Below are 142492 nucleotides of genomic sequence, written 5' to 3'. Positions count from 1 at the left end.
AAGAAGACATTTACCTGTAATGGAAGAAACATTCATTTTGGTTGTTCAAAACCAGCCCCACAGCTTAATACCAAATGCTGTCGCACATCCTCAGCTCAATGTATGGAAACAACATCTCTTCAGATGTCTGAAAACCACTCAAAATCTTTTGGTAATTCCTAAACACCCCATTTAATTAAAAAAACAAACCAAAAAACAGAGGAAAGTGAAGGGTCAAAACCATTGGTAAGATAAGAACAAAGTACCCAAATAGGTATTATTCCTACAAAACAGCTAACAAACTCAAAATCTGCAAGTCAGTGAATATTTTAACAAATAGAATATGCCTACTTAGATATTTGTTGTTCATGTAACTTTAGATAAAATGGCTAGTTTTATGGTGCAAAAAGATCAATCTGCTTCAACACATACAATAAGATATCAAAAACATGCAAGATTTTGGTTTTGCATAAAACTTTAAATTTAATAGCTTTGGTTTAGTTCCATAGAAATCCTTTCCCATGTTACAGTGAAACCATGGGCATGAAGGACAGAAAATCATTCAGCAACAGAACAATTCTCAGGTCCTTCATTTTGCTCTGAGCGCCCGTCACCCCTCAGAATCCTACTGCAATGAGATTTAGAGCATTCAGGCCACTTAAAAATCAAACCCCTCGCATTTAAACCAAAGGGGTACAAGTTTAGAACAATACTCTTATCAAAGTGCATTTGTGTATCTGGTAGGGGAAGCTAGAATTTAAAATAAAGAAAGCAGTTACACAACACTAGCTTTGCTGAAGCGTTTCCTACGTGTGGTCTCAGTTCTAAGTGCACATGCATGCTGACGCAGCTTGGCTCTTGGCCTCCTTGCATGCAAAAGGACCTAGTGATGAGCCACTCTAGTCACCAAGCTCTCCTTCCCAGACTACAGGATTCAGTGGGCCAGATAAACATAAGCAAATCAGACCCGGATGTATACAAAGTCGAAAGATTTGTTGCCTTAACGATGTTTCCTTCAAGTTGCTATTTCCCATTGTATCCCTTTGCAGAAGAGAAGCTGACATAAATAAAGAACTACAGCGCTGGCCCCAACTAAGTAACTGCCTGGAAGACAGTCAAGAATGTCTACTGATAAAATAAAACTTGATTTCCATGCAGGCATTTTACCTACTCAGCCACAAGGACTCCATCACAGCATGCCTCCAACGCAACACTTGCTCTAACAGAGCAAGCTTCAATGCAGGTAAAAAAAAAAAGTCAGCTTATTGTTTACGTCAGCAGCGCTTTTAGCCTTTCTAAAATATATTTTCAAAGTCCTCATATTAGGCCTTCTCTCTGGATTCACTATTAAAGGCAAAGGTGCAAACTATCCATCTTGTAAATTTTATCTTACATGCAGCCACAGAAACCACCTTTTTAACTTCCAGGCCAGGTGGGTTTATTTATTCTAGAGATTGAACAGATAATTGCAACATTTTATCAAAAAAACCCTGCAGCTTTCACACAAACTGAACTGTCACTGCTGCTCTAGTCACAAGATGTACAATAACTAGCCTTCTGTATTCAAGGTATTCTCTCTTATTTATTACTAACCAAAACTGCTACTGGAGGAGAGCTGTTATCGATAACTGAAAACAGAGCAAGTTGGGTAAATTGCGTAAAACTAATTCCTAGGATAATTCTATAGGATCAGTAAACAAAGTAAGAATCAAATTATATGAAAAGGACATTGTAGAGAGGAGGGTGCTGGCCTCTTCTCCCAAGTGACAGGGGACAGGACAAGAGGGAATGGCCTCAAGCTCCGCCAGGGGAGGTTTAGGCTAGACGTTAGGAAAAAATTCTTTACAGAAAGGGTCATTGGTCACTGGAACAGGCTGCCCAGGGAGGTGGTTGAGTCACCTTCCCTGGAGGTGTTTAAGGCACGGGTGGACGAGGTGCTGAGGGATATGGTTTAGTGTTTGGTAGGAACGGTTGGACTCGGTGATCCGGTGAGTCTCTTCCAACCTGTTTATTCTGTTTATTCTGTGAAAAAATCCGAAAACAATCTGATTTTAGAAGGGCACAACTACAATAGTAGATGGCAGAGTCTTGCTGGCAAACATTTTGTAGGTCAATCCCCACCCTCAACTGTTATCTAAAGAAACACCTTTTTCCTGGACGTGCCGCAGCAGCCATACACAGCACCAAGTTTCCCAAGTTCTTGTGCAAGCACTCTCAAAGAGACCACCTTTACCACAATTCCTATCTCTAAGCATGGTTGTTAAACCCTCTGATGTGCTCTAAATTGTTCAAATTGCCTTCAAAATTTGAGGTGGAGAAGTGGAGAGAGAGAAACAAAAAGTCAAACTAGTTCAATATACTCAGTCTCCTTAAATTAATTAAGTATCTTCAAATGAGGCAAGAGGTTGCCTGCAAGTGACTTTGAAAGCAAAAGCAAGCTTCCCTTTTCTCACGTCTAGACCTGTTGCTAAAAACTCTGATAAGCAAAAGTAAGAAGCTAGCCTCTTTGATTTGAGAAAGCAAAAGACTAGCTTTTGGGCAAAAGGAAGCCAGGCACATAACACACTTGCAATCTGAACCTTAACCACTTACAGCGCATATACCAACTGTAGAGCTGCACAGCTAGAGATTTTAGCAATAACATGCATAGAACAACAGAATCACAAGGTTGGAAAGGATCCACTGGATCATCGAGTCCAACCATCCCTATCAATCACTAAACCATGCCCCTCAGCACCTCGTCCGCCCGTCTTTTAAACACCTCCAGGGAAGGTGAATCAACCACCTCCCTGGGCAGCCTCTGCCAAGTGTCCAATGACCCTTTCTGTGAAACATTTTTTCCTGATGTCGAGCCTGAACCTCCCCTGGTGGAGCTTGAGGCCATTCCCTCTTGTCCTGTCCCCTGTCACTTGGGAGAAGCAGCCAGCTCCCTCCTCTCCACAACCTCCTTTCAGGTAGTTGTAGAGAGCAATAAGGTCTCCCTTCAGCCTTCTCTAGCCTCAACAGCGCCAGCTCCCTCAGCCACTCCTTGTAAGACTTGCTCTCCAGCCCCTTCACCATCTTCACCCCTCTTCTCCAGACAGAAGAAACAATCAAGAGAATACTGTGAGATAAATATTTATGAACTGCTTGCCTAAGGAGGAAAACAAAAGAAATCTCAGCTATTCTCTCAACAGCATACTTGTTTCCCTGCAAAAAAAGTAAAACAAAACAATCAAGATGCATAACGCATTCCATGTTTGGCGTCCTGAAGTTCCTCTAAATTTCTACAGCAAGCAGCAGGCAATGCCTGATAGCAGGGGACTGGATAGTTGCTATTTCCACTCAGGGAACAGGGATCACACCACATGAGGGACACAGATGAACACATCACAGCCACTGCAGAAAGTACACACTCATTGTACAGGAGCCATCACGCAGCACAGACCTTTGTAAATTTGTTCTCCTTTGGAACATGGTGCCAATGAAAGATGATAAGCACTGGCACCCTTTGAAAACCTAGACCAAACTTGGGCTGAAGAAAGCTAACAAAGAACTATTCAGCCACAAACCCTTCTTGCAATGGTAAAGCTACTTAATATCAAAATCCCAACAAAACATGATTTGCTTTTGGCTACCTGACTGGCTTTACTACACTCCTGTCAGTGCAGCGCCATACACTTAATGACAACATGAGCCGCAGCAGTCGATTGTTCTTGGTCATTTCTCAACTCAGCCAACAACCTAACCAGCAGGAGAGATTAACTCTATAGGAGAGGGAAGTTCAGTACCATGAATGACAAAGCTCTTTCACGAGTTCCTCAGCAGTACACCTGACTACCTGGAAACTTGGCTATATTCCTCATATAATCCATACAATTCATACTTCTGTCCTGTTGACTTCCTGAGCAGGGTCATAACTCAGATGTATTTCCGTTTCTTGTGATGGCGGTTGAATAAAACCCACAGAAAATAGTTCTGCATTTTAAGAACACATCACCTCTGATGAAGGTCACCACTTACCGGTTCTTCCACTTCTCCTGAGGCATGCTGGGCTTCAGCTTGCAAATCAATAGGTGGAGCATCTTCAACAATTCTCTGCACAGACATCTGAATAAACTCGTCAAAAGAATCCAACTGTTGCCTGACTAAACCCTTTTCATCAAAATAGGAGCTAAAAAAAAAAAAGAGCACATTAATGAACAAGAGATCTTAAATTGTGTACTTCACACATTAACAAGCTCTAGATGAATTAATTACAAAACCTTCAAAAACCATGAAATACAGTACAGAATCAAACACATTCACTTTTTCCAAGATGTAAGTTTCAAACACAGGTGCCCCAAAACATTTAACAATTCTCTTACTGACTTGAAAACACAGACACTACAAAGCGTCGGACTTCTTGCTACTTCTTGGCTCAGCCATGTCTCTACGCACAGTCTGCTTTAAACTAGAAGGGAAACATGATGACTTAAACCTCAGTAAAATCAGCTTCAGCTAAAGTTTTCAACAATGTATGTAAATTACTTTGCTCTAACTAATTTTCCAAGCTGCAGTAAATTGAGCGCATGCCTTTACTCAAGGTAATAGTTCTCGGAACTCTTAGCTTGGATCGCCTCTGTTCCAGCAACGCAGACATCCCCAGCTTCACTCCTTCTCTGGAATCCCCTTAGCCTTAGCATTACTTAGCTTCAACCCAGCACAACCTAACGGTAAAAATTAAAGCTTAAATTTAAAGCCTCACAACCTAAGTTTTAATGGGATGACCTAAACGTGTTTGCTGCATTAGCTCCTCCTAGCAAGCTCCTGTGCCTCACAGTCCTGAAGCCAGGGAAGCCACACTACCTCAGCTTCTGCTCCATTGCTTCCAGGACCTCCAGAAAAAACTGGTAAGAACTACCTCCCTACCCATAACCTCAAGCTTCCCCAAGAGCGGCAGCACACCCTTGGCTATCGTGCTGTTGCCATGCTGAATCTTGCCAGCACAGTCCCTAATTGCACAAGGGAAAGGAGGAAAGGAAAGGGCAACCTATATCATAAAATGGTTGAAGCTAGAAGAGACCACTGGAGGTCCTCTTGTCCTATCACCCCACACAAGCAGGGTCACCTAGAGATGACTACCCAAGACCATGTTCAGACAGCTTTTGAATACCACCAAGGACAGAGACTTCATAATCTCTCTGGGCAGCCCATGCCAGTGCTCACTCAGTCACTCTCACAGTAAAAGAGTTCCCTCAGAGTGAGGTGTAGCCTCAGCTGAAGGACTTGCCTCGGTTACCTCCCGCCTGACTGAAAACAAAGGTGGCACTTCTTACTGGGCTGCAAGAGAAAGGACCTCCTTTTTCCTCCAAAGCTTCTCATTTCTCCTTTCCATCCCGACTGCCTACGGGACCACCCCTGCAGACCTACTGATGTGTCTGCAACTACTGCTGTAAGGCACCAGTCACGTACATGTTATGAATGATGGAATTAGCAAAAGAAAAACTTTTTACTTGATTCCACACAGAAACCCACTCTTTAAGATCACAAGAAGCTGCAGATCCTGAATGTTCCCATCTTCCTAAAAAAACACTAACATGGTAAAATAGCTGAGCACTCATTTCCTGATGCCAGCATCAGCTATAAGAGCAGCAGGCAAAATCATATGCAAGGCAGGGGATAGAAACTACTTACTCATTCAAAACAGTACTCCCCCCTGACACGGGGGTCAGCAGGGCTTCTGAAACCCTGGTGACAACCCTGCTGTTTCTGCCTACAGCCCCTACGCTCAGAGTGTGCCAGAACACACACCATGGCACAGCCGAGCCCACAGCTTTCATTGGGTGCTGCTGACGAACTGGGAGTCATCTGTAATGGCTATAAATTGGAGAGGGGCAAATTTAGACTACACGTAAAGGAAAAATTTCTTCACGATGAGGATGGTGAGGCACTGGCACAGGTTGCCCAGGGAAGTCGTAGCTGCCCCAGCCCTAGAAGTGTTCAAGGCTGGGTTGGATGGGGCCTTGGGCAGCCTGATGTAGTAGGAAGTGTCCCTGCCTATGGCACGGGGGTTGGAATCAGATGGGTTTTAGGGTCCCTTCCAACCCAAACCATTCTACGCAAGGCCCCATTAGGCCCAGTGAGCTCTGTCAATTCACCTGATGACGATCCAGCAGGCCTCCTGCCACAGGTCGGGGGTGATCTCATCGTCGTCCTCATCGTACTGCATGTCTGCCGGGAGAGCACAGCGTCAGGGCAGGCCCTAAGCTCCCACCCACCCCCCCTCGCCTCCTCGGGAGACGGGCACCGATCCTGCCCGCCCGAGGAGGCCCCGGGAGATCCCCCCCCACCCGCTCCCGCCGAACCGGGGAACACGTCCCGCAGCGCCCTCACCTTCGTCCGCGTCGTACATGGTGGCGGCGTGGGGAGCCGCGGGCGGCGGCCGAGGCGAGGGAAGCGAAGAGAAAGAGGAGCGAGAGAAGGAGCGAGGGCGCCGCGACGGGCACGGGCAGAGGGAGGGCAGCTGCGCGCACTGATGGCGTCACCCGCCGGGCGGCCGCGCGCGGCGCCTACCCACGAGGCACCGCGGGGGGCAAACGCGCATGCGCGGGGTCTCCTCCCACCCCCGCGGTCCGCGAGGCCGCGCGCGCTGCCTACCCAGGATGCACCGCGGGGGCGGGTAGGGGCGGAGGAGGGAGGTGCTCCTGGTACAGGGGGTGGGATGCTTTGATTTAAGCTGCAGCAGAGCTCAGCTTCCTCCAAGTTGACTGTATCTCTGGAACGTCAGACGCGATGTTCCTCTGATCGCGTGTTTTTTTTCGAGCAGCGTTTCATAGAATCGCTAAGTTGGAAAGGACCCACCGCATCATCGAGTCCAACCATTCCTATCAAACACTAAACCATGCCCCTCAGCACCTCATCCACCCATCCTTTAAATACCTCCAGGGAAGGTGAATCAACCACCTCCCTGGGCAGCCTCTGCCAAGTGTCCAATGACCCTTTCTGTGAAATTTTTTTTCCTGATGTCCAGCCTGAACCTCCCCTGGCGGAGCTTGAGGCCATTCCCTCTTTTCCTGTCCCCCTGTCACTTGGGAGAAGAGGCCAGCTCCCTCCTCTTCACAACCTCCTGTCAGGTAGTTGTAGAGAGCAATGAGGTCTCCCCTCAGCCTCCTCCAGGCTAAACAACCCCAGCTCACTCAGCAGCTCCTCGTAAGGCCTGTTCTCCAGCCCCTTCACCAGCTTCGTTGCTGTTCTCTGGACTCGCTCCAGAGCCTCAACATCCTTCTTGTGCTGAGGTGTGGTGAGTTTATCCTCTGTTCATTCTTTGGAGATGATATCACCTTGGGTTCAGTGTAATCTGTGCAGAGCAGATGCGTCCTCTGTGACCATCCCTGTTTGCAGCGTTTCCCAATCTCAAAGGCAAGGTCAGGCAGATCTGGCTCCAAAGCTCCAAACTGGCGAGAGAATTGACTGTTGTGAAGCTCGTAATAACATCACAGTGTGGAGCGGGTCCAGAGGAGGGCTGCAAGGATGATCTGAGTGCTGGAGTACCTCTGCTATAAGGACAGGCTGAAAGCGTTGGGTGTTGCTCAGCCTGGAGAAGAGAAGGCTCTGACACTGTGAAAAGCCAAACTCAATGCCAATTTGGTAAAAGCATGTATTCCTTTAATAAATAGAGCCGGGGTACATACGTGGTAATCCACCTAATGTGTCCAACTATTGAGACTATTTACATGCCTTTTATAGTGGTTAAACATACACGTATTCATATAGATTCTGGGAAATACTGATTAAACATACATATCCATATAGATTCCTGGAAAAAAACCCAATGTTTTTCCAGGAATTACTATCATAGTTTATCACCCACTCTTGCATGCACATCACAGTTTCTCTGTGTGTTCAGAAGCCTCATATTATCTCCTTCCTCACTGCGTCCTCTTGGTGAGCTCAGGTCTCTCCTTTATTCCTGCTGCAGGACTGTCCTTTCAATACTTGATTTGTTCCCTGTTTCAACCAGTAAACAAGCTAAACTCTGGTTACAGTCACATTCTTTCTCACTGCAAGCTGGCCAATATTTGATTCTTATTATTCTTTTTATTGCTTAAGCTAATTCATTCTGTGAGAATTAATTTATAAGTTTTGCTGCAGCTGGTTTGTATGTTTAATTATCTTGTCATATAAATCTGTCTTGTATCGAGAGATAACATGCAGACAATCTCCAGACGTGATGTTTAGTTGTCTAGCAAGATGTAGTTGCCTTAGGTCAAACGATAACCTGAAGGGAGTCTCCGGACATGGTCGAATACTCCAAAAATATAATGAGCAATCTTGGAGAGATTTATATGGTTCTTTGTCTAAAACTAGTATATATACCCACGACTTCTGTAGGATGGCATGCCTTTTTTAGAAGGGCATCCAATTCAGCGCTGAATTGTAAAATAAAATTATTATCTTTGCTTTAAAGACTTTGTCCTTTCTGATATTTTACCAGTGAATGAGTGTTTCTCACAATTCCTTTAACATAATGATGTATTCCTTCCTGCAGCTCCGAGGAGGACATGGTTTAGTGGCAGATAGGTACGGTTGGACTCGGTGATCTCAGAGGTCTTTTCCACCCTGGTGATTCTATGAGGAGATCTTAGAGCAACCTTCTGGTACCTGAAGGGGCTACAAGAAAGCTGGGGAGGGACTGTTTACAAGGGCAGGTAGTGAGAAGACTGGGGGCAATGGGTATAAATTGGAAGGGGGAAGATTTAGATTAGAAATTAGGAAGAATTTCTTCACCATGAGAGCGGTGAGGCACAGGTTGCCCAAGGAGGTTGTGGCTGCCCCATCCCTGGAGGTGTTCAAGGCCAGGTTGAGTAGAGCCTTGGGCAGCCTGATCTAGCGGGAGGTGGGACGGAACTGGATGATAATTAAGGCCCATTCCAACCCTAACTATTCTACAATTCTGTGATTAAAATCAGTCCTCGGAAAGTGACAGAATATATGATTTCTGGGGAAACGTATCGATGTGCCTGTAAGAGGGAAACACACTCCCTCTCGTCTCGCCCCCTCGCCTTGCCCAGCCCTGACAGAGGACGCTCTCTTCTCAGAGCCCCAAAACCAGCCTTAGGGGCTTCCTTTGCCGCCACTTCCGGTATCGGGGGGGGGTGGGGGAGGCGGCTGCGCGCGCCGGTTACCCAGGAGGCACCGCGGGACGGCGGACGACACGTCCTGTCCCGTGTTGACCACGCCCCCATGTAATGATCGTGCCCCTTTGGCTAGCAGCATCTCTAGTTGGCCACGCCCCCTTCCGGTAGCTACGCCAATTGAATTCCTCGTCAGTGTTTGACCACGCCCCCACGCCACGCCCCCCGCGTTGACCGTGTTTCCGGTTGACCCGCCCCCCCCCCATAGGTCGTGTCTGGGCTTGACCACGCCCCCTCGGTTAGTCCCGCCATCTTGTGACCACGCCCCCCGGTGGCCACGCCCCCACCCCCCACGTGGTCCCGCCCCGTTGCGGCGCGCAGGCCGGTGCGGCGGGGCCCCCGTCATGCTCCGCTTGGTCCCGGCGCTGCTGCGCCGCCTGCCCCGCGCCGGGCCCTCCGCCTCGGCGTTGCGGCGCGGGGCGGCGGCGGCAGCCGGCGGCGAGGAGGAGCGGTTCGTGTTCCTGGAGTACGAGCCGGAGCCGGGCGAGGCGGCGGCGGCAGCGGCAGCAGCGCGGCCCCAGCGGCGGCAGCAGCATCCGCAGCGGGAACCGGCGAGAGAGCGAGCCCCGTCGTGTCTACCCGACCCGTCGCTGCCTCCGAGCGGCGCGGTCTGCTCGGGCTGCGGGGCCGAGCTGCAGTGCCGCGACGCCGAGGCGCCGGGCTTCGTGCCGGCGGAGAAGTACCGGGAGCTGCTGGGGGCCGGGCGGCGGGGCGGCCGGTGCCAGCGGTGCTGGCAGCTCGCCCACCACGGGCGGGCGCTGCGGCTGCGGCTGCCCCCGGAGCGGCACCGGAGCGTGGTGAGCGCCGCCCTGCGCCGCCCGGCTCCCCACGGCCGCCGGCCCCTCGTGCTCTACCTGCTCGACGTGCTGGAGCTGCCGGACCCGGTGCTGCCGCAGCTGCCCGCGCTGCTGGGGCCCGACGCGCCCGCCGCGGGGCTGCTGGTGGTGGGCAACAAGGTGGACCTGCTGCCCGCCGACAGCCCCGGTTACCTGGGGCGGCTGCGGCAGAGGGTGGCCGAGGCCTGCGAGCGGGCCGGGCTGCGCCGGGCCCCGCTGGTGGACGTGCGCCTGGTGAGCGCCAAGACGGGCTACGGGCTGGAGGGGCTGGTCAGCCGGCTGCAGCGCTCCTGGAGGGGCACCGGGGACGTCTACCTGCTCGGGGCCACCAACTCGGGCAAATCCACCCTCTTCAACATCCTGCTGCGCTCCGACTACTGCAAGTCCCGCGCCCCCGATGTCGTCGACAGGGCCACCGTCTCCTCCTGGCCAGGTCAGGGCGGCTGCTCTTCCCGTCGCTGTCGGCGTCCATAGAGTTGTAGAGTAGTTTGGGCTGGAAGGGACCTTAAAGATCGTGTAGTTCATAGAATCGTAGAACAGTTAGGGTTAGAAGAGACCTTGGAGATCACGTAGTTCATAGAATTATAGAATCATAGAATAATTAGGGTTAGGAGGAACCTTAAAAGATCACGTCATGCATAGAATCATAGAATAGTTAGGGTTGGAAGGGACCTTAAAGATCATGTAGTTCATAGAATCATGGAATCAGAATAGTTAGGGTTAGAAGGGTCTTTAAAGATGATGTAGTTCATAGGATCGTAGAATAGTTAGGGTTAGAAGGGACCTTAAAGATCATGTAGGCCATCCAGCCTGGCCTTTAAAACCCCAAGGAATGGGGCATCCACAACCTCCCTTGGTAACCTGTTCCAGTGTCTCACTACTCTCATAGTGAAGAAATTCTTCCTAATGTGTAATCTCAATCTGCCCCCTCCTGTTTATACTTGTTCCCCCATGTCCTATCACCACAAGCCTTTATGAATAGTCCCTCTTCAGCTTGCTTGTAGGCTCCTTTCAGGTACTAGAAGGTCGCTATAAGATCATCTCCTAGCCTTCTCTTCTCCAGGCTGAACAATCCCAATACTGTCAGCCTGTCCTCATATGGGAGGCGCTCCAGCCCTTGGATCACCCTTGTAGCCTCCTCTGGACCCATTCCAACAGCTCCGTACCCTTCTTCCAACCCCTCTGATGGGCAGGGACATCCCACTAGATCAGGCTGCCCAAGGCCCCATCCAGCCTGGCCTTGAACGCCTCCAGGGATGGGACACTTCATAGAATGGTTTGAGTTGGAAGGGACCTCAATGATCATCTAATTTCAACCCCCGTGCCGTGGGCAGGGGATTTGGCTGCCCAAGACTCATTCCAGCCTGGCCTTGAACGCTTCTAGGGCTGGGGCATCATTCAGAGGCCAGCAAGGCTGCCCTCAGCCACACCTGGAGCTCAGGGACCTGTTGTGGAACAGGTGCTCACCGCCTGAAAGCATTGCTGTTGGGGATGGTTCCAATTTTGTGTTAACTGGGTTTCACTCAAAAGTTAGAGAGGCAATTTTTTTTCTTCTTGATCCTCAGAGCTTAAATGTGCCTTCTGTTTTTTTCCAGGAACAACACTGAACCTGTTGAAATTTCCAATTATTAATCCTACATGTGACAGGATGTTCCGAAGGCGGGAGAGGCTGAAAGAGGAGGCAGCAAAAACAGAAGATCAGTTAAGTGATGAAGAAAGAAAGGACCTTAATCACCTTAAGAAGCAAGGATACTTAGTGGGTGAGTGTTGACTGGGTAAAGGTGCTCTTTGTCTCTATGAACGTGCTGCATTACCCAAAGGGCTGCTAACTCCTTAATTTGCTGTAGAATCCAGCTAGTTTTGGCAAGTAATTTCTTCCCACTCTGAAGGAACTAATTTCTATTTAATTATGGGGAGAACTTTAGTAGCAATAAAAAAACTCAAGCTTGCATACAAGTTGTTTTGACCAGTTTTTGTTCCCCGAGTGGTGGATGCAAGACCTGTAGCTCCTCTAAGTAGCATCATTGGTATTTCTTTCACATGCTTATTTTTCAGCTGCTATGGCAGCATTGCAGAGGTTTCCTCTGTGCAGCGCACCTCCCATCAGCATCTGCTAACCTAGTTCGATACCTTAGTACTTTAGAACAGTACTGTATTATAGGCCTTTTCTCGTTCCTAAAGGAAAAAAACAAGTTTCATTTTAAAATAAATGCATTTTGGCTGCAGGACACAGTGATTGTACAACATTTTAGTGTGTATGCAAAGGAGCAAGTTGCTAGAAGATAGCTCGGATTTCCAAATAATTCTGTGTTTGACAGTCTAAGGCACTGAAAAAAAGAAGGCAGCCTGCTTTGCTGTAAAATGGAAGTAATGGGATATCTGTGATCTTGTTCTTGCTAAGGTTTTTGGGTCTTGAGGAGTGGTAAGCAAATATTGTAGAATTAATTTCATAGCATCTCGGCTTTTGAGCATGCAAATTTTTAGCCACGTAGCATCTTTATCACCTTTTTATGATCAGTGTGCATCTCTCTTAAGCAAGAGAAGGGGCAGATGTCCAAGTGAAAGAAAAACAATAAATTAATTGCCAGGATACTTTTTGTTTAATCCAGGAAGAGTTGGAAGAACGTTTCAACGGAAGAAGGCTACCCCTGTAATTGACTTTGACCCCGACATGCTCTCGTACAGCGTAGATGAAGATCCCATACATTCCCCTGGGGAGCCTGAGGAAAGGGAAGAGTTCACATACAACGAAGTGAAGGATGCACGCTGGTGTTTTGACACTCCAGGGATTGTAAAGGAAAATTGTGTAGGTACTCGGTGGTGCTGCGTTTCAGGAAGCCAGGGTTTGGGAGGACTGTTCTGCCTTAGCTATGCATGTGGGAGCATATTTCTGCTGTAGTCCTGGGGTTAGGATTCTTTTGGTTTGGGCAATTGTGTTAAAATGTGGTTTATATTTACTTGGGAAGGGTTCATTGTGTTAACGCCGTTGCGTTTCTGAATAGTGCATGCTGCGATCTTTGCAAAGGAGCTGGGTGACTGCGTCAGCAAACTTTCTTAACAGCTGAGTAAAGGGAAGTCAGCAATAGTGCTGTGAGCAAGTTTATACCAGCATCACCCAAAGAACCTCATGCTTTTTTAGCTCTGCCGGCCTACTGAAAAAGGTGGCGCTTAGGAGGGTAACCGGTGTTGTGTGACTGAAGCTAATCTTTGAGAAAGCGTTCTCCTGAAGCTGATGGGATCTGCAGTGTTCTAATAGCTCTAATAACTCAGGCCTACCTCAGTGTTTCAGTAGAGTGATGGCTCTGAAGCCGGTGCTGGTGTACCGCACTTGTCCAAAAAAGGTTGTGTTTTGAATCACAGAATCACCAGGTTGGAAGACACCCACCAGACCATCGAGTCCAACCGTTCCTATCAAACACTAAACCATGTACCTCAGCCTCCTCCACCCGTGCCTTAAACACCTCCAGGGAAGGTGACTCAACCACCTCCCTGGGCAGCCTCTGCCAGTGCCCAATGACCCTTTCTGTGAATTTTTTTTTTTTAATTTTTGATTGCTTTGATATTTGTGCAGAGCTGCAGATCATCTGTTTGAGAAGGTTAGAGGGTACAAGGAAATAGGAAAGTTCTGAAGAGAAGGAAGTTCTAGAACTGTACTGGGACTGCTCTGCTGAAATGCCAGTGCTGCTTTCGTGAACACTAGAAAACCACTAGCTTTCTAGTAGATGTCTGTCACATTGTAACCCACTTTACTGCAGCACTCTGCTCTCTAATAGCTGGTTAGTGTTCGGTGTAAAGGCAGTCATCGGCTTAGAGACCTGATTTGGTACCTGGAGACTGGATATGTTCTTCCTTTCTTCTGGAGATGAATAAGCGTGGAAAAAAAATGGGCTTCCCTGCACCCAGAAATAGTTTCTCCTGTTTCTGATTTTGATTATCCCTACCTTGCCTTTGGAGTGCTACATGCCAAGTTTCAGATCAAATTTTGTTTCTGTGGTCACTGTTCAGTCTGGCTGGAGGACAAGCAGATGGTCTATGTGGCAGATGTTGACAGATGAGATTTCTAGCTACCACCAGGTTTAGGGATTTTTTATTTTGGAAGAAGAGGAAGAGAAAGTGGCTGTTGGCGTATGATGGAATTACATTTTTGTCCTTACTCCTTGGAGATTTGGTTTAGCTGCTTCCTTGGGACTCCTGCCAAAGCCAAACTTCTGGAAAGCATAGAAAAGAATTACTGATAACTCCCAAATTTTGGTTTAAGGACTGTCAAACACATCAGAAAACCTTTGGTTATCAGGGCAAAACCTCCAGTTCTTTTAGAATCAGAGTTGAAGGCTGCCCTGACTTTCAAGCTGAAGATCGTCTGCTTGTCTAGCAATATAATACCAGCATTAATTTTGTTGTCGCTATTGAAACATCTGGAATGAGTTAAAACAATGCAATTTTATATTGCAGGTTTTAAATCTCCTGACAGAGAAAGAAGTAAAGCTGGTTTTGCCAACGAATGCCATTGTTCCACGGACTTTCATTCTTAAGCCAGGAATGGTCTTGTTTTTAGCAGCCTTGGGGCGTATAGACTACTTAGAGGTAAGGGAAGAAAGGATTTTTTTAAGTAGCTGCTTTGTCTTTTATTATAGTACCAGTTGATAAAAGGTCTGCCTATCTCTCCCAGAACCTTTCTTTGCTGCTTTTGAGATGATGAATCTGTTAATAAAGCACCACATGAAGTCACAATGCCTTGAAATGGGGAGTTGCAGTTGAAAAGTTGGATACTTGTTTCCAGTGTGCAGTATTTCATATTGTTTGCTCATAATGGTAACTGCTTTTGAATCCTGACCAAGGCCTTCATCTTGATGTGCTTCCCATAATGCACAAAGCCACAGGGGAGGGAAGAAAGGAGGAGAGTGCCAGAATTAGCTGGGAAAATAGGTGATTTTCGTTGTTTCTCTGTTCTGTGAAAGCCCTCTGCCAAGAGAGAAAAGTATGGGCTTTTTTGTTTCCTCACACAGACCTCTTTGAATAATTTGTCCAAGGAAAACGTTAAATGTTTACTTCCTATAAAAATATTATTTCAAAGTCCTCCATGTCATCCCCCCTGCCACCTGTTTCTTGATTTATTACAAATCTCATGCCGTACACCTTTATGGAGTCGTGTGGAGCTGACCTCCCATAATGTTTTTTCTGGAAGGGGTTCTTTCTTCCAGATATGGGTCTAGCAGTTGTGTTAACACCCTTCTCAGTAGCTTCCCCCATTTTAGGAAGGGGGTGTGTGTATGGCTATTCCTTCGTTTCAGTCAGCTTTCCAAGATCACCACAGAAATGTTGAATTGGTGCTTTGCTGAAGGCACTCTTGGTGAGAGAAATCCAGAAAGGTGAAGGGAACGCTGTTTTTTTAAGTAATAAGCGTGCCAGTGTGACAGGAGAGCTCCATCATAGTTGAAGTGAGAATCCAGAGCTCCAGCCCAAAATAATCAGCTTGGTGGTACAGAGATATAATGCCTCACTCAGAACAAATGCTGTTGGTGAGGCGATCAACCCAGGCAAGGCAGTTGTGCTCAGACCGTGATAGAGAAGACCCTGCCTCAGATTACATCTGTGAGGAACTTGGAGGAATTGCTGTGCTTAGGTTTGCTTATTTCGGGTTGCTAGCAGTGTTTCGTAAAGGTCTTTCTCCTCTGTGACCTCATTTGCTTTAAGTGCAAGAGTTATGAAAGCTGCTGCAATTGCTTCACATTCAGTTGTGGTGTAGCTCGAGAGTAGCTTGGAACCAAGTACGATTCGATACAAGATGCACGTTAGAAATGTGAAGTGACAGGAGAAGAAGCACCGGCCAGGAGATGTCCATCACTTCTCATGCTAAATAACCACACCGAGTTTGTTCTTGGTAGTTGAACTTAAGCAAAGATATCTCATGGATTGTGTGCCTGAGCCAAACATATGTAATGGCAGGGGATATGGTATCGGGGTGCTTTGAGGCCAGGATAGTGAAGCCATGGGTGCTTCTCTCCTGGAAGCTCAACTCCCCTGTTTATCTAAACCCTTGCTGCTCTGCAGTGACAGAGGCAAGGACCACTCCTTGGACAAGTAGGAGACATCAGTTAAATGGGTTTTCAACATGCAGGAAAGAAACAGAGCAGGAGAGGGCAGTTCAGGTTTGCTTTTCTGTTACTGTAAGTGACATCCTTGTGTTATTTATTTCAGGGAGAAAAGCCTGCCTGGTTTTCTGTCATGGCTTCTAACCAGTTGCCAGTACACATTTCTACGCTGAGTAACGCAGATGCCATCTACGAGCAGCATGCTGGCCAAGGGTTACTAAAGGTAAGAGGAGGCGCTGTCATGGGCTCTTGGTTGCAGCTGGGCAGGCCATCCTGCCTGGTGATCTGCCAGGGGGAGATCTGATAGGGGAAAGGAGCAGACAGGAGGAGTGTGGGACTTCTGCAGCAGGAGAGTGGAGATTTGCAGTCTGGAACAATCTTGCACAGACTGCATGGCTGCAGCTGCATTAGGAGAGAGCATCCGAGAGGATGCGTTTTGGCAGAGCTTCTGTTTCTAGTGTTCAGGTGCAATCATAGAATCACCAGGTTGGAATAGACCCACCGGATCATGGAGTCCAACCATTCCCATCAATCACTAAACCATGCCCCTCAGCACCTTGTCCACCCGTGCTTTAAACACCTCCAGGGAAGGTGACTCAACCACCTCCCTGGGCAGCCTCTGCCAGTGCCCAATGACCCTTTCTGTGAAAATTTTTTTTCCTAATGTTCAGCCTAAACCTCCCCTGGTGGAGCTTGAGGCCATTCCCTCTTGTCCTGTCCCCTGTCTCTTGGGAGAAGAGGCCAGTTCTCTCCTCTCCACAAGCTCCTTTCAGGTAGTTGTAGAGAGCAGTGAGGTCTCCCCTCAGCCTCCTCCTTGGCTTTTCTAGTACAATCTTAAAGCGCAGGCAGTAGTGTGGATATTTTCCATGGCAAACTTCACACCCGGAGTTACAGAACAGATATGAGTCGAAAAACATACCTTTCTTAGTCTTTCCCAGCTGCATCCTCTGCACATGCTTGCACATTTTGGTGGTCCTTTTCTTTGGTATTGCCATGTACTGCATAGCACTTGCAGACTGAGGGGGGGACAGGGCAAGCTGTCCTTGTCCTGGCAGCTCATTCCTGTGCATATGGAGAACGAGAGCGGTCAATCACATGAAGGCAGCTGGCTTGAGCCACCAGCTGGGTCCTGTAGCGGGCACTCCATCTTTGCTCACCTCTGAGCTCCAACTGAGTTGCTTTGGATGTGATTCTGATTCTGCTCTTGGCAAACCTGAATTAAGTCCTGTAGGATGTTCAAGCCAGCTCTTACTTGGCTAAGAGCAGTCTAATATCTTTATTCGCACTTGTGCCTTGCTCACCGTTTTAAGGTAGAGTGCTGAAACATTGCTTGACTGTCACATCTTTTCTCCATATTTTGATGTTAGGTTCCCATGGGTGGGGAAGAGCGAATGAAGGAGTTCCCCCCGCTTGTCCCTCAGGATATTACGCTGAAAGGGATTGGCACCACCGAAGCAGTCGCAGATATCAAGCTTTCCTCTGCAGGTACTTTAATATTTCTTCATTAGTTTGCTTTGCGGGGTCTGCATCCTAAAAACGTCGATGGGAAGAAGTCTCTGAAGGGATAAAGCTGTATTTCCTGTTCAGAGCGGGACTGTCACTAACACAAAATCAGAGCAGCCGTGGCTTTGTTGGGCTGAGTCTTGGCAGCCTCCAGGAATGGAGATTGGCAGCCAGGTTTGTACAGGGTGACCACATTGGAATATTTGATGCTCTGGCTGCCATACAAGCTGCGCAGCATCAGGAGTGGCAGTGACACTGTCTGCTGTCCAGGCGAGAGGAGGAGCAGGAGGGCCATAGATTGGAAAGCTTTATTATTGTGGTTTTGGTAGCTCACACCGTGCCTCGGAAGTTCACCAGGAAAGAGCTATGTCTGGGGAAGAGTAAAATGTAGATTTAGGTGCTGCTTCCTATTAGGAAAGGGCAGGATATCACCTTTGAGCTTGGTTTCTCAAAGAAATCACACCTGGGTAACTCGGGTTCTTAGCCACGCGGGGGCCTCTAAGTTTGCGTCAGAACCCTCGTTCTCACACTAGTGACTTGTCTCACTGACAATTTTTTTTTTTTTTTTTTTTGGCTGTGCAGGCTGGGTGGCAGTGACTGCTCATGAAGAAGAGAAACTGCTTCTCCGAGCCTATACTCCCAAGGGCACTGCGCTGGTGGTGCGGGAGCCTCCGCTTTTGCCGTACATCAGTGCCATCAGAGGGGCCCGGATTGCAGGCACTGCTGCCTACAGGACTAAAAAACCTCCGTCCCTGGTGGAAAACCTGAAAACCACAGGGAGGAGATAGCACTTCTTATCGCCTGAGCAAGATAGAAGACAGAAAATCTTCTGGAGAACCTTGTTGCTTGTTCATATTTGGGAGACGTTGGACTTCTTTTTAAATGCACATAGGCGTGTCTTCAAACCCAGGCCTGATTCTGTTCTCCACAAGCCCTGATGCAGCTACTGATGTGCAGGCATTTTGGATGAGCTGAGTGGCTGGTACCTGGCTGTGAGAGGTGGAACAGCTTCTCCCTGGGACCTGCCAGTAGCTGTGAGCAAATCCCTTTACCTTTTCCCTCTTGAGATACAGGATGGAAAGTCACCTGCCTGCCCCTGGGCTGGCTTTTACTGCTCATAAAGTAGGTCTCCTCTTGCAGACATCCTCCTTCTTGGAGGCTTTATGGTGTTTCCAGAGTTGAAGGAGGTGGAGGGAGTGGGGAGGAGCAGGGAATGCTCCAATGTGGGTATGAGCCACCTACTACCTAATAGGAATTCAGCAACATCAGCCAAAAATCGTGTCCTTTCAGTCCTTCAGCATCTGGCGCAGATGAGGGAGTGCAGTGCTCTGCTTTTGGACACAGGAAAGGTGAATTAATGAAAAATAGGTCTGTTCATGGGCCTGAAGAGGAAACCTTTTCTCAACTGCTGCTTTCATTGGGTTTCTGTAGCTCGTTTAAAGGTTTCTGAAACTGAGGATTTAGAATAAACCTTTTCAAAGGCATTTACTCTTCTGTATCCTTTTCAAGTCACTGACAGTGCTTTCTGGTGTGGGCATAAGCATCCTGCTAACTGCACAAAAGCTCCAGTGGGGAGGGTCGTGTCGGAGAGAATGTATCATGCCAGGTTTGGCAGCCGAAGAGAGGTGAGGCTGCTGCAGCTCCACCCTGTGAAGTCCAACCACGACTGAGGCTGCAGCTGCATTCCCAGCAGGCATGGAGTGTGCGTACATGCCCTGTATATACACATCTGACCCCACAGACAGGCAGAGCACTTATTACTGTCTGGTACAGATAAATCATGTGCAATCTCACAATGTTCTTCCCTGCATCCCATGTTGTGTCCCATGCATCTAGACAGCTATAACCCTTAGCCCAGAAGGTTATTGCAGAGCTCCGTGACGCATGTTTGAAGGACCTCTGGAGGTCATCTGGTCCAAACCCTCTGCTCATGCAAAGCCACCTAAAGCAGGCTGCTCAGGGCCGTGTGCAGGTGGCTTTTAAGAATCTCCAAGGATGGAGACTCCACAACCTCCCTGGGCAGCTTGTGCCAGTGCTGTCACCCTCACAGGGAAAAAGTGTTTCCTGATAGCCTGTTCAGATCCCTTTGCAGAGCCTCCCTACCCTCCAGCAGATCAACACTTCCACCCAGCTTAGTGTCATCCACAAACTTGCTAAGGGTGCACTCGATGCCTTCATCCAGGTCATTGATAAAGACATTGAACAGGGCTGGACCCAGCACTGAGCCCTGGGGAACCCCACTTGTCACTGGCCTCCAGCTGGATTTCACACCATTTCCCACCACTCTCTGGGCCCGGCCATCCAACCAGTTTTCCACCCAGGAGAGTGTGCGCCTGTCCAGGCCAGAGCCTGACAGTTTCCAAAGCAGAATGCTGTGAGAAACTGTGTCAAAGGCTTTACTGATCCCAACTGAAGGACTCCTGAGGGGCAAACACAGTTTGGGCCCCTTTCAGGGCTGTTCTTGCAGAGCCATCAGCCCCTCTGTCCGGGAGCGAATACCGTCACCGTAAGTCTTTGCCTCGCAGAGATCTCATTAGCGTGTATAAACCAGCCAGGCTCTTTTCAGTGAAACCCAGTGACGAGATTGCAGGCGGTGGGCACAGCCTTAAAACCAGAGGTAGGCCAATGGCATCTTGGCTTGTATCAGAAATGGCGTGACCAGCAGGTCCAGGGAGGTTATTCTCCCTCTGTACTCGGCACTGGTGAGATCATACCTGGAATCCTGTGTTCAGTTCTGGGCCTCTAACCACAAGAAGGATGTTGAGGCTCTGGAGCGAGTCCAGAGAAGAGCAACAAAGCTGGTGAGGGGGCTGGAGAGCAGGTCTTACGAGGAGTGGCTGAGAGAGCTGGGGTTGTTTAGCCTGGAGAAGAGGAGGCTGAGGGGAGACCTCATTGCTCTCTACAACTACCTGAAAGGAGGTTGTGGAGAGGAGGGTGTTGGTCTCTTCTCCCAAGTGACAGGGGACAGGACAAGAGGGAATGGCCTCAAGTTGTGCCAGGGGAGGCTCAGATTGGACATTAGGAAAATCTTCACTGAAAGGGTTCTCCCTGGGCACAGCTGCCCAGGGAGGTGGTTGGCTCACCGTGGCTGGGGGTATTGAAAAGACAAGGAGATTAGGTGCTTAAGGATATGGTTTATTAGTGGACATGTATGGTTGGGCTCAGTGATCTCCAAGGTCTTTTCCAGCCTATCGATTCTGTGAGTCTGTGAACGCAGGCATGGAAAAAGGCACAGTGCTTTCAGCTAAACTGGGAGGCAGGAAAAGGGTCTGGCTGCAATCTGTTCAAACTAGCTTGACAAATCCAAACCAGGCTTCCCCTGTAACATTCCTCCGCTGCTGTACAGCTGGGAAAGACACAACATGAAAGGCAAGGAGCTCTGCATGCGGAAAGAGTAACTGGAAGACCTGCCTGCAGTGGTCCTCAGCGTGAAAAATCGCAGGCAAGGCAAGTGTCTGGTGTAGCAGGTCCCCTGATTTGGGAAAAAAAACCCCAACAGAGCCTACCTACAAGGACAGCTGGGCTGCACGTGGGCTCAGGGATGCCAGAGGGCTTGCTGCCAAAGTGGAGTTTCGTGGGGAAGGGGCACACACGCCTCCTATGCCCGGCATCCTTTTGTGCCCCCCCAGGCACGCAAACAGTGAGCTGGGCCAGCGAGGGGGCTCAGCATCGTGTAGGTGTTGAAGGGCTTTGACAAAAGTCATGCCACACCACAAGAGCAGTAAAGCAGGCAGCGAGAGCCCCAGCGGCCAGCAGGAATGGGTGCTCCTGACTCGTGCTGAACCTCGGCATGCAGGAGGTTGTAATGTGGAAGCGATTACTGTCTCGGCGAAAGCACAGACAGGCCTTTATGAGCTCCTGGGGCTGAATTACACTGGGGCTGAATTACATCGGAGCTGAAGACCTGCTTGGAAACGCTTCTTAAAGGGAGGAGTCATGTCTGGATTATGCCAGACAGTCTGAAAGGTAGGAAGGACAGTTTTTACCATGCCTGTGGACAACGGCCACAGGAGCCAAAAGCAAAGGTGATTTGAGTCTGTGCAAAACTGAAGTGTAAGGATAGGGCTGGGAAGGTCTAATCCCCTGGGAAAGTCTGCTTTTTGCGCATGTCCCAGGGTGCACTAGCGGGCTGCAATCTTTTGTAGCTGCTCCAGAAGAGTGTATTCAGCAGAACCGCTCAGTTTGCTGGAGAACTGCACGAAGAACCATCTCACAGCTTAGGGTGGGGTACTTAAAATACAGGTGAAGTCCTAAAGAAGGACAGACTTGAATGTGTAACAGCTAAAGCTGGCTGGGAATACCTTTGAGCTGGCAGGGGGCTGCAGCACCCCAGGTGTTTGTGTACCTGTGCAGGGGTGCTTCCCACCTTCCCAGCAAGAGCTGGGCTGGAGTGGGGCAGTGCAGAGTGCAGAACAGCCGGGCAAGGGAGGGCTGCACCTCCCCACCACCCTGCAAGCAGGGACGTGCCGGCGCAGCTGGCAGCCTGTGGGTTGGTTTGTTTTGGCATCTGATGTGGCGCCAGCTCACCCAGGGGAAAAAAAAAACACCTTCCTTTCCCTGCCCAGTAGCTATTCCCTTTTTGGAGCTGCTTGTGACAGCAGACTCCCAGCCCAGGATAACGGCCACTGTTTCTCACAGCAAGAGCAGAACAAGCCCCTGTAAAGTCTGCGATTTTGACCACTGTTAATGCTCTTAAAATAGCCTGTATTTCGGGGAGACGTGCACTGGGATGCAAGCCTAATGGGCCAGAAGTTTTGAGCATCTGCTTCCTGATGACTTTCCTGTGATTCACAACTTGTAATTGCTCATCAGCTCCCCTCAAGAGCAACAGCCTTCACTGATCTTGTAGCTAAACTGCTGGCGATGCCCTAACATGACTGCTGCTGGAGCAGAAACTTGATGGTGGGTCCATGTCCTAGTGGTGCGTTGACCCAGCCCTGCGATTCCTCTAGTAGTAAAGGAGAACTGTGTCCGTGCAGGTCAGTGAGCAGCATCCTGAAACACCAGATGGAGTTCTTGACTGGCTGCTATTGAGGATCAATTGGTGATAGTGTCCCAGGCCACATTTTGGGTGCCACAGTGTGGCTGTAGCCACATCTTTGAAATATCCTGTGCCTCAGGTCCCCAGCCCAGCCTCACAAGGCAGCAGAAAGTCAAGAAAGAGGAGAAGAAAACTGTAAACCATCAGGGTTATTCTGGCCAGCTTTGAGCAGGCCCAGAGCTCAATGCCCTTTTGAAGGACTAGGGCAGTATATGAGCCCTTTATTAAAACCAGGACCCCCAGCACACTGATGGGAAAGGGGCTCAGCCTTCTTTTTTTTTTTTTTTCCTCCATGATTGCAGGAGAACTCAATTTGTGAAGCTTGAGAATGCAACCTGGCAAGGGGAAGGTTTTTGTCCTTCTAGAATTACCTTTTCCTATGTATAGATTATACACAAACAAGGTAAAGCCTCTTGTGTTAGCATGGCTAAGCTTTAAGAGCAAACTTACAAAACCCAACCACCAATCCAAAATCAGGAACGTCGCATTTCGGCTCCTTCAGAGCATCAGCGAAGCCTGAATAAGGCAGCGGAATGCAGACACGCTCTAGCTCTGCCCCAGTACAAGCCAGCAGGAGGTTAAGTCACCCCCCACTTGTGCTAACTCACCTTTGGGGCATCTCGGTTGCTCAGCTACCAAGTCTGTAAAAAACAACTTAGCATAAAGCAGCTTCCAAGCATGTTTTCAGCCTACCAGGTTTTGTGCTGGTTTTCTTGGAGGAAAAGCTAGTCAAAGGTAAGGATGACCTGACCGTAGGCTTGAGAGAAAACGGCCTCTCACGTTGCCAACCCACTTGTGTTCCCCGTTTTGGCGAGCTTGTCCCCAGAACACCCTCCTGGGAGTTGGGGGCAGCACTACCTGGTGGTACAAAGGGCAGGGCCTCCTCTATTGATCTTGTTTGAAATTATTAAGTCACAAGGCGTGGGCAAAGAGGCACACAAGGACCCAGACACGCCCCCCCATGCCCTGCTCTCACAGTATCTCCTTTGCAGTCCATGGGCAGGCCCAGGTACCACTTCTATTCCCTGTAGTAAAGCCAGTGTAAGGACGAACTGCATCAGCGCAGCCTATGAGACTTTGATGGGAGCAACCCAAAATCTACCCCTTACCCAGATGATGGCAGCCCCTGCCACTCTGCAGCCCTCCAAGGCCACGTCCCATGGTCATCCTGCACCCCATCTTTGCTGCCTGACTGCCCAACGCATGGCTCAGAAATCCACATTCTTACTGACAAACTCCAAGGAGGGGGGCATTGCTTATGAGAAAACAATTTAAAGACAAAAAGGTCACTTCTTATCCTTCTAGTGTGTTCCAAATTGTTCGAAGCTGCAGCAGCTGCACATGCAGCTTTCCCCACAAGTTCAACAAATGTTGTTTCCTTGATCCCTTGGCAAATCAGAGTCGTTCTGTGTCTGTAGGAGGCAAGAATGACCAAGCCCTAGAAGGCAGGTTAGCACCATGGGCTTATCCAGCTCAGGTTTTCAAAAAGGGCCAGGTTAGCAGAGACATTGAAAGGCTCCCTTGCAGGCTATGTGGAGCTCCAAAGCCTTCAAGACATTTTCAGCATATATACAGACCATATCATATCTACAGGGATGATGGGTGACCTCGTTTTTATAAATCTCTGTTAATTCCCCAAATGAGACAGCACCAGAGACTCTTTTGGAACTAGGAAGGAACTGCCGCCTGCATTACCTCTGAAACTCAAATTGAAAAGTTGCAGCTTTCCTAAAGCAGCATCTCTTCTCACACAGTGGGGAGTATGCAATTCACGCCCACTGGGGGCCTGTCCTGCCAAGTCACAAACGGGTCCAGTCTGAGCCTCATCTGCACGCGTGCATCTCCCACCTTGTGCCCTGCCCTCATTGAAGAAGATGGGGAAATGTTGAAATGGAAGAAAAAAGGTGTTTCTGGAGCTGCGGTCCCTGTCTCCAGTCAAGTCTGTGTGTGCACACACCTATGTACTGGCACCCCTAGACCAGGCTGGCTTGAGGTCTTGAAGAGCTTTGTCAACGCTGCTTGCACTGCTCCTGCCTTTAGTTACAAACGCCTTTCATTGCTCTTAAAAAGTGGGAGAGAGAAGCTGCAAGTTCCTTAATAAAGTTTATTTAATCATAACTATGCTTAGGAAAATACACTTGTAAGGGTTAATATAATGCAATTTAGTTTAACTTTATACTACATTTTGGACAAAAGACTTCTTATACATGTTTCAGGTAAAAACAGGATGTACGATCTGGCTTGTTTTACATCTAGTACAAATGTAGAAAAGTCTGTCATGCACTACAGTAGAGAGAGCATGAAAAAAAAATTACCTTTGGTTTAATTCAGAGAATACAAGTATTGCACTGTAAAAGCATCAAACATGGTGCAACTAAACATCATAAACATGTTCCATGCCAGCTTACAAAAGTTTGTTATCTAGTGTAATTTTAGAGGGGGGAAAATATATGTACACATAAAACAATTCCATCAGCTATTTGGATTCTGTTAATATCATATGCATGCCACATATCTAACACAACTGACATTCAAGAAAACTCTTGAATTTGATTTAATACCTTTCAGCTACATTAAACCTGTTGAAGTCAATTAAATTGTTGAAATCAATGACATTATCATATCTTAACTGGCCTGTCAGTTGTTAAACATTCTTCTTTAAACAACTAAAGTTTCAGCCTAGATCACCAAAATCCATAAACAGCAATTATAATACCAAGGATTATTATTAACGCCTAGCTACCCACTCCTAGATCATTTCTCAGGGCAGTTAATTTGAGTGTACAGATTCACCCAGCAAAAGCCCAAAACTCCACGTTGCTCAACGAAGCGCTGGCAGCGCAGGGGTATTGCTGTGCTGATCCCTCCAACCACACAGAGGTTGAATACTTGTACAGGTATTATTGTCAAGAAACACAGAAACACTAGCATTGGCAAAACCAACACAAAATAATTTAAGAATATTGAAAAAGACCGAAAAAAAGGCATTTTTTTAAAGGGAGATACAGCAATGTAAGACCACCGTATACAGTGGATTACCTGAACTGCAACACCCCTCAAATACTCAAGATTAGCAATGTCTAACATTTTAGGTACATGTAATGCATTACATCCTTGCTGCTTTACCATAACATCCTCCCAAACCTTGGTCTTAAGCAAGCGGAGAATTCCAACACAGTTCTGCACCAGCATTAGGTATTTCAGGTTGATGGGTCTCAGAAAGAATCAATTTTTCTTCTTAATATGTTAATAACTTATTTTCAGTTTCTAATCTCGTGGTAAGAAACACTGCTGAACAGGAGCCAACTCTCATCTTCAAAGAGTTCTTGCCAGATCAAGCACAGAAACCTTGAGTACTTCCCAAAAACATGCAGCAGAGTATCTCAGAGAACCACATCTTTGTTTTTTTATCTCATAGAGAGAGATTTTAAGTCAGTCAATACCATTACTTTAATTTATAGACAAACCAGAAAAATTATCAGGCCAGCCCACGAGTTTATTTGAATATAGCTGAAGTCCTTGAAGTCTCTCACAAGATGGCAAAGGCTCTTTGCAAGGATATAAACGGAGCTATAAAACCTCTACACAGTACCGGAATTCCCAGCATCTACTCACATCGCTCATGAATGGTGGCAACAATTATATATAGAAGAAACACTATTATGAAGGAAAAATTATACATCTAAGACTATTACAACCAGTTGTTTAGGAAAACAATTCAACTAGGTTTATTTTTGTAATGTTTACCATAAATATAGTTGCAACTTGATCTTCAGTTGCCAATGATTGTCGCAGCCAAGGTAAGGATTGAACACTATCTAAGCAAACAAAAACTCACTGTACATTATACAATTTATTTCTGCCACGAGGGATGCCTTCCCTCTCAAATCTTTGGCCTCCTATTACCAATCTCTCCCAAAAGCAGAAGCAATGTAGCATTGCTGCTCTCTATTCATTCAAGGCAGTGGGTTTGTTTGGAGGGGAAGATGCTGCAAGGACGTGCACAGAAGAACACGGTTCGTTTCAGCGCTTACACTGAGGGTATTTGCCATAAAGTGCTCTGACAAATCCTGTCTGAACTCCTCAACTCCACTCTCCAAATAACACTGCCTCCAAATTCACTTCTTCGGAGCTGACAACCAGAGAAGCTTCAACGCTATGCACTTTCCCACTAGAAAGGCTGCTGGAGACCATCAGAAGAGTGCACAGATGGGACTGGGGGGTTTTGCTTTTTCCCTGCTGGTCTGGATTTTGTTTACATTTACAAGCAGTAAGTATGCAATCCCCTCTGAGTTTGTGTGTGCCAGAAATGAAACCTGTTTAGAATCAAAACCTCCTAGTATGAAGTTTCTTGCACATAGACCTGAGATGACAACCTGAGCACTTGCGTGTGTCTCGAAGCAGGATGGTGTTATTCAATGCAGCCTGAATGAATAGAGAGCAGGAATTCCTACAGTGTGTTGGGAATGCCAGGTTTGTTGCTTACCAGTTGATTTACCTTAATTTCTATTTTTGGTGCGCGAGATGTTAGTTTTTGATGAACCATACTTCTAATCAGTGCTACTATTTTACTTTTTTAAGCTCGTGAAGTTTGACTGCTGTCCACCATAGAAAGGAAAAGAGGAAAAAAAAAAAAATCACCTGGACATGCAGGACCTGCAGACTATTTATATTGAGAGTGAGTATTTTCCTGTCTGTTGACTCCTTACATGTATCCAAAATATCAGAGGTGGCATTTCCATGACAAAACGAATCCTATAAAATAGTATTTTGAAATTGCATTGGTATCCTTTTGCTCAAGAATTATGCAATTTTAAAGCTAGTCAGAGATACATAGCCAAGCACTTCATCATTTCATAAACTTCATGCACAACTAACAATACCCCAGGAAAACAAGAAAAATCTGCAGTCAAGAGCATCACAGAAAACCATCCCAGAAAACTGTCTCCATGGTAAGCAACAAATCTGAATGTTTCCAAATAAAAAGAAAAACAACTTACAAACAAACCCAAACATGCATATATAAAGTGTACATGTACTGCACAAGCGCTATTCCTAGAGGATTAAACTGCATAGGTAAAAATCAAAAACAATGTGCAATATTTTAAGCCCTTAAAGCACAATCAAAAAAAAAAAAAAGCAGAAATTAAAAATAACAAACTTGTTCCCCCACAACAAAGCCAATTATATATCATAGTCATCAAGATATTAATCAAAACAGAGATTCTCCAATCAAAAGTTGGAAGGACTACTCTCAAATTTTGGCTCACTGTTGACGCTTAGGGGATCTGAAATGTATGTTCACAATCAGAACTACCTTAAGCAGTTCTGCTCAACGCTAGCCAACTTTGATTTCTTTTACAAAGTGCTCTTTTATGTAATAGAACCTATCTTCCTGGTAGAAAAAAACATCAAGTAGTTTAACACTATGAACATCAAGACACATCAAGAACTAGAATAAATGGGGAAGGGAAGAGGGGTAAGAGAGAGGAGGAGTTGGCTGCTAGAACAAAAAAGCAACTAATGCCAATGGCTCCATCCAACCTGTGTATTGTTAGCTACAGTCTTGATCTTAAAACTCAATTTCAAAATGAACTGCAGGAGCTAATAGACTAGAAGCTTAGACTGACTTTACAGGACACAGCTTCATACACCCTGCCTGCCTTCTCTAACGAAGAGGTCCAATAGTTAATAAGTTCACTGATACACAAGAAGTTGTCAAAAATATTTTCAACCTTAAAAAAAGAAAAAACAAAGCCAAAAACCAAACCAAGGCAGACACTAAAGCAAACCATGCTTAAAATAAAAAATCTACAATATCTGTACATAAGCTGTATAAGATTTTACAAAAGAAGGTTCTCCCAAAGCACAGCTATTTCTACTCCTGACCTTTTGTTGCCTTCTCAAAATAATACACATTGACTAAGTGGCGATGGAGGTGCTTACTGTATTCACCTTCCTTTTTAAATGAGCGGTCACAAAAAATGCACACATAGTGCTCCCTGGCTGCTATGGTGTCTGCAGCTCCTTGTGATGCCTTTGGACTTGTTTCCTCTTGCACAGAGTGAGCGCCATTTAACCCCGAGTCATCGCTTCCTTCCGATATGTTGTCGCTTATGTCACTGCCCTCATGGCTGTGGATGCCCTCATCCTCATCCATTTCCTGAGATTCATTCACTGCGGTGTTATCCGGAGATGATAAGGCCAGAGCTACTTTAGGACTTTGCATACACCCTTCTGCGGGGATGGTTGCCGGCATGGCACCTCCTGTTGGCTCTGTTGCTGGCAGGCATGGCTTAGTCAGGTCCATTGGATCCGAACTACTCACAGTTTCTGCCACATGGGTTTCCTCTGGCTCCTTCTCAGGTGCCAGATCTGGTACCACATCCATGGGCTCATCCAAGCTTTTTTCAGAAGACACTGCATGGGAAGATTCCTCAGGGAAAGCATCTTGCCCTCTCTCCGCCTTTCTTTCCTCCTCTTTTTCACCAACAGTGTCTTCATTCTCTCCCGCTGCAGCAGGCATTTCTTGGTCCTCTACCACAGCTCCTGTGTTTGCTTTCTGAGCTGGCAGACAAAGCTGCCCTGGCTCTTGTATGCAGCTTCCTTGGGGATCAGTGCTCTCCCCCTTGATGGCATAGCCACCACTGTCATTTAATCCCACTGTGTCAGTGGGATCTTCCTCCTTCTGGTCACTGCCCTCAGCTTCGGGCTTCACACACCCATCTTCTTCCGCCACAGGACACTCATCTGGCATCTCCTCATCCTCAGTCTTCTCCTGATCGAGTTTACTGCTTTTCTTACTGTGCTTATTTTTCAGAGCTTTCTTTTTTCTGTTTTTCTTGAGGCAAGAATTTTGCTTTTTAGACTCCTCCTCTGGTACAGCATCACTTTTTTGAGGTTCTTGGCAGTCTCTGGGTTTAGTTTCTACTTTCTTTTTCTTTTTTGTTACTGCTGAGGTATCATTTGCAGGCTCTTGCTTTAAGGAAGTTACTTCAGCCTCTGCCTTTCTTTTGATCTTCTTCGTTTTACATGTTTTCTCGGTATTTTTCTCAGTATTTTTCTCAGTTTTAACATCCACCTCCTTGTTTTCTAAAGCCGATTTCCGACTTCTGGTTGTCACCTGGCCTGCAGAAACATTGCTGATCGGCTTCTTTTCCTTTGCCAAATTATCTTTTTTCTCCACTTTCACAACTTTCTCACTTTTCTTTGCAGCTGAATCCCCTTTTATTTGCTCCTTCTCCGCTTTGTCATTAATGCTTTCAGAAAAGTCAGCTTCGCTCTTTTTAGTCCGTAGCTTCACCTTTGAAACATCCATGGTGATGTCAGAACAATCAGGATGCCTGGACTTGATGTGATACTGCAGGTTACATTTTTTAGATGCTGCGTAATCACAAACAGGACAAAGGAACTGGCGTGGATTGACGTGAAGCTCAACGTGCTTTTTAAAATTGCTGCGATCAGCTGTTTTGTAGTCACAGTGTGGGCAAGTCAGAGGCTTCGGCCCGTTGTGAACCTGTCTTGCATGACGAGTTACTTCATGCTGGTTTGAGGCCACATAGCTGCACTGATCACATTTGAATGGCTTCTCACCTAAGGGAGGAAGGGCGGAAGGGAACGATGGTGATTATCAAGCACAGGGGGTAGGGGAGGAATCACTTCTCACTAATACAGATACAGAAATATGAAACTAAAAAAAAAGAAAAGGAAATTACCCATGCGCCTTTAAAATTAAGTAAAGTCAACATAAGAAATCCACAAGGCACGAACACATTCACAAGACACCAAGAACAAAATACAAAAAAAAAAAAAAGGGAGAAGGGGCAAGAGTTGGGAGGAAAGGGATCCAAAACCAAACAAGCAGTAACAACATCACAGGTTCTGGCTATGCATACATACCGTCAGAGATCTCTCTACAGTAATATTACCAAATGGATTCCATACCCAACTGGTCCATTGAATGCATTGTAGAAAAATGGAAATGTAACATTTGATGAATAGCAGTTTCACAAAACGATTTTAAAAAGTCCAACTTTACACAGATTTAGCATACTTCATGTTTGCATTGAAAAGGAAATGAGGGGGAAAAAAGCTAGCAAAACCCAAAGCGCATGAAAGGGACACACCGCTCAGAAGATCTCTACCTCTGATAATCCATTTTGCTGTCTCAAACACAGGACGTACTGGCTCTAAGCTGCTCTTGGCAAGCCAACCAGATGCAGTCCAACACCATCATGTTATGACTGAAATCTGCACTTATAGTTTTGCAATGACTTTTACAGAAGTGTTCCTGAAACGTCCTGCTTAGTGCGTGCTGCTGCAGCAAAGTGCTTTTCTGTTTATATATTAAAGCAAATAGGAAACACACTTCTAGTGCACCAACTCAAGTTCAGAAATACTTAAGAGAACATCCGTGCATGTGCAAATTCAGCTGAGGAATTCGGGATGCTCCTGAGCTCTGAAGCAACATCTCAAAACTGACCAACAGAACTAACGTGTGCCACTTCAGTCCCTTCTGCTCACAGTACAATGGTATTTCTCCCATCCCTGTAGCCTGCTATCCTAACACTGCCCATTACTCATGCTGCTCCTCTGCCACATAACTCAGGAGACCAGAGCAGCCAGCAGGGAAGATGAAGTCACTGTGGTGTCCGTCTCCTGGCCACATGGATGATCGGCAATACCCTCACAAACTTCATAAAAGGCTGTGCTGCCTCCCTGGCAGGAAGGACGGGGAAACTTGTCTAGACCACTTCATGTTTGCCTGCAGCATTTCTATTATTCAAACAAGGGTTACTTTGACTCCCTATCACCTTCAGCCTATATTCTTTCTTTCTTTCTTTCTTTCATTCCTTCCTTTCCCCCCCCCACTTTCTGGTGACGTTTTCCACAAGCTGAAGCTTGACGTGCTTCATAGCCATCCTTCTCACAAGTATGGGCCTTTATCACCTACACTTCAAGAAACAGTTCCATGTTACACTGAGTGAGGACGAGAACAGCCTCTCTCTTACAAGCACCTGAACAAGCTGTTCTACCTACACAAAGCGGTTGCGAGAAGGTAACTCAAAGGTTGTACGTGAAGTTTGTGTCCACCACCTCTACTAAACCTAGGGATTTTGATGCCCAAGTGGAAAGGACCCGTACCAAGACGGCTAAGAATACAGCTGTGAACTGCAAGAGTCCAGAAAATGCCACAGAAAAAGTTCATCTGCCTGGGCGATGCAGCAAGACATGCAACAGAAGTTATGCAAGCTATTAATAAAAGACTCTTGATAGATAGCAAGAGTCCCATGTGCACTCCCACTTCTGCCAGCACAGCTCACGCCCTCCTTCCCAGACCTTTAAAAGCTAAGGGCAGGTCCCACTCCTCATCTCCCTCAGATTTGAGACTTCCTTGCGCACAAAAAGGGTAAGAAAGATGTTCACTAAATGCTTTCCAAGATCAGTATTGACCAAACCATTTGCAAATTCACATTTAGCCCAGGCATTCAGCCAAAAATGATTTTTGTTTCTGGAGGCAAAATACTTCATTCACAAAATTCTCAAACCAAAATACTGGCACATCTGTCATTTTAAAGCTGGCTATTTGGGTCCTACCCCCAGCCCCCTCACTACAGTTAAAACTGCCTGCCTTCTGGTTTCAATTAAAAGCCTCATCTATTGAAACTGAAACAAAACTTTCACAACTGTTTGCTATGGGTAGGAATTCATCTAGGTGTGGTCAATTCAGATATTAGCAAACCAAAAGCACAGCCAGAGATCAACCTGAACTCCCCTAGGAGGCTCACAAAGGACAACTGTGCTTGTGACTAGCATGTCTGCTGGTAAAACTCACAAAGATGCTACTAATTCAATTAAAAAAAAAAAAAAAGAGAGAAATCTGCAAGAAAAATAGAGCAGGAGATGCTTGTAACACCACAGATTATGACCAGTGAAGAGAAATGTAGGTTTGAGAAAATTGCTGATTTCGCTTTTAGTGCCACGCATCCAAGTGACTGGTGAACACCCTCTGAGTTTGCTCTTTTCTCCTCTATATCTCCTTGCCATAAGCAGAAGCTATTTTGCATCCTTCTGCAACGCTAAGGGAAAGCTAAGGGTTCCCCCAGAAGCCCTGGCTGAGACGAGAGCAGACATCACAGGGGAGACGCCCAACTGCTCAAAATTTTCGCAGCTTCATTGATTTGAAGTGAGTTACAGCAGCACAGAGAAGACAAGAATCTGCTCCTGTATCATCACAATGTTGTACTCGCTACCAGATTACTAGGATTACTACAGCAGCCCCATGAACTCAGAATTCATCCTGGAGAATAAAAGGGAAAGAAAAAGATAATCCCCTGTTATCATTTTTATTCACGACTCAGCATTTCCTCAGCAGGTAAAGACAACCTTCCCTGTTAAAATAAGAGCCACAGCTCAGGCTGTGCTGGTTGAGACGACATCTCACACAAAAATGGGCAGCCTGCAGTAAATGGCCCTGCTTGAGCAGGGGGGCTGAACCAGAGGACCTCCAAAGGTCCCCTCAACCTCCTCAACCACGCTGTGAGCCTGTGAGCCACCCCCTTTTCCCGAGTACTGCTGCTGCTCCCCGCTTACCAACCTGAGTGGGTGCGCATGTGCCTGGTTAAATGGGTCTTCTGAGAGCTGGAATAAGGACACATAGCACATTGATAGGGTCGCTCCCCTGCAAAAAAAAAAAAACCAAACAGCAAATTAGTTACTGAAATACAGCTGATTTCCAAATTTGGTTACCGAGCCAGACACGTGAGGCTGTCACAGATCCCCAGGCTGTGTTTGAGGACATGTCTCTCAGCAAAGGGCCACAAGTGAAAAGCATACGCCCAATCTGGACCAGTGTCACGCCCTGTGAATGCGGGTAGTGAAGGGGCAGAATACGAGAGAGAAACATCCTCATGCCCATATGGAGTCAAACGTAACCTCAGGCAAAAGGTGATGAGGAGAGCCACCTTTAAGAAGCTCTAAGCCACCAGCACTGACCTTCCTACAGTATTTTCTCCCAGCACTCAAAACGTGCACAAGAGATACAGACCCTGTATGAATCCAGAAATGTTCTTGCTTCACATAACACCTTACCTGAAACCCCTGCATATACTTTGGATTACGACGGGAACCAACCAGCCATTCAGTGCAGACACAAGCACAGATAGAGACCGAGTCTCTACTTCCAAAGTTTTATTGGTAGAGTGAAATTAGCTCGGAGTGTAGTAAAGCACAATGCTCTGCTCAGCAAAACTACGCTGCTAGCAAAAGCTCAAGTGCAGCAGCAACATTTATTTGGAATACTCACACCCCTCTGCTTGCAGACTTATTGTTTCTGGAGAACTAATGGAAACTAACCTGCCATAAATTAGGCCTCCACAAGGGACAGTTAGCTTGTCTAACTAGCAGTACAATGATCCTTGAAAACCCTTTTCAAGTGAAGACAAGCCCCAAATAAAGGCAGACAGTTTTAGAATTAACATCTGTTAGGCATATCCAGATAAGGAGCAGGGCTATCTGCCCCAAACTGCTACATAGCTGAGAGATCTAGGCTGCCTTGTCTCCACTACAAGCTGTAAAAACACTTTTTAGCCCAGCGTGGATTACACCAACAGAAGAGGTCAGCCAAATTAAGAAAGGAAAAGTTATTGGTTGCAATATTTATTCCAGTCATTGTCAGAATTACACTACACCATTTGCTACATCAGTTGAAGCATGCAGCCAAGGCCCTCTCCCAATCGCTGAGCCCTGGACATCAGCAAAGACCCTGCATACAGGCTATTTGCTGGCTTTCAGAGGCACAGCTCTGTCTGCAGCAGCAAAGATCATCACCTGCCAGTATGTGACCTGCCACTCCACCGCAGGCCTTTGCCAAAACAGCCTATGAGTAGTCTTTGTAATGCAGAGTAATCCCGCACTTCTTCCTTCCCTGGAACAGACTACGGTTCCTGATTAGATCAGCAGTTTAAAGGTAAATTCACCCTAACAACCATACCCCTCCTCCCTCTCCAGTTAAAACGTGGGAGGAGATTGGTGCAATATACACAATAAGATTAAGTCATCTACAACAGAAAGCTAGGCCTTTGTTATAAAGAAATGGGCTTTTTTTCAAATGACTCCTCACTGTCTGAAAATATGTGGCCAAAGGTCCTAGAATATTCAGTAACATTCAGAATATTCAGTCTTCTTCCCATTACCTGAAGTTTCACATCCTTAAAGTTACCTTCAACGTACGAATATGGAAAATGCTTTCTTTCAGGTGTTTTACATAGGCACGGCAAAAAAAAAAGTACTAGATTTAGAGTATGATGAACACAACCAATTTAAATGTGTTATTGCCACTTGAGAATTGAATGCCTGACTGTTTTTGCATTGTATGGGCTGTTTCATAAAACGCTGTTGCCCAAAGGATTTTTATTGTAATTTTCCAGGCTCATTATATGCAAACAAGCCAACAAAAAACCCTCTCCACAAGACACCTAAAGAATAAGTCCTGACCCAGCAAAAGCTTAAACAGGCACTTAACGTTATGCAAATGAACACGCAGACCTACAAGTTTAAGATGATCTCTTTATACCGCTTTTCTTCTAGTACCATTAAAAGTTTTGTCTGTTTGAAACAAAACTGCTTCCACCAAACTTCAACCACAGTGGCAAGCAAGCAAGATCTCCTACGACAACCAAAATGTTAAGAAAACGCCAGCCCAGAGCGAGGCACTGAACACTGGGACTGCCAGAAGTACGCGTCTTATTTACATAGCCCTGCAGATGATTTTCAATTAAGCTTTCTAGAAATCGCTTCTAGCAAGTAAAATGTAAAAAAATGGAGAACGAGGCTGCATTGTAGTGTAGTTCCAGCATCAGCAGCGTGGATAGCTGATGGGATGAATCAAGTCAAAAACAAGCACTGTCACAAGCTGCAAGGTACCTTCCAGGGCAGAGCGGGTTCACGGACACCTGCTTTCCAAAGCAGATGCAAGCAGCAGGCAAGCAGATAACCTCTGCGGCCTTCCAGTGGTCCCCAAACATGCAGACAACTGGTATTTCCCCCACCATGCAAGCTGCTAGTATGAAGCTCCTGCCCCTGCTCCTGGCCATGGGCTCTGGCATTTGTATGTATCCTTAGCAAGTTGATAGGAATGGTTGGACTCGATGATCCTGTGGGTCTTTTCCAACCTAGTGATTCTGTGATTCATTTCACTAGTCAGCAGAAAACCAACACGGGAAAGAGGAAAAGAATATTTTACTGCCATTTTAGTGAGATGAATCAACCAGTCCCAGGATGTGGGGAAGAAAAAACCCAGATCGCCTTTCTCCAGCAGCAGCAGAGCATTTGATCCTGTGAAACTGCACTCTGTAGAGTCGGTGCTTCAGAAAACTGGATGGCTCACACACAGCAGAATCCAATTATCTGCAAGGAGGCATTTTCCCACACAAAAAACAAGAAAGAGAAAAAAGTATCTACGCAAATATTTTTAACCTATCAGCAATCAGAAAACTAAAGAAACAAACAATTCCAACTTCCTTCTTAATTTTCTGAACCCATAAAATAGGAAGAAAATGCAGTATATATATATTTATCTACATATATCTCCCTCTCATCTTTTTTCCCAAGAAATATTTTTCTTAAGTTTCAAATGAAAACTATATTCCAATGGTATTCTACTACTATTTAGACAGTTTTCATTTAATTCAATACTGTTATGTCAACAGTCTGGAAATCTTATAAGACTATAATGTGGATTTTTTTCTGGTTTTTTTTTGGGTGCGGGAGTGGTTGGTTGGGTTTTTTTTTGTTTAGCGGTTTTGTTTGTGGTTTTTTTTAAGGCAATTGATAACACAATAATAGCAGAAGAAACTTTTAGCCTGGTGTATAAAGACACCTGCCAGTAGCTTGTTTACCTTCTAATACCCTTCCCTTAGTTTTAACACTCTCCCCCACAAAATCAATGCTACTGGAAACAAGGCACATTCCTAAATGAGTTTACAAACATATTTGAAAGATTTTTATCAAGTGAGAACTGGCTGAAAGATCTTCACATTTAGGTAAGAACTAGCAAAGAAACAAATACCAGAGTGAACTAAAAAATGCTGAAATTAATTACAATCACTTATTTCAGCTTAATAATGAAATATTAATAATGAATAATAATGAAAATACATGGCAAACCATGAACCGGAAACCTTGATTGAAAAGGGGAACTGGACAATATCCTACATCCTTAACATGCTGGTTTTTTAAAGTATTTTAATGAAGTTCACTGGTAAATCAGTCAAACGCAGCCATAATAGAGCGCTTCCTCAGCAAACATGTTTTCACAGTTAGTTCCTGCAAAACTCAACAACAGCTTTCAGAGATCAGAGGGGGGACCTAACGTCATGTACAAACATGAGCACAGACGAATTTAAAGTCGAGACAAATGTAAAACAGACAGGCACCACAGCATGGGCTCACATTTGGCCATGAGTTCCCCGGATGATTCATTTAGTTTTTCTCCCATTATTCTGTGATTTTTACCTGGTCTCTTTCCTGTTATTTCCCACAACACACACAAAGGAAACCAACTGGAGGATAAACCACACCATTTTCCTCACACCTCTCACAATAACCTTTGTTTACTTGTTTAGGAAAAAATATTTAGACAGGGTTGACTTTAAACTTACGGTATCCAGTGAACAACAGGGCTATTGTTTAAAGAAGAATATGTCTTCACCTACCAAAATTTCCAGCAGACCCTCCAAACCCGTTCTAAAGCACGCGGACTGACACAAACTTCGGCACACTTGAGCGCAAGCCCAGTCCCATGGCCGCTGGAGTCCAGCCCTCCCCTCCCAGACAGCTGCAGACAACTGAACTGAAGCCTCCAGACCATTGATGTCACTGCTGTGACAAAACAGAGCTTCAAAGGAGAAATTCCCCAGTGTTTTGCTCAGCTGGCACAGCCTACAATAAAGAGGAACCGAGTCAGGTCAGCGTACTAGAAGATGGTCAGCAACTCTGCCCTCTCCTCAGCAAGCCTTGAGAAGGTAGAAATAAAAGCTTGGGAGAAGCTGCAGAAAAGGTCTGAATTGTCCCCCTGCCCCACCCCCCCCCCAACCCCTTTCAAAATTATGAGGATGCAAAGCAACAATAACTTGGTATGTGAGGCAGAGAGGTGGCTAGAACATACCCTTGGAGGTTTTGGCCCCGGACTTTAAAGTCTCAAGTCTGGCTACACTTCAGGACTCAACATGCAAGAGGCTCGTGAGGCTCTCTGATACAAGGCGAGGCGTTGCCCAAATCACCTGTGTTCCTAGCTCACAGGAGAGCAGCACCAAAGGTGTCCACAATAGTCCCGATTCCACTTGGTATGAACAGAAAGGGGCCAAGGGCTTTTACTTGAGATTACAAACCCTCATTATGAAAAGAAAGGAAATTAGGCCAGTGGGCCAAGAGAAGTATGTGCCTACTTTGGGCTACTGCAGCGATGCAGACCTTAGAAAAAAGGAAGCCCCTGTACACCCAGAGGAATTAGTTCACTAGGAACACTACTCGATTCTTACTCTGACTTCATAGAGGCTGGAGGATTCCTTTGCATGTGCCTCTCAGCTCTTACTTCTCTCTACAGCTTAGTTAAGTTTCAGCACAGTCTGAACATACCACTTTCAAAACTACTTATGTGATTTAGGCACCTTTTGTCAACCTGCTTGTTTTGTTTTTACAGCACCTCAGGGTTTTGTGCTGCAGACGCTGATAATCAGCACAGACACACTTTGACATGTTCTCTTCAAAAATTAGCTTAGAATTACTAAACATCACATTCTTCATCTCCTCTTGGGCCCCTGTCACAAAGAAATTTTCTGTCTTCTAGGTCTGCAGACTGGATCTCTGCAGACAGATCCACACTTCCACGAGGCTACAGCCTTGGCAGCACCACGACGAGTGAGCGCAGAGCTTTACTGGGGTGGATCGAACTCTGCAAACAGAAGACTTCTGGCTTGCTTAATTCATCACAGTTTCCCAGTAGCCTCACCACACTTAAATCAAAAAGGATGAAAGACTTACCTGTGTGAGTTCTAATATGTTGAATATAATTGTTCTTCCTGTCTGAAAAATAGGAGCATTGTGAGCAGGTATACACTTTCCTGGGAAAATGATTTCTTAGGTGTTTCTTCCAGTGATATTCACTGACAGTAGTATAAGTGCATATGGTACACTTGTAGACTCTCTCGTTTTCCCCTGCTTTGTTGTGGTGCTTCAAGTGAGCCAGATAGTGATCATATCTGTTAGTGTTATAGCCACAACGATCACAACGAATTGGGCCCTTAGAAAAATCCACCTCTTCTGCAGTGCAAGCATCAGACTCCTTCACCTGGGCTTGCTTTTCTGCATTTTCTTCCACGAAGAATTTCTTAGCGCTGTGAACCCTGATATGATGCACAAACTCCTCTTCAGACTCTGCCTCGTACTGGCAAGGCTTGCAACGAAATGGCTTGCTCTTCAAGCTCTTACTTTTGTCCTCTGCGCTTTCTGGAGTACCTGGTGCTTCCAATGAGACGTCTTTATCCATATTGGGAGTCTTAGCAGGGGAGCGAGCAGCTGCCCCTCGAGTTTCCTCACCAGGACCCTCCAGAGAGTTCAATTCCGTATTTTCAGGTGCCTCGTGGTCACTCTCCACAGCCTGAGTATCTTCCATACCTTCTCCATCGCTGTCTGAGAAGTTGCTGTCCCCCACCGTCGTCAGCTCTGCCATTTGCCTCTCTTCTCCAACCAGGTAATCGCAGCAGTTGCCGTTGACTTCTCCCGTCAAGGCCACATTTGCCAACATAATAAGCTGAGGAGCCGCCAGCTCGGCTTTAGAGAGGTCGTGCAAGTCATACATGTCATTGGACAATGCCATACCGATATTAGCACCGCCGGGAAAGAGGCCGCTCCCACCGGACTGTCCCAGAACTTGAGTTGCCATGGTAGCAATTCTGTTGGAAGAGAAAAGAAAACACCTGTAACCACTCGAGCTTGACGCCTCCTTCCACTCCCAGGTAACACTGGAGGCCCAAACCGTGGCCCGGTGGGGGTGGGAGTCCCGAGGAAGGGAAGGGGAAGGGGATGGGGAAGGGGATGGGAAGCTGGACTCCCCGGGGCCCAACAAAAAGGGGATGGGAAGCTGGACTCCTCGGGGCCCAACAAAAGAGGAGGGGGAGGGGGGCGCGGCCCGGTTGCCGCTTTCCCCCTGCCCCGCACCCGCCGGGCCGGGCCGGGCCCCCGCCGCCCTCCCAGCCGGGCACGCGGCCATTTTCTGCCGGCCCACACAAAGGTAGAGGGGGGGGAAGCCCGGCGGGCAACGGGAGGGCGACGCCTCGTTCTCCTCCTCCTCCTCCCCGGCGGGCCGGGCCGCAAGGATCGAGGTTGGGGGCGGGTAGGACGCACCGGGCCCGGTACCGGCTGAAGGGCCGCGGTTCCGGGCGGGGCCGCGCGCGGCGTTGGCTTCCGGCGGGGCGCGCGCCGCCGCGGCCCCTTGGCCGTGGTGCTGATCCTTCCGCGCCCCCGTCCCCGCACCCGCACCCCGCTTCGCACACACCCCGCTTCCCCCGCGCCGCCCGATCAGCCCTGGACAGCGCCTGGCGGGCGGGCGGGCGGGCGCGCGCGCGTGCCGCACCTCGCCGTATCGTATCCCTCCGCCCGCCGTCCTTTCCCCACCCCCCCTCCCCTACCCCTCACCCGCGGCGCGAGGCCGCCCGGCCGCGCGGCTGCTGCTGGTGCTGCTGCTGGTGCTGCGGGGCGGGGGAGGGGGGGGGCGGCGGCGGCGGAGGAGGAGGAGGAGGGGGAAGTGGGGGGGGCCGAGCGCATTCCAGCACACAGCGCGCAGCGGCGGGACCGCCCCGGGGAGGGGCCGCGGGGAGCGGGAGGGATGGGCGGAGGAAGGGCTCGGGTGGAGACCTGTTGGAGCATCCTCCACCCGAGCAGGAGGGGCATAGAATGATAGAATCACCAGGCTGGAAAAGACCCACCGGATCATCGAGTCCAACCGTTCCCATCAATCACTAACCCATGACCCTCAGCACCTCGTCTACCCGTGCCTTAAACCCCTCCAGGGAAGGTGAATCAACCACCTCCCTGGGCAGCCTCTGCCAGTGCCCAATGATCCTTTCTGTGAAGAAAATTTTCCTAATGTCCAGCCTAAACCTCCCCTGGTGGAGCTTGAGGCCATTCCCTCTTGTCCTGTCCCTTGTCACTTGGGAGAAGAGGCCAGCTCCCTGCTCTCTACAACCTCCTTTCAGGTAGTTGTAGAGAGCGATGAGGTCTCCCTCAGCCTCCTCTTCTCCAGGCTAAACAACCCCCATCGAAGCAGAAGGTGCATCTCCCACCCAAGCAGGAGTAGCATCCACCACCCAAGCAGAAGGTGCATCCCCCACTCAAGCAGCAGGTGTATCCATCACCCAAGCAGGAGGTGCATTCTCAGGAGCAGAACCAGCAGCCATGGAGCATCCCCCACTGAAGCAGGAGGTGCATTCCCCACCCAAGCAGAAGGTGGATCCTCCACCCAAGCATTGTCCAACTGAATGGCTGGGCTCAATCATCCAGCTCAGTGCCAGCTGAACCATGTCCAGGAGAGCCACATCTATGTGGGGTCTGAACAGCTCCAGGGATGGAAGCTCCAAGACCACCCTGTGCAGCCTGGTCCGATTCTTCACTCTTTCAGGAAAGAAATTTTACCTGTTGTCCAATCTGAACCTCTCCTGGTGCAGCTTGAGGTCATCCCCTCTTGTTTTGTCGCCTGTCATTTGGGAGAAGAGGCCAACTCCCACCTCGCTGCACCCTCCTGTCAGGCAGGGTGACGAGGTCTCCTCTCAGCTTCCCCTTTCTCTAGGCTGAACAACCCCTGTTCCCTCAGCCGCTCCTCGTAAGATGCTCCAGCAGTGACATCCGTGACCTCTACCCAAGCAGAAGGTGCAGCCTCAGGAGCAAAGCCAGCAACCAGGGAGCATTCCCCACCCAAGCAGGAGGTGCATCCTCAGGAGCAGAACCAGTCCATGCCTGGCGCCTCTGCTGCGCTCAGGTTTGTCCCCATTCTGGGGAGATAAACCTCAACTTGACCAGCACCATGGTGCTGCCCAAGCCATCACCTCCACTGCACTCCTCCATGGCACGGGGCAGGCAACCCAGCATTACCTCAAAACGTGAAGCATCTCAAGCGATTTTGGGACCCAGACCTCTGCGGTGGTTCCTATGTGTTCCAAAACTAGACATAAACCCAATCAGCTGCTGTTGCAGAGCCTGGCTCCCCACAGACTTGCTGTCACAGGTCCCTACAGCAGGAAGCACAGTCACGGTCCTACCAACAATAAATTACACTCCTAAATGAGGCAGTCAAACTCTTCTGGGCAGTTCTTTCTTCTCTTGGGCACTCGCATGGCTCCTCGCCATTAATATCTGATATATAATATACTCACCTCGGGCCTGGAACTCTTCACGTTGAGCCAGCTTGTACATCTCAAATGTTTCAATGGGAGGTACTTAATGAGCTGACATCACTGTGAGGATGCAAAGAACGCCTCTCCTTTTTTTCATCTGGCCAACCTCGAACTGAGCTTTGCTGCACCACCAGGTGAGCAGACAGAGCATCCTCCCTGGCTGGCAAAGCGGAAACTTCTCCAAATACAGGGAAAGCCAATGGAGTTTTTCCTAGATGCAGAAATAACCAGAGATTTCAAACTACATTGGGAACTGTTGAAGTAAGGTAAAGATATTTTTGTTAGATATTTAAGTAAGTGGAGTCTCTAATGAGCATCCCTGATTTGTTCCTGTTTAGTCTGTATGGCAACAGGAATTTCAGCTCAGCTGAGCTGAACTGGTGCCGATACTCCCGGGCTGCATTTCAAGTTGTGGAACATTGTGAAGCTTCTCCTCCAGATGGCTGAGGGATCTCATGCGTTTTCTTCCCTCGATTTTGAAAGCTGGGGTTTTCCCAGTAGAGGATCTGATCAAACCAATCCTTCAATGATTTAAAGCGTGAGGAACTCTGCTTCAAAGTGACTGTACAGTATTTAGTTTAATGGAATCATACAGTTGCTGGGGTCAGTCTGCAAATACCAGGAGGCAGGACACAGACCACAGCCCGGTACCCCCTCCAGAGGTGTTTGCATCCGTATTTGACAGAATCCAAGCCTACTTGATTACTCAAACCAATATTTAGACAAACAATAAGATTTTTGGGCTCGCCTCAAAGTGTGATGAATATGTTTGTGGATGGTGAGTAATAACCTTTCCAGCCCACACAGCAGATGTTTGCTCCTTGACCCGCTCCTTGCCAATGCGTCTGCAACAGGCAGGCATCTCTACCCTTGGGTTTAAAACGCTGTCCTGGTTTGGTCATGAGTCAGATCTTTCCATCTTTTTTCAGTGTCTAAGGGAGACCCATGGTGATTTGGGGTTTATGCTGGAGGGTTTTTTTTCAGGAAAGCATGAAAGTGGACTCTTGAACCACCTCAATGCTTTCTTAACTGTAACATAGCACTTCTAGCTTCTTAACAAAGTAAAACTTAACAAAGCACATAAATAACCTAAGAACCTAACTTTTTTTAAAATAAGGCTTCATTTTCAAAGATGTTTTAAAGGAACTTTTAATGCTTCCCACCTCTTCTGAAAACATTTCAAACACCTTTTACAGCTGACATTTCTAGAAGAGTTTCTTCATTGAATACTTTTCCTTTTTTTTTTCTTTTCTTTCCCCCTCCCAAGACTCATTCATTAGCAGTTACAAAAATGACAACCATGCCTGCAAATCTTCCCAACTGGCTGTACCTCTGCTTACCTATTTCTGGTTCCCAAGGGCAATCTCCTTTCTCCAACATCCATATATGCCTGCCTGTCACTTTCTTCATCCAGAAGAGGAGCTCTGTAATACAAGTCTGTTATGTTATGGATTTAGATATATTATGTTATGGGTTTATTTGAAAGAGATTGCCCTAAAATCTTAACCTGAGGTCCCTTGCCAAAGAATCGCGCTCTTGCAGTCTCCATGTGTCTTTCCTTGTGCTTCCTGCTCTCAGGATAATTTCCCCCAGTTTGGAGTGGGGCATTTGGCCTGTGCTCTGGAATTAACACAGGGTACAGCCCTGAGCTGCTTTTTAGGCAGAGACACTCGAGCGCATGTGAGGACAGACTCACATCAAAGCTTTGCCTTTCCAAAAACTACAGATGTGACTCACACGCTATGTGGCTCTGAAAAATCTAACCCAACTTTTAGTCCAGCTTTCCTAAGTAGTTTCGACATCACCATTGCCTACCCCTCTTCCTAAAGAACTTGCCTTATTCACAGATAGCTCTTTGCTCAGTGATCTTTATCCCAGCCTGACACAAAAGATGCCTTCCCTGGTGAAAAGCTTCTTTGACCTCTAAGCGGAACATTGCCCCTAAGTCAAGTCTGAGCCATTCACAAACCCCCTTAACTCTAGTGCCTGCCCTGTCAGATTTATAGGTTAAAACTCAAGTTACACCACTCTTTAGCTGCACCAGCAGTCAAGTGCTGTTAGTTCTCGAGTGCTTTCCAAAAATTCCCACATGTGCACCCCAAGAAATCTTAGCAGCACATGGAAGTGGCTACAGCAATTATTTTGTGGTTGGGATGCTTTCAAGCAGCTTGAATGTAAGTAATTCTGCAGTGAATATGTATCCTGAAATAAATGATCCACATCAAAGCCTGTAACATCTGTGAAAGGATATAATAGTAAATAAAAACTTCTGCCAAAACAAGGAACTTGATGTTAAGGGCTAAGATGGCTTGTTTCCATTCTGGATCAGCTGGGGAGCAGGGAGTTGAAACTGGGATTGTAATAGAAAGCATACTTCAATATTAACTTCCATCTGTTACAAAAATAAAGGCACTGCATTTAGAACTGTTAAAGCATTTAGGACTGTTAAAGCATTTAGGTGACTCAAGGTTCCTAAGGGAACTTAGGTTCTTTCCTTTGTGTATCATTTCACAATTGGGTTTGACATAAGTGCCCTTTCAGGTTAATTCCCTGGAAGACTGTTCGTTTGGGTTTTTTTTTGTTCACTTTGTCTGGTTTTCCTCATTTTCTGTTTGTTTGTTTGTTTGTTTTTAAGTGCCAGATTGCTTAGGCATCTGTGAAAGCACCACTATTAATGTTATTTTAATAGTATTTTAATGTTTATCACTTCAACAGAGATCTCTTTCTCCTTTCAGAAACCAGTCTGACCAGATTTCTCAACTTTTGCACTCTGCAAGTGAGCCAGTTTGCTGTAACTGTCCATGTTAATGTTGTAAAAATGTGTTTATGGCTCCAGTGTTCTAAAAAACTTGAATATTAATTGCCAGGAAAACAGACCCTAGAAGCACTTGCTTTAAAAATACAAAGTAGGCTCTCCTAAACTTCCAAAAAGCTAATCAGAGCCTCACACCACATACAAGCTTTGCAGTATTGTGCTCTGAAAGGACTCTGTTTTGGTGTTAGTGTGGAGAAAAAAGCCTTGCCAATGGGGTTAAAAAAAGATCTCAATTTGTTTTATTTTGTGTCATCTGCTACTTATAACACATCTCACCTTTGAAGGTCAGAATAGGACAAAATTTCAATCCATATGCAGCATCACTTGAATTTCAGAAATTCTGGCTTTATTGGAAAAGCTCTTTCTACAGCTTTCAGAATATGAAAGCTTCATGATGACAGGAATCTAATTTTTTTTTCCCCCAAATAGTCCGTAAAATTAGTAAAAATAGTCAGCCTGTAACCATTCCACCATGGCATCCTCTCCCTCCTTCCAACATTAAGTTTTCTGTATGTGTGGTGGACAGGATTAGTAAAACAACACCTATTAAAAAGTCCTCTCCAAAAAGCTCCTCTTCGGTTAGCAGCACCAGCTTATCCCACCTTGCAGGGTCAGTGGAAATGCCACATGAGCTCCTCTGCCTAAAAATGAATGTAATGCAGGGCCAGTTTGTGAGCTTACCAGTTTATAGGTGGTTATCCGCACTTAGTCACTCATCCTTAGCTCCTGCAGAGCACAGAATAGATTGCATTTGCCGTATTTTTCATACCTACTCAGACAGCAGTGGATGCGGTGAAAGAGCAAGCTTTATTGAAGCCATAATTTCATACAGTACAAAATATCACGCTCAAATAAGGCAAAGACTCTACAGATAATTAGTTACTGAGAGTAATTTTTTCTGTTCACAGGGCATTTCCCTACCAGGAATCAGGTTTAGTATTTCCACCTATTTCTACATAGCCTTTTCGAAATGTCCTCTGGCTCCTAATGCTTGCCTGCTACCAACTGCTGTGTCTGTGACTGTACCAAGAAGTAAATCCAACATTCAGGCTGCAGCTGCCAGACCTAACCCACCACAGCCATCTGACTCATCGCGCAAACCTGACACAGACACATCCTGTCGACTCCCACTCGTTTCAAGATGTTCTGAGTGGTTAATTTTTATGTGCCATCCGACTTTACGCAGGTCCCATTTATGTGGCTGGGTTTCTAAATTATTTAAACCTGCAGAAGGGAGGGCTGGTAGGTACCAAGTGCTGTGTAAAACCTGTTCTCAACTTCGGAGCTGGAAGTGGTGCAGTCTGGTGTCAGGGTTAGGCACATAGCACCTAATCCTCTGCAGCGATTCCTGGCTTCTAAACCAGACAAATAAAGCTGCCCGAGGAACTGTTTGGAGGGGAGGGTAATGTTGTACTTGGAGTTACAGTGCTTAAACAGAGGTGCAGCTGCCACACGTAAAACTGTTTTAAAAAGCCTTTCTTGTATGAGAGCAGAGGAGGTTGAAGTGGTATAACTGGATTTGGGGCAGTACATCTTTTGTCTTTGGGTGATGGCAGGGCTGGGGATGGTGGGTCTGGTGTTTGACGGGGTTCTTTGGATGAGCAATTGTATCTTAAGCAATGGCCCTCTGCTCTTTGCACTAGATAATTGACAGGGATTATGTGGGCAGAAGAGAGGATGTAGTAAACAGTTACTGGGTAAGAAAAAGTGAGAGAGAAGGCCTTCTTCAGAAAGAACATGCGGTCATGCTGGTGGTGCACAGACCACGGTCCTGTACCTTGGTTTCCCCTTCATTCCCAGCGAGTCAAACTCCACACTGCACATCTGCTCTCAATCGATCACTCTCCTGCTGGGAAGAGTCTGGTTTACGCACTTCAGGTTGAGAAATTCTGCCTAACTTTCCTAAATACCTCTGGGTTTAACCCACGATCCTCTCACTCCTGCTTCTCACCAGGCTTCCCGCTGGCTTGGAAGCTCACTCAGCCAAACACACTTGGGATATCTGCCCCATCTTTACTTGACCTCTTTCTTCCTCCATGCTTTCCTTCGTTGAGTTTTTGCCCTGTCCTTCCCAGCCTGTTCTCCCACCTGTTGCAGCACAAGCTCATTTTCCTCTTGCAACTAGGCAATATTTAACCCTGAGTTTGACTTTCTGCGAGAGCCAGACCTTTCTAGCACCAGGGACAAAAGGACACGGAGGCTGAACATTAGTGAGGGAAGGGTACCCTAAATCATGTGGTAAAACTGAAATAGATCTAGTGTTAGATGTAGAGATGCAGTGAAAGCATCTTTGCCACTTGCTTCAGTGCACATTTTTTCCCAAGAAGACCTAAAGATATCAGTTCCAGCCACTCTTCACTCCAGCCCAGCTCTCCAATCTTTGCTGTTTGCACCAGTGCAACTACACTGAGGGGGGAAAAAATGAAAACATAGCCTAAATAAACATATAAACTATGCGTCCTTTCCGCTTGGCCTCCAGTAATTGTTCAGTCAACAGAAACATAGTTTCACCAGCCTGAAATAATCCCCACGAATCAGTGAAGTGTATGAGCATTTTCCCAGGCACGCCCCCCTGGAGTTTCACAGGCTTTTCCAAATGCTGAAGTCCTAGTGATGCTGGGGCTTTCTGTGCTGGGAAAACAGCATGGGGCAGGACACCCATTTACCGTGTGGACAAAGCTCCTGAGGGTGCTTTTTGCCTTTCTGGTCCCAGCTGTAAGAACCACTCATTCACTGGTAAAATATTGAAAAGGACAAAGTCTTCGAAGCAAAGGCAATAATATTTTTATTTTACAATTCAGCACTGAATTGGATGCCCGTCTTAAAAAAAGCATAACATCTTACAAAAGCAGTGGGTATATATACTAGTTTTAGACAAAGAACTGTATAAATCTTCAAAGAATGCTCATTATTTTTTGGATTATCCAACCATGTCTGGAGACTTCCTTCAGGTTACCTCTTGACCTAAGACAACTACACCTCACAAGACAACTAAGCATATAAATACATTCTTGCAACTCTAAGAGAATGTTTATTCTTTCAGGTTGTTTATCCATGTCTGGAGATTGTCTGCATATTACCTCTTGATACAAGACGGATTTATATGACAAGATAATTAAACATAGATGATCCAGTGGGTCTCTTCCAACCTGGTTATTCTATGATTCTATATAAGCCCCCTGCAGCAAAACTTATCAGTTAATTCTCATACAGGGTAAGGTGTGGGGTTGCAGCACAGTTTCAAGAGAGGTTTTACTGGTGCAGTGGCACCAGAACAATAGTGGTTAATGCTCAGATTTAAGCAAGGCCTAACATTTCTTTTAAATATGGAAAATGCAGTGCTCCCAGCAGAGAAAATGTCTTTTCTATTGTCTTTTTTTTTGTCCCAAACTGATAGTTCTCTGCGGCTCCACCACTGACCTAGATGGGCAGTTCAGTCCCAAACCCCAGACTGTGTCCCTTTTCACTCTTTTCTTTCGAGTATTTCTGCAGCTCATCTCCACAAGGTAAGAAAGAAACAGGAAAAACCACATCCCACTGATCCCTGCAGGGAGAGGTCCCTGCCACCCCCAACTTTTTGTCTGGGGGCCCAGCAGGACAGGTTTGTGTCTCACTGGGGGGACCAATGCCCGCAATCTTTCCTGTCCCAGTTTAGGCAAGACCCTGAGGCACTCCTGCAGGATAGGAAAATCCTGGCACTCCTATTAACTCTCCCCTTGCCAGCTGGCTTGGAGACCTCCTTTGGGACAGATACAATTGTCACCTGAGCTCAGTGGGCTTCAGAGGCATGGTAGGTTTTAGAGAAAAAAATAAGCTGAAAAAGCTTATTGAAGAAAAATAGTGAAGAAAACAAAAAATGCAATCTCTGTTTCATATGAATAAGAGATACTTCTGCCTACAGTTCTCACATGGCTTATAAATGCAGAACAAGCTCCTACAGCATACCTGTCTTGAGTAGAAATGCAGACCAGTGCAGTGAGATTTCATTGGTAAAGATCTATGAGATTGGTTAAGATCTACAAGTTCTTAAGATCAGTCTTCTGCAGATCTAGGTGTTGTGTGACCACATATAACACAGCACATGCTGCAATATAGCATAGAGTACAGTTCCATCTCTTGAAATACAAATGAAACATTTATTAATCGGCTCTTCATTTATTTAGGGTGTTCAGTAAAATGGCATAGTTGTCAAAAATGTTGACCATGCCTTTTCTCCTGATTGCAGCGGAAAACTTAACTGTGGCCACTCACTGAGATCAAAGACTGTGGATTTTATTTTATCATCAAAATCTTAATATAACATTCCACATGCAAACTTTCCTGGGAGACAGGCAATGTTACCTGCCCTTGTCTGGCACTTCTTAAAAATAACACTTGTTCAGCAGCCTTGTCTGCAAAGTATGAAGGCGTCTAAATGCAGTAAGGGTAACTGCTTATTGAAATTATCGGTCTAATGGAAATGCTGAATAAGGGGGTGCCAACTGTCAAAACTTTATTACAAAGTTTGGTCCACATATAAATTTTCTGCCAAGAACGTGTATTATACAGGAATGCAAAATACCTGCACCAGCAGAAGTTCTCGTGCAATTACAGGTAGGCTGTTTGCAGCACTTCGGTAAACTGTATTGGGAAAAGCAGTTTTCAGCTAGCATTACCTTTCTGTATTGGGAGGCTGTGCCAGGACACTCATCCTCAAAGATAAGGATGTAAGAGCTGTCACACTAGGAGGAAAGCTCTGTCTACCCCAGTGCCCTCACTATGACAGAGGCCATTAACACTTTCTGCTTCTGAAGTTTAAGATCTAGGGACTTTTGAACCAGAAGTCTAAATAACTTTTCAGTCACCAATATGTTGACTTTCTGAGAAATCACTTAATCCTTTACCTTTAAGGCATGCTGCAGTAAAGTTTCATAAACCAGAGGGGTTGTACTTTGAGGTGCACGCATCCCTGAGCTGGCGAGATCGGGAAAACGTATGGTTAGGCCATAGCTTTGGGAGGAGAGGATGAGAACGGCAGGGATGGCCTGACCTGCCTGCTGAATGCATACAGTGTCCTCATGAGGCAGGTGCAGGCTGGGGATGCAGCTCCTTTAGCATGCACAGATCATAGCACCCTCCAGGGTGTGGACTGGCTTCTCCAGAGCATCCTAGATCATTTTGCCCAGGGAGGTGGTTGAGTCACCTTCCCTGGAGGTGTTTAAAAGACGGGTGGATGAGGCACTAAGGGGCATGGTTTAGTGATTGATAGGAATGGTTGAACTTGATGATCCAGTGGGCCTTTTCCAACCTAATGATTCTATGATTCTATGATTTTTCAAAGGTGTCTGTTGCAGACCGCCCCTTGCCCTTGCCTCATTTGTCGTTCCAGTGCATGAAACATTCCTGTGGCTCAGCTGTCTTCCTAAGCCTCTCCTGACACGCTGTGCAAAGGTCATCAAATACAATTTTCCCTCACCCACAGCCTTTTGGCTTGGAGGTTTGCCAAGCTGAGGCTAAGTGGCAGCACTCATTGCTCTATGAGGCCTCTCAGGTGCTTGAGCAAACAAAGACTGGAGAGGAACAGATGCCTCGGGAGCATGTTCAGGCTAGAAACGCACACACGGGTTCCTGTCTGGGACTCCTTCCTCTCCCCTCTCCTCCTCACTGCATGCTGTTTGCAATGGATTGTGTTGTGTTTCTCAGCTGCTGCAGAAAGTTCTGTTCCTCAGTTATGCCCAAAGCAGCTCTGCAATGTAAAAGTGAGTGTCTGTGCAAACCCCAATTTCTCTTTAGCAAGCTGCCACCAGCAGAGCTAAAGAGAATATATTAGTATCTTGGGTAAAACTGAATGACTTCATTCAAGTACAGTCTTCCTCCCATCACTTATACTTTCACTGTTTCAATTCTATACACATTCTTTTAGTTACAGCTTAATCCCCAGTTCCTTGTTAAAAAGCAAATTCATCATTCCACCTGTTATGAAGAGGACATAAAATTAACCAGCTTGCCAATAGAGAGTCACCCTGCACTGTGATGCGAGTGAGGGGAGCTGATTTTCTAATTATCAGGATAAGGACACAGGATCCGCCTACAAAAGGAAAAGAGCATTTTACTCTTGACAGCAGGTGTCAGCAGCGGATGACATTTGGGCTGAACAGACTCCTTGCAGAAACAACTTTCTGAACTGTTTCAGCCTACTTTGAACTTGATATTTACCTCAATTTCAGAAATGGCACAGATAAGTTTGTTTCTGTCTACGCCTGCAACCACATGAATATTGGCACTCATCTAAACTCCCCTTGCTGCCAGTTCTTTGCAAGCTGTCTGTCAAACTACAGAGAGCCCCAAACAGGTCTGACTTTATTGAACACCAAAAACGTTACAGCTCTACATCTCCCACTCTTGATGGAGTGCTGCAGAAAGCACTTTGTGGTGTCATTCAAATCCACAGCTACAAAGTAGTACTTCTCCTCTCGGAGAAAAAAAGTTGACAAAGTATTCCCGCCGTGAAGGTCAGCTCTGCAAAGTTGTACCACATCAACATTTTGTCTATGTTCATGACGTGCTTTTTTTCTTTCTTATCTTTTTCCCCTCAACCATTATTTTTTTCTGTCTGTGAAAGCGGATGTGGTGTATTTACACCAGGGGAGGTTCAGACTGGACATTAGGAAACATTTCTTCACCACAAGGTTTCTCAGGCACTGGCAGAGGCTGCCCAGGGAGGTGATTGAGTTCCCATCCCTGCAGTCAGGTAGATGAGGTACTTAAGGGTATGATTTAGCGGCAGATAGGTATGGTTGGAACTCAATGATCTCAGAGGTCTTTTCCAACCTAGTGATTCTATGATTCTATCCTTTGTCAAATGTCCCACCCCAGCTTTTCTGTAGCCCCTTCAGGTACTGGAATGTTGCTATAAGGTCTCCCTGGAGCATCCTTTCTCCTGGCTGAACAGCCCCAACTCTCTCAGCCTGTCCTCACAGTAGAGGTGCTCCAGCCCTCAGATCATCTTCATGGCCTTCTCTGGGCCCATTCCAACAGTTTCTTATCCTTCTTATGTTTTCTTAATATCCAATCTAAACCTCCCCTGGCGCAATGAAGCCATCAAACAGTCCACTCTGTTTCTAACACTAGTTTTCCTGTGGATATCGTCATGCTCTCAAATTTATGGACAGCTTATGTTCTACTTCCTGATGCAAAAGAAAATTTTAACACTATTATATTCCTTTGGAAAGATAGACATTTAGGACTAAATTAAAGAAAAGAATGTACCTAACATTTTCTCCTGAGGCAGACAAAAGACTTCGCACAGGGGAGGAAACTTTCTCCAAGCAGCAGGCTCTCATCTAGGAAAAAAACCTGAACAACCTTCTGCTTTAAATACAAGCAGAAGGATGAGAAGAAAATTGGGAGATTACTTGGGAGAAGAGACCAGCACCCACCTCTCTACAACCTCCTTTCAGGCAGTTGCAGACAGTGATAAGGTCTCCCCTCAGCCTTCTCTTCTCCAGGCTAAACAACCCCAGCTCCCTCAGCCACTACACACAGGAATTGTGCACCCGCCCCTACGCATCCCGGGATGCTCCCGCTTCCTGCACTGGGGAGGCTCAGCTGGGACACTGTCCTTTCGGTTCGCCCTGAACAGTGTGGTTCCTCTGTCCAAATTCCTGTTTGGTTTTTAATCCTTAAGGTGAAACACTGCCCCAATGCAGAAGGCTGTTCTGTCCCCACTGGCAGCTGCTGTGGGCAGCCAGGAATCATTCCTAAGTGCAGGTCGAAGTATCTTGGTCTCAGCATCCTGGTCTCAGCTATTGCCTGCCCTCCGTTTGCTACCTGCCATCTGCTGCCCACCATTCCTTGCCTGCCATTCCCTGCACACCACTCCTTGCCTGCCATTGCCTGCCCTCCATTCATAGAATCATAGAATAACCAGGTTGGAAGAGACCCACCAGATCATCAAGTCCAACCATTCCCATCAATCACTAAACCATGTCCCTCAGCACCTCATCCACCTGAGCCTTGAACACCTCCAGGGAAGGTGACTCAACCACCTCCCTGGGCAGCCTGTTCCAGTGCCCAATGACCCTTTCTGTGAAAAAAATTTTCCTAATGTCCAGCCTAAACCTCCCCTGGTGGAGCTTGAGGCCATTCCCTCTTGTCCTGTCCCCCGTCACTTGGGAGAAGAGGCCAGCACCCTCCTCTCCACAACCTCCTTTCAGGTAGTTGTAGAGAGCAATGAGGTCTCCCCTCAGCCTCCTCTTCTCCAGGCTAAACAACCCCAGCTCTCTCAGCCGTTCCTCATAAGGCCTGTTCTCCAGCCCCTTCACCAGCTTCGTTGCTCTTCTCTGGACTCGCTCCAGAGAGGGCCATCATTCCCTGCCCAAAGCCAGGGTCTGTGCTTCTCCAGGTGCCTCTTTACTCTGTACTTGGAGCCTCTGTAAGCATCAAACCAGCACTTAAACTGAGCTGCCTGGCCCACATCATCCAGCTGGGAACATAGGTGGAGCAGGCTTCATTCTTTTCCTTGGAGTGGGAGGATTTCATCAGGCCAGCACGCAATGCGAAGAGGCGCAGCACTGGCTTGAGTGCCTATCTGTGAAAAGGTTGTGCCTTTTGGAACAGCTGTGAACGTATCTGGAGGTGCACAGTACTGCTTAGGATTGCAGTGAGAATCATCTGAGTTAATAACCTGATCAGTTCTAAGAATGAAATAATAAAATGGCAATGCCCACCCATTCTCAGGATATGGATGGAGTCTGGGGAACATTTTGTCTTTTTTCCCACAGTCACATTTTACTTCTTAATATTTGTAGTAACCTTTGTAGTAACTTCTGGCTGGAAAGCTGCCTGGGGGTGTTGGTTGACAGCAACTGAACATGAGCCAGCACTGTGCCCAGGTGGCCAAGAAGGCCAATGGCATCTTGGCTTGGATCAGAAACAGCGTGACCACCAGGTCCAGGGAGGTTCTTCTCCCTCTGTACTCGGCACTGGTGAGACCGCTCCTTGAATCCTGTGTTCATTTCTGGGCCCCTCACCACAAGAAGGATGTTGAGGCTCTGGAGCGAGTCCAGAGAAGAGCAACGAAGCTGGTGAGGGGGCTGGAGAACAGGCCTTATGAGGAACGGCTGAGAGAGCTGGGGTTGTTTAGCCTGGAGAAGAGGAGGCTGAGGGGAGACCTCATTGCTCTCTACAATTACCTGAAAGGAGGTTGTAGAGAGGAGGGTGCTGGCCTCTTCTCCCAAGTGACAGGGGACAGGACAAGAGGGAATGGCCTCAAGCTCCGCCAGGGGAGATTTAGGCTGAACAGTAGGAAAAAATTTTTTGCGGAAAGGGTCATTGGGCACTGGAACAGGCTGTCCAGGGTGGGGGTTGAGTCACCTTCCCTGGAGGTATTTAAGGCACGGGTGGATGAGGCACTGAGGGGCATGGTTTAGTGATTGATAGGAATGGTTGGACTCAATGATCCGGTGGATCTCTTCCAACTTGGTGATTCTATGATTCTATGATATTTTTTCACACTCCAGCAGGTGTTCCTGACCCCATCAGTCATAAGAAAACTCTATTAAAAAAAAAAAAAAAGGAAGAGATATGTTAAAGTAACAGCATTCTTTGACACATGATCAGAGATCCAGTTGAAAGGCCACTAGAGTTTTTCTGCTGGTGAGGGACGAAATCAAACATTTGCTCTCCTAAAGTGAAGCAGAAAAACTATTCTTAGCTTTAGACATTCATTTCCTGACTCTTGAAGAAGCATGTACTCTCCTGTGGTCTTGCAAGAGATGTTTCCATGAACTTGCAGTCATGCGTGTATTTTTAGGTAGCACATAAAATTAAACATTTTAGTGCAGTTTCCTTTCCTTAAAACTTGTTGGCACAGTTTAGAAGGAGAATGATTAGTTCTGACATATTTACATTGAGTTAAAGTTCCTTAAGTATTAATTAAAATATATGCAAATGCTATCAATATTTAGAAGAAGAAAATTGTTGTGATTGTTAGCTGTTCTCACGACAGGCAAAGGGACCAGTTAGGGCTTTTATTTTTCAACATATTCATCAATGACCTAGATGTCTGAATAGGGGAGTGCTGCATCTGCAGATGACACAGAATAATTGTTGAGATTAACAGGGAAGAGCTAGTGTCCATTCCTTGCAGTGCAGGCAATGTGGCATTAAATTATTAAGAACAACACAATGAAAGTGATACATTGCAACAAATGACATTATGGACCACATTTGCCACAGCGGAGGCAAGAAGAGCAGATGGAGATGACCAGCTTGCAAAGCTGTTTGTGAAGAAAATAGTGAAAGCAGACATGAATGCTGACTTTTTAAAGGAATTGCCCCAAAGGACCCTGTACTGTGATTGTAGACACCCCTAAGCCAGGGCTGAGAGAAAATTTTATGCATTAAATCAATGCAATGAATGTTGGGAATTGACAAATTATTCGATTGCATTCACCATCAATGATACACAACCCATATACAAGATGTATATTGACAAAATATGAGATATATATTGGCAGCCCTGTAATAACCTACACATCTGATGGGTATCTATACATTGCTGAGGCAAGCAAACATAGTCAGAACATGTAGTGGATTCCATGGTTTGTAATACAAAGGCGCAAGCCTATTGTAAGCCACAGGATATGATAAAGTTCTTAATTGTTGTGGAACATTCTGTAAATGTTCCACACGTTTATCTTGTGTGGAAACAATAATCCTAGTGTGGTCAGAGCTTAATGCATCCTAACGAGCAATACATTACCTAATCTTACTTCAATGCTTTCGTAATCCAACTGTTGATGGCCGCAGGTAAACCATAAGCCTTTCAAATATAAATACACAATCTTATTGCGGTCAGATATAAACACAGGTCAGTTTTGTGGTGTAGGTGGGATCCATGCAGACCTAAAGAGCAGCAGACAGATCAGTTAGAGGATGAATGCAGAGGGGTAGATATTTGCAGTTTAGAGCACGAAGACTGTGGTTTCCATAGAGAAAAATATTCCACCTGACAACGCTTACCATGCAGTAGGTGATCTTTAAGGTTATTCTGGCCTTTTGGAGGGTGTTTCACAAGTAAGTCATGAATGTCAGTCTTGATAAAAAGTGAAACAAACCCACAAGAGATTATTTCATCCCTGACTAGTGATCAGGTGAGGAGTTTGCCAAATGTGAGGTTGAAACATTCAGCAGATATAAGCAAAGCCCAGAAAAGCCTTTTTTTCTTGTATCTGATAAAAGTTTAATAAAAAAGAAGTATTCTTAGTAGTTTTCACTTGTGAGTACACGCATCAGAATTACTGGAGTGCAGAATACTCTAGTCAGTCCTGTTTGAAAGACTTTCTTATCCTGCAACACATAATCACAGTAAACCTAGATGTTAAGAGATGCTGAGAAATCCACCTAGGTTTGCCTTCTTGACTTTGTTTCATTGACTTAAAGGTCTTTTCTAAGTAGATCAGTCTGCTTTGCCATCTTTGTAGGATTGCAAAACTTTTGTTGAAATACCAGGGAGCTCTGCCAGTGGAGTCAGGGGAATTTCAGCAGCAGTAAAACCTTTGTGTGTCTACTGTACATGTAAGCAGCCTTTGATCATATTGCAGCTTGAAACAAGTAAACAATATGCCTCATATATTTACTATAAAAAAGAAAATTGGCTAATAGAAGATTGACCACGATGGAGTCATGGAGCCTGTTGTTTTCTGCAGGTAGAAATATCTCTTTGTTAACCTGTAGAGAATGTGTTACTTCAAAATCTGATGCACCACCTGGCTGAAACTGGTGTGTCTGTGCTTTTTTTGGGGGGGGACAACATCTGCTAGGGACATAGGATGCTGTGGCACTCTGATAAGAAAGGCATTACAAGAAAGGCAGCGTGCTGTTGGCTACAAACTCTTCTCTTTGACATCTCTCCAGGCACCTTTTGGAGTCACTGGAATAGTTACTATTGAATAGCAAGGAGGCATACCTGGAAAAGATGGTTCCTAAAACTCCTGTGACTGCATCATTCTTTGGCTTTAGAGGCCAAGCCAAGTGCTCTTTCTAGTCAGTGTCTGCAGTAGGTAATATATCAGAGGGAAAGAAAAACCATAGCAGCGCTCTTTGAAAGCTCTTATGTCCTATTGCAGTAGTTACCTGCTTACAACAGATATGCACTTGCTTGAACAATGACTGCTGTATGGCCACTCTTGTGCAGGAAAGTGCTACTTTCACTTGATTTGACCCTTCCATATAAGGCATTGCAGACAGGCAGAGGTCAGTGCAGTCTTACCTTCTCCTTGCAGTGAAAAAATAAGTGGGTCATAATTCTGGTTCCCTCAGACAATTGCAAAACTTCACCTGGTAATAAGAAATTGGGAGAATGACCTCTACAATCAAAAGCCAAAAGTAGGCAGCTGATACCTGTTCTATCTCCTTCCCATTTCCCTAGGAGTCCAGGAATACCTTAACTGTTTTGAGTGACTTTCTTATGGTTGTAGCTGCCAATTTGATATTCATTAAATCAAAGGGAACTTTGTTCTTGAATTCCTCTTTCTTCTAAGCATCCTTTTCTTCTAAGTTGGATTTCATTCTTCCATATGAACAGAGAGTTTTGCACATGAAACATCTTGTGACTTTTCCTGATATATAGGGAATTTCATCATAAAGAAGTGCTTGTAGTTATTTGCTATTAATTTATCACCTGTTATTTAAGTGGACCTTGCAAATGAGAGAAACTACTTTCTCTTGCTGAATGTCTACTTCAGTTTTTTTGCAATACCTTCACACTTCTGGATAAAGCATCTTTTCCATCTTCAAAATGGACAGGCATGCAGCTGGCTGGCTATTGGTAAGAGGAATAAACAGCAAGACAGGCAGAGGAATGACACCTAGAGGCTGGATTAGTGAGTGGACGGCAGAGCTAATCCTTAAAGAAATTATTGTGCTGAGGAATTTTGTGAAGCCCCATCACAAACTGCAGTTATTCAACTCAGAGTGTTGGATGTGTGGTTATCCTGACTGAAATTTGACAAATGTGTACATTTCAGCATTTGTTTTGAAATAATATAAAGAAAAATCACTGATTATGATGGTGGTGTAACAAGATCTGTCAACTTTCTGTCTGGAAAATAGGAAGCTGTGTTATGAATGGCTTGGAAAAGTAAAGAATTTCCGTTCTTTGTATCACAAGCAAGTGTACCACCTTCATACAGGGCAGAGAGATAATTCAAGTCCATGTTTACTTCTGTAGCAGTCCCTGTAGCAGTAAAGTTTCCAATTCTCCCTATTTCAGGAGAGGCAATCTCTTCTTCCTCCCCTCAGGGGAAGGAAGACTGTCTTTTACTCTGATCTTTTAAGAAACTTTTTTTTGTGTGCTTAGGCTTTTTGCTGAGGCATCCCAGTAAGAGTTTCCACTCCTTCCTGTTACTCCCTGGTGTGCTGTCAATACAATACTTGGCATATCCCACCTTTTCTGCTGCGAACCCGGTCCCAGAAACTACCTCTGCCCTCCCACCCACGAAGGTTTCAGCACCCAGGTGACATGCGTACTAATCCCCTGTGTCAGGGCGGAAGGTAGCTATTCAGAGATTCACTGTGTTGTGCCGGAGGACCAATACCCCGCTCATCCAGCTTCTACCCTACGCCACCCTAAGGAACCTGTTTTAGCAGAGCAAGTTGCATGAGGAAGAGATCAGAAATGAGAATGTGAGGAATGACAGCTAAACAGAAATAGGTGAGCAAAGCTGTTTTACTAACAGTGCAAGATTTTTCCTAGAGAAGCCTAAACTAAAGCTGTTTGGTGTGGTAGGCAAGAAGTAGTAGCTAATGGTGTGCCTGGCAGCAGCAGTTTAATCGGAGAGTGAGCAGCTTGAGGTTGCCATTGAAATTAAAAACAATGGGAAGGCAAAACCGAAAAACAAACCAATGACCTTTTGTAGAAGTTACGGAAAGCTCAGAAAGAGGTCAGCAAGGGGAGAGAAGGTAATGCAGGTAAATAATGAAAAGAAGATGCGGTGTAGTTGCAGAGACCCGAAGGATGGCATTCAGCAGCAAATCTGAAGATACAAAAGCTGCTTGACTTATTATCACGTGGCACAAGAAGCACGTCAAGGTATCATGTGAGCTTGTAACATGTCAAGAGCCTGCTTCTTGGTGCCTGGACAGATGGGATAAACCAGAGGACTCAGTGGTGGTGCCACCCACTCTGATATCTCTGCTTCTGTTACTGACTGGAGAGTATTTGGTGCACTTTCTACAGAGGATTCTTGGGTCTGCTTTAATTTCTAAGGAATCCAGTTTGTGTGTATCACGGCTGCTTGACAACACAAAGAAAACAACTGTACATAAGGATGGGAATATTTTAGAAGGATGGTCCCAGCTTCAGACTAGCATGCTAATGTAAACACATGCCAAGGAGAGGTCTTTCGTGGACCAGCACATCACTATCCTGGAAGTTATGCCCTAAATATTTATTCCACTAACGTTAGTTAATTTATTGTCATAAGGTTATAAATGAGCAGCTGGTGGGATGCTCTTAGGCTCTAGAAATACAGTTATTCACCTTTGTTCTTTCTGTGATGCACGTGAAAAGACAGGAGAGGGGACAGGGTAAGGGGCTAAACTGGGTTTTTCCTAAAAAAACCCCAACCCTTAATTAAATGACAGGCATTTGGTAGGACAGAAGGAACCAATTTATCTAGTGTATTCTGTAGTTGAACAGATGCAAAGGTAGGTGGCTTATTACTTCACCACAGTGTGTTTTGTAACCCTGTAATACAGTTTGGCTAAATTCTTGTAGTGCAGTGGAGGGAACAGGTTTTATTGTGCTGTCAATTCCTGCCTGCTGAAATTTGCATCTCTTGTTTCACAGGTGTTATTAAAAAAACAAATAAATAGCCTGACACGCACCTCAAGCTTGTTTGGTTCCTTTGGTCAAATGGCAAAATGAGGCAGTCATTTCACCATGAAGTGGAAAGTCTAACTAACTAAGTCACTAGTGAATTATTTAGTTATACTTAAACACATGTCAGTTGGAGAAGTACTTCATATGTATTAAATTAGGGTTAGAAGAAAAGATTTTAGGCAGTTTGAAAACCACACCTACGTGTTTCTGTATTGTAATTTATTGGTGGGATGCCTTATAATAACTGGTTGCCACATGGAAAAATTTCCTCATTGGCAGCATCTTGCTACTTAAGATATATTGTTATTTATCATGTTTTTCTTTCTTCTCCTCTGCATTATATCTGATGAGTAAATTATCAGTTAAACGGAACTGGGTGGAGTTAAGGTGGGACAAAGGGTAGAAATTATATTATCATTGAGAGCACCTGTGGTGTCAGGCTTCAAAGGGCAGCAGCCTTCTCCTGGAGATAGCTTTAGGTCTTAGAATGTGTAATTTTTATTTGATTCTGTCTCTTGAGGCTTGCTGGGTTCCCCACTACAGATGAGTATATGTTCTTAGAAAGGCAGTAGGCTAGTGTTCTGAAGGAGCAATCATGGAAGTAATTTCTCAATTGCATAACTGTTAGCCCATAATTACTAGAATTACCAATAATTTATCCTGAAAATATTTCTTGAAATGGTAAAGATTATTTTGGTTTGGTTTCAGGTAGGACTATTCTTTCTCATATGTTTGTAAGGTTTTATTTGTGAAATAACATGTTTTCTCTAAGATTTCTATCTGCTTGTCTATAATGGGGTTTGGTGGAATGACGATAACTAGCAAAACTGTGCTGGGGGCATTATTCCAGCTCTTTAATGTTGCAGCTGCAGAAGAAAACACATTTGCTAGAGTGAAATCTACACCATGCTTTTGCAGAGTCCTGTGGAGAGTCAAATAAACACGCAGAACAGCTGTAACTCCATTCGTGGTGAATCTGGAATTTTGACATCTGAGCTTTTATGTGAAATTGGAGAGAAATATATTTTGGGATTACATCAGCCATCTAATAATTGTGGATATCCTTTTAAATTGGTAACTTATTTGTATGTTGAGGTAGCTAATATGCTGGAAACTCCCACTGGAGTATGGGTGGATGCTCTAGCCACTTAAGCCTCTGGAAGAAGCTCACTGCAGTACTTTCAAATACACGATATCCTGAGCTAGCCGCTGCATCAAAACCCAAAAATATGCTAGTTGTGCTTTTATCCCAAACACATGTTTGGGACCATTCTCAATCTATTTTGTCTGTCTTCACTAGAGCAGCCAGGGTATTTGTGTTTTTCACTGTCTGTTTGTGGACAGCTGCTGTTTGCACATCTTCTCAGAGCTGCCATATAATATGCAGATCACTTGATCTGGATTCTTGTTTGGGGCATAAAAAGGGATATGAGGCCAGGCAGAAATGACTGTTGGATTAATAGGTTGTAAGTGCTTGATCTTAGGTGGCGATTTTAGCTTGCACTAATAACCTATGGATGAAGACTTTTACATGGAGTAATTGCTCCAAGGCCTTTGTCACTCAAAGCCAAGAGAAGGACTGAAAAAAACGCAGTGTAATGAGTCATTAGAAGAGGCTTTTGTGAGAACGGGGGAGAAGAGGTAGTAAAATATGGGAGCATAGAAGAAGAGAATAAAAAACCAAATTACCGCACAGTATGGAAAAAAATGGAGTACTGAACAACACACTGAACTGTACTTAAAGGAAAAAGGAACCTGCAGTACATTATACAGAGGTGGTTTACCAGCTGTCTGCCTCTACTCCCTATTGCAACATTCTGTTCCTGTGCTGTATGTTCTTTCGTTTCGCAGTGTGTGGGCTGCTGTTTTCATGGCATTCCCTGACTCTCCATGTGTTGCAAAAGGTTGTGATTGATGATATAGCAGTTTACCTTTCCCAGGGAATAATAGCAAAGTATAGAGAAGGGACAGGTCTGGGTTATTGGGGTTGATGCTGTGGGTTGTTTTTTTAATATTATTATAACAGATGATTTGCATTGAGTTTGAAATGTCCCATCACGTCACTGTCTAGTCTCCTTTCTCTTTTTAATTTTGTTTTAAGATGACTGGTGAAAAAAGTGAAGTGAGTGTAATAAAAAACATCCTAATTATGCCATGATAGTTTCCCTTTTTTTTGTTATTGATTTAAAGTTCAATAGCAACATAAGGAGCTGGTAGAAAGCATGCAAAACTGAAGGATGGCAAACAGCTAGTTGATGTTGTTGTACATGCAACCTGTTGTAATATAGTGAAGACTATTTGACATCAACCTTTGTGGTGCCTTAAATAGCTGCACAGGTCAGTAAGAAGGAAATAAACTGGTTAGCAAGAGTTTATCCTGAAGAGTTTATCCTGAAGAGTTTATCCTGAAGAGTTTATCCTGAATATATCTTTGTGCATTGTAGTTGTGAAGCCTTAATAGCAGGTTAGGACATGAGCTGAGTGGGCCATTGATTCCTTAATAATGAGTAGAGCCCACATGCAAGCGTCCTGTGTCCTTCGTTAACAGCAGATATCTTGACATAAAATGTGAAGATACAATACTCCTAAGAGCTACTATTTGTGTCTCTATATGTATAATGAAAACATTCAAGCACTCTGCTCTCATGAGATCTCGCCAGGAGTACGATGTTCAGTTCTGGAGTTCTCAGCACAGGAGCAACACGGATCTGTTAGAGTGAGTCCAGAGGAGGCTACAGAGCTGATCAGAAAACTGGAATGCCTCCTGCATGAGGACAGGCTGAGAGAGTTGGAATTGTTCAGCTTAGAGAAGAGAAGGCTCTGGGGAGACTTTATAGCAGCTTACTTAAAGGGGTGCTGTGGGAAAGCTGGGGAGGGGCTCTTTATCAGGGAAGGATAGGACAAGGGGTAATGGTTTTAAGCTGAAAGAGGGGAGATTTAAATATTGGGAAGAAATTTTTTCCTGTGAGGCTGGTGAGGTACTGGAACAGGTTGCCCAGAGAAGTTGTGAATGCTCCATCCCTGGAGGTGAACAAGCCAGGCTGGATGAGGCTTTGAGCAACCTTATGCGGTGGAAGGTGTCCCTTCCCATGGCAGGGGAATTGGAACCAGGTGATCTTTAGGGTCCCTTCCAGCCTGTTCTATGAAAACTTAAAACAAAAAAGCATATTTGTGTATCTGGTTTTGATAACAGAGGAGTTTTATGCTGCTCTGCACAGGAAGGAGAAACTTGGCTTAGCTCATGAAGGTAAAGACAAGGAAGGGTGAAAGCTCATTACCAAAGCTACTACTTCTGAAACACTACGGATAGGAAATGGTCCCTTCTCCATTTTCTGTTAACACAACCTCCATGAATGCCCCAAAATGGATGTAATCTTTTATTCTTTAAAATCCATTTTGGGTCTGTTTTTCCAGCATGTCTCTAATGTCAGTGACAGTATCCTGCATCATTCTATTGCCTGAAATTAACTGAGGAAGAGAGAGTTTGGACCTATGGACCTTGCAGATTCTGAGGTAGCTCAGTAATTTGTGGGGCCCCAGGAAAAAAACAACTGCCTGTGTCCTGAAAAGAAGCTTGAGGCAAACTGTTTTTCCTGAAAATGGCAAAAGGTAATAAATGAAGCAGGAGGTGTGCAGGGCAGCCTTCAGGATGAATATGCAAAATGAAAATCTAAGACCTGGCCTCAGTAAAAGAGGCTCCGACACAGTAATTACAGTTTGCCTGGAAATGATGAAATGAAAGCCATCAACATCTACTTTGCTTGTTTTGGGTACAGTGGGCCACGCTGCAGATTGAGAAGGGAATAAAAAAGCAGAAGGCGCTGGCACTTGAAAACTTAATATCCACTGGTAAGATCTCTGGATGGAGTTAACACAGAACTATTCCTCTTGTGAAAGGGCAACTATTTTAATATCTCGCCTAGAAAAGAGTCAACAGAAGAGTACCTTGTATCTAATATTAACTAAGAAAACTGGAATGCCCAAAATGGAGTTTGGTGGGCAAATAACTACTGAACTTAGAAACCTACAAGGGAGATCGTGAGTATGTTCTAAGCAAGATAATATGTGAATGATTGATTCTTCTGAATAAGAGGTGTTAGAGGCTAGTGTAGGTATAGAAAGATGTTATGGGTAAGCATTTTGGAAGCTGTCCCCATTTTCATGAGTATTTTGTACTTTCTGAATCCATCAGCTCTCGGTTTACAAGATTAGGAAGAAGGCACGTTCTTTGCCCTTGACATTGCTCTGTATGGATTCTCTCTTACTTCTTGTAACTCCTAACATGCAAAAAGACAAGGTCTCTCAAGTAAAGGAGCTACGCCACTCCACAGGTCACAGTTATGATTTGTGCTCTTCTTTAGGCGTAGGGATAAAATATGAGTGCATAACTTTTTTTCTCCTCCTAACTATTTTTCCTTTCTTCTTTGACCAAAAGGGACTGGATTAAGTTCTCAATTATTTTACTTGTAGTGCCAGTATTAGCGGTTAATGATGTAGACTGCTTGGTTTGTTAGCTAATGAATTTCAGATCTGATTATTTCCTAGATGTTCAGGGTTTGACCAAAGTGCAGCTGGAGGAAAGTTTTGTGATGCTGATCAGGGGATAGTATGATGTTGAAGATAAATTAAATGTATATTTAATGCAGTCAAATATTCCTCCACCACGAAAACCCCCAAAACAACCACCAAACCAAACAACCCACCAAACAAAAAAGCCAAGTGTTAGCTGGTGTGGATCAATACAATTTCAGTCACTGTAACCAGCCAGATAAGAATCTGATCTTGGAGCGATCTCAGTAATATCCCTTCTGTGTTACACTATGCAAGTCTTGGGCGGGGGAAATCCAGATTCTTTGAAGCTTCTTGGTAGTGAGGTAACTCTTAAAGGAGAAGGGATAGGGGAAGAGAAGGCTCTGACTCAAAACAGCAGAGTTAAAAATAGCTGTTTGTTATAGCTGGGACAAGAAAAATAACTGACAACAGCAAAAGCAGCACCAGGAAGGGTCTGCAGTCTTGGCAGTGCTCTGTCGACATCTCTAGGTGTGCGTGTACATATGTTGTTTGGCAAATGACAACGAAGTAGGTTTTGTTCTCAAGGTATTATTTGCAGCTTGTTCTGAATGCTTTTCTGATTTCTTCAAAAATTTAGTGGTGTTGTAAGGCATAGGATTAGAGGAGTAAATTGTGGAACTAAATGCCAGTATGTAAATGAGGCATAAAACCACAATTTGGATGCTTGGAGCAGGAGGAGAACTATTTCTAAGAAACACATGTATTTTACTCTTTTTGGAATCCGTGTTGTCCATTCCACTATCTGGAAGGAAAACTCATTTCCTTATGCAGGGATCATCCAGAGAGATGAAATCTCCATGGAAGAGGAGATTTCCAGCCAGCGCGGAGGATGCTTCAACTTTGCTGATGTTATGTACTTCTCCAAGAAAGGTTGTGAGGCAGTTGCAGAGGATGAAGTCACCCGATGGTTCTCCTCTGAGGAGCTGGTGTCCTGGAATCTCCTCAGCAGAACGAATGCCAGCTTTCACCGTGCTGTGTGGATCATTGGGAACTTGATTCGGTATTGTCTCCTGATGCCTTTTCGGTGAGCCAGTTGTACGTTGAAGGGATCGTTTTTTCATGTTACTTTTGTGAAAAGATATGAAATAATAAGGTATTGAGTAGTGCAGAAAGGAGAACCTGGCATGACTTGGTTTTCTAAGATGTCATCAAAACCCAAATATCCCTAAAAGAAGAAAAGAACAAAAAGAAAAAAAGGTACCAAAGATACACGTTTGTCTTATATTCTGTGTATTTCTTAGCAATTACTTTGTTTTTAAAATCCAGCAAAACTTCATAGAAATTAGCTGAATATCTTTTTGTTATGTAAACCAACAACTGTTTCAACTGAAAAGATCAGGCTCCGCCTGTCTAGGAGACAGGGACACTATTTGCTGGACACTTGGCATTTGAAGTAAAGCTAATGTTTAGGAAGCACAGGGCTGGAAAAAGATGCATCCACTTGGAATGTATTTTTTTTTTCAGACTTCTAAAAATTGGCCTTTATCCTATTGACCAAACAGTTAAAAATACTCATGTGTTCTTGTAAAAAGCAGGACTTTTAAAAATTTCTTATTCCTTTGATGGAAGGACAATATAATTAAAACATAGCTGCAGTGGATCAAGGGATTTCATACCAGTCAATGACATAGCAGAGCATGTACTCCTGTGTGTAAATTCAAATATGCAGCTTAAGAAGACAACGCTGATGTGGAAATGTCTGCAAATTGGTTTTGCTCAGCCATTAGCATTTTATTTTTCACGATTATGTAGTAGCTTACTGCTTGAGGTGGAAATATGTACTGAAATTCCTGGATGGGTTTTTAAAAGTGACATGATGTCCCTTTTGGGACTGAAATCTCACTTTCATTAAAGAACACTAGTCACAACTCACCATCCTCTTTGAACACAATGGATTCTTTACCCCATTATAGTATCAGATCAGGGCATGGTGGTTTTTGGAAGATGGGCTCCAGGCAGCTCAAGCTTTTGTATTTGGTGCAGGGTTGAGTGAAAATGTGCTCGTATTATTCTCTTGGCCTTAACTGATTTGTATCCCTAGTTAGATGCTGTTATTACTGGAGGGAAGCATTGTGAAACAGATCAAAGTGTTAAATAAAATATCTTCTTGCTTGCTTTTCTGTTTTTTCTTAGAATTTAATCAAGATTATTTTACTTTGTAGCATCTGCTTGGCTATTTTCAGCATTCTCTTGCTGGTCTCGGCCGCTACAGTAGTAGGACGGTTTCCACATGGCAGGTGGGTGTTTACTGAGGACTCTTTCAACTTCTTTTTTATTTCTTTAAGGGTTTGAATTAGTGTGTCAGAATATAAATCTGCTTGAGTCTGCAGGATTAATATGGACTATCACAGGAGACTCTCTCTACTGTAAATTCATAAAGCACTATGATAGATTATGGCAATGTCATCTGAAAGTGGACCTGCAATGTAAGCCAGAGAGATACTGCTGGAAGCATGTCTTAGAGTGGAAAATAAAGTATGCCCTACTTGAGTCAGAATAGGGCAAGTAAATAATCTGTCCTAGCAATTCCTTATTAATAATCTGAGACTGTTACATTCTGTCAGTGCAAAAAAACTCAAACACAATTCACCAGCTAAGCATTTTTGTATTAAATTAATGTTAGTGAACAAATCTATAACAGTTGCTTCCAGAGAAAATCTATAAAACAATACCCTAACTATTATCTCCTCTGCTTTAAATCTTGTGGGTTTAGAATAGATGACAGTAGAAGATTTGAACCAGAATATCCGTGATACCTGATAAGCTTCTGCTGCTTCTTAGTGGTATGAATCCACTTACTGTAGTCTTAGCAATAACAGCTATTAGGAATGGTTTGGAGAACTTGCATTGTTCTATAAGTGACTATGTAGAACTGCAGATGCATGCGTGGTTTCATTTCTTTTAGAGTTAAATTCTGGCTGAGCAACCAGATTCAGATGATCTGTGCCACATTAGGTGTCCGATGTCTGGGTGGTCTTTTTATTTCCACAATGGGCGAGTGGTTCCACTGGTTTGGTATTGAATTCTTACAGTACTCAGTGTCTCAAGTTTCAGAGTGGGATTCTTATTCCATTACTGCTACTGTGATGGTGCACTTGGATCTAAGAAGCTGTTTGGATCATCTGGAGTCTATCAAGATGTTTGTATGTCCCACTGTGTTTGCTGTTGTGTATTGGTAGGTTATGTGAAGGTGAAGTAGTACGGTGTTCTTGGCTATATATATACTTAGATATTTCTCTCAATGTTTGCCGTGAATACATTACAAACATGTGCAAGAATATCGCCATAGAATATTCAGCTGTTCCATTAGCCAATTTGTTTGGCAACTATGATAACTCTTGACAGTCCTTCCTAAAGTTAGTTATGGATGGTATCGCAGTAAGTTTTTCTAATGTTTTGCTTAGTGGTGGAGCATTCTGTAATGGAGGCTTTTGAAATATTTTTTTGTTTCTGCTTTAGAAAAGAAGCAAAGTCATGCTCTAGTGTCTTTGCTTTTAGAGTTTTAGTGTCTGAATATTCTTTGTTATATACCTCTGTGAATAGTAATGTATACATCTAAAGTGCCTGCTCCGTGAAGTCTTGTATTCACAGCTAAAAGGAAATTGGTTTGGTGAAATGCCAAAACTACTGAAAAGTGAAGGGACTCTTGAAAGCATGAGGAAAGATGACTTAGCTGTGGCAATGTACTGCCAGAAGTTTAAAAATATAGTAATATTAGTATTTAAAAAATGTTTTACATTCTTCCTCTTCCTGTGGGTCTGCAGGTAAGCCATGTGTCTAAAATGCTCCTGTCAATGAGTTTCGGTTGTGGATGTATGGTCACTGGATGGGTCACCTCATGGGGCATGTAGTTTGGACAATAAGCGATGTTGTTCCTTTTACGGCTGTCATTGCAGGGAAAACAGACCACAGAAAGGAGGCATCTGTGTAGCCAACCACACATCTCCATGAGATGCTCTAATACTGGCCAGTGATGGATGCTATTCCTTGGTATGAACGAGAGATGTTAAATGTAGGTAATGTTGAGATGCCCACAGATGCAGTGTTGGGTAAGACGATAAAGTTCCAGGTAGCATTCAGACTTGGATTCAGGACTGGAAAATAATAAACACAACTTTATGCACGCTTTTGACCAAGAGGATTGGTATAATTTGTGAATAAGCTTAGAAACTGATGCATCTGTGTTCAGTATTTTATTGTTTACATGTGTTTGTTTGCATAGTCACCAGTTTCTTTTGGGCTTGCAGGTTGGCCAGGCACACGGAGGGCTTCTGGGACTTATTCTAAAATCTTGCATGCAAAAACCTGCCAGCATGTTTTGTTTGAACGCTCAGAAATGAAAGACTGCCATCTGGTTAGGAGAAAGTAAGGGACTGAGGCATTTGCTTAATTGTCTCATCAGATCTAGTAACTGTGAGGACCTGGCACGAGCTAAGACTGTTCTCATCCTGCATCTCTTTGGTGAGCAGCTGCAGGCCGTCATCAGTGTAAGGTTTTGAACTGCTCCATTAATGAAGGTTCAGGGTGTAACAATCATCTTCTGATTTTTTTTTTTTATCATTTGCCCTGTAGCCCTGTAACCTCTGGGAATTTCCGCACTGCCACAGTCACCCTGCCTGCCACAGGCAGGAGCTTGTTCATTCATTTTTTAGGCCAATGATTTGGGATGTTAGAGCATAAATTGGAGTTCTGACAGTACATTTGCTTCCAAGATCATGCCTTGCCCTGGTATATTTTTCATCAGCTCTGAGCTGATCGTATCTGCTATGAGTACAGGATAAAGGGAGGTTGATCATAGGGGAGGAAAATGTCCAAGCTACCACTTAGTTGCTAGGAGCGCATCCTGGAGAAGTGCCTTAATATGTTTGCTTAAAGCCTATACTGTTCTCCAGGCCTGCAGTATTGATTCCTGGCAGAGACAGTGTGTTGGACTTCAAGCACATAAATGTGATTGACTCAGTATGGCAGTTCTTATATTCTCATGTGTTTACAGAGACTGTTCGTAGTCATCCTAAATCTTCATGAAACAGGATGCAACGCAGCTAACATTAAATAAATGTCTATGACTGTCCCCTGATGCTGCATCGCTCTCATTTTTTATTTTTTTTTTTGATATCTGATGTTTTGTTTTCTTCTTTAATGCAAACTGGAAAGGCACCGCTTACTCTTCAGTTGTAGGAAAGACAGGTGCCTCAGAAAACAAATTTTGTGTCTCAGTCTGCTTAGTAGTAATACTGTGTTTTTAAAGTGATGCAGAAAATGTAGTAAAATAGTAGCCTACCTCATGATTAGATGTGGAGATTTGTTAGAAAAATAATAAAATTGATATTACGAACCTAGAAGGCACGGAAACTTGACACGTGGAATATACTTCAATCAAAAGAAAAGTTTGACTGTGTTTATAGCTAGAGCCTGTCAAATGGGAAGTAATTTTTACATGCTTCATGTGTTCATTGCATTAAAATGATGAAATAAAACCACTTACAGATTTGAAGAAAACCTACTTTTGCAATCAGCAAGAGAAAACCTCTCAGGTAAAGGCCTGGAACTAACACACATTCCGGTTGAGGCCACTGACAGTCAAAGGGCAATCGAGCAAGGGCTTTTCTTGTCCTACGTAAGAGGTAATAGATGTTTAGATTCTTGGCCAAATACAATATGAAGTATAGACTGAGATTTTATTTTCTCTCCACAGAATTAGAGAACACATTGCAGATAAGGCCAAATTACCCATTTTAATTTTCTCTGAAGGTAGGAGGAAACAACTGTATTGATTTTATTGCTGTTCTCGCTTCTTGCCACTGAGTGCTGTTTATTATACCCAGTCCCTACAAGTCTGTAGAATTAATTAGCTCTTGTGAGGTATTAAAAGTCAGATTCTTGTATTTTACAACAGCTTGATGAGTCTGTTTATTTTAGTGTACAGTGTAATAGAAGAGAGAACAGGTTCTAGAATAGTGTTTCAGAACTAAAGCTTACTTTCTCCTTTAGCCACTTAAGTTGTCTTAAGACAGTTTAGGAATCATCTGCTGATACTTGGAGTGGATTAAACTCTTCCTTTTTTAAATCTGGCCAGGTACCTGCGTAAACAACATGGCAGTAATGATGTTTAAGAAGGGAAGTTTTGAGGTAGGAGGGACCATCCATCCAGTGGCAATCAAGGTGATGTATCCACAGTTTTCCAAATGTGGTAGGATTATTTGCAAAAGCTGCTCATGTCAGAGAAGCTGTTCATGTGTAAACCTTAAAGGTTTTTTTTCCCCCTGTGTGAATAAGGTTCTGAATAAGCCCTGATAAAATGGAACCTTTTCACAGTATGCAATGTGCTACAGTTCAGTGTTTCACTGACTATCTTTACTACTGGTTAGGCTCAACCTGAAAAGCATAGTTCCAGTTGTTACAATGTGTGTTCACTTCTGCCTGCTCTTTCTATTCTAGGGCTCCTAGCTCTTGTGTGCTCTGGGGATCAAGGCACATTTCCAGGCTCTAGATACATTAGGGGTTTTTTTTCTGTAACTATAATGTTACCTAATTTTATGGAAACTGTTAAAATCGTTATGTTTTCCAGGAAGCCTTTGTACTCAGCATATGTGTGGATGACAAGTCTTTATCTTGTTGAGTAGCTTTATCTTGTTGAGGTGTGTTTCAGTGGGTTGGTTGGTTTGGGGTTTTGCATTGCCTGTAAAGGTTTATTGTTAAAAACTTGCAATAAATGTTGACATGTGGAGCATTATTCTGAATTTACTGCTGCTTTTAAGGAGTTGTGATTAGGTTTTCTCTCAATTTAATAAGTTGAACTGTGACTTCATGGCCAAAAATGAGCATCTCCTGTGATTTAAACCAAAGTAGCAGATTGTGCCTCTTTTCTTCTTGTCTTCCAGTATGATCCCCACTTTGGAGATGCATTCTGGAACAGCACAAAGTTTTCCATGCAAATGTATATTTTTAATGTGATGACCAGCTGGGCTCTCGTCTGTGATGTGTGGTACCTGCCACCAATGGTCAAAGAGGTACATTCAGTTTCCTATGTTTTTAAAATGCTCGTAAACTGTTGTCTGGGAGGAAGTCTGCATTGCTACATGTGTCGTGTGTTGGCATTTTGTTTGCCAGTCTTTATTGACAACTAAATGGACAAAGACCAGAACACAATGCTATAGTCTTAATTTTAAATAAGTGTGGATTTATATGTGCTAGTTATCTTCAAGGAAAAACTACTCTTGTAGATGTTCAGACATTTCTGCACCATGCATTCTATTGCTCCCAAACAGCTGCTTTACTTGGATGCTGTTACCTTGCTTTCCTCTGCTCCCAGAGACTAGAAGAGATGTTAAAATGTGGTTTTATGATGCAGAAGTCCTGCTCCTCAGCCTAGCGCAGACCTCCCTTTTTTATTCCAGAGGTGATACATAGATTCAGGCTTCTTTTCTCTCCACAGTCATGTGCTTCTGCCTTCTGTGGCTCTCCTTAACCTCCATCAGCACAGCTTCTTCACACCTCCTTGCTTCTCAGCCTTGCAGAATACCCAGCTGCCCAGCAGCTTTTCCCCATGAATGGGCACAGCCTCTCAGCCCACTGCCCCTGGATACTGACCTGATACCGATAGATGGTCAATTCCTTTGCTCTGGCCACTACTGGAATCTTGGCTCAGCCCTCGTCTTGGCAGGGAAGCCGCTGTAACGCATGTATCTTCAGTCCTCTGCAGTCCAGGCAAACAGACTCCTGGGAATTTGGAATAATTTGCTGGCCCTGAATGCACCGGGCCCCAACCGTATTCAAGACAACCTGTCTTCTCCAAGGGTGATTATATCGGTGCGTTCCCAGCTTCAGACTGGCACTGGAGTACTGGGAGTAGCTGCATCCCCTGTTCTGGCCAGAGCCGTGACCTCATGCTGCGCGTTGAGATTTGCCCCAGAAACCACAGAGCTTCCCACTTAGTTCTTTTTGGCACTGAATGGTGGCAAACCAGGCAGCGTTCCCCAGGACCAGCTGGAACTGCTGTGCGGGTCCCATTTGAGTTGTGTTCCTGGCATAAACCCAAGTGCCTGCTGTCCAACAAAAAGTATCCCTTTAAGCAAGAGACAGAGAAAATGCTTACGTTGCAAAGCCAATCATTCATACTCTTTTTCAGGAAGAAGAAGATGCTGTTCACTTTGCCAACAGAGTTAAGGCTGTCATTGCTGCTCGAGGAGGAATGTCTGTGCTTCCTTGGTGAGAATCAATACCTTTGAGGCTAGGTTTAAAGTGTATTTAAGTGTTCTGTGTTCTGAAACATTAGCTTGGAATCTCTTAAAACTTCTTCCAGATTTGCTTTTCTTGGGCTGCAGTCCATCACCCTCACTGATTCCACGTCTGAAAATATTACTTTATTCCTTGAACAGTTCCACTAGGATAAACAGACTAATATGGTATAAAAGAGAATTGGAGCTGACAGGTGGATGCCACCAGCAGGTGGTATTTGGTGAAAACAAACTAATTGCCTGCTAAATACTGGATGAAAGGAAAGGCATTGTTTATGTGGTCTAGTAAGTCTTGGCAGCACAGATCTAGCATTGTACTGCAAAAGCCAACATCTAGGGTGAAAACTGCTTTGACTGCATAGTCTAAATATTGTAAGGCTTTTCTGCCTTGACCCTGATGTGAGTTTAAGGCTGCTTCTTCTCTGTATCTTTCAGGGATGGGGGACTGAAAAGGAAAAAGGTCAATGAGTCTTTCAAGGAGGAGCAACAGAAAAAATATTGCCAGATAGCAATAGAGAATGGATCTATGGAAAACTGTAATGTTTGTTAAGTGTTATTTATTTTATCTCTTCTTTTTTTTTCACTTATCCCACCAGAAAATGGGCTATTTTTTATATTAAAAACAACAAATTTTTATTTTGTCCCTATAAGGTATATTGCATATGATACAGCAGGGTAACCATAAAGGTATAGTATTAGTATGAAATCAGTATATCATTTTATATATATATGAAGATTTACAACATACTAGTAAAATTCTCTCTCATCTTGAAAGGAAAGTATCTGCAATAAAATTATTTGGGTTCATTAAAACTCCATTTTATAAATTTTTGCATTATCCTGAAGACCTCAATGGTAACTTCTTAACTCGTAATAAAACACCTCTGTACTCCTAGCCTCTATCAATGGCTTGGACTAGCAGTTTTTAATGTGAGCCACCATCACTGTGTTGCTGAGAGAGATTTCCTGATGTCAGAAGACATTAAAAAGTTCACCAAAACAGTTTTTCTGAATTGCAAGTTGGAAAGGATGTGTTGGATGTCAGAGGGAAAGAGACAGTATCTTTGTATATACAAGCATGTGTACTTTTTCTCTGTATAGGTGTGTATTTATATATACACTTTGCATATATATAAAGGGATGCCTAAATGGCCAGTATAAGGAGCACAGCACGGACATGAGAAAAATCTTAATTATAACAATAGAAGTGTTACAGATTATTAGAAGATGTAGTGATAAGCAACTTAATGTCCTCTTGTACTTTGTGAGAACTGAGTCTGACTTTGTTAAAACATCTAATAATCTTTCATTGCATGTTAAGGCTAATTGATGTAACTTTATTCTCTTGACTCTAAAAGTCTTTTTCTACAGCTGTGCCTTGTCTTTGGGAGTGTCTGAAATGTTCTTTTCTCTTTGGCTTCTGCTGACCTTCTCTACGTTATTGGGAAGAACCTCTTTTTCCTGACTCGCTGTTGGTTTAAGGTATGTTTCAGTAATTATACATCCATGTATTGTAAGAAGTGTGTGAAGGATGCCGTCTAGTGGCATCTTGTTAGTGCTGGCAAACTCTCCCTTGCACAGCTTTCTCAATGCTTCATTTAATGCAGAGTTGTCCTAAATTCCAACAAACGAGCCTGTTGTTTTTCCTACATTTCCAGGAAACCACGAAAATATAGAAATAACTCTGCGTACCCCAAACATCAGGGTTTTTTTTTTTTTATTATGGGTCATGGTATACTACCAGCAAAGAACTGCTTGTTCTGAGTTTCAGCAGCATGTGTTGCCTGTGGCTTCTCCAGCCTATCTCTTCCCTGTGACAAACCAAAATCAGAAATACCTGATGGTTGGTTTTTTTAGCCTCAAGGCACTCCAAGGAACATAATTTTGGTTATACGTGCAGTTTGAGGCCTGATTTCTAGTAGGCCAGTGGAGATAGGTCATAGATGCATTACAGGTGGGACCTCTGGATTTTCTTGCCTCTTTGCAGGATTTGCTTTTGGAAATATTTGTGCTGAAGTGAAACGTCTGTTTCTCAGGATCTTTTAAGCTTTTTTCCCAGCTGTGGTGCAGATTGTGGAGATGACCCGTGAGGGGTTTGCAGATTCATTTGGTTTTAGAAAAGTAGGCTTAGAATTCAGTAAACCTGTGGTAGAGACAGGGGCATTACTGCCTCTTTGCTTTTTTTTGTTGTTCTTGTATAGACAGGGAGGACCTTAGCATTGTACCCTTTCTCCTCTTCCCTCTTCTTCTTCCTCCCATATTTATTATTCTGTCTAATGATGGCTCCTCAATTAGTGTACCAGCCTCCTTTGTGAGCAAGGTTCATCGTGATCAATTGTCATCAAGGATAGCATTTAGTACATCCAATCAATGATGTTCTATATAATGGCCGTGGTATTGACTGATTTCTAATTTTACAATATGTTGAGCCCTGTTGAACTCTTTTAATATGATAATTGCTTTACTAATCAGTAGTCATGATTTGTGTGCAATTGTGGATTATTGACATCAGTTGATATCCCTTGGTATTTGTATTTGACTATACGAAAGAAGCATGTGGTGAAACACATTTATTGTCTACATGGTGGATATTAAATAGAATAATATTTGGAAAAATACTATATCATAGAATCACCAGATTGGAAAAGATCCACCAGATCATAGAGCCCAACCATTCCTATCAATCACGAAACCATGCCCCTCAGCACCTCCTCCACCCGACCCTTAAACACCTCCAGGGAAGGTCCTTGCATGTTTGACTTCTAAGAAATAGGTTATTAATTTAGGAAGGTACATTTCTTCTTTTTATATGGCATAGTTATTAAATACTATGTTTTGTTTATACAGACATCTATTAAACAGCTTATTTGTAAATACATCATAAGCATTCATTTCTTCACACATTAAATACCATGTTTATCAATTACGGATATTTTTTTAAGAAATGCTCATCATATATGGCCACAGGCAGCCTCTTTTACTCATATAACTTTACATGAGACATAAGTATGTACAGACGTTCAACAAAATAAAGTGTTATACTTCAAATAACTGCTCTGTTTGTGTTCTATTAATATCATTTCATAAAATACACTTACAAGGGGCTATAAGGAGAGATATCTGTATTAAAAATACACTTATGTTAGATTTGATGTGAGGCTGATTTCTATCTGGATGCTGTCTTCCACATCTGAGGTTTTACGTTGTTCTTTGCATGTTGCAGCCTTTGCATTCCGTATGTGATGCAGGGATCTGGTGGGTACACCACACTGCACAGTCTGCTTCAGGTGTCAAACAGGGTTGTTCTTGCTCTTGGGACCAGGAGGTGGCAGCGCTGTATGCGTGTCTAGCACTGCCATGAGGACCATAACCTTGTTAATGCTCTTTGGGGAAGTACAAGCCTTAATATCACTTAAGAAAAAATAAAGATGTAAAGGTAAGTTAGTTTACTGGCGATCAGCATGTTTTATCCTTCCTTAAAATAATAACAAGAACACTAAAGTGCAGTCTCATTTTCAGTGGTAATTTTGTTCTATTGGATGCTTGAGTTATTAAAAAGATCATGAAGTTCTAGAGTAATATATATATTTTTCCTTCACCATTTCTCCTCTAAGTGCAGCAGAAAGCCAGGCTACCAAGCATCAGGTCACAGTGGACAATAAAAATGCATTGATGCCATAGATTCTCACATATCTGCTGGGCTGTCTGTCTGTAGCAATTTTGCTCTCAAGATGCTGGTTGCATCTCCTCCTGTGCTTGATGCATGGAACCACTCAGATAATCACAAAACCCCTCCCACAGTAACAGAGGGGTGAAGGTTTCCAAGTGGTTTGGTCAGTTGAGAGCAGATGCTTTTGAGGTCACAAAGGAAAAACCTTTGCTGAATTGCATTCTAATGCTCCTCTACCACTACAGAAACCAAGCTTTAGGCATGCACCTAAATATTTTATTGTATAAAGGCTGGTCTATTTAACAACTTGCAGGAACAAGCACTGCGATGTCTTGCTAGAAAGGTCTCAAGGTCCTGTTTCCAAGACTAATGGGGAGTCTCAGCTGTTAGGATGCAGGTGATAAAATCCTGCTGTAGATGGGAGGCCAAATGACTACGATGCCTGTGCTTAGGGTACTCAAATGAAAAGGGCTGGGTGGTGAACACCTGGGAACACTTGCTGCTGGGGTTTATTCATATGACCATTGCATTAGAGAAGGTCCCTCTTCCCCCTTTTCCCCTTCCTGCATGAAAACCTCAGTTTCTTACTGAGTCACCTCAGCATAGGCACCTCTGAGGAACTGGAGGCTGTGTGGGATGTGTGCAGTTTATAGTCTACAGTTGTGCCCCTGCAGGGTGTTTTCTCTAAGCTATTCTTGATAGAATCCTCTCTGTTTCTGCTTGCTTCTGTTAATGTCCTTCTCAGGTGTTTGCATTTCCCCACTTATAATGAGGAAGTAAGCTGAGGGCTTTTAATGGTGATTTAATTGTAGATATATTACTGAAATCCTAGAAATCCTAGAAACCTATATTTCTAAATTATAGAAATTAAATTTTTGAGGTGGGGCACCCGTGTGTTCTGTGTTTATGAAGTGTGCAGTTGCTTATGAGCCCTCATCCTTGCTGGAGACAACACGCAAGGCTGCAGCTCCACCAACAGACACTGCGAGGCTTAAAGGTTATATAGGGGCCAGGCTACTTGTATTCATTTTCACTGTAATAAGAACTGCAGGTCCCTGACAGCAGAAGGTAAAATTCCAGTTAGTTTCCTAGGTACAAAGTAAAGCTGAAGACCTCTGACTCCTTGTACAAAGAGTATAAATTTTTACAGTGAGTTATAGCAAATACAGTGGTGGAGAGAAAGCACGACCTGCCTGCAACCAGAAAAGAGAGGAGAGAGTGCAGAATTCCCCCAAGTGGTTTGCTGGCTACCTGCCATTCCAGAACAGTGCAAGATAAAAGGGAGTACGGGGATAAGTACCCTGACCCCATTTCTTTCCAATAAAATGCAGACATTAACATGAGATGAAACTGTTTGATATTCTGAAGCTGCCCGGCTCAAGTGACAGGAGACAAATGAAAAGCTACTTTTTATTAGATCTGACCTACCAGAAACCAATAATGCATGCAATAACTTAGCAAAGAGAGACTGCGACTGCCACATGAGGTGACACCAGCAAGACTTTCTTCCTGAGTCACTTCAATAAGATTTCCCTTATCCTGGAAATCAAGTTTGCAGCCATGCTCCACACCACCAAAACTTGAGAGGCTCCGATAATTAAGCAGGGTAAAAAAAGTATAGCCAAAGGAATGTAAAAATAAATAATTCAGAAAAGCAGTGTGGAAAAACATAAAAGAATTTTATATCTGCTTTTTCTCAGTCTTTGATTCAGTCCAACCCCCTGTTAAAATCATGCATTAGGTTACGTAGCTGTGCATAGTAAGAATACATTTACATTTATTCCTTTACTGCAGACATAAAAATACATTATTCCTAACGTTTATAGAACAGAAGTTAAGAATCCTGATAACTACTCACCAACTTAAAAAATAAACCTAAACTTTTTGGATTCAGTTGGCGTATCTGGTTTAGATAAACTTGAATAATAAAATTTAAACTGAAGCTTTTTTTTTTTTTAATTCCCTGTACTTTGTGAAATAAATTGAAAAATAAGGGCACATGAAGATGTTTACTTCCAAGCTTCTCAACCCTGATATATTCTTATTGGATATTTCTTTCTTATGGTTTGCACTTTTTATTGGAAAATACTCCACTAGAAAGCATGACTACATGTAGCCTTCGTAAATACAACAGGCCTCCAAAAAAAAGAAAGACTGGAAAATTGTTAATTTAAGCAGTTTTTCTATGTCTTCAGTGGAATCATGCTGTCTTACCCATGCTGAAATCATGGCACTAGTCCTTAAAGAAAAAAAGTCCTCCTCTCTTAGGAAAACAGGTTCACTGGTAAAGGTGAGGCGGAGAAACTGTATGTTCTCACTGGCTACAGAGCAAACAAACAAAATGTAATGATGGAATCGATTTGAAATAAATGTATCAGTTGATAGGTGATTAGTGGTTTATAACAGCAATACGTTTTCAAAAGACAAAGGCCACTTGGCAAAGAGAGCAAACTGTTGGATTCTTATTGAATAAGTCAACAGTTTTTGCAGTTAACAGCCAGCTGTTCTTTGATGAGAGTGCAAGATGCGTGCGAAGGATGGACTTCAGCACATTCACGATAGGTCTTTGCCAACAGCTCAGTCTCTGGGAAGAGGCTGTTGGGTTAGCAGGCATGGTTCCTCCCTGCTGTCCCAGGCAGAGAAGGTGGTTCTTCAAGCAACTCAAGACCACAATTTATTTTTTTTCCAATTTAACATTAATGGCTTTGTGAATTATACATGCAAGCATGGAGCGGAGACCTGGATGCAATAAAATAAGAATTTCTGTTTATGTGTGAGTCTTGCCTCTATCCTGTTTCTGTTCAGCTTATGCAGAATGGCTCTCTGTGCCTGAAACTGTCTCCCATCAAACTAGATTTCCGCCAGTGGTTTTTCCCCATTGGTGTGTAACGACAACGGGAATCAAACAAGTCACCTTTCCCTCCTCTGAAACATAAATGTTGGTAGAGACTACTCATTTCCTACAATTTGTTTAGGGAACCCGTGGACAGCAGAAGTAGGTCCAATCTATTGCAGCACAAAAGCGACACCTTAATTTCACATGATAAATGTTACAGGTAGAGGTTTCCAGAATTTTTTTTTGGTGCTTCAGGGACACTGATGGATTTCAGCCCTCTGAGACTCAGGAGTTTGCCATATGCCACCAAATTTGACATACACTGCGCTGAGTAAAGATTTTTTTTTTTTCATTTTATAAAGCAGAGGTTAACCAGCACATGGAATAAGTCAAACAAATTCTTTACTTTCTGTTTTCAAGGCTTTGTCAACAAACACAAAAAAGTTTGTCTTGTATAGGATCATCTGAATTGCAATTCTTGCTTCAGATGGCAAATTTTAGATGTTACTGTCTAAATGAAGATATTGAATGTAATGGAGGTCAAATTTGTAAGATGTTACTGTGAACATCATACAGTTTTCGTCAGAAGCCAGGCAAGTGCCCACTGTTGCTGCCTGGGCTACATCTGCCGCGTGGATGGACAACATGGCTCTGTAATGCCAGGTGAAAACAAACCAGCCAACCAAACCCTTTGCCCCTGCCATTTCACTCCAGATGAAAATTCATAAGCAAGTACTAAATGCCCTATATCACCTTCTGCTTGTGAAGTATGAGACAAAAATGTGGACCGAAAATAAGCCACACACAGGTTTATGTGTTGTGAATATCACCCCACCTAGAGAGTAATGTTCTTTTGATTTGTTTCTGTTCCAGTCTTCTAGCACTCTTAATTGACTTGGATCCACACTCCTCTGTAATGTTTGAAAACCACTCTAGCTACAGCTCTTTGGAGCAGGGATTCTTGCATTAATGGCACTGACAGGCTGCTGCCTTCAGTCCTAACTGGGCTTTTCAGGCATGATCACAACTAAACATTTAGAGGGATGAAAACACTGAAATGCTGGTTGGCAATCTCAGCTCTAACTCTACGATCTTTTCTGTGGTTGTCATGCCCAGAGACTTCATCAGGGATCATATTGTCACTGCCTCAGATAAATTATCTAGCTAGATGAGGCAAAGAGTGGGAGGAGAGGTGAGATGCCAAGTAGACTTGTCCAAGATGACGCAATGCCAGAGCCAAAAATAGGACCCAGAATCCAACACCCATGTTCCACATGACTCTTCTGGAAATAGTTCTTAAGGCTTTGAAATCTAATTTAGGTTTTTTTCCTTGGATCCTAAGTGCTTGCCTCTTGGATATGTTTCTGACCTCTTAAATATGGAGAGGGAAATCACATATCCCTTTTCTACGCGATGCCTGTGAAAGATGCACGAGGACATTATGTTGAAGGCCTTTTTCCTGGTGGAAAATGTTCTTCCCTTCCCCCAGGGCGCTTCAACAACATCCCTCTTCTACTCCAGCCTGTTTCTGCTAACAGCCCTTTCTCGGTACATACCATGTCATGCCAAGTGCTATGTGACTGCCATGTGCAGGCCTGGGCAGATAAACTCTCCTTAGCCATTTTCCACAAAGTTTTGTTTCTCTTGGTGTGTGTCTCGTGCCTGGTCAGGTACCCTCAGGGCCGGTCCCTCTTCCCTGCTCCAGGTGGGAGACACAACACCGACTGACCAGGCGTGCTGCAGGATGAAGTGTACACCTTGTCCCTTTTTGCTTTTTTTAGCTGTCCTTATCTACTCTACGTTCACAGATCCAGGAGCTTTCCCCAATTTTCCTTTTCTCTTTTACTTCCCGAGCTGCTGTTTTTGGGCTCTCTACAGTGTCACTGTATGCACACTGCCAGGAATCACCGTGGTGCGCTGTGGCAGTGCTGGTGCCATTTTTCTCCTATGAGTTTTTATGGTGGGCGTACCCTGTTTTCAGCTGCTTTCTGTCCCCCAAGCATTAGCTCCCAACATGAAGCCCCAGTTTCTTAGACCATGGAATCAAAGAATGGTTTGGGTTGGAAGGGACTTCAAGGATCATCCAGTTCCAACGCCCCTGCTATGGGTAGGGACACCTCCCACCAGACCAGGCAGCTCAAGGCCCCATCCAACCTGGTCTTGAACATCTCCAGGGACGGGGCATCCACAATCTCCCTGGGCAACCTGTGCCCATGCCTCACTACCCTCACAGTAAAAATTGTCTTCCTCATATCTAATCTAAATCTCCCATCTTTCAGCTTAAAACCATTACCATTTGTCCTATCCCTGCACTCCCTGACAGAGCCCCTCCCCAGCTATCCCATAGACCCCCTTTAAGTACTGGAAGGCTGCTATAAGGTCTCCCCAGAGCCTTCTCTTCTCCAGGCTAGACAAGCCCAACTCTCTCAGTCTGTCCTCACACTGGAGGTGCTTCAGGCCTTTGATAATCTCCACGGCCTCCTCTGGACTCGCTCTAACAGGTCCATGTCCTTCCTATGCTGAGGACTCCAGAAGTGAACACAGGACTCCAGGTGAGGTCTTACGGGAGTGGAGTAGAGGGGCAGAATGGCCTCCTCCACCCTGCTGGCCGTGCTTCTTTTGACGCAGCCCAGGATACGGTCGGGTTTCTGGGATGCAAGCGCACTTTGCTGGATCACACGGAACTTTTCATCCACCAGCACCCCCAAGTCGCCCTCCTCAGGGCTGCTCTCAATCCACCTTCTGCCCAGCCTGTGTCCATGCGGAGCCTTGGGGCGGAGCTTAGCTGAGGGGCGGGAATTTAGGGTGGGGTGGAGCAGGGAGGAGCTTAATCATGGAATCATAGATTCATAGAATAACCAGGTTGGAAGAGACCCACTGGATCATCTAGTCCAACCATTCCTATCAAACACTAAACCATGCCCCTCAGCACCTCGTCCACCTGTGCCTTAAACATCTCCAGGGAAGGTGACTCAACCACCTCCCTGGGCAGCCTGTTCCAGTGCCCAATGACCCTTTCTGTGAAGAATTTTTTCCTAATGTCCAGCCTAAACCTCCCCTGGCGGAGCTTGAGGCCATTCCCTCTTGTCCTGTCCCCTGTCACTTGGGAGAAGAGGCCAGCACCCTCCTCTCTACAACCTCCTTTCAGGTAGTTGTAGAGAGCAATGAGGTCTCCCCTCAGCCTCCTCTTCTCCAGGCTAAACAACCCCAGCTCTCTCAGCCGCTCCTCGTAAGACCTGCTCTCCAGCCCCCTCACCAGCTTTGTTGCTCTTCTCTGGGGCGGGGCCTTAGGGTGGAGCGGGACAGGGCTTTGCGGGGTTAGCAGGGCAGAGTGCGGGGAGAGGATGGAGCGGGCGGGGCATAGAGGGGCGTGGCTTAGCAGGGGCGTGGCTTAGCGGATGGGGCGTGGCTTGGGGACAGGGGAGGTGGCCTGGGGAGGGGCGTGGTTTAGCCCGGAGAGGCGTGGCCTAGCGGGGAGGGGGGACGGGAGCGGGCAGGACGGAGCAGGCACGGGAGGGGCGTGGGTTATCGGGGCGTGGCCTAGTGAAGGGGCGTGGCTTAGAGGGACAGGGCCTAGCGAGGAGGGGCCATGGCCTAGAGGAGCGGGGAGGGGGCGTGGCCTAAGGAAGGGGCGTGGTTTATATGGGGCGTGGCTTAGCAGCGCCGGTGCCTGGCGGGGTTGTGGCCTAGAGGAATGGGCGAGGCTTAGTGGGAGAGGGCCTAGAGAGGAGGGGGCGTGGCCAAGAGCAGGGGGCGTGGCTTACAGACGATTTCTCGGGGCGGGGCGTGTCGGGCGCGGGGCTTTAGGGCGCGGCGGCGGCGGCGGCCCCCGCGGGCCATGGAGGACGCGGCGTGGGTGGCGGCGCGGGCGGGCGCGGTGTGGGTGGCGCTGGTGCTCGCCCTCATCGTGGTGCCCTCGGCGCTGGGCGTCTCGCTGGGCATCTCCGAGGCGTACATGTGGGTCCTGGTGAAGACGCTGGAGGTACGCGGGGCCGCCGGGGGCGGGTGGGGTGTGTGGGGGGGGGGCGGTGTCGGTCACCTGCCCCGGCCCGAGGGGAGCGGGGCAAGCGTTGTTGCCGTTGGGGGCCCTGCGGCCGCCTGGCACGGAGTGGGGGGCAGCACTCGGTCCCTCCGGGGTTTGGAGGGGAATCCGGGGGAGGAGCGGCCGGAGGCGCTCGGTCTGCTCAGCCCGGAGGAGGGAGACCTCATCGCTGCTGCTGCTGCCTCGCAAGGGGGGGCCCGAGGCCCCATCCCTGGGGGTGTCCAGGGCCGAGCGACCCGGTCTGGTGGGAGGTGTCCCGGCCCGGGGTAGGGGGATGGAACTGGATGGGCTTGGAGGGCCCTTCCGACCCAAACCCTTCCAGGATTCTATTTTATCTCTCTGGGTTTCGAAGAGAAGCCGTATGAGGAGCAGGTGAAGTCCCGTGGTCTGTTCAGCCTGGAGGAGTCTGAGGGGAGACCTGCCTGCAGTCTGCAGCTTCCTCAGGAGGAGGAGCTGGTCTCTCCTCTCTAGTGACCTGTGGTAGGATCTGAGGGAACGGCAGGAAGATGAGCCAGGGGAGGCCTGAGTCGGACATGGGGAAAAGGTTCTTCCCCCAGAGGGTGGTGGAGCACTGGAACAGCTCCCCGGGAAAGCAGCCGCGGCTCCAAGCCTGACGACATTCCAGAAGCATTTGTACAAGGCCCTCGGACACACGGTGCGAACGTTGGGGTTGTCCTGGGCAGGGACGAGAGCGGGACTCGATGATCCCTGTGGGTCCCTTCCATCTCGAGACACCTGGTGATTCTGTGGCTTTTCCTGCCCCAAAGGCACTACCTGGGGAAGCCTCTGTCCCCCTGGCCCACCTGGGGGAGTGAGAGCAGTGAAGGAGAGGGAGTTCCTTCTGTCCAGTCTGGTATCATCTGTACGTCTGGGGTTCAAGCTCTTAGGCAGAAGCCTAAGTCTGTGTGAGTTTAGTGGTAGAGATACAAGAAGTAGTAACTGTTACAAAAAATGGAATATTTTAAGCTGAAGTTAATTCATCCCAGTAACTATTTTACTTCGAAAGTTAGACAGAATGTCCCTCTGATAATGTGCTTTTTTTTAATAGTGTGTTTTTAATAGATGATAATGTCTTGCGTTCGGTATGATCTGTGCTGAACAGATGTGTCTTTTCTCTATAATCTCCTCTGTTTGCAGTCTTTCCCCATCTCAAATGTAAGGTCAGGCAAAGCTGGAGCCAGGACTGAAATAGCAAGAGTTTTGACTGCTGTGATGTTCATAATAACTGATAAAGGATGCTTGCTTTCTAAAACTCCAGAATGAGTCTTGGAGAGTTTATTTGCTGGAGTCTTTGGTATCAGCACTGCGGGCTCTGATGTGTGCTCCTTGAATCTGCAGTAGTGCAAAATAAACCTTGTTACCTGAGGCTGTACTGTGTCCTGGGTGTGGTTGTCTCTGCTCGGTGCCAGCTGTTCCCCACCTGAGGGAAGCAGTGCAGGGTCATGCTCTGGGAGTATGGAAATGCGTGGCAGCGTGCCTGGCACCTGCAACATCGAGTGCCAGGAGTGCTGATGCTGAGGGATGCGAGCTACCATCTGTTGAGTGTGTCCAGCACCTTAGCTGCCATCTTCCCCCAAATTCTGTGGGAAGATAAGCTTCTCGCAAAGGCCCTGTTTTCTGGACAGGACATAGTTCATGTGTGTATGAAAATGTTCCTTCTAAACCTCATAGTGGTGGTGAGGAAGAGTCTTTTGGAATGGCTGTTGGAAATGATCTGGTTTAAATCTTTATTATACTTTTTCTGAGGAAGAGAGGAACCACAGAATCGCTGAATGTCCTGAGTTGGAAGGGACCCACAAGGATCATTGAGTCCAGCTCCTATCCCTGCACAGGTCAACCCCAGCATTCACACCATGTATATTAGGGCCTTGTCCAAGTCATTCTTGAATGTTGTCAGGCTTGGTGCCATGACTGCTTTCTTTGGGAGCCTGTTCCAGTGCTCCACCACAGAGTGAAGAACCTTTTCCTAACATCCAACTTAAACCTCTCTTTGCCATTCCATTGAGTCCTGTCATTGGTCACCAGAGGGGAGGGATGAATACCTGCTCCTACTCCTCCCTTTGCGAGGAAGCTGTAGACTACAGTGAGGTCTACCCTCAGTCTCCTTCTCCAGGCTAAACAGCTCATGTACTGTTAGCAGATCCTCATATGACTTCCCCTCTAAACACTTCACCAACAAACAGTTGTGAGGAGGAAAAGTAAAAGGCTACAAGGCATAGTCTGTAGCAATGCAGTATACATCCATATGTGACTATGGAAAGTAGGTCTTGTCTAATTTCATCTTGTTTTATGAGGTTTTCAGTCAAACTTTGCTTATGTACTTCATTGCCTTCAAGATCCTGGGTGCTTTGCTAATAAAAATGGCATCTGTTAACTACATCTTTAGTTAAAATGTCTTAAGTTTTTTTGGTAGAGTGAACCCCCTTGAAGTACTTGGTAGGACCCTGAATGGTATGAGGACAGCTGTTAAGTGTAGGGGATGCAGTTGTTGCTGGAAAGGAAATTTTTACATAGCAGAAGCTGAGGAGGTAAAGGTCACAGTGACTAGAGGGAGCAATCCAGATAGCCTAGTAAGATAGTCTTGTTTGGATGAGTTGCCTTCATCTGTGATTAAGTACAATGTACATTCTTTATTCTTAGATCGTTAATCATTGTTTTTTAGTGTCATCAAATATTGCGATAAGAAGTGACTTCAGATGTCTTGGGCAGAAGCATGGAGAAGCAGCTGATGGCGTTTTGTGGATGGTGACTTGTTAGGCATCAGAAGACCTCTTACTCTTAGCCTAAGGGAGGAAATAATGACTTGTTTTGAGACTTGCCATTACTTTTGCATTAAATACTTTTTGGAAATATGTGCCATTTGTTATATAATATATATATTATGTCAATACATAATTATATAATATATAAATATTACAGATGTGTAAGTAAAAGCCAGTGACAAATTGTGAAGTGTTCTGAGAAGTGTGGTAAATTGGACTTGCTACAGGAGAGTAAGGAAGCTCAAGCCACCAAGATAATCCACTTATCTCAACTTGGCCTTGCCTTGCCTGTGAATTCTTTGTATTCTTAGAATACCTGCATTGGGAGAATCTCTGAAAGAAAGTGTTTTGTTTTGAAATGTTTCCTGTTCCTTGGCTCACAAGTCTGTCTTGGCCAGTGGCCTGGCAGAGTCAGGCTAGTAGTCTGCTAGCCAGCTATGTTAGCAATGGAAAATGCTAAATACATAGCTGCTAGCCTTGTGCCTGGAGTCTCAAACTTCCTGGGCTGTTGAATTGGGTGTGCAGGCTTTCGGCTGAGAAGCAGTAGTCTGTTTTGTGGCTAAGTTGAGTCATAGGATGCTGCAGTCTCTGATGGCTGAGACCTTTCCTAGCACAGTAGTTAATTCTAATGGCTTTCAGCCGTTAACCTCCCAGTTGATTCCCCTTGTCACTTTGCAGGAGAGTGGTCTCTTGGGCCTGCAGCATGCTCAGTTAGCATGGCACTACTGCTTATGCTTTTCTTTTTTGCCTCTTTGATAGGGTAGATCGCAGGAACTGTCTGCAAAGTGGTGGCTGTTCGTGAACCCCCACTGAATACCAAGCTGCTCTCTGGCTTTGCCAGTTTATACATCACAAGTTTACACTGTGAGGGAATGCAAGACCGTGTGGTTTGTTTTTCTACAGAGCATATATGGTCAAGTAACAATATGTGCTTTTTAAAAGCTAATCTGCTGTGAGGGCCCAAGTCTATCAATTCAGGCACCCTAGTCCAGGACGAAGTAGATGGAGCATCTGCAGTTCTCTGTGGCATGTCTGCTGGTTCACTCTCATGTCAGATGAAACAAGGCATATAAAAATGAATCTGTGGTCAGTTGTCATCTAGGCTGTGGCATGGAGAGAGGTGAGGATGATAGTGGGCTTCTGCTTAAATTATTTCCTGCCAATAAAAATAAATCTGTTCCTGTGTCAGAGGGGCAGAAGCTTGATCCCAGTGCTGCAAGCAAGGCCCAAGAAAAGGGGGAGGGGGAAGATTCTCTTAAGTACAAAGTGTTCTTGTACTCTGACTATCTGACATTACTGACAATGGAGATCAGTTGGTGCACAATAGCTTTTTCTTTGTGCTGGGCTGCCTCAGCAAGGCACATACTCCTAAGCAAAAGGCAGGACATGTGGACAGTGGTGGTGAAGATTTGCTTCTGTTGTGTTGTGGGTTACATTTGACCCTGAAGTACTGCACTAGGAATGACCAGCTGTACATATTTTTTCATATGTGATTACGTTTCTTTCCTGTATGGTAAAGTGAAAAAGAGCAGAAAATCATGAGCAGCTATATTAGTGTGCAGCACAGCAAGCAGACTACTTGCTGTTAGAAAACCTGCTTTCACCATCATGTCTGTATTCCTTGAAGTAAATTTCTTTACTGTCTTCTGAATTGCCTTACCAAACTAAGCAAACTTTTAGGAAACAGCTCACTTTCTTCTGCCCGTGGCTTCCCTTTCTGTGTAAGCAGAAGGATCTCTGCACCATTCTGAGCGTGTATTTTTTAAATGTAGGATTACTGCTACAAAAGTATTTCCAGCAACTGTTTGCTCCTGCAAGCAGCTGGTCTGGGCTAGTTGCCTGCCAGGCTGATGCTTGTGAAATCACTTGCTATAGATATCTTCTTTTATTCCTGAAATGCTGAGGACTGCTTCTTGTGATCATCAGAGTGCTGTTTTTCAAAAATTTAAACATTAAATGTTTAAATATTTAAACAGATAGCTCCCAGGTTTTTATTTAGTGTGTCTTTACCCCTTGGCGTTGCTTTTCATTTGTCTTGGAGCTTATAAAAGAGACAACAGACTACTGAGTTGGGGTTGATAAGGCACCTACAAGTACGCCATTTGAGCTGTCTTGCCAAGCAGTGGAGAAATCCAGCCTTGCAGAAAGTGATTTATATTTCATTAGGGCCCATAGAGCAGCCAGTTCCTATCAGTTTGTAGAAAACCTGGAGGACTAGTTTAGATTTGGCAGTAGTGAGGAGCCCCCTGAGTGCTGGTATCTGCCTGACAAATTGTAGTTCACCTTGTTAAGAACTAGTTCCCATACCCTGTTTTTTGTTGGTGTGTGGTGGGTTTTTTGTTTTTTGGGTTTTTGTTTGTTTGTTTTTTCCCTCTTTCCAGTCTGCTGTTTCCTTTGGGATGTGCCTAACTCCCTGAGACACTCGGATTGTCTTGTCAGCAGCACTCTGGCCTAGACTGCCCTGCTTGCTCTTTCTAATAGCAAAGCTGCTCTTGTCTTTTTAAACTGTGTTGTGTGTAGCTTGTGAAATATTAAGAAATGACCTAACCTGAGGGAAGCCAAGTTATTGGGTCACACTTGTGTTAAGAAACAGCCTTGCTTCAAACTAATATTGCTTTATCGTGTATTTTGGGCTAATAGTTTGTTGATGGCTGCAAGCAGGTTGAACGTACACCCATGTCCCCTGTCCCCAATCTCTTGAGACTCTGATTGTAGGGCCTGCAGTTAGCACAGAAAGCATTTATTGTGTGGTTGCTTTTGTTGTTTCTGCTATAATGCATAACAGATGCTTGAAGTCACAGGTGTTTTTCCCCACATCCTATAACTGTTCCATCTGGGTTTAATAGCAGCCCCTCCTAATAAAAGCAATTTCTAACAGCTTATTATGCTGCCCTGCTGGGTGCATGCTTTTGCTAACCAAGGATGTACGTTATTTGGTAGCTAAGAGGTGGTGCCAAAGGTACTTGTACTTCCTTTACAGATGATCCTGGCGATGTAAATGGGCGTGAACTTGTGAATATTATACCTGTACGGGAAAAACAACCTTTCAGTATGTGTGGTCAAACTGTAGGTGGTGGCTGGGCAGGGTAGGTGGGATAGACTATGATCCTAGGTCCTTTCTTTCCCAAGTATGCTGGGCTGCAGCTTCTTCCTGTGAGCCACCATCAAGATTGCATGTGGTGCTGGGTGAAAGGGTGAGGGAGGCAAGACGAGCGGGTGTGAGCTAATAAATAAGTGAATCATTGTGGGTTTCTGACTGTTTCTTCTTTTTTAACTTGCTGGCCTCTGAAGCCAGCTTTGCTGACTAATGTCGTCAGGCAGTGTCAGTGAAGGATTCTGCTTAATTAGTATCCTTCAAGGGCTGCTAGGCAGAGGAGAAATGGAAATGTGGTATCTTCAGACTGTGCCTTATGCGATGAAGGCTCCAAGTTACTTTGTCCTGAGCCATTTGAATACCAAAATTTTAAAGTCAGACCTGTAGTGGTGTTTGTGTAGCTTCTGTGATAATGCTGCTTTCTAACTTTACGTGTTAGTTCAATGGGTAGCCCCTGCTATAGAACTGTTTTTAAGCTGTCCAGGAGTGTGGTGATGTATACTCACTCCCTAAAACTGCTTTAGGGATCCCTGCTAAAGACTTAGGTCTGCACCGAGGTACTTGAGACTGCCTGCTCATGAGCTGGGAGAAATCACTGTCATTTATGTTGCTGTTACTGGTAGGTGATGTATCCAGAAGACTTGCCAGTCTGCTTTTTGCTCATCTTGGGAGTACAATGGAGGCTATGGCTTATAATTTTGTGTATAAGCTATCAAAAATCATGAAGCAAACACAATATTTTCCACTCTGTGGGATGGATCAGCTTATGTTGTGATAGCTTTTTGTAGTATAAGCTGATCTTTAGTGTAAGAATGACAATGGATAGTGCAAATCCTTAGCTAGCAGGAAGGAAGTGAAATTACTTGCAGTGCTGCACGTAGTATCTCTTTTGTTTTTCAAACTGGACATAAATAGGCTTTTCACTCATCAGAGTTCAAATTTTGGCTTTGATAGTGCCTTTATTTGAGGTGCTTGAGAATAAGTGGAAGGATTAGATTAAGTTAAATAAAAATGTCTTGTTGCTGGAACATATGTAGTTTTGGAAATATGGGTTGATGTGGAAAAAAAGCTGGTGTAGAGGACTTAACTGGCTTGCCGTAGCACCTGGTAAGACATGAGCCCTTACGAATGTCCAAAGGCTCATGACCAGAGGGGTGGAGCTGGTCTTTTCCTTGCTGGTTTCATGAAGCATACTTAAATACCCTGTGAGATCTGGCACCAAAAGTAAGACTGCCTCAACTAGCTTGTGGAGCACAAGTCAGCTGTCCTCTGGAATGCTCTGTGCAACGTTTGCTATGCTGATATCATACGTGTGGTGTTGTTCCCATCTCCTGGAAAGGCATGGGTAGAGGGCAAAGGGAGCTATCCTTGTCTCCAATATCTTCCAGGTGGGTTATTGCCGCTTTCTGGAGTTAGCTAAACCTGTGGACCAAGGGTCAGACTGTGAAAGCAGGAAGGTACTTTTCTGAATATGCTAGATAAATGCATCTAAGCAGTAGAAACTTACTTGGGTTATATGACCTTGCAATTTCTCTGCTTTGGGAAGAGTTCACTGCCTCCTTTGCTTAGCAAAATCATAGAATAGTTTGGGTTGGAAGGGACATTGAAGATGATCTAGTTCCAAAACGTCAAAAGATACTTCAGTGTAGTAGGATGTTACAAGCTTTTGAGCATTACAAAGGCATGTCTTAATAGCCTGTGTCCTCATGGCTTGTGCTGAGGCTCAAACTTTTTGACGCTGTCTAGCATGAACTTATAACTCAGGGATTTCTTTGACACGAGCAACAAGAAGGGAGCGTTTCATGTTCTTTCTGAACACCAAACAAACTATTACCCCAGGTTTTGCAAAGCGAAAGGTGGCAGTGCTATGTTTTAGTTACCCATTTGAGAAGATATGGAAGGTGAAGTGACTTATGTGCTTACAGAGATTTTCATTTGTTGAATACAGTGTTCAAGTCTAGTCAGAGAGTGATTGTGACAATGTATTTGCTGGTCTGTCTGTACCCCCAAATCCATTACTTAGTAGAAGTGTAGAAATTGAGGTGTTGTGGATGGTTTCTTCTTTGAGCCATGTTTCATTTTGGTATTTCCCAGAGCTTTTATGGTCTCAGCAATGAGGGTGATGTGTAGCCGGAAAGTACTGAGTTGCTCCTACAGGTAAAACCAGTTTCTGAAGCGGATATTGCCTTAGCAGCAGCAGAACTGAGAAAACAAATGAAAATATTGGCAGAATAGGTTGTGTTTCAGTGAGACCTGATACAGTAAGCTGTCATGCCTGTTCATGGGAAGTTATATGGTGGAGATGATACCATGAGTCAGTATACTCGCCTCTCAAAAAGGAACTGTGTCTCCAAATGCCCCACAGCTCTGTTGGAGGGAAGAGGTGGAAACTGCATGGTTTAGTATTAGTCTGGGTCCTTTCTGTGCAAACCAGCGAGTGCCATCTGTACGCTGTTAAAACAGAGTATGTTTTGATAGTGCTTAAGGACTAGAGAATAAGTTGTTAAGGTTTGAACAGGATAATATCCTGATCTTTTCATGCAAACTCATTTCTACCAAGTCACCTGTCTTAGAAACACCTATTGGAACAGTCTTGCTAGAAATAGGATTAAGTCTCCCGGGGGAGGAATAACAGGGAGCCACAAACTCAGTCCTCCTCAGCTGAGCTTTTGATCCCTTCACAAAGCTGCCATGTAGGGGAAGGAAGGATTCGGGCCAGAAAGGCTACCCTGTCATTATGGGCAGACTTAGGGGTGACAAAGGGGTTATCGTTAACGTAGTAAAAATGAAGTCTGACATAGGAGGCAGAAGGGCTGTTTAAAAGCACTGTATGGAGTAGAGTTAGTTGAAGGTCAGGTAAGCCTTTTGGCCCAGGAACAAGTTAAACTGGCTCCAGCCCATCAGTGTTGGGACTGAGAGGAAGTGGTGTGATATCCCAGTGGTTCTGACATGAGGGCTTGCAGGGAGCAGAGCTGCTGGAAACCTTTCGACGCTTTTTGGGAAGCAGAACTGACTTTACTACTTACTTTATTGTCATTCTACCAGCCTGCCTACTAGAAAAGAGCAGGTTAATCCCAGTGAGCTAGTAGCCCTTCTCAAGGGCAGAGTTCTCTGCAACTGTATACGAAAGCCTGTGATTTGACCTATTCCTCTTCTGCTCAGAGCTTTAAAGTACCTCAAAATGAGCAGTTGCAGAGGCAAGGGAAATCTCTTTTGTTCAGCTTGGAAAAATCCGGGGTGCAGTCCTCTTTGAACCGAGACTGAGCATGAATGAGACTTCCTATGACTGCAAATGCTGGTTTAGTTTTTAGTGGAATGAGCTGTGTTCAGGCCTCAGTTTTGCTTAACACAGTTAAGACATTTTTTTTCTGTAGTATGATGAAACTACTGTGAAAGAAGAAAAGCTGAGTTGTGGTATGTCTCTCAGCTGTGTAAACACGTGTGTATGCTCACTAGCTGTTGTCTAGCTCAGCTCCTGGACCTTCCCCTGTGGCCATGACTTGGTGGATGATCTGCAAGTAGCAAGGCTGACAGAGGCCTCTCAGGCTCTTGGTGTCGTTGTCTGAACTGCAACTCAAGCATCTGTGAAGCACCAAGTTGGCTCTCCAGACATTGGCAAGCAGTTGGGAAATACTGACTAACGCTGAATGGGTTTTTTTTTTTTTTTGGTGATTAAATACACTGAGGCACTGTTTCTTTTGAGGGAACTGTGTATGGGTTTGTGGACACGTCCCAGGAAACATGCGTAATGGTTAGGTGGTAAAGATACTCTTTGAAAATCACAGGCTGATTAACTTCTGATTTTTATATAATTTTTCTGAAGTGAGTACTACATTTATGAAATTCATGTTTTCTTTCTCTTCAACAGTGGGCCACTATACGGTTAGAAAAAGGTGTCAAAAAGCCACAGCCAGATATCCTAAGGACTCCTGCTGCTAATGGTAAGAGCTTGAGGTAAAGCCAAATTTCTAGGACTCATTTTCTGTGGTGGGAGAACTGAGTCCTTTTCAAATAGAGAAGTTGGATGTGTTCATGAGAGAACAGGAGAAGAGGTGGGGTGGTTACAAGCTAACTGTTAGATCTAATTGTTTTGCAATGCTGACACAAGAACTGTTTCTGCAGAATGAAGTGCTTATTTTCTGGCTTGTTCTGAGTGGTTGAAACAAATCAATGGATTAGGAGAGGAAGGGTAGGAAATTACTTTGTTTTGTTAAACTTAATGTGTAGTTTAAAATGAAGCCTGTCCTCAGCTGAGGGCTCCTTTTGAGTTGCAATATGAGCTTGATTGTCTTGAAATCTGTCTTTAGGTCACTGCTTGCTGGGCTGCTAGCCAACTATCTCAGTCCAAACAGCATCAGAATATGCGTAATAATCTGAAGAGGTTTAGTGGACAGAACTTTTCTTTCCCAAACTCAGTGCTTTTTCTGTTATAGGACTGCTGGACGGAAGTGTATGGTGTCATACTTGTTTCCTTTTTTGAGTCTGCTCCTGTTCAGCTCATGCCCCTGGGACTTACCTCAGTGTTTGCTAGACGAATGTCTTGCACTCATCTGTAGAAAGACAGATGAAGAGTTGCTTCATATTTCTTCCTTTAGCCTGATTTTGAAATTGGTTCTTCTAGTAAATCTTAACCCGTAATGTGTGTGTCATGGTAGGCTCTACTAGGTCAGAGTTGGCTGTAAGACTTTAGCTCTGTAAACGCAGTGAGAGCAGTCTTAGTTTGACCACAGAACAGAAGGCTGGTTCCTGACTGCCTCAGTATTGCTATTGACTTGCTTGTGTTTGGCAGTGACTAACAGCTGTACCAGCATTTTGTGTTCCCTCATTAGGCAGTGCAGCTGGGAATGGGACCAGATTGCCAGTTTAGCAGACAAGTCAGTTGTTACCTGATTCTACAAATTAGTTCATGCGAACATGATGCAGTAAAGGGGACTGAACTGCTAAACTGGTTGTGCTTCATCTCCCAGGGAGTATCCTTATTAATACTGTAAATGCTTGCATTGTACTGTCTGCAGACCAGATGTGAAACAGGCTCCAGTGCTAGCAGGTCATTTCAGTTAGCATGTGTAGTAGTAAACAGGAGGCACTGCATGGCAGCTTTGAAAACAGGTTAACGTTTTTCTTATTTCATTACTGACTTGTCAAGTGGCTGAGAAAGTATGTCCTTTATCACTCACCAGTGTCCTGAAAGTTGTGTTTTTTTTCTTGAGGGTGGGGCAAAGGCAAGGTGAGTAATCCTTCTAAATAATGTTAGTGCGCTGATATCTGTGTTTCAGAGGTTGTCAGTGATGCAGCAAAATATCCTTTTTCTTCCTGTAAGGGTGATTGTGTCCCATCTCTTCATAGGTCAGTGAGAGGACAAGTGATCCAACTGTGCTGCTTTAGCCATGCAATAGGAGGTTTTGTCATCTCAGACATCTGATTATTCTGGCATGTAGTTTTTTCTTCTGTAGAAAAGAAAGGGAGAGAGGGCTCAGCTAGCAGATCATGTTCTATAAGCTATCTTTCCATACAACTATAAGTACCTATTCTCCCTCTATATGTGACTAAGGGGTGTGTAGTGCTAATAGGTGTTGCAGTTCAGAACCTCCATTAACCTGGGTGCACTGCACTGTCTAGAGCATTAGTGGTAGTAAAAATGGCCTGGGGTAATTCATATAGATGATTGCATGCAGGCTGTGTTCAGGCTGTCTTGTGGATAGGGATAAACATTGACAATGGTGGCCTGAAACAATCTTTGTTGTCCTTTTGCATTTAAAATTAAAATTAAGGCCTTTCCCCACTATAGGTGGCTCTTACTGCAGCAAGCTGGAATCTAAGTATTTCTTACTTGAGAAGGTATAAAGAGCAAGGAGATACAGAGTCTGCAGTGCCAAGCTGTGCTCTGTATGTTGCTCTTGGGAGTTTTTTAAGCACAGGACTAATTGACCTGCAATCAGGAGTCTTGAGTTCCTGTATGTGGATGAAAGTAGCTGAGGGTCAGGAAAAGGTGCAGGTCTAACAGTGCAGCGTATAAGTTGGCATCCCCTGATGTGACAGAACATTAGTAGATGGAAAGGCTCAATTGCCTAACATGGTATTTACTGAGGGAGGAGAAATTCCTGGTGATAATGAATTACGGAGTAGCTGATTAAACAGGGTAAAGGTAAGTGTCTTTGTGTGTGTATGCATATGCTTGTTAAGAGGAATGTGTAGCACCTGTTTCATCTCTTCTGACCATCCAGTCCTTGCTAAGAGGTGAGTTAGGATGGAAGGGAGCATTGCAGAAACACGTGAAAGGGCAAGCTTTCCTGTTCTCAGGCAGAGTAAAAATTGTCCTCCCTAAAGACTTTAAAATCCACTGTCCCTCAGTCTGAGGGACAAGAGACCATGGCTGAGGAGACGCCGCCTTTCTCTGCAGTCCTTATCCAGTGTATTTCACCATCTGTTGGCAGAAATGGCATCCAGTGCCCCTGTATTGATGGCATGATAAGGAATAGTTCCAAGAAAAATGTTGCCTGGTGTAGTTGCTGTGTAGAAAATTACCTGGTGCTGTCAACTCAGGGACCTCTGTTAGAGCACAGCATGTTTATGTGCTGGGCCTGATGGTACCTCTTGGTTGAACAGATGCTTGGAGTTTAGGTGTTTATCTCACTGCAGCTGAATAACCAGTGCTCAGCAGTGAGTGTGGGTGTTGGATGTGTTCAAAGGCAGTCTTCTTCAAGTTGGTGTGTTTAACTTAACAGCATTTTTGTATTTTTTAGTTTTTTGAAAGTCACATCCACTAACAGAAAAGCTTATGCAAATAATGTGACTAAGTAGATAGTGTCAAATTTGAGTCAGGTGTAATTAGCTGACTAGAGTATGTGAGCTGGAAGGCTTGGGGCTTGTGTTGTTGCACTGACTGAAGCAGTGGCTGCATCTTCTTTGATTGAAAATGATATTTTCTGTGTTCCTGTATAATGCTTTCTTTTAGCTGTCTTTGGCAAACTCAGCTCTGCCCATGGCTGAGGGATTAAAGGGCATTAAATGCTACTTCTGATTAAAAGAAGGGCAAGTACATCACCTCAGCAGCATGTGTTTAATTCTGTTCCTAGTACCATCAGGTGCTGCTGAGCCCTTGGCTCAGAGTAACTTTTCCAAAGGCTGTAAGGCAGCTTGCACGTGGGGGTGTCCTGTGACAATGATAGCACAAGCTGGTGAGGCAAGACATCACAGTCATGCTATCTCAGCTGTGCCAGCAGTGTTAAACGTGAATATGGGGCTGGTTTCAGCCAAGAAGTAGGTGCCAGGGAAGCGAAATGCTTGGCTGATGCTGAACTATGGGCTGGGTAAGAAGGAAGTGTTCCCAGTTGTTCTTGGAACTGGAGAGAAGAGTGGTACTTGTGTGATGGGTGTCATAGAGAGTTCTCTTGGCCAGTTTCTTGGCTACAGCCTGTCTCCTACCCCAGCAGCAGCATGGAGCAGGCAGGTTGGGGTGACTCACTTAGTCTTAAATGTCTTACAGCTTAGAGATTTAAGGGACTTTTCAAGAGGAAAATTGAACCACAAACTAGAGCTCTAGTTTGGGTTAAAAATATGGCAGAAGTGTAGTCCATCCTGATAAAGGTTTGATGTGATGCTCGTTTGTATAATTTGGATCCTGCAGGGCCTGTGAATGTTTGGGTGTGCCATGCTAATGATTTTTATCTATAGGTAAATGATAAAACCATGCACTGAGATGATCTGTTGGTGGAATTGTAAGTTGTGGCTGCCAGGTTCAGAACAGAATATGTTAATAGGTTTTATTGTAGTGTGACATCTCTATGTTGTTCTTTAATGTTTACCTCAGTGATTTGTGGGACTTGGAGCGTCTTGTGTTATCCCATATGCATGCTACAGTGCATAACGAGGACTTCTTCATGACACTTGTAATTTAAATGTTGCATGTGATTTTCACAGGAAATATATTCAGAGTTTTTCTGCTGGCAAGACTTCCCTGATGTGGATTTCCACACTTAGAGATGTGTATTTGTGGGAAAGTGCCTAGTAGCTTGGAACAGTTGGATGCTTCCTGCTTTCCCATTTTTTTATCTCAACATGGAAGCAGAAAGATTATGCAATTAGTCAGAGAGTGTCTGACAGCGGCAACCTGAACTTGGACCTCTGTAATCCTAGTTGAATGTCTCAGGGGATAGTTGTTCTGGTTAAATGTTTATTCTGGATTTCTTTAGTCATCAGTTTCTGGAGCCAGACTTGTTTATCAGAAAGCAGCTACTTGATCTTTATATTTAGCTTGCACAATTTTTGCTTGCATTTGAAAGCTCTAGTGAGAAATTAGTTAGGCCTATTTCTTACTTACTTATCAGGTCATAAGTATTAAAAACGCAAAGGGAGGAGAGGAGGGAATACTTGCTATTTGTACTGTAATTCTGAACTCTCCAGGTTTCTTTTCTGTTGCCAAGCATTATGTGGGCAGAGTTCAAATGAAACAACTTAATGCTGAACTAAATTATATCAAGGCACCTCTAGGCACAACTGTCTTTGACTGTTCTTTGGAGGGTTTTTCTTTATTTGATTTAAGCTAAAATAAAAATGTGGTCCTGCCTGTGCTTATGGAAAATACTTGTGTTGTGAAGGTTCAAAGCTGGTCCATGCACAGATACCGGGTAGCTGTTGCAGTCTGGGGCTTTGGCATCTGGCAGAAGAGCATGTCACAGCTGCATGTGGCTGTGGGACACCGGAATGTCTGACCAGAGACAAGTCTAGGGAACAGGGAAGCCTCCATGGACGAGACTGAATGCCCCAAAATTCAGAGTATCAGGAGAAAGGAATGGAAAGGCCAAGGTCTTACTTAACTTCTTCTGGAAGCATAAGATGTGCTTGAATAAAGTTGCTGAGTTGAGGGCTTGTCAAATGGGTGGGAAAGGGTTTGCCTTCTTGCTCACCTTCTGTAGGCAACAGATGTCGATATGTTTGCTGCTTAACGTGTTTGTGAGGAAGGGGCAGCTAGAGCTGGCCTACTGAAGAATATGCTGTGTTCAACTACCCATCTTGTCTTGGTATCACAGGAGAGGATTTGACAGTAAAGGAGAGCAGCGAGTGATTTGGACTGTGACTTACTGTACAGAATTATTTCCTTATATAGTTAACCTTTTGTTTTGAAGGTATCATTGTGCGAGATGAAACACCTATGGAGAAAGAAATTGCACGTCTGCATCGAGTGGACTTTGAATTCTCTGACATATTCTACTTCTGCAGAAAAGGGTTTGAGGCCATTGTGGAAGATGAAGTGACCCAAAGGTTTTCCTCTGAAGAGCTGGTCTCCTGGAATCTCCTCACAAGGACTAATGTCAACTTCCACTATATCAGCCTAAGACTGACTATTGTATGGGTCATTGGGGTTATAGTGCGGTACTGCTTCCTGCTGCCCTTACGGTAAGCTCATGGGTACTAAGGGGTTTTGTCGGTCTGGGAACATGTAAATGTGTGTTGTCTTGGGAACTGTTTTTTAAACCAAAAGCAGCATTAGTAGATACAGAAGATGAGCCTGATTAAACTCTCCTCTCAATGGTTAAGAAGCCATTCAGTTCATTTTTGTCTTGCCGTTTACTGTGGAGAGTAAATTAGGGGTAGTGGTCATGCTTTCTGTGAATGCTTCCCCTAGGTCTTGTGCACTGCCAACATAAACGTAAGATGGGCCAACTCTAAAACTCCCATATGCATCAGGTTATCTGAATCTGCTGTCTTTGCTGGACCATGATTTTGAGCAGTGTGTCAGGAAGTCTCTCTTTCTTTGGAGGTGTTAAAAGTCTGCCTGGATGCATTCCTGTGCAACCTGCTGTAGGTGAACCTGCTTTCAGCAGTGGGGTTGGACTAGGTTATCTCCGGAGGACCTTTCCAACACCAACCATTCTGCAGCTCTGTGAATAACTGAGTTAGATAAGCTGATAGATCAGGTATCTGAGGAATAAATTCCTGCAATCCCTTCCCATTTTAAAGAGGAAAGATACTAAAATGAACAAAACTACTAGTTTTTGTTTAATGTCTGTTTTGTCTGTAGTTTTACCCTCGCTACCATTGGGATTACCTCGATGATTGTGGGGACAACAATGGTAGGACAGCTGCCAAACAGCAGGTAGGTACTGTGTGGTGTATAAGGGACAAACTTGCCAAGTTGCATGTGTGCAAACAGCTCAAGATTAGGACTGGACATATTTTACAAATGGTAGACTACTGGTAGTTTACCCACAAACTTGTGGCGTTGCTTTAGTGGCATTTTGAACTTGGGCTGAGGTGTGCTTCTTGCCAGCCTTGACACTGAGGTTGGTGATTTTCTGATTGGCTCCTCTTGCTGTAATGATAGACTCAATGGGAGCGTTGTAGGTGAGATAACACTGCTGGGATAAAAGTTACCCAGTGAGGAGATGACAGCCTTGCCTATGTACGTGAGACCAAGGGTATGACAGGACCAAGGGTTTGTTAGGAATGGTTGGACTTGATGATCTGGTGGGTCTCTTCCAACCTGGTTATTCTATGATTCTATGATTCTATGAGTGGCAGAGCTGGTAATATTCCTCTGTGCTCCAGAGTATCAGGCTGTAGAGAGCACAGAGTTGTGTTGAGTGGGCTGCAGAATATTGTGTGTGTGTCTAGCTGCTGTTCAGAATGCTGCAGATACTTGTGATCTCTTTCAGTATGAAAAACTATCTGAGTGAAGTGGTCCACCTCACGTGCTCCCGCATCCTCGTCAGAGCTCTGTCTGGTACTATCCATTACCATAACAAGTAAGTGAGCAGATGTTATGATAGCAAAACCATGTGTATTCTTCTACATATGTGAGTATCCTGTTTGATATGGGGCAGCTCTTTCCTGACCTGCCTTTCAGCCCAGACCATTCTGTGATTCTATGTTGACTCTCCTGAAACCTTTATGGAACTAAGGTATGTGTGTAACGTGATGTTTAGTGCACTAGCAGTCTAACAAAAAAATATGTAATTGCAGGGAGAACAAACCTCAGAAGGGAGGAATTTGTGTTGCCAACCACACATCACCAATAGATGCGATCATTTTGACAAACGATGGATGCTATGCGATGGTATGAGGAGATCCACAATGACCACAGCAGAGGGAGAGAAGGAAAGGGAGAGATTGTGGGATATTGGTTGTGGAGTTCAGTGCTTAACTCTTACAGCAGAGATGTCAGATTGGGCGCTAGTCGGTGGGGAGAAGTATAAACTGTGTTTAAGTTGGTCTACAATGCTAGGCTTTTCATCTGGTGAAATACGTGAGGTATGCTTCCTTGCATGCATTTAGATCCTTTCAAGTGAACGCATTTTAATATGTTTTGTGGACACTAGCCAATCCTGGCTTGCAGTTTCCAGTGCTTGTTTTTTTTTTGAGGGGGATGCAGAAAGGGAAGTTCTGCTTTTCAGGTGTCTCATGCTGTTGTGCCTCACTGGGCTTGCAGGTTGGCCAGGTTCACGGTGGACTGATGGGGGTGATTCAGAGAGCCACGGTCAAGGCCTGTCCTCACGTCTGGTTTGAGCGCTCGGAAATGAAAGACCGCCATCTAGTGACAAAAAGGTGAGGTGTGGGTTGGAGCCGGGAATTGCAGCACTCCTCTAACTCTGTACCCACCAAGAAGCCGCACTCGGGTAGATAATCCCTGAAGAGTTATCGAATAATCAGATACCCCGAGGAGCAGTTAAAGCTTTGGAAAGACAGAAGCACAAGAAGCTGATGAGGTTGCAAAGGGAAGGAACTTGGAACCTTAGGATCTTGGGGGAGGCAAAAGCCTAACCTGTGAAAACATCTTCTTTTTGCAGGTGGCGTATCTAGTTCTCTTATTCCAAGTGACTGCTGCTTATAAATGCTCATCACAGGAATATGAGTGATCTGTAACTCCATATTACTGTAGGCTGTGATGATGCAGGGTATGGCAAATCGGTAGGAGTGGAATTAATCAGAGGATAGTGAGTGGGAAGAGGGGTGTGTGGCAAACTGGGTCATTGAAAATGACCCGCATGTACCTGCTTGTATGGGCCTTGGTACAGTAGGCTGCTCAATGTCAGATTCCCAGATCACAACAAAAGGCTTGGAAAGCTTATACAGGATGAGATGGTTCAGACCAAAGATTCTGGTAAGGTCTAAGTTGCAGCAGACTGTCACAAAACTTCTCACTTGGGTAGCCATTGACATAATAAGTAATGTCTGATGAATTCGGATAGATATTTTAAAAGAGTATGAAGATACTTCAAATTCTGGGACTTTCTGTTGAAGAGAAATAAGGATTAAAAAAAATGGGCTTTCTGTGACACAAACTGTCTTGACTTCATTTATAATTGTGAGCCACTAAAAATAACAAGCTTTACTTGTTTGGGTGAGGAGCAAAAATGTCTCTATAAAACTGGGCTGCTTACAAAGGTGGTTTTCTGCAGAATGTCACCAAAGGTATATTCATGATCACACAAGTAAAGTGACAGAAACTCTTCCTAATTTTTAAAGGACTTTTAGGTCAATTTTGGCAGGTTAATTTCTTTACTGCCTCACTGGCCTCTGTACAGCAGGACAGCTTTGCCTAGTCGTTTGAGTTATTCAGGTATTGTGAACTGTAGGCATTTAGGAGTCCTCTCTCAAGAAATCTGTTAAGTAAGCACAGCCTGGATGGACCATTACATGTGACTGTTTTTTTCTTATGTGGGCAATTTCTTGCAAGTTGAGTTGATCAGGGTTAATTGAACTGACTTAATGACCTACATTTGTGGCTTCCCTGGCAGTCATTAGTAAAATAATATGAAGGGAAGATAACGGGATGTTGCCTCAGTGTAATGTATCAGGCTACTAAGGCATGGCTTGCGCAATGATTCAGGTCTGTCAGAAACAGCAGAGCAAGTTCAAATGACTGTCCAGTAAAAAGGCTTTGGTTTCAAATGAATGTGTTGTATGTAAAGTTATTTGTAATGCATCTGCCTTGGGAAAGAATAGTGGAAAGGAGATGGTTTTTAAGCTTTTCTTCTGCTTCCACAGACTCAGGGAACATGTGGCGGATAAAAGCAAGCTCCCAATCTTAATTTTCCCAGAAGGTAAGAAGCTGAACTGCTCCTTATCTCCATTCAGTGGACATGTCATCCCTGTTCTTTTTTCATGGCCTCTGGTGCTCAAATACTGGTGCTCATCTCTCTGGTGTAGATTTTAAGGCACTCCTATTTTTCACCTTAAACTTGAGATTGCACAATGACAGCACAGCACTGTCCTTGGCTGTTGGGTCTTGTGACAGAAGCTGTAGGCAGAGGAATGGGAAAATTTTCTTCTGCCATTTGAATGCCATTCACTGTCCTACAGGTCTAACCTTAGCCTTGTGGCTTTTGTCTCATGTTCTGGCTTAAGGGAGTAATTCACAAGACAAAGAATGAAAGCAAGCAGGGGAGAGATGCTTAACTCTCACACAAAGGGGCTGCATTTGCTCCTCAGTGGGCTTAAGACCTGTATGTTGATGTAGTGTTGCTACTGAAAAGTGCTAGGCTATGGGAAATGACTTTAGTTTCTCTTCTGGGCAGGCACCTGCATAAACAATACATCTGTGATGATGTTCAAGAAGGGGAGCTTTGAAATAGGAGGGACAATCTATCCTGTTGCAATCAAAGTAAGTGGAAACAGCTGGCTAGTGAATTTCTAAGTTTTGCTTCTGTTTTTTGTCAGTGTGGTAGGAAGCTGTCTCAGCCAGCCCTTCCCTGTGCTGGAGGGAAGAGAAGTGTTCAACTTGCAGCAGACTTAGCTCTTTTGGCTGTTCAGGCAAATGGGTGACATCTGCTGCTGGTTCTGTCATGTGCAAGCAGCACTAATAAGCACAGACTAGTTTTTCTACAGGCTCTTTCTAAGCCAAGTTGGGAGTTTTGTTAGTTGGGAGTTTTCTCTTACTCTGATATGTGACTGAAGGCATCCATTTTGAATCTGAGACAGGCTGTGATGGTCTGTGGGTGAAGTGGTTTATCATTTCTTCTTTGTGATCCCTTGCAGTATGATCCTCAGTTTGGAGATGCATTCTGGAACAGCAGCAAATACAACATTGTGAGCTATCTGCTGCGAATAATGACCAGCTGGGCCATTGTTTGCAATGTGTGGTACCTGCCGCCAATGGTTAGAAAGGTAATCCGGCATCTAGCTGACTGATCACTACATAAGAACCTTTCTGCAAGTGCCTAGTTTTACTTTATCTTTTCCTCCCAAACCCTTACCTGCTCCATGTTTCCAAATCAAAGTTTTATACTGGACTTCTTTTAGTGTTGAATTGGTATGATTGGACTTAGCATTTCCTCATGCAGCTTGGTACATCAACAGGGCATCAAATCTACAAAGGACAGCAGTAAATATGGTGTGAATATCAGTAGCAATCCTTCATCCTGTTAGAGCAAAATTTTCCCCTAATTTCAATGTGTTAGGGGAAAAATGAGCTAAATTATCACATCAAAACATCAGGTTGCATTGGCATGGTAAGGAATGGGTTGTTTGGCAGTGAGCTGATTAGATGAGGCAGCAAATGAAAAGCATTATGTAAGTCTGTTTCAAATTACTCCTCTCTGCTTTGATTTTGTTGAATTTGACACTTAAAGGAAGGAGAAGATGCTGTTCAGTTTGCCAACAGAGTGAAGTCAGCCATTGCTCGCCAAGGAGGACTGACTGAACTTCCCTGGTGAGTGATGCTATCCTTGTTAGACCTCATGGATCATTTGTTATGGATTGAGGGGTGTTTCCTTCCTTGGCTTTGTGACAGATAACATTCAACATAACTTTACTCCATTCAGGGGAAAAGGAGGGATTAACTTTGCATGCATGTATGTGTATATGAAAGGAAAAATTAAGACAGTCTTTGGAGCACCTAGTTCTCACGCAGTGAGTTTCATGTAAAGGTTTGATGCTTTTGAAGAGGAACCCTTCACAGTTGGGACTTACACTGAGATAAGGAGCAGAAGTGAAGTTACTTGGTGAAACGGATGAACAACAAAAAATAAAACATAGGCCTTGAGGCCTTCTGCTCTTTTTCATGTCCTAACTCTGTAAGAAGCAGCATAATGCCTAGATCACGTTGGACTGACTGAAACAAAGTGAGAGCAAGATTCTGATACAGAATTGACACATTCAGCTATAGGGCCTGATTGGCCCTCTGAATGATGTGAGCAAGAGACAGCTGTACTGTTGCACTGTATAAGCACAATGGCTGAAGATAAATGTTGTTTTAATAAACACACTTAAATGTCAATGTAGAGCTCCTGAAGAAAATCCTTAAAAACTTTTAGATTAAGGCTCTAGAGTTAACTAAGGTGTAGTTAGTATAATCCACAGTTTGATAACAATAGTGGTAACAATCCTGACAAGTTACTTTTCTCTCTTGCTCTGTTCCAGGGATGGAGGTCTGAAAAGAGCAAAAGTCAAAGATACTTTCAAAGAAGAACAGCAGAAAAACTACAGCAAGATGTTAGTGAGAAATGGATCAATAGGAAGTTTGTCTACAGGAACAGAGTCAGATTGAATTAGTTCTTGAAAGCTACTTTTGCACAACCAGCCTCAGCAGGAATAATGCTTTTTAATTAAAAAAAACCAACAAAAACTGGAGCAACAAAATCCTTGTCACATGTGTGCATATTCTCTGTATGGCTGGTGCAGAGCCTGCCAAGGGTAGCATCTTTGTATCTCTCCCTCCCTTTTCACTCCTTTTGCTCCCCTGCCCCTCCCCATCTTCACGTGATGATGCACTGCAGCTCCTGGTGTTTTGGAGCTGAATGTGTGGAGAGGTAAAGGCACAAAAGGCACCGTGTTTTTTCCAAGTTTGTAGGTACGAAGGGAACTAGACTAAACATGCTGTCAGGACACTGGTTGTGAAGATACCTCTTGTTCATGGTACTTGGAAGCTTTAAACATAACAATTTTCTTTTTCTTGTTGCTCACAGACTTTTAGTTGTAGATGACTTTCCATGTTCTAAGTTGTTGTCAGAACTGTAAGGCTGATTCTTGGTTAGCTTGTGCCTGAATGTGCAAGGGGGGAAGAAAAGCAAGGGCTACAGACCCTGAAGGATACAAAAGGACCTACTCTGCTATAAGTACAGTTCAAAAACTGAGGAATTTGGTGGCCTTATAACATGGTATTGCCTTTATTGAGAACTGCTACTTGAGGGGAGATATAAGGGGCTAGTCCTCGATCTCTTTCCATTGCTACTGTTGAAATGACTTTCTCGATCTGGAGCTGTAAAGGTAAAAAAAGTCAGCAGCTGGATAACATAGGCTATGACAGATGAATTTTTATGAAGTGGGTTTTCAAGTCTATCTGCAAAAAATAACTGCTGATGGCTTAAAGGTCTCAAGAGAGCTGCTCCAGAAATATATTTTTTGTTAGTCTGGGCTAGCAATAGCTATCACAACTGTAAACATAGGAACCATAAGTCACCTGTGATGCAAGATGTGGCATGTTCAAATACGCAATATATTGCTGTCTTAATGTAAAGAGAAATAAATTCTATATTTCTAATGGGTCATGTGTGGCATTTATATTCTTCTTTAAATGTGTGTAAATAAAAGTTCCTGAAAAATTAAAATTAGGGTCATAGAAACTTCAGTCATAGTGACATAAAGGACCAATTGTAGCTGAGCTTTATGCAGGTTTGGCTGGGGTAGAATTAATTTCCTTAACAGTAGCTTGTATGGGGCTAAACTTGGATTTGTGCTGAAAACCATGTTGATAAATACAGGCATGTTTTCCTTACTGCTGAGCACAGCGTAGAGAAAGTCCGAGCCTTTCCTTTTCCTCACACCACCCTACCAGAGTGGGCCAAGGGTGCACAAGGCACTGAGAGGGGACACAGCCAGGACAGCTGACCCCCGCTCACCAAAGGGATTTGCCATACCATATGATGTCATGCTCAGCATATAGAGCTGGGGAAAGAAGAAAGAGGGGGATGTTCAGAGTTCTATTGTTTGTCTTCCCAAGTAACCATTATGTGTAATGGAGCCCTGCTTTCCTTGGGATGGCTGAGCGCCTGCCTGCCATTGGGAAGTCATGAATGAGTTCCTTGTTTTGCTTTGGTTTTTGCTTTATTAAGCTGTCTTTATCTCAAGTGGTTTTATCACTTTTATTGGGGATGTAAGTACGTGTTATTTTTGTTTAGATTTAGAGGAAGACCTTTCAGTTTAGAGAAAGTGTGGCCTTTTTCAAGCTTCCACAGAACAGTTATGTCCTTGCTGGCTTTGGAGAGAAGATCTGGTAGTATTAAAGATGGTGATGGAGTCCAATTCAAATGTCATCAATTCTTTAAAATCTACATGCTCTTTCTACCAAATGTTTGTATCCTGTTAAGTTGCTCTGCCTCTAATGCCTATAGACATTGAATATATGCAGGCTTTCATTGTAGAGAACTCGTCCTTGACATGAGACTAATGGAAATCCTCAAATTGAGAGGCTTTGGAAATGTGTTACAAAAAACTCAGTGTTGCTTCTGGAAGCTTCTGAGACAAAATCTAAATTATATTTTACCATGAGATTTAAGATACTTTAAAATGTCCTTGTCCTCTCTACTAATGAGTGGAGTGACAGAGGATTCTGGCTATGATTTAGGTCTTCACATACCCCCAGATTTATCCAATATAACTTGAGTTTAAACACTAGTCTAGCAGTTGTGGTGAATATATTCCTGTTCTTCATTGTTTTGACTAGTACTTCTCAAGAACTAGGCAAATTCTTCCTTGAGGGATGAAAAGAATTTTAAGCAGTACTGAGGTATTTAAGCAAAGAGCCAAAGAACACCCTAAAGATATAAATAAGATGAAAGTGGACTTGGGCTATGAAACCTTGCCCAAGGTTCTAGTATTAATGCCCTTGAAGGAGGTTCCTAGTTACTGATTTTTTTTTATGGATATTGGACATTAAGTAGCTGTTGGATAAACAAAATTTCTATAAGCACTACCATTAAGGAAGCCTAATTTTACATGTATTTGTGCCTCAACTTAGACTGCAAGCTCTAACTTAAGTTGCTGCACAATGTGGTGTTTTGTTTGTGAATTCCCCTGTCTAATGCCTTTTTTTTTTTTTTTTTAAATCTGTTGGGAAGTGATTGACTAGTACAATGTTACTGGGGATGCACAGCCTGGCATGTAGCTGCCATGATGTGTTTTCTGTGGAAAATAACCCAAAGCCCAAATAAATTTTTTTGGCGGGGAGCCCAAGCTTTATGGCTCAGTGCTCAAGTGGTTAAGTTTCTATTCCCCCACCACAAATCTCCCTTTTGCTGATCTTTACCTTAATTTCTGCAGAATTTCGGTTTTAGAAAGGGGAGAGATGAACCCTTCCACTACCTTGCTGATAGTGCCTCTTTTGGACAGATGGGAAGAAGGGGCACGTGGTATCTTGGGACAGTGGAGGTTAATTTTTTCCCATTTTCTGAGCTGACTACTTTACCCATTCAGATTTTACCTCCTGGATTGTGTTGTCTTTGGAGGCATTTGCATTGTTAATGAAGACAAGTGAGCCCTACTGGCTTTCACTTCAGTGATGTAGGAGGCAGTAGGCTGATGTCTTGCTAATCTTTATTGGACTATGTTTTATATGGAGGGAGCAACTCCAGGCCATATTCACATCACAGTTTCTGTACTGCTGCACATGCGGGTTTTTTTGGTGTTTTGTACTACACGCCAATTTGCCTTATCAGACAATATTGCATTGAGAAAGCTTTGTGTAAATTTGAAATAATATTCTTGAGCTTCTTTCAGGCCAGCCTGAGTGGCTACAGTTCTGTAGTTAAATAGGTCTGTATGAATTCTCATGAGCAGCAGGAGATTTGAAGGGCTCTAGTCTCTACCCTGACCTCAGAATGCTTGAGAGCGAAGCACTGAATTGCTCTGAGGCAGGAGGTACCAGGTTTAAGTGTAGTTTTTCTAAGTATGGACGTAGGCCAGTATGTGCTGGAAGATACTGGTCATGCTCATCTGTGGGTGAGCATACACAGCTGGACTAGGAGGCTGCTAAAAAAATCTGGGGGACTTTTAATGTTGTTTTAGATAAGCCTGTTGTTCAAGCCTAACAGTGATGGTGAACTCTTGATTTTGTCACAGCTGTGCTGTTTGGCACTCCTGATGAATATGTCTGTGCCATTACCAGCTCTGATTTGTTCCAATCCAGAATGTTTTGTTTGGCTTTTTTTTTTTCCCTGAAATGAACATAATAAAAAAGGCAGGAATGTGACCTCGAGAGTCAAGATACAGACTCCAATAATTGTTCGCTGTCTCCATCTTTTTATTAGATTGTTCTGAGGCTGTTTTTTCTCCTGATTTGCTGGATAGAATCCATACAAATGAAATACAAGCACAGTCAGTAAATAATAATGAAAAGGTAAATTCATTTTACAGAGAAGCCAGTGCATGTAAGTCATCATGTGGAATGATGGTGATTTTTTTTTCTTGCACAGATCACAAAGCTATTGCAGTCTTTCAAAATTAATATCTGGCTTTTAGTCTCTACAATGGTTTGTGTGACCTCTTCTTACCCTTTGTCTATTAAGAAAAATAATATTGTTTTTCAACACAAGACACACACAAGATGGGATGCAGTTCCATGGATAAGCCTGCTACTTCTGTTAAATATTAGGTTGATGCAAAAATAATTGCTGTTTTTAACCATCTAATATAAAGCCGTATATCCCAGGTTAAAATAAAATATATTAATTGCAATAAGAACTATTAAAACCTATGCTTGTTTTCCTACAAGAACAAGTATTTATTCCTGTAGCACAGAATTCTGGAGTCCTGGAACTGATGAAAATTTCAAAGATGGTTTGAGCAGCTGCTTAGTTCTGGAAAACGTTCTCTTGCAGCAAGTTTTCAAGATGCTTGAAAATGGGCTAATTGGTGGGGGAGGTGTCTGGTGAGTGAGCTGGGTGAGGTAGAGTTTCATAGCCTAGTTTGAGCAGCTTCTGCATAGTCCTTTGCAAGAAATATGGTCAGGTGTCGTCATGAAGAACAACTGGTCCTTTCTGATTGACCAATGGTGGACATAAACATTGCAGTTCTTGGTGCAGTTGATGATTTCCTGGCAATATTTCTCTGCTGTGTTGGTTTTGCCAGAATTCAAGAAGTTGTAACAGATGATTCCACTTGCCGACCACCAAATGGTGACCATACCCTTTTTTGATGTACCTTCGGTTTGGGAGAGTGTTTTGGTGCTGCCCCTCAGTCCAGTCACTGTGTGGAACTTCATTGGTTGCTGTATAGAGTCCATTTTTTGTTCCCTGACACAATGCGATCAAGAAATAGAAATTCAGTTTAGGGAGCCCACCAACTACAGGCTTATGTCAAAATGAGAAAAAAACGAGGTTTTTTCTGCTTAAACCTGTACTGGCCAGCTTTGAAAAATTGAAATGGTTTAACAATTTGGGACCTGGAACTGGAGTAATCTTTGCTTGAGTTAACTATTGCCTTGCTGCACCACCAATGGAAGTGAAAAGGGGCAAAAAAAAGGAATCTGTGTAAATGTTGAGGCTTTCATAGTGCTGTATTTTAGCAGCTGTACTTAGACCTGCCTTCCTGACAGCAAGTTATGTTTCTCCTGCTAATTCTCTGGGTTTGTGGCAGGCTTGTTGCTGTCCTTGGGATCCTCCATCAGTAAGGCAGCCTTCCTCATCTTGTCTGCTGTTATGTTCTGGCTGTTTGAGGAGCACCTTTCCTTGTAGGCTTGAAAAAAGCGATACACATAGTGAATAGGTAAAGAATAAGGTTGCTTGTATACGTCAATGTGGTTCCTTAAGAAGATGGACTCTGCGGGGAATAAAGCTACCAGCCATTAAGAAAATGGCTATTTGAATTGGTAGTGACCCAGAGAGAAAGAAAAAATACGTCCCAGGATGCAACAGAATTGTTGTCTCAAGGATACCCTTGATAGCCCTGAATTCCTTTTCCCTGGGCATATGATGACAATTCCAGCTGATCTCATTACAGCTTCCAGAGTTCTCTTACTCTGGGGTCTCAGACTGCCTTCTAATTGCATGCATTTGCATGTGTGTGTCCTGAAATGAGAGTGGTTATTTCACACTATTCTCTTGGAAGAAAGATAAATGAAACTCTTAACGATACTGCTTCAAGTAGGTTATTATGCTAGTGAGCATCATGTTACTTTGCACAAGGGTTTGCTCATTGTTTTCAAAACTGTATGAAGAGAGAGCCTTTGATTGCATGGAGCTGCTTATGAGTGACTGCTTTTTTCCTTTTTTTTTTTTTTTTTAAGTAAAAGATGTACAGTACTTAAATAGGAAGGCTTTTTTTTTTTTTCTTTCATGCAGTACAAAAATGCTTATGTCCCAGTTTGGCACAGAAATCAGGTTTATCTGCAGATGTGGAAAGGAAGTGAGGGTCAACTGTGTTTGGAGCAGTTGAACCTCCAGGTCTGGTTTGTCATATCTTTTAGGTATATGTCAAGATTTAGTGTTAAGAGCAGTGATAATTTGAATTCCATGCTTCAGATACAGCATAAGTATGTTCCTTTTCAAAGTTCTTAAACCAAAACAATAATATGACTACCATAAAAATAACAGTAGGAGAGAAAAGAAATCCAAATACAAACTCCAAACTCCCACAACCCAAAAGCCTTTGCTATGTTGTGACATCAGATTTTCAACACCACAAACAAAGCTTGAAGGCACCCTGATCTTGCAGAAGTTACATACTTCAAGTCCTTCTTTAGCTCTTGTTGTGAAGCGCACCGCTAGTCATGGCAGGGAAGTAAATATTAGACCATAATTTTTAGATAACCAATAGAAAAATGAAGCTGTCTATCCAAGATGTCTATAAAGCCAAAGACAGAGTCCCACTGCATTGGCAGAAAGCCACTGTGCAGGATGTTTCTAGCCAAAAGCACACTCAGAAAAACAGGAAGCTCAATCCTGCAGAGGAATCCTTGAATAGAGTAATCCTATCTGTTGTGAGCAAACTATGATAAAATCGGTCAGGATTAACAGGATCCAGGACGGCCCAATTTTTGTGGGTGTGTGAAATTGGATCCCATGGTCTGACATGTGGGTGCTGCAAGGATTGTGTCCTGTCACCATGCACCATGTCGATACTCCCCTGTGGCTGGACTATGCAGAGCTGTGGAGCATTGGCAGAGAAAAAAAGGTTCACTTCAAACCAGTTGTTTTGTAGTACCCTTGTAGCTCCACACAGCTAAGGAACATATATTGCATGTGTGAAAACTTTGGAAAACTTTTTCTTTCATGTTTTGAACTTTCACAGGGAAGAGGACAAAGCTCCATGAAATGCTACAGTTTTGGTTTTGGTTTGATGGGGGTTGGAAAGCAGGCTCAGGTCAGAGAGGGAGCAGGGTGGATGTATGTTACTGGCTATGTTGGTAATCAGCAGTCTGTTCAGAGACTCAAAGCTCTCTGTTGTCATTTGAAAGGGCAGGATCTTTAATTGATGTAGGTAGCAGTTGGGTGAAATCTTTTCCTTGCAATATAATTATGTGCTCTTAAGAGCTTTTTCTTCTTAATGTAAGAAGATGAAAGGATAGTAGGCTTGTTTAGTTTTCTCTAGCTTCACATGCACCATTTCGTTTAACTAACCTTGAATCTGCTTTTAGATACGTTTGGGGCTTTTTTTTTGCATCTTAAACTACTGAGCAGGAACCTGATGAAGAAGTGCTACAGGGTACACGTGATCTCTGCTACCTTTGCATTCCCTTCAAATAAAACACAGCTCCTTTCCAATTTACGGGACACACAGCTAGGGGCCAGCACCAGCTCATGTTTGCGTTTTGCCTGGTAAGTGTCTTTCTCGGCTGTGCCCTAGGCAATAGCAGCTCGTCTATATGCTGCACTATTTGCATACTCTAACGAGATGGGCTATAATTGGCCTTCATTGATTTTGTTTTCATTGAGCTAAAATAGAGTCAGAGCTTCTTAGGCAAGAAGAGCTGATTGATTTGTGGTGGGATTCCAGACTATTCAGTTGAAGAAATAATTAATTATGTTCTTATTTAGTAATTGTCAGGGTCTAAGTTTGCTCTTACCTTTCAAGTAGATGCTGCTGAATTCTATCGCTAGGCTGAGTCTCCCCTTTGAAATGCTGAGATGAGGTGCCAACATATAGAAGACGGTTCGCAGGGAACATTCAACTTGTTTCGTTCTCTACTACTTCTTTCTTTTTTACTGCTTCTTTCCCCCTGTCTGCACTTCTTTCCTACTTATCCATAGGTATGCAGTTCTTCTTCCTTAGTGTTAATTGATCAGCTTCATTCCCCTGCAATCCTCTGTTAAATGATTCTGAGAAAACATCATTTTAACAAGAAGTTGGAAAACAAAAGGAAAAAATTCTTGCTCGCTTAGGAAAAAAGTGAACGATAACATGCTAAGATTTTTTTTGTTTTCTTATTTTTGTTTTAAGTCGAGCCCAAATTAAATGCTTTATGTTGAGTATGGATACTGAACATGCCTGTGTAGCTCAGGAGCTGGGGTGTGTTGATTGTGTGCTGTTATACACTCATAAAATTGAAACAGTGGATATGTTTGTGTGGAGCGAGTTATAGCCTTACTGAAACTGGAAGAGTACTTGTCCTTCCTTGTGCTTTTCTTATAAAGTATCCATTTAATTAAATGTCAGCACTGTGTCTGAGCAGACAGTGCTGTACAGCAGGGCAGATTTTATGAGCTGTTTCCGTAGAGTTGAAAGGAAGGTTATAATGGCCACATACAGCAAAGTTAACATTGGCAGGTACGTAACAGAGATGATGTGCAGTACATTTTCTCCTGTTCTTATCTTGCACTTGCACCATAATATGGTGGCAATATTTGCTAGTGCTTGTTAAGTGGTGGATCCTATTACAACAATAATGTTAAATAGTAATAAATTGAGTCCAAACACTTTCTGTGCTGCTGCAAGAAATGTGGAGCTCAGAAATTCCCTTGCACCAAGCAAGTAAATGACAAAAGCACTCCCTGGATAAACGACAAAAAAATGCAAGAGATTGCTCTTTGTAACAAATCAGTTTTTAAATAGAAGGGTCTTCCACTGGCTTCTCAGGATGAAGCCTCCTGACTCAATGAGTGTGCTGAAGTGGACACAACCCCTAAGTGACCTCGAGTCCTTCATGGTACATGAGTTGCAGGGGTGGGAAAACTAGAAGAGAAAACTATTGAAAAAAATCATAGGGTGTGAGGTTGCGTTGGTTACTGGCCCTGAGTGAAGGGCCTAGTCTAGCTTCGAGGGGAACCATCCAGCAGCTCGAATCTCTTCTGGGTGGGAGAAGTTGAAGTGTATAGGCTAACTCCTGCCCACCTGCTGCTCGCTGTACTGGGAGAGGAGCAGCGCTGCTGTGATTGTGCTCTCAGGCACGTGCAGGCAGTATTGGTGTTCAAATGAAGGAGATGCCTCTAGATGCTCAGCCTGGATGTGTTCGAATTAATTCAGTTGGCTCTAGGAATGCTACCTCTTGGCATGAGACTTGGTGGAAATCTTACGGAAACTGTCATGGAAAAAAATGCAAAACTCTCATTGGTTTCCTTAAATTATATAGATATATGAAAAGATAGAAAGATTCTGAGGTCTTGTATTTTTTTTTTCATTTTGGAAGAAGAAAAGTTTTTTTTTGCATGAAAGATGTCTTATTTAGAAAAGTTGGGCCAGATTTCTTCAGCAGTTTGGGGACTATCTTTCTTAGTCATTTACATTTCCCAGATGTGCGCAAGCTTCTTCAGTCCTGCTGTATGGAAGGATCTCCCCCAGAGAGAGAAAAGCAACTGGAGGCCAAGTTCTTTAAACTGATCTCTGAGTGGACTTTTCAGACATGGGATGGCATTCAATGTTCCTAAGCTCATGGTGAAGTCACAGCTAGATAATGGCTATGTAGGATCTGGAGCACTTAGTGAGCTGTGAAGGCTTTCCTGTGTACTGCTCTGGTGAGTAGCCATCTCTGGACATACAACCCTTTCTCCAAGTCCTACTGCCCCTACAGATCTGTGAGCTGTCTGTGCTCCCCAACATTGAAACCTCTCTTGCTTCCTTGCTTGCAAACTCACTTTTTGGTTAAATCACCTTTTACTATAAGTGATGCTTATGCACTGCACATAGACACAAACCAACCCCTGGCCTTGATGCCTGACTTGCCCCAGCACGAAGAATTCTAGATGTTCTGGATGTTTGGTGAGTTCTGCAGCAAATTTTGTGTTAGGAACTGTGCTTTCACTGCGATACTAAGTGGCCTTGGGGATTTGTGTTGGAAAGAAAGGAGGTAAAAGGAAGTAGGAGGAGACAACTGTGTGATCTTATGGTGGTAAATCACAATCTGTGCTGACCATCATTCTCCTTTGAATTGGGCACTCATTATATCATGTAAGTTATTCTCTTTAGAGTGGCTTTTTTTTTTTCTCCTCCCTCTCCTCTCATTGTAAAGTATCCTTTTGTTAAAAAGCAAACAGGTGCCTCATACCCCGAGGCAACTAGCATCACTTTGTGTCTGGATGCTCTCTCACAGGTAATTAACTTGTGTGTTTCTCCTGGAATTTCTGCCATTTATGCTGTGGTCTTGCTGTTTGTCCTGTGTCAGAGGTCACAGGTCATTTCAGAGCAAGGAGGGCGAGAGCTGGGATATTTTGCACGTGTGCTTTCTAGCTTCCCTACTCCAGTAATCTGAAGGCACTTCCTGCCACCATTCAGTTTATCAAGACAGCTTTCTCCGCTGCATATGCATCTCTTGATTGGATTCTTATATATTTCTGCCTTGGGAGGACCAGTGCATTTGTAAATGTTGTATAGTTTTGGCAGTATTGGGAAATGAACCTGAATTCCTGGTTCTCAGTAAGAGTTTTGCCTTTGCTTTCACTGAACGCAGGATCAGGCCTTGAATCTATTTTATCTTAAACATGTGTTTACAGGCCCCTCAAACATCATATGTTTAAGGTGGACTGGAGCTTCAAAGACTTGTCATTTCTACTAGACTGATTGACATGAAAAATGAACAATTTCCTGTGTTGATATGCTCTGGATAACGAATGATCAGCCTAGGAGAAGATGAGCACCTTGGGGGTTGTAAGGATTATTTGACAGCCTGCCTTGGAGCTTCAGCTATTGCATTGTATAGATAATGAACGATTAATTGATCTCATACTTTGTACTTCACTTAATTGGATGCAGTGCTTTGTGTACATGGGCTGCTGTAGCAGTTTAGCCTTAGAGGATGTACTGATTCTGAGCCAAAAAGAAGATTAAAAAACCATGAAGGGGTATAGGAGGAGGAGCAGAAAGTGCCTCCACTAAGATTCCTCACTGGCCCGTGTAATCGTTGTGGGTAAAATGAGAGTGAAGGAGAGAGCTGGGGAAGGGAGTAAAACAGGAATGCTCCCAGCTGGAGAGATGTTTCCTACTATCTGGAGAAAAGAGCTTGCATTGCATCCTTCTCCCTTATCAGCTGAAACCTCAATTTCTCTCTTTTCAGAAGAATGCAGAACTATGTTAAATGCCTGAGGCTGACTAGGATTTCTCTCCTGGATATCTACTCCTTTACAAATTGATTTATTGCAGCAAGCTCCAGCTACAAGGGCTTCTTACCACTGCTCTGCTGTTTCCTCTTCCTGGCGTTAGTGCCTACGTGTTCTGTGTCCTTGGCAGATTAAGCCCTGTACTCTCGGGTTTCAAAAGGTGAGTTACAGAAATAAGTTGCTGTTAAACAAGGCAGATGGCCACAGTAAGTCATAGAATCATAGAATAACCAGGTTGGAAGAGACCCACCGGATCATCGAGTCCAACCATTCCTATCAAACACTAAACCATGCCCCTTAGCACCTCATCCACCCATCCCTTAAACACCTCCAGGGAAGGTGACTCAACCACCTCCCTGGGCAGCCTGTTCCAGTGCCCAATGACCCTTTCTGTGAAGAATTTTTTCCTAATGTCCAGCCTAAATCTCCCCTGGTGGAGCTTGAGGCCATTCCCCCTTGTCCTGTCCCCTGTCACTTGGGAGAAGAGGCCAGCACCCTCCTCTCTACAACCTCCTTTCAGGTAGTTGTAGAGAGCAATGAGGTCTCCCCTCAGCCTCCTCTTCTCCAGGCTAAACAACCCCAGTTCCCTCAGCCACTCCCCGTAAGACTTGTTCTCCAGCCGCTTCACCAGCTTTGTTGCTCTTCTCTGGACTCGCTCCAGAGCCTCAACATCCTTCTTGTGGTGAGGGGCCCAGAACTGAACACAGGATTCAAGGAGCGGTCTCACCAGTGCTGAGTACAGAGGGAGAATAACCTCCCTGGACCTGCTGGTCACACCGTTTCTGATTATGTCCATGCTAGACATGAAGTTAGTTCCTATTAGCATTAACTTTGTCTTTGCAACCAGTAAACCCTATTTTCCTCCACTGTTCGTGTGGTATGCGAAGTAACTTGCCAGGTCTAGAGGGATCATTGGCAGATGTGCAGGCCTGATGTGTGCAACAAAGGAAAGGCACAATTGCATTTTGTCTAAGCCTGTGCCAGGATCCATCACACATTCATTTTGCAAAGTGGAATGAAAAAGCTCTACACCTCCTCAAAGTAAATCAGTGAACCACCTGTAGAACTACATTTTGTCTGCTCCTTGATGAAAGGATGACTCACATCAGAATAAGGTGCTTTAATAGATTCTTTCCAGGTTGTTCACCTGTCATCTTGCCAGGAGAACCTTCATCTTGATGGAGGTGGTAGTAACAGCATCTAATGGTTAGAGTTGTTCCTCTTGCTGCGATTTCCCACTAGTTTGGAAAAAGGCTGAGCTAGAGCTAGTGGAGTTGCACTCAGAAGTGAAAATGTGGACGTTTTCACTGAGGATAAATTGTTGGATGGGTGGAGTGTGAACTTGCCAGTACTTCTGCAGCAATCTTTATGACTAGGGTACTGACCTGGCCAACCCCCCCTCGGGGACAAAGAAGTACAGCTTTCAACCAGATAGTCCAGTTCTGAAAAGGGCAAACGTCTGTCATTAGTGGCCCAGAGATGTGAAATCCTGTTAGTGGGAAAAAACTGCTTGATTTTCTAATGTTCTATTTCTGACTTTGTAACTTAGATATAATTGCCAATATAAGAGTGGAAACAGATACAAACGAGTGTACTATGGTGTTAGCAAATGGAAGTTATGTTAATTTTGGTATGAAGAGTCCATGTATGTTAATAATGATCAAATAAAATTGCTCATTAATAATGATCACAAGTAATATTGATCTCCACAGCCCTTTTCAACCAGATGCTTCAAAATGTTTTATGAACCTTCGACAATCACAGGATGACAAGGTAAGCAATTTTGTCTAACGTAGGCAGTGGCAAATGAAATCTGAGGTCATAATGACTTGGCTTTGTTCACTAAAAGTTTCAAGTTGTCCTGGGCAGAACTGAGATTTCTTGATTTTTGTCTGAAGCATGAAGATATCTGTTCACTGACATTGCTAGAAAGTAGCTCTGTTCTGGCTTAACTGCAGTTGGGGAACTGCAACAAAACTCAGTAGGTCTGTAAACTGCTTCTGCTGCTACAGAGCAACTTCTTCATACTATCTTTGGCACATGAGATGCCCTCGCAAGATAGTGAGCATTGTGTATTTCATAGCAATAATGTGTGAAAAATCTTTTAGGTTGCTTTTCTAATTTGCTTCTACTTCAATTAACTTTTAAAACTGCATGTCTTGTCTCATAAAATGATGAACGCTTTCCAATTTATTGAAACAGTGTTTCTATAGAAGAACAATATGCTTGAGCAATTCTTTGTACTGATACATCATCATCAACCTTAGTAATGAGAGGCAGAGATAGGACTAGTTTTGGCTCTGTTGAAAACATTTGTAGATTTTATCTGGAGCAGATTTTATTAAAATTGCAACAAACTTTGTAAAGCCCAATATACGCTTCATTAAGCTAACATTACCTTACAATTATGATTAATTAGATTAAACTTATGAAACTGTGTTATTTGTTCAAATCAAAAGGGTGGCAGGGAAGAATGATGGATGATGAAAGAGTATGATAAATGAAGAAAGCAGCTGAACTAAATTGAATGTGTATTCATCCGTTTTCACTTCATAACTAATGATAAATTGAGCATGTCACATTTAACAATACACGTCTGAGCTTAAGCACAGTCCCAGCTCCTGTAGTCTAATGTCTTTTGTCAGGTAGCTATGTTGAGGGGACGTGATATTTTGTTTGGAGAAACCTATGCAGTTCATTATCTATCTCTCCCTGCAGCTAAAATCACAAGTGAAAGCCCTTGCGCTCTCTTGGAATAAAAACACGGAAGTCTCAATTAGAATAGAGTTGTCTAGGAGGCAGAATCTGACTGTGAAGTGTTAATTTGACTTGAAATCCAAGTGATGTATTGAAAATTGTGTGTTGTTGACAAGAATACAGTTTGGGATAATTACAAACTTAAACAAGCCTGTGAGGGTCAGAGTCCAACCTGTGGGCTCACAATCATTTGTTGTGCAGCCAGCTGAGAAAGATGCTATTCAGCACCAGCCAAAATGTCTGAATTTGGCCTGAGAGACTTGGGGACTTTGCGTGGGTGCCACAGGATGGCTTCACAGACTTCTGAACTCATACCACATTTGCTGCAGGGTTAACTGTTCTTTTCTTCTGCGGGTCAATCAGTCTTTCTGATCGCAATCAGCAGTTCTGCTCTGTTCTTGACTGTAATAGATGTGAATAGGGTGACAGCAATGAGAGGGTAAGGAGGACAAGCATCTTAATTTTGTTATCGACAACACCAAGAAGAAAAACATTTTATGCTGGGTTCACAAAAAACTTTGGTCAACGTTTCGAACCAGAAATGGAATTCTGTCTGACTTCATTGTTCCATTGCTGTTCTGAAACTATTTGAACACATTAAGCCAAATTCAGTGACTATGGATTATGCTGCTGAGCTTCACTACGGATGAAATTTGGGTGTGAGATATTTAGCATTTCCAGGGGTAGTTCAGCTGTGATCCTACATTCCTTGTGTGCTGTAGACCAAAGAGTGAGAAAAGGTTGTTGTATAGGTTTAAGGAGTAATAGGAAGCAACTGAATGCATGAAATAGCTACAGTATTCCAAAACCAAAATGGAAGAAAGTTCTGCATCCCTTAGTAATAAAGGGATATACTGTAAACAGACAACAACTGCAACCAGGGAGCTAAGAATTGGCATAAATGTCACATATGGTAGCCAAAGAGTGTAGGGAAAGGGAAATCTCTTGTCTTTCTTTGGTGATTAGGAGAGGGTCCCTTGTTGGCTGCAAAATGTTGCTTTAGTGCAGGATCAGAGACCCACGTTGCTTCCTGTGCCGTTCCTAAAATGTCACGTGATTCCTGCTTGCAATCAAGTCTCTTGACATGAGGACTGCAGGCCATGTCCCATCCGTGTCCCTTGCTAGGGACAGTACCCCTATGGAGTTTGAGTGACACTGATACTTTTGAATTCTAAGTCAGGAGTAGACCAAACCTCACTTCCATACAGTGCTGCCTGTAAGACTGGATATTAAACAGGTTCTGGAGAACTGAAGTTATTTGAGAAAGTCTGAGATGTAACTTTGCCGGCTCTCTCTAAGGTTATTGATGGGAGGAAATGGAGTTTGTATGTGTAAAAGTTAAGAAAAAACCCTAAAGACAACCAAATAAAGGGCAGCAAACTGTAATGTTGAAGCTTTCAACCAATGTTAGTAATGACATTGTTCTCCCTTTAATCTACCGCCAGTGTTTTAAGTGGCTGTAGAATTGTTCAGCACTGGCCTCACGTGGCTGAGCACTTTGTGGCTATTGCCAGACATCACACCTGGGGTGGATGTGAGGGAAGTTCCATAAAGTCATCTCTGCTTCTCCTTTGTTTCCCAGGAATGCTGTGAACGGGTTTAGTCTATTTGACTGAGGAGTGCAATAGAGAATTTCTTGGTGTGTAACGAAGTAATTTATTTACACCTGTAACCACCACCCATAAAACTGGAACCTGACTGGCTTTAAGTATTAAAGTCTTATCCTTTGGGAAGGCTATGATAACACATGGCATAGCATTGCCTCTAGGAGTCAGATTAATAGGAACAGGATTCTGTTAAATAATGGGGTTTGTAGTGAAATTAATTCTGCAGTTCAGTTGTGTAGTTACTGGCAACAGAAGTCTAGGGAATCTGATGGAAGCCCTGTACAAATTAGCAGTTTTATTTATCCCTTGTTCCATGAATGTGGTTGTGTGGCTTTTTTATGCAACAGACATGTAAAGTGTTTGCTTTGTATTTATACCTGGCTAGTATTAGTGATGCCTCTCAAACAACAGTTTGGTTGCCACAGAGACATTTCTGACCGTGACCTGGCTGATTGAGGTGGGGTTTTTGAGAAATGTGAAGATAATTGAGAAATCTGTGAAGATATTCAAGACCCTTGGAGAAATGGAGGTTAAGTGGATCACATGGACTATTTTAGCTATCTCAAGCTCCAATATCTCAATAACTGTTTTTTACAGTGAGGCTATGTTTGGGTGAGAAGGGAGGATGTGAGTTGCTGGGGCTTGTTTTCAGAATATTCCAACAGACCCTTTTGTGGTGTATCCTTAATCAAATGTACCTGCGTCTTTGTATAGCTACCTCTGCAAGCCTCTTCTCTGTGAGCTCTGCTCAGCTTAAGCTGCTGCAATCTTTTGTAGGAAATAGTAAGTTGACTGAGCAAGATGAGTGGCGACTCTTCTGGAGAAAATGCTGTAGGATGTTCGGCCCCCTTGAGGCGATGATTTCTTTGGAGTGCCACTGTTTTGGGTGGCCCAGGTGGAGACTCCTTGATAGGAAATGGCTGTGAGTACTTCCTGGACTTCAGGTTTCTCCAAGGCTTTTCACTGTGAGCTCCCATAAGACAGAGGTACTGTAAATAACTCCCTTCATAAAAGGTAGCCTTTCATCTTTAAAAAGCTATGTAGGCCACCCTTCCCCCATGGCTGGGTAGAAGCAGAAGGTGCAGAGGAGACACTGGTGTAGGAATCATTAAAGTGAAATGTGAGTCATGTTCATTAAAGGCAAGCTAGCAGAATGTCTTATATTAGTGGCTGTGTAATGATTAGAGCTTCCTGTAATAATGATGATGGCGACTCAACTATATGAATTGAACATTCGTTCTAAGTTAATTCACATCCTTTTAACTAAGAAGTTATTTAAGGGAACAAAAAAAAAAAAGCCCTTTTTAGCTCATAATTTGAATAGACTGGTCAGAAGAATACTGAAATAGCAACCCTCCCTCTGTGTCAGGGAATTTCAAGCAGTAGTTAATATGTATCTAAATTTTAATTTGAAGGCATAGTTATAGTTGTTTATTCATAATTTGTTTCATCTCTGCTAAATGCTAGACCTTCTCCCCCTTGGAACTTATACATAAATTCACTAGCAATATGTTCCTAGTCAAGGTGATAATGAAGAGCTTTATTTTGATGTGAGATTATTTAAAGAGAACTTCACTTTGATTTTTGTTTTTCTGAGACATGATGGGAGATGAGTGATTTACTGTTTGCCTTACAAACATCTCAGTTTTGAGCAAGAAATCCTGGTCTAAAAACATGGCTTGTCAGGAAACAAAATGAAAGAGGGGAAAGAATTGTTCATTTTATATTGGAAATAAAAATTTAGAATAGAAAGGTGAAAAAGAGAGCAAAATATTTAGGTTAAACATTGAAGAAAGGCTTTGGTGGTGGTAACCATGGCGTTGCAGTATTCTTAGGTGTTAAAAAAAGAGTATAAACTACCCGAGTAGACTGGAAGATGGAGAAACTAAGTTAGCCAGTCTTCTGAATTTGCAGCTTTGGTCACTCTGGAGATGCGGACCCATTAGCAAGTTGAGGACCTTAGAAGTTGTGTTCCGTTGATGTCAACTTTCGCATGTTTACCATTTCACCTGAACAATTCAAAGGCTTTGAGTTGATAAGGTGGGTTTTCTCACTGCGTTATTCAATACCTTTGCCTTGCAGTGAGAATAGGTGTGCCAAAGACAAATTTTGGCATAGTTAGGTAGGAACATTGTACAGGATGCTGCAGTGCTGGAGTTGTGAATGCTACTTAGAAGTAACAACTGAATCCTTACAATTATTAAATCCTTTTGATTAAAGGATTAAGTTTATTAAAATATTTCTTGCATCGCTATACATTTCAAGATTAAACTAGTGAAAAGCTCAGATCTGAACACTATCAAAACCTGGAGGAATTCCAAATGATGTAAACAGGCTCAAAGTGAACTTCAGTTTAACATAACTTGCTATAAGACTGGATGGTAACTTCTGATGCATTTGTACATTCAGGTTTGTTCAACTGAGTTCTAGCATATCATAGCCTTTACAGACTGTCTTGTGCAGGACTGCAGATATGTAGGAATTGCAAATAACATGTAAAAACTTTTTCTTCAGGTTGTGCTCTTGATTCTGAGAAGAATCTGCAGAGCTCTTGGAATCAGTAATTACCTGCAATGACCCAAACAGAAGATATTTGTTTTCTTCTATATTAGTGACTTGACAATGAACATATGATTGGAAAGTAACTCAAATTAGTTTGGAGACGGTTTCCTTTTGGATGTTGTAACATATTCCACGGCAGGAACGCTGGCTGCCAACAGGTCTGTGGGCCGAGGGAGCTGTCCAGCATTGTTTTCTGGATGAGATTCGCCATGGTAACTCTTACAATATTTTGTTTTCTTTCATTAGGATGAGAGCTTTTCTTTTTGCCTGTTCAGAACTACAAGCAAATCATTATTGCAGTCAGAGGTGCTCTGGAATAGCAGTGCAGGAATCCACCCTAGATCAGGCTAGGATTAATCTTTTAATAAAGTAACAAGTACAAACTTCTGTAGTTAAAATAGACTGAAACACCTTACTATGCTATGACACTGCAGATGACATTACCTCTTCGGGGCACAACTAACTCAAAATAACTTATAAGGCTCTCTCTTTATCTATAGCCATGAGAAAAAAGTCACTTGAAATTTCTTATTGGTAGTAAGAAAATAAATACTGTTTTCTTTAGGGTTTGGGAATATACTTCTACTCACCAGCAGGTAATTTGGAGACAGAGACCTTGGAAGAGAAATGGGTTTTCCATCTTAAAATAATTGTTGTTCAGCTGCTTCTTAAAACTGAGTTGCCTTCAGGCTCTGTCTTTATTTAGTTCTTCCTTCACAGCATCTAGCATGGGGAACTGTTTCCGGTAAGGTACTAACTTAAGTAGTTTCTTAGTGCCTCTGATGATCTTAGTGGTTTGCATATGCTTGGTCATGGGTCTGGAATACATGAAACCAAGGTTTCAGCATAGCCAATAATCTTGACCTGAAATCTGGCAGGCTTTTATAAATTTATTGGTGAATGGTGGAGTCTAAATTCTACTGGGTGAAATATAGAGATCTGGTATCATGTTCTGCAGTTTTGAACTTCTTGGTAGGCTTAAATGCTCTGATTTTAAGTCATATTACTCCCTCAGAACTGTTTGTGCTTTAATCTTCTTCACTGCTGGCAATATCTAGAGTTATGTACTGTGATCTGAATAGTGATAGATTCTAGCTACTTTATTCCAAGACATATATGAACTATAACATGTGGAAAGGCCTAGTATATTCTGTCTAATGCTTGCATGTTGCAGTGAAAGATAGCTGGATATTGGGAATTAAATCAATAGTCAGGATGATAATGATCAAAAAGGATGTTCATGAACTGTAATTAGCAATCTTCTGGCTTTATTTTTTTGCCAACAAATATAACATTCTGATGAAGTTTTAGTTTAATTAACCCCGTCTGAACAGTATCCAAAAACCTATTCTTTGCTAGAATCAGTCACGGCCTGTCATCTGTCTACAGTTATGTTACTACCAGTGGTGTTCACTGTAATCTCCCTGTTCACTGTAGTCTCCACTGTTTTCTTCCTGAAAAAATGCATCTGGCTTTACTGTGAAATTAATTAATAACTCTGCTTCTGAGCAACTCTCAAAAAAGCTTTTTATCCTTGCAACCTGAACATTTGTATGTATTTACATTTAGCTCTGTGGAGAACTACTTGAAAAGCGGGATCTGCTCCTCCCTCTCTTCTTACTTTCCTCCTTCCACTGCCTTTCCCAATGCTCTCCTTTACTTCACCTCCCTTTCATAACCTCATCTAGATACCTATTAGTTCTCTCTTTCAATAACACTGCTCTGGCTTCAATGAAAGTGCTTTTTAATGTAGGAGATGTACTTCAGCCATAACACCAGGGTCACTTTCTGAGTAACATTTTATGGGATTGATTAAACTTTAACACCATAACTGTTGACTTTCTAGGCCAAGGAAGACACGCTGAGTGCTAAGCTCTGGATAATTTGAGCTTCACAATTTTTTAAAATAAAATAGAGATAAGAGTTTTATGACTTTTGATAAAGCAACCCTCAATTTTTTCCCATTGTCTATTTTAAAAGACCTCTAACATTTAACATGAAATAATGTTTTAAACACTAATGAAGTAAAATTATAGTAAATAACCATATTTTAGAAAAAAAATGTTCAACCTTATGGAAAGAATATGAGAAAAGATTTAATTTCATCTCTACTTGGCTCCAAATGTGAACAGCTTGGTTTTTTTTTGTCATTGTTAGAAAGCAAATGAATGGGTGCTGTTGGCTCAGAGTTGATATTGCAGAAACATGTCATTCCTTCTCACTGTGGATTCTCTCCTTGCTGTGACTCTGGTGGGACAGAAAAAATGACAGCTGCCCAAATTAAGAGAGGTCCCTGAGCTCTTCTTAAACTGCTTCTTTCAGTGTACACAGGCATTGCTGCTGAGAAATTGCTGGACAGGAACGTGTCTCACCAGGTACTAAGAAGAAAGATGATCATGAAGAAAGGCTTGATGGCTGAATGTGACTGCAGACCTTCAGGAAAGTTCACAGGTTACTTACAGTCTCACATAACTTTAAGTATGTTGTCTGTAATCTCATCACCTCACCTGCCGAGTGGCTAACACAGTACTTACCTGCTGGGATCTCCCTATTATATTTCCCTGTGCGTAACTTCTCTGGCTGGAGCTGACAAACTGTTCCTAATTATACTGGTATATTTGCCTAGCAAAAAGGATGTACAGTTGAACTTCTTGGTGGAGCCTGGTGAGCAAAATCCAATGCATGATTGACCTTGAATGGGAAGACAGAGTTTCACTTTCATCCCAGCCGAGTGACCCAGGTGCAGGTTCCCTGGAGCACAGGGTTGTTGAGTAGCATTGTGCAGATCTGTATTATGAGCATGAGCTTCCATTTGGGGTTTATGGGCCTCAGATAGTAAATGATAGTTAAAAGTTCTTCACAAATCCCTTGAAGTATTCAGCCTGTGTCATGGTGAAACCCAGGTATTTTCAAGGTGAGAGACACCTTCCCAGTTTGAAAAGACAGCTTGGTGTGGCCAGTGAGTGCAGTTATGGCCTGGCATCAGCAGATTTCCCGATGAAGTCACAGTAAGATTATTTTAGAAAATCAATAACATGGTTAATTGTCTTGTCCTAACATTTCTTGAGAAGGGTAATTGTATAGTTTTAAAAAGAGCCAAATTTTAAAAGCCCTTGTGGCTTACTATTTGAGTTGAAACATTTTTAAATTGAAAGCTAGATCATGCTTGTATTGCTAACATTCAGAAAAGAGTTCACCTACTTGAACACATCAGCCAGTTTTCCCCACTGAGACTGAGGGGAGATATTACTGCTCTCTACAACTACCTGAAAGGAGGTTGTAGAGAGGTGGATGCTGGCCTCTTCTCCCAAGTAACAGGGGACAGGACAAGAGGGAATGGCCTCAAGCTCCGTCAGGGGAGGTTCAGACTGGACATCAGAAAAGAAATTTTCACAGAAAGGGTCATTGGGCACAGGAACAGGCTGCCTGGGGAGGTGGTTGGGTCACCATCCCTGGAGGTATTTGAAAGATGTGTGGATGAGGTGCTGAGGGGCATGGTTTAGTGACTGATCGGAGTGGTTGGACTCGATGATCCTGGAGGTCTTTTCCAACCTGGTGATTCTGTGACTCAACCGAGTCACGTATAGTTCTCTCTCTTCTTTGACTGAACAAGAGGCCTGACTTCCTAGGAAGGCAAACACCCTGAGAAATGCTGGGAAAAGCTTGAGATCTCACTGGGTTATTGCCAAGAAAGGCCAACCTCTCCACAAGCCCTTCACATGATTCCCCGCTCTGCTTGTTGCCATTGCCAGTAGCACTGTTCAACATCTATCTTAATGCCCTTCTCCAAGGATGGGTGGTAGTGGGAAGAGGCAGGGATAATATTGAGTTAAAGACAGGTCTACAGAGCTGCTTGAATCTGTTAGTTCATCAAAAGTATAATGACACTGTTAGGGGGGGACTGGATGCTATGAGTGATACAGAAAAGGCAGCCTCTGGCTCAGGAGTTCCGTGAAATTTCACTGCTGGAAGCTTGGAATTACACCCAGGAGAGCAAATGCTCTGATCTTGTGAGGTGCACCAGGGAATCTACTAGTCGCAGCTGTCATAAATGGGTGCAGTACTGAATGGATCTTTACTCCATCCTTAGCGCTTATGAAACTCAATTCTTTATTAATAACCAAAATACTTTGGTGAAGGTCACTTCATTTTTATTCCCACAGTTAAACATATGAAATTTTGAAAATTTTGAAAAATAAAAAAAAAAAAGAAAAGGTTAAACATAGCAGACTTCTTTGTTTGTTCAACTGTCTGGGTTGTTTTATGCTGGCCTCTGTGATTGAAAAAAATAAGAGAAAGAGTTCGTGGGTTTTTCCTTTTTTTTTTGTTTGTTCATGGTTTGTTTTTTTTTTTAAAGCTGGTCAACCACAGTCTGTGAACATTTTCTATTCATAAAGAGCTGCACAGTCACAAGCCAAACCCGTATTTTTTAAGACTATGGAATGCAGTCCAAGATCAGAAGAAGCAAAGTGTGTACTTTCTCTGAATTACTATGCTTTCTCAGCTGCAGCAGGACCCAAAGGTTGCTATTTCTGCACATAGGCTGAATCCAGGAAGTACAGATTGCCTATGGAAACCAGGAGGGATCTCTTTCAGTATTTCCCAGATGGAATTTCATAAGTTGAGTTTAAAGTTGCAGAAAGTGGAGCCTCGTGACTGCTGGAAATTGACTTTAAGGTGCCTGCTTTCTCTGCTACTTTATCTTTGTCATTGGCCTTCACGTGGATATTTTTTTCTAATTTTATACTTTACCTTTCCAACTTTCCCAGAGCGTTTTCCTCTGCTTTCATCCTGTGGCTTCTTCTCATAGTTATTTCTTTTGTCTCCTTAAACTTAATCTTTCTCTCTCAACAAAGGACTCTAGTAAACATTGGCTGTCTTTTCCCTTCCACAGTGATAAAATCTGTATTTTCTCCTGAAGTCAAATTTGTTTATCGGAAACAGCTAGCGAGAAATTTTTTCTCTCCAAATCCATACAGGATTTGTTACTTGCGATTCCCCTTCAGTATTTTCTTTGCTCTTGAGTCTCGTGTCCTTCAGTATGCCACTTAAGCTGATCGCTGAAGTCTCAAGAGAGCCTGGCAGGCACTCTTACCGTTTTCTGATCTTGCCAGCAGTAATATTTCTTCCAGGCAAGGCCCCTCATAATTCAAGTGAGGTCAGTCAGGCCCCAAGAGCTGAACCTGTCCTTTCCAATGAATCAGCAGTGGGATTGAAAGAATTTATGCAAACCATCAAAATGATTTTGTTTGTTCCCATGTTGGGGATAGGTCTCATAGTGTCACAAGTTTTTTTCTTGTGAAGAGAGAGCGAAAAGTGTAGGATCCATTAAATATCAGCTCAAGCCTCCTTCATCCTATATGTGAATCGTGAGTCATCCTCTTACTGCATACGAAGCACAAGAACGAAGCTAAAATCTAACTTTTAAGTAACACTTTATCACAAGCCTGCTTGTTTCTCATTGAGTCACCACCACTCAGCTCCCGAGAATCCTGCCTCTCACTTATGGGATTGTAGGTTTCCTCATAGATGATAATTAATTGCCTTCTCAAATATAGGCACTAGTCTGGGAATTTGTCTCTTACTGTGCATTTGTTGCTGTTTAGAGACTCTCAGAAGAGAGACGGAGGTGTTTTTCTTAGTGAGCTGCACTTTCAGGTCCTGTAATATAGTCCATCTACCTGCTAGAGTTATTTTATTGAAATTAGAGCTATTCCAGACTCAGCAGCATATATTTTGGTATCACTTAACTTCTTCAAAGGCTTTGAGATCTGATTCTCGGTCCAAACCTGAATTTCTGTTCTGGGCACTCATGTGGTAATGTGGTGGATCATAAGAGATGATAAAACACACAACAGAGGTGAGTTGAATCCTCAGGGAAAGCTTGTCTGCACAGAAATGCTATGGAAAGGAAAAAATGACTGAGTAAATGTGCAACACTAAAACTGATCAGTCAAATCAGTCTATGGACACCTTCAGTAAAGCCTAGTAGGTAAAGACAAAAATTGCTTCTGGTGTGCTGCAAGCTGCCTAGACCCAAGTCTGCTTTAGTGGGGAAGCTTTTCCTTTGGTGCCATACTTTACCTAGTGACTAGCTCACTGCCAATGTGCCTTTTTGACCAAGGTATCTTTAAAGGTTAAGATAAAATACTTTCTACTCCTCATTCCAAAAGGGTTTGTGTGCAGCCTGCTACCACTGTTGAAATAACACACTTCAGCTATTAAGTCAGCTCGATTTTCTTGAAAATTTTGAATGTAGACATATTTAGATTCAACTCTTGGAGATTTTGAAACCTTTTCTGTACATAATTTTCTACTCTAAACACAGTTCACTTTGTACTAAAATAATTCAGAATCATTAGTAGTAGATCAGAAGAACAAATCGAACCCACTGCAGCTCTCCTCTGTCTTTGGGAGTTGATGCAGTCCAAGTCCAGTTTCAAAAGGTGGAGGTGTAGTCTGTTCTCTCACTTCTTTACCAAGGGTAAGTCTTTTATCCATGGAACTATAGAAATAGTCTTAAATCTGAGGTGCATTATCTTTGCTCGCTTGAATGGCACCTTGGTTCTTAAGCAGTCTTGTCCTTGCTGGTGCTTACCAGAGCAAGGTGCTACCTGTACAGCCCGACTGTTGTCATCTACCCATGATGCATGAGCAACATAGAGCACTTTAAACTTGTGCAGTAAGTTTTTGAACAATTCTCTCCCTTGAGGATGCTGCCAAAGCAGACATTAATCAACTTTACTCTAGGAGTTAGAATAGAAACTTGCTTGTAAATTATGATCATTACATTTCCGGCTTAAATTTCCCTACTCCTTTAAGCTAATGTTTTAAAAGACTAACCCTACTACTCTGGCAAGAGCCATGTCTTGCCTTTTATATCCATTTGGCACACTCTCCCTGTCTTTTTTTTTTTTTTTTTTTAAGTTGAAGAATTACATTATCTCTGTGAAATAACTTTCCTTCTTTAGTTGTTCAATTTGATTCAAGGATTTTTGATTAAGCGTTCAGGGGTTATGAATAAATAAGAACCAGCAGCCCAGTAATTGGTATATCATTACTTCCTTCTAGCACATTTAATCCTCAGCTTCGCTGCACCATGTAACCTTTTCCTTCAGTCCTCCTCCTCCTCAATACTGCTTATAAAAAAAAGGAGGGGGGAGGAAAGGTATGTCACTGCTAGCTTTACAAGTTAGCATTAAAATGAATACTTTTTAATTTCTCTGGATGAGATGGGGCTCTGTGCTCTGGGACAATGCTGATGGATGATATTTTAATGCAGCCGAAATGTTATTTTTACTGAACCAGGGAAAACTATAAATTTTGCTTCATTGCCACTGATAGCTCTATGCATAAAACTATGGTGGCGCCCATTGCCCATGAATAATCACCTCAGCATGGCAGATGTTACTTCACAGGGAAAGCAATTCTTATGCCGAAGAATTGTGGAAAGATTAATTGTCTACAGCTGTTTCATGGCCCACAGCAATCTTGATACATTTATGATAAGTTTAAGAGCTCACTAGAGGCAGCTCCTATTCCCTGTTGTGAGAGAGGGAAGAGGGGGAGCTGAATGGCTTTATTTTGACACCTGGATTCATAGAATCTGTCAGCTCCATTACAGCCTTCATAGAAAGCCGGCTGTTGGCAGGTTTAGGATGATTGTGAGTGGGCTAAGATGCAGGAATTATCTAGACATAGATAAAGAAAAGGAGACTGAGAAGAATTATTCAAATTTGTGCAAATGAATTGCTTCCATTTTTCCTCCCTCTGCCAAGTGGAAATTGAACGTAACCCGCTCTGACCTTTCTCTATTAAGTGCTGCAAATTGCAGTAAATGCATAGTTCTGAGTGCCCTAATGAGACAAAGCTCTAGCAATGCCTCATTAATAAGGAAAGTTTGACCTTGCTGGTCAGCCCTTCATTCGATATTGAAAAGAAATAGGAAAAAAGAAGAGATGACCTGCTGTAAATTTTGAACAATACCTTTGATTTAGTTTGTATATACTCCCAAGCAGACACTTCACAACCTTTTTTTTTCTTCAGTTTTTGCTGTACAAGTGAAGAAGAGGTATTTACTTACTAAGTTCCTCTGTAAATTCATGAGGACAGTGGTGATTTGTGGTAGGGATGCACACAGGCATCTGATGAAGCTTTTTAAAATATACTTTTAGTGTCCTTCTATTGATGAAAAAATATTGATACCTTCCATCCTGTACAGGTTTGTTTTCCTGTTTCTCTTCAGCCCATATTCATTTTCACTGTACTGGAATGCAAGCATGTGTTCCTGCATTACATTTAAAAGAGCACCACAAAGAAATTGTATTCTGTACTCAAATGTACAGTCACTGGAGCTGGGAGTGCCTGTGAGAAGCTGACTGAAGATGTTTGCTCCTCACTTGTTTCTTATGTTCTTTATTTGTGTTTATTACTTCAAATATTATAAGTCAAGAAATTTAAATAAGCAGGGAGGCTTTTCTCTACTTGTTAGATCTTTAGTACAGCTTGTTGCGATAGGATGAGTGATAATGGATTTAAGCTAAAAAAGAGCGTACATTTAGATAAGGTATAAAGAAGAAATTTTTTACAGTAAAGGTGGTGAAACACTAGCACAGGTTGTCCAGAGAGGTGGTAGATGTCCCATGCCTGGAAACATTCCAGGTCAGGTTGGATGGGGCTCTGAGAAACCTGATCTAGTGGAAAATGTCCCTGCTCATTGCAAGGGGAGTGGACTAGATGACCTGTAAACGTCCCTTCCAACCCAAATTATTCCTTGATTCTCTGGCTACAAACAGTAAATGAATATGTTAAGTGAAGTTGGTTTCCAAGTGGTAGTTGGCTGTCCATGAGGTCATAAGTGGTCTGTGGCAAGTCTGCAGACCTGTAACCTGGAATAACATTTATGTAATGATGGATTTCTAAGCAGCAGTTCTGGTAGGGGAGAAAATTTGGAGGCTGACAGCAAGCATGAGCCTAAAATATCTGGGAATGCTTGTAGTAAAGGGACATCGGCTATCTGGTCAAGTCCTCTAAGGGGATTTCTATAAAGGAATCTGGGTGGATGATGTATACAGTAAGATGTTGTGTAATGGAAGGTATGAGCGTATATAAAAAGGGCTTTTTTTAATGGGTAGAATAGTTTCAGGACTTTTTTTGGCATGCTTTATATTTCAAACTTTGCCATCCCTCTGGGATTTTACTATTAGACCTGGAGTAACAAAGGTCATTGGCCATATGAGCAGAGGTATACAAGAAAAGAATCTTAAACAACAAATGTGACATGTATCAGCTTAGTAGTTTCCTTGCATCAGCATAAGTGATGTAAAGAGTGCAAGTGCTTCATGCATAGTGGCATTCATCATTTGTCACAAGCTTACCCATTATGTGTCGTTTCAAGACAAATATTTTTTCTTTTAATAAGTTACACCTGGGAACATATAGTATTTCATCAATATATTCAAAGTTATTCACTAAAATTCTTCAAATATATCTTAAAATGAATATAATTTGTAAGTGGGCTCTGACAGATACCACTTTAAACATCCCAAAGTCAAGACAAGCCAGACAGCTTTCTTTGGATATGTAAGCCTCATGCCTCTGGAAGAGTGTAACACTTTGAATTCCAACAGTGCGTATTTATACTTAAGACTTAAAATGTTCATTTTGTATCAATGTTTTCCATCATGAACGTAAAATATGCTGTTTCTGCAAGCATTCCTCCAGAAGGAGTCACATGTTTGAACACGGTGGAAGCATATCAAAAAAGGTTGCCTGCACAGCTGGAATAATTGTGAATAAAAATTCTGATGTGTTTGCATACAGGTTGTATAATACTCTCTTCCCCTCATAAAGAAGGGATGCTAGTTGAGCCTGATGAATAAGATTAATAATTCATTGCCAAATTCTACATTCTTTAGGATCATATTTTTAAGCCTAGCTCAAAGATTGCAAATATTTAGTAAGATGTTAATTATGTGAGAAACATATTTGCAGTCTGCTGTCCCTTGTTGAAGCAGAGATGAGTCTTATGTATTACTTGGTTGGGAAAATACAATAGTATTTATTCAGAGGTGTAGAAAAAAATACAAAAGCAGTTAAAATGATATTTTACGGGAGCTGTCACTGAACTAAAATGACACATGATTTCAACTGTTTTTTTTTTAGCTATAATTAACTTTGTCTTTTGACAACTCCTTCTGAGGCATATATTAATTAAATATGGGATAATGAATAGAGACAACTAGATCACCAGGGTATAAATCAATTGAGGGGTTCTGATGATACCATAAACCACAAGAATGGAGTATGTGCAGTTAATAATAACATCAAAAGACTGTGATTGGTTTGGAACTTAGTGATCCTTCCACATTCATTATTATTTTATATAAAGCATAAAAACGAGAGGTGTTTTATGCAAAGACAAGACGATTTTTCTCCCCCGGGTTCTTTGATAATGGAGAAATTGTCATTGTTCAGTGTTAAAGAAGGGGGCTGTGCTTATTACGTGGAGAGAGATGTCAGAAGATTATGTGGTCACAGAGAAGCCCTGGGGCTAAGAACAGTTATACTGTAATTATTTGTATACTTTCTACAGAGAAACTGGGGCCAAATTTTCTGATGGTTTAAAATGCTGCTGCTGCTTGGAATCCACTGAAATTTTACTGTTTGGTTGCTTTTATCATTTTTTTTACCTTCGGTTCATTCCCCCTGAGGCCTTTTCCCTGTAAGAGACCTCAGATTTTCATTTTTATCAGACATATAAACCCCTATACTTTAGCATTTATATACTTCAAGCATATTTCAGCCTTTGTTTATCAGTGGTAACATTCAGTTCAAACTAGTAGATTTTCTGTCCAATTCTGTATCTGCATGGTAGATCTGGACCAAATGTGTGCTCTATTGTATGACAACAAATGCATTAAAAAAACTGCATGGGGAGAAATGCTTGTGTTTATACACACACACATATTAAAAACCAGCACTTTTGTAAAATAGTGTTTGAATACAGTGCCTCTCCAGGCTATGCCATGTACACTTGGTCTTCAATCCTCCTGCACCACTTCTTACATACTGTTTTCCATTTTAAATTGGTTGGATGTGGAAAGGGGTGAGGGAATGGCCTCAAGCTCCGCCAGGGGAGATTTAGGCTGGACATTAGGAAAAAATTCTTCACAGAAAGGGTCATTGGGCACTGGAACAGGCTGCCCAGGGAGGTGGTTGAGTCACCTTCCCTGGAGGTGTTTAAGGCACGGGAGGACGAGGTGCTGAGGGGCATGGTTTAGTGTTTGATAGGAATGGTTGGACTCGATGATCCGGTGGGTCTCTTCCAACCTGGTTATTCTGTGATTCTATCATTCTAATATGGGACGTTTTGATTCCTAATTCAGAAAGTTCAGTGGGAGAAGTCTTCAGGGAGAAAGGTGAGCTCATGCTCCTTTTAGCTCTACTGTGATGCTCACAGAAGTGTGTATGAAAGGGTTTTTAGCATGGGGCATTGGTCAAAGTCTTGTTATTATTTCTTGATGAAGTTCTCAAATGTGGGCAGACATCCCTGGGCCATGCAGCTCTTTGGAAAATAAAGCAAAACTAGAAGATATCTCTGTAATTGCATACCAGGCACAATGGTGGATTTTGGTTGTTTGGTCAGATATAGCATTTAAGAATGAAGAGTCAGGTTTGAATCTGTCAGTCAAACCTGATAGCATTACTGACTGAGGGTAAGTGTTAACTTAAAGTCCCAGACCCCTGCTTCCTAACTCCTTCCCCCAAAGTAGTTTGTGGAGCTTTCTGGCAGGTCTAGCATTTGTGCTTTCCTGTTAACTTTTGAAGTTATCGATATTGATAAGAAAGTCCCTATAATCCTGGAGGGGATGCAAACCCTGGGAATTATTGTCTTTGCAGTCAGGCACTTGCTGCTCCTCTCAGCATTGCTCATTTTGACACTGATGCCGGCATCTGAGAATCTGTCATGTTTTATACGTGTGAGGGTTAGGACTTAGATGCTGGGGGCAGAGGACAGAGAGTAGAAGCTTGGACATGGGTAAGGGGAACTGCAGGGTGCAGGTTATGAGATAGCAGCCCATACTTGTGAGCTTCAGCCACTTGCAGAAAGCCAGGCTGGTCTCAGAGGCCAGGAGGCAGCCACAGCTGCCCTAGCGTGGCCTCATCTGCATGAGGAGCAGAGCACTTTTGGCACAGCAGGTGGCTCGAGGATGCAAATCCCAACACGTGCCCTGAGAAAATTGTTTCCAAAGCTGGAAATGCACGGGAAGTAGAGATGAGCTGTCAAATACACAACACTGTTTATCTGGCAATATAAAATAGGGATCAAAGACTCAAGGGGCATTTTGGTCTGTCTTCACTGCCTTGTGCTCTAAGTACATTTTAAAATCAAATTGGTTTATATCTAACTTGCAATTATTAATTGCGTGCACTTATAATCCAAAGTAACTGGTTGCTTTAAGTGCTTCTCCTTCTGTGTAATCTACTCCGAGTCCTGAAAAGAGCCTGACTGCATATGGCATGGGCTCAAAGTCTTTTTATATCACCTTCAGTTGGCTTCCAAACACATAGGCAAACAAAACGACCAGTCATTTTTAAAAAAGTCTATCTGCCCATCTAAATAGTTAATTTGCTGCAAAGGGCACTGTGTATAAGCAAAGCACATTTTAAATATGAAATCCATTTTATTTGCTGATGCTTTGGGCACATTCTAATACTGTAATGCTAGCATTTTAAGTGTATTTTTGTGAGGCCTCTAGAGAGCTGTCGCAGATAGGCACCGTATAAATAACATTTATTGTTATTATCATTGTATGTCGTATTCACTCTGTTTTGCTACCATTAATAAACCATTCAGACAATGTTGTTGCAATGTATAATATTAGCAGCAGCCTCCTTTGGGAGACATATAACGGGGTATTTAATATTCTAGCTGTTTCCTGGGCCATCTCTCCACAGGCGTGGATGCTGCAGTGTGTTCAAAGTTCAATATAAAAAAAATGAGCTGGCTGTGCAAAGATCATCGCATCTTGCAACATGCCTTGCAGTAACTCACACAGTGGTTGCTGCTGTCAAAATTCTGCTACACTAGATAATACTAAATTAATGAAATTGCCTGTAATTTTAGGGATGTTATTTTGCTCTTTTTAAATTTGACACTGCTAAAAAAACATTCACTAAATTCATCCTCCTCCTCCTTAGCCTTGGAGATAAGGCTGTTGCCCTGAAGTGCTCTTGTGGGGCTGCCTAAATTACAGAGAAGACTCATGCTAAGGAAAATCAAACTGCAAACCCCATAGTTATTGTACGGCTGTATTAATTTGTGCTGAGGATCTGAGCCTTATGAATATTGTCCTTAATTGCTTGCGAAGCAAAACTGCTGTGACCTTTCTTTTAATAACCAGTATACAAAATCTAAATGCTAAAATGCTTAAAATTGCTCTCTTGAAAAACACAAAAATAAACAAAATTTTTGGATAGTGATGATGATCTGAATATGGGAGAAACAGAGAAGTATATAGGTGTGAAGTAATATTTGGATTAGTGGGTGGCTTAGCCAGCCAGAGAGGAAAGATGGGGGAAGCATCCCTGCTGCCAGGACCTCCACAGCATGTAGCCACTCAAACGCTTCTTCAGCTCACATACCAAAACTTAAGGGCTGTTAGATGCCCCGAAATGGAGCTGCTGCCCAGGCAGATCTTGGGCAGGCTGCTGTCAGTAGTTTGGCCCTGTAAGGCCAGTCCTGACTACGCCTGTCCTGCCATGGGCTTTAGTCCTGTAGCGTGCGCCTATTTTTGTGTTGCTGTTTCTTCTCTTGGATCCAGTCTTTTAACAGTTCTGTCTCCATTTGTGATGTATTCACTTTTTCTCTGTGGATTTTCTTCCTCAGCACCCTGTCATGGTGATGCAGATGGGACAAAGCAGAGCTCAGCTCTGGACCTCTTCGTATGGGCAGCTGACCTCAGGAGGAGAGGAGGGAGGTGATGACAAGCAGACAGGTGTCCAGGTGAGAACACATATCTGTGACTCCATCACTTCGTAGTTCTAGATGCACTTTTCTTTCCTTGCTGCCTGTCCTGCTTTTACGTTTTTCCACTGTGGGAAATAACACCTTGCTGACATCAGTCAACAATAACATGCAAAAATTCAGCATAAACTGTTGGTTTGGAAGGCCCCTGTGCTGCCACCCCCACCCTGCTTGCAAGCCTCCTGGATTCTTGCAGGGGCTCTGCTACTCCTACGGCCAGTTCACAGCATAGGATGTAGCTGGTGTCCCACAACTGAAACACCTTATTGAAACCTTAAGAGTGTACTACCACCTCCTTCTCAATGCCATCAGGAAAGCACTGTGGTCTTTACGGCAACTGATGCTTTTTTTCCAGTCTTTCCTTCCTCACTTTTTTCAGATAAACCTTTACGTGTAGTTTGCACACTCATGCATTACTTGTTTCACGGCCTTTCTGGGACTGATTGTTTGATGTCTTTGAATATAAACTGTTACTTTTTCTGTCTAATTCTGTGATCATTGTCTTAGTCCATATTAGACCATGTAAAAGTCCTCCGCCCTGCATAGCCCAGGAGAAACCTCTCCTTGCCTTTTATCAGCTGGAAACTGCATTTCAGGGCAGGCTGACTAAGAGGTTTTCAAGCTGCATGCAGGACAGGAGGGCAGGGCATAGGAAGCATATTCTCATCAAGGTCAAATCCAGTTCCCCATTTCTTACACAGTCAATGCTATCTGTGGAATAATCTGAGTAATGGGTAAAAAGTAGAAAAGCCGTCTGATACTGAAATGTTTAAGTGTGGTGAAATTATGTTGTAAATGTGCTTAGTGATTTTCTTGCATTCATTTCAATGCATGATTGCTACTGGTAGGCACCTGCTTTTTGAAAACATTAATAACCAGCAGACGAACCCATGGCAATCCAACATTTCCTGCCATAGGTTCAGCTGAGTGGAATTGTGTCACCTCACAAAATGTTCCCAGCCAGGCGACGATACCCCATATTGACCAGTGGTCAGAAGTGCACTGAAAATCTGGAGTTAATGCTGTGTATGTCCTCTAAATGGTCCTGCATATTTGCAGATAGCTAGGGCTGAAGAACCCCCCAAAAATTTATAAATTTTTAAAAGAGACTTAAATAAATTAAAGTAGAGAACACTAACTGAATTATATACAAGATATAACTAAGTTCCAAAAATGAACCTGAATTCCTTCTTAAAGGTTATAGGAGAGAGGAATGCAGGATTTTGAAGATCATATACGTTACAGCTCCCTCACAGAAACTAGCAACCAAATATATGCCATGTCCAAGAAGATCCAAAAAGACCAAAGTCTCCAATTGCCTGGTGTGTTTCCTATGTTCTAAGCCAGATTGTATCTCATGACAACAGAATCTTTTTAAATAAAGTGTTCTGCTAAAGTCTGGGCCCCAAACAAGGTTGGAGGACTAGCTACCAATGTGTCTCACTTGGATTTCTGCAGTTCAGTCACTGGATATAGCTTGTCATTCTCACCTTCGGTGTCATCAGTTGATGGAAACCTAAGGGTATTAAAGAAAAATTGGTAAGGGTATAAGGAAAAGTGATGGGGCCTGCATCTGTCTGTAACTTAGATATTTCTCTAGGGACATAAAAAACAACCTTCAGTACACAGGTCAGTTGGGCTGTGCATATCTCGTTTTTCAGCACGGTGTGAACAGTTCAGTCGTATTTTATTGAGAGTAACACTGTCCTCCTTCATGACCGCTGCACAGATGTGATGCAGAAAATAAACATCTGGTTTTACCAGAAATTCTGTGTCAGCTTTGCCAGCTTGGGAACGCTGTACTGCTGTTATGGGTCAGTTGTACATAATCACCTTTATTTCAAAGGAAGATGGGAAGTGTTACAGTACTGGAAAAAGGCTCTTTGCTTAAAATGTTAAGACTGCTGGAATATCACAAGCATCCAGGGTGACACACTCTACTGTTGAGATAAACATGGGAAGAGAGATCACGTATCCCTCTTCAGCATCTGTGCGCTGGCTTCCACCGTCCTTGCAGACTTTCACTGACCCAGGCTGTCATTTGTAGAAATCCCAAGGCAGCGTGCAGGCCTCACGTTGTTCTTTGTGCTTATTACTTTATTTCAGCCCTTTCTTTTTCAATTTTTGGATTGACATGTGGCTCTGGTGGTGATGTGCAGTGTCATAAATAGATAGCTTGAGTGCAGACAGTTAGTAGCCTGGGAAATCAGGGAGTAAGCTCTTGCCCTCCAGCTCCTCTCCCTTTGCCCTAGGTTATAAAGCTCAGAGAAAAATGATGTAAGTCCTAGTAAATGAAACTATTTATATATTTATTTTATTTATGAGAATGTTATATATGTTCTAACTTTTATATTATTTAAAAAATCGGTAATATCTGAATGGTAAAATTTAATCAACATTTGTTTTAGAGCTTTATGTAAAATGTTTAGAAGGCGAATCTGGCTTCCTCCAAAAAACCAGCCCTCTGAGGTCTGATGAGAACCTTCCTGAGAGCCCTTCAGTTGACACTGAACGTCCCTGGGACTCTTTGCCCATCTTTTTGGAAACAGTGAGTTAATTACCCACTTGGCTTCACAACATCAGCTGGGCCATGCATTCTCCCAGGAGTGGGGAAAGATGGGGACAGAGAGTGGGGAGAAAAGAGTAGTGAAATCAGCTCATCAAAGTCCACTCTTGGCTGCTACCTGTTGATAGTGAAGAGAAGATGAATTACCAGCTTAGGTCTGTGACAGGTTTCCTGAGATGAGAAAAAAGGGGTCCAGTAAATGCGTACAGCCTTCTTCCATCATCCCTTTAATAACCTGTAATATCGTAGCAGGATATTTTTGTCACAAGGAATCTGATTGATGGTCTTGGCTATAAGACATTACAAGTGTAGAGTAAATTGACCGAACACCTAAACATACAAATTATTAAAAGGAGGGGGAAGCGGGCTTGGGCCTCCCGGGGAAAGCAGACAGGCTTTAGTTAAGATGATCCTATTTCCAAGTGCAATTTATAGTCTATTGACTTGCAGCAGTGTCTTTTCAGATGTGAGGAAATTGTCATACATTGCAAATGAGAAGCTGTTTTGACATCAGGATCGCAGAGAGTGCCAGGAAGAAATGATATCAATGCCTGGTCTGTTAAGGTTAAATGAAGTTGCATTGTTGCCAGCAGACAGGCATTCATTTCCTTTTCTTCCCTGCCGGTCCCTGTGTACAATTACTGTGATTAGGATGAGTAACAATGTGCTTTTGACACCCATTGTATTGACAGCTCGCCTAGTTTTTTCCACTCAAGTGGCACTAGTCATTACTTAAACACTTGGGCATTTTGACAGGGAAGATCCATGCCTGCCAGTCAAGTGTATCAATGACAAGACAGGCTTAGCCCCTGGACACATAGCTCTGAATGAAAGCAGTCAAAGCCATCACTGCTGGAATATGACAAACCTTTTTAGAAACGGGACTCTGGCAAGCCCATAGATGTGCTGATGTGCTTGGTCCATTCTTTCCACCTTCCTCAGATATTACTGCTGCTCATGTGCTCATTTTTTCCCCATGTACGCTGTGATCTTCTCGAGGAAATCATGGTTGCAAAGTAAATTATTACAAATGAGAAAGGAGTTGAAATGGTTGTGGGCTTTTCCCTTAGGGGGTAGTTTTAATTTGAACTATCCTGGAAAAGAACGTCAGTTAGAATGTGTGGGTCAGCCTGAGGGTTGAGCACACTAATGAAATGAGAAGATGTCTTGGTTTCTGTACTCTTGTAGCAGTTTTAGTGTTAATAGCTGTTGTTTACTTCCTGCAGTCTCCATTTTAAGTGCTGTAGTAGTTAGACCTGCTCTTGAAGAATTAAGAGTGCGAAGTAGCCGTATTTTACCTGTAGTTAGTGGTAGCTACTAGCAGTGACCAGCAAGAATTCATTGAGCACTGAGGGCTACTTCCTTATACAGTGTGGTGGCCCTTTACTAGAATGTGACTGTCTTGCATACCTAGATACTATCAAAGTAATTATAATGTGGGCTTACGTGAGGGATATATATATATGTGAGACCAGAAGGCAGCCAACGGGTTCTTAATAATGCTTTGCAAAGAAATCCAACAACTTGCAGGCTAACATCACACCTAGCACCTTCCCTTTGGTTTACAGACAGTCTTAAGCTCTCTCAACGCCTGGAGAAGGCAGCTGCTCTGAAAGGGGCAGAAGAGAAGCAAAACCACACTTGAAACAACAAATTTTGCAGCCTGAATATATGAAGTAGGAGAAGAGAGATTTTTGTCAGTGTGACCTAAGTTATGGTACATATGCCATATGTAAAATTTCCCATATAATAAGTTCTAGTTACATGTGATATGTGTGACATTTGTTATATACATTGGATTGTACACACTAGCTGCCTCTATTGTATGCCCTGAGATCTTTTTCCAAGTTACATCTTTCATATGTTTCAAAAGCAAATAAATTGATTGATTGATTTATTCATTTTTTTTCTAAATTTAGTTTTTACTGTTAGGCAGCTTTGATAGTTTGGGTTCACTTTGAGAAGAACTTGGGAGGAATAAAAATCAGCTTTGTGCAGAGGAATTCTGAAAATTGAAAAAATATTTGTGCTGAGGGTGAGACGATAAAGGGGTAGAATCACAGAATCACAGAATAACCAGGTTGGAAGAGACCCACCGGATCATCGAGTCCAACCGTTCCCATCAAACACTAAACCATATCCCTCAGCACCTCATCCACCCGTGCCTTAAACACCTCCAGGGAAGGTGACTCAACCACCTCCCTGGGCAGCCTGTTCCAGTGCCCAATGACCCTTTCTGTAAAGAATTTTTTCCTAATGTCTAGCCTAAACCTCCCCTGGCGGAGCTTGAGGCCATTCCCTCTTGTCCTGTCCCCTGTCACTTGGGAGAAGAGGCCAGCACCCTCCTCTCTACAACGTCCTTTCAGGTAGTTGTAGAGAGCAATGAGGTCTCCCCTCAGCCTCCTCTTCTCCAGGCTAAACAACCCCAGCTCTCTCAGCCGCTCCTCATGAGGCCTGTTCTCCAGCCCTTTCACCAGCTTTGTTGCTCTTCTCTGGACTCTCTCCAGAGCCTCAACATCCTTCTTGTGGTGAGGGGCCCAGAACTGAACACAGTATTCGAGGAGCAGTCTCACCAGTGCTAACACACATGTGTGCTAACACACAGAACTAACACACATGGAAGAGGAAAAAAAAAAACCTGTAAGTTTTAACTGGGTCTCATTCCAATGTCTTTGAGTACTTGAATAAGTGCTGTGGGCGCATCCAGTTGCTTAAGTTTTATTGTGCTTTCAAAGACTTTCAGGGCTTTGCAGATGTCCTTGTTTATGTGATTATATGAATGTGCACACGCACACGAAAGATTTGACAAGTTATTCTCAGAGCTACTAAACTAGAGCTCTGCAATGCTGCTGGATTTTCATAACCTACTTCTCTCCTCCCCCAGCCCCCAGTGCTGGATGATAGTAATAAAGAAAATGGTTTGCAGATTTCTGTTGGAATCAGAAAGGAGTCTAAGCTTTACTGGAAAATCAATTATGTAGCAGGCAAAGTACCCCATAATGCTCAGCAAAAAAATATGCTAACATCCAGGTCAGTACATTGGAAAACACATTTATCATGATTTCTATGATAGCCTCAGCGTAGCGCGTCACAGGAGCAGCCTCTGAACTTTCTTGAACCAAATAGTCAAATGGGCAACTCTGCCTACTTAGCATTTTAAAAATTTGCTTCTCTTCTGAGCCTTGAACTGGAAGCCTCATAAAATGGGCCCTTCAGTCTCCCCAAAGGGTTTTAATAAACATTTCCTGAACAGGAGACTTTTTGATGCCTGAATTATTTCTTTGACTCAGCTCTAAAAAGGTCTTCCTATTGGTCTCCAAAATTCTTTTGCCACTGATTTGCCTCAGGAACGTTGACTATTAAATGTAATTAAATACAGGGAGCATTAAACGTATAAACTGTCAAATTACACTTCTGGCAGCCGCATAGGTTTCCTTTGAATGCTCACTGCTTTGCTGAATTTGGTATTTCACATTTCTATTGCAGATTATCATGGAGAAGCTAGTTAGGTCTCAGCAGTGTTGTGCTAGATGCTGTACGAACACAAGGCTAGAGAGAGTT

General features: G+C 43.6%; 4 protein-coding genes and 1 pseudogene across 5 annotated transcripts in view; 3 read left to right on the top strand and 2 right to left on the bottom strand.

The window, feature by feature from the left end:
• Window positions 1–6453, bottom strand: part of POLR2B (RNA polymerase II subunit B) — a 22988-nt gene extending 16535 nt beyond the window's left edge. Inside the window, exons 1-3 of the mRNA XM_069855369.1 lie at window positions 6334–6453; window positions 6099–6171; window positions 3982–4132 (exon numbers count right to left, since the gene is read on the bottom strand). Coding sequence (XP_069711470.1) covers window positions 3982–4132; window positions 6099–6171; window positions 6334–6352 — 243 coding nt within the window. The 5' untranslated portion in view covers window positions 6353–6453. The remainder of the gene's footprint in view (window positions 1–3981; window positions 4133–6098; window positions 6172–6333) is intronic.
• Window positions 6454–9470: 3017 nt separating this feature from the next.
• On the top strand, window positions 9471–19043 carry NOA1 (nitric oxide associated 1). The gene is made up of 7 exons (XM_069855387.1): window positions 9471–10403; window positions 11566–11730; window positions 12580–12776; window positions 14423–14554; window positions 16169–16285; window positions 17430–17547; window positions 18148–19043. The coding sequence occupies exons 1-7, from the start codon at window positions 9479–9481 to the stop codon at window positions 18351–18353; spliced, it is 1860 nt and encodes a 619-aa protein (XP_069711488.1). The 5' UTR covers window positions 9471–9478; the 3' UTR covers window positions 18354–19043.
• A 5653-nt stretch (window positions 19044–24696) lies between these two features.
• REST (RE1 silencing transcription factor) lies at window positions 24697–40400 on the bottom strand. Of its 2 annotated transcripts, none has more exons than XM_069855358.1 (4): window positions 40301–40400; window positions 38648–39558; window positions 33204–33287; window positions 24697–30199 (listed from the first exon to the last, which is right to left on the bottom strand). In XM_069855358.1, the coding sequence occupies exons 2-4, from the start codon at window positions 39546–39548 to the stop codon at window positions 28485–28487; spliced, it is 2700 nt and encodes an 899-aa protein (XP_069711459.1). In that variant the 5' UTR covers window positions 39549–39558; window positions 40301–40400; the 3' UTR covers window positions 24697–28484. The 2 variants fall into 2 exon arrangements, with proteins under 2 accessions (XP_069711459.1, XP_069711458.1); XM_069855357.1 differs by lacking the exon at window positions 40301–40400 and adding an exon at window positions 40022–40047.
• Window positions 40401–62380: 21980 nt separating this feature from the next.
• On the top strand, window positions 62381–73260 carry LOC138719666 (glycerol-3-phosphate acyltransferase 3-like; annotated as a pseudogene).
• Window positions 73261–82851: 9591 nt separating this feature from the next.
• LOC138719865 (glycerol-3-phosphate acyltransferase 3) lies at window positions 82852–105433 on the top strand. Its single transcript, XM_069855398.1, has 12 exons — window positions 82852–83032; window positions 92817–92889; window positions 98074–98344; window positions 98970–99044; window positions 99604–99693; window positions 99911–100004; window positions 100377–100492; window positions 101936–101991; window positions 102466–102551; window positions 102926–103054; window positions 103519–103598; window positions 104309–105433. Exons 1-12 carry the CDS (start codon window positions 82889–82891, stop codon window positions 104433–104435), a joined length of 1341 nt encoding a protein of 446 aa, XP_069711499.1. The 5' UTR covers window positions 82852–82888; the 3' UTR covers window positions 104436–105433.
• Window positions 105434–142492: the final 37059 nt, after the last annotated feature.

This window comes from Phaenicophaeus curvirostris, chromosome 4, assembly GCF_032191515.1.
Source record: "Phaenicophaeus curvirostris isolate KB17595 chromosome 4, BPBGC_Pcur_1.0, whole genome shotgun sequence".
Taxonomy (NCBI): domain Eukaryota; kingdom Metazoa; phylum Chordata; class Aves; order Cuculiformes; family Cuculidae; genus Phaenicophaeus; species Phaenicophaeus curvirostris.
The sequence above is the reverse complement of the archived record's forward strand: the minus strand, read 5'-3'. Positions and strand labels throughout refer to the sequence as shown.

What these genes read in the sequence shown, in the direction of transcription:
- NOA1 (XM_069855387.1), top strand. Translation starts at nt 9,479, where the DNA reads ATGCTCCGCTTGGTCCCGGCGCTGCTGCGCCGCCTGCCCCGCGCCGGG. An exon ending in GGATTGTAAAGGAAAATTGT is followed by an intron (nt 12,777 to 14,422) that starts GTAGGTACTCGG and finishes TTTATATTGCAG; the next exon opens with GTTTTAAATCTCCTGACAGA. An exon ending in GGCGTATAGACTACTTAGAG is followed by an intron (nt 14,555 to 16,168) that starts GTAAGGGAAGAA and finishes TATTTATTTCAG; the next exon opens with GGAGAAAAGCCTGCCTGGTT.
- REST (XM_069855358.1), bottom strand. Translation starts at nt 39,548, where the DNA reads ATGGCAACTCAAGTTCTGGGACAGTCCGGTGGGAGCGGCCTCTTTCCC. An exon ending in ACATATTAGAACTCACACAG is followed by an intron (nt 33,288 to 38,647) that starts GTAAGTCTTTCA and finishes TTTTTTTTGCAG; the next exon opens with GGGAGCGACCCTATCAATGT. An exon ending in GCACATGCGCACCCACTCAG is followed by an intron (nt 30,200 to 33,203) that starts GTTGGTAAGCGG and finishes TTCCTCCCTTAG; the next exon opens with GTGAGAAGCCATTCAAATGT.
- LOC138719865 (XM_069855398.1), top strand. Translation starts at nt 82,889, where the DNA reads ATGGAGGACGCGGCGTGGGTGGCGGCGCGGGCGGGCGCGGTGTGGGTG. An exon ending in AAGGACTCCTGCTGCTAATG is followed by an intron (nt 92,890 to 98,073) that starts GTAAGAGCTTGA and finishes TTTGTTTTGAAG; the next exon opens with GTATCATTGTGCGAGATGAA. An exon ending in GGACTGACTGAACTTCCCTG is followed by an intron (nt 103,599 to 104,308) that starts GTGAGTGATGCT and finishes GCTCTGTTCCAG; the next exon opens with GGATGGAGGTCTGAAAAGAG.